At 36.6% G+C, this 144,179-nt stretch overlaps 7 protein-coding genes across 9 annotated transcripts in view; 4 read left to right on the top strand and 3 right to left on the bottom strand.

The window, feature by feature from the left end:
• Positions 1-1,426, top strand: part of il21 (interleukin 21) — a 3,551-nt gene extending 2,125 nt beyond the window's left edge. Inside the window, exons 3-6 of the mRNA XM_059516787.1 lie at positions 140-259; positions 373-411; positions 520-603; positions 873-1,426. Of these exons, the coding sequence (XP_059372770.1) occupies positions 140-259; positions 373-411; positions 520-603; positions 873-893 (264 nt within the window). The 3' untranslated portion in view covers positions 894-1,426. The remainder of the gene's footprint in view (positions 1-139; positions 260-372; positions 412-519; positions 604-872) is intronic.
• A 44,131-nt stretch (positions 1,427-45,557) lies between these two features.
• adad1 (adenosine deaminase domain containing 1 (testis-specific)) lies at positions 45,558-72,393 on the bottom strand. Its single transcript, XM_059516264.1, has 12 exons — positions 72,315-72,393; positions 71,635-71,792; positions 71,095-71,229; positions 70,842-71,009; positions 69,763-69,837; positions 69,454-69,579; positions 57,451-57,574; positions 56,760-56,930; positions 49,185-49,417; positions 48,879-49,113; positions 47,524-47,656; positions 45,558-45,983 (listed from the first exon to the last, which is right to left on the bottom strand). The coding sequence occupies exons 2-12, from the start codon at positions 71,783-71,785 to the stop codon at positions 45,870-45,872; spliced, it is 1,665 nt and encodes a 554-aa protein (XP_059372247.1). The 5' UTR covers positions 71,786-71,792; positions 72,315-72,393; the 3' UTR covers positions 45,558-45,869.
• Positions 72,394-76,398: 4,005 nt separating this feature from the next.
• Positions 76,399-86,303, top strand: srp72 (signal recognition particle 72). The gene is made up of 18 exons (XM_059516263.1): positions 76,399-76,553; positions 77,053-77,173; positions 78,396-78,519; positions 78,621-78,764; positions 78,849-78,960; positions 79,751-79,782; positions 79,963-80,087; positions 81,020-81,077; positions 81,207-81,338; positions 81,420-81,548; positions 81,621-81,693; positions 81,777-81,841; positions 82,987-83,082; positions 83,163-83,344; positions 83,511-83,648; positions 84,316-84,353; positions 84,433-84,592; positions 85,556-86,303. The coding sequence occupies exons 1-18, from the start codon at positions 76,430-76,432 to the stop codon at positions 85,725-85,727; spliced, it is 2,025 nt and encodes a 674-aa protein (XP_059372246.1). The 5' UTR covers positions 76,399-76,429; the 3' UTR covers positions 85,728-86,303.
• Positions 86,304-88,712: 2,409 nt separating this feature from the next.
• Positions 88,713-92,512, top strand: arl9 (ADP-ribosylation factor-like 9). The gene is made up of 4 exons (XM_059516262.1): positions 88,713-89,398; positions 89,961-90,129; positions 90,323-90,498; positions 91,843-92,512. Exons 1-4 carry the CDS (start codon positions 89,189-89,191, stop codon positions 92,017-92,019), a joined length of 732 nt encoding a protein of 243 aa, XP_059372245.1. The 5' UTR covers positions 88,713-89,188; the 3' UTR covers positions 92,020-92,512.
• Positions 92,513-92,797: 285 nt separating this feature from the next.
• Positions 92,798-100,477, top strand: LOC132110188 (testicular haploid expressed gene protein). Its single transcript, XM_059516786.1, has 7 exons — positions 92,798-92,969; positions 93,051-93,107; positions 93,311-93,439; positions 95,141-95,263; positions 96,159-96,300; positions 96,418-96,552; positions 99,946-100,477. The coding sequence occupies exons 4-7, from the start codon at positions 95,166-95,168 to the stop codon at positions 100,057-100,059; spliced, it is 489 nt and encodes a 162-aa protein (XP_059372769.1). The 5' UTR covers positions 92,798-92,969; positions 93,051-93,107; positions 93,311-93,439; positions 95,141-95,165; the 3' UTR covers positions 100,060-100,477.
• A 2,988-nt stretch (positions 100,478-103,465) lies between these two features.
• On the bottom strand, positions 103,466-108,505 carry hopx (HOP homeobox). Its single transcript, XM_059516785.1, has 2 exons — positions 108,141-108,505; positions 103,466-103,947 (listed from the first exon to the last, which is right to left on the bottom strand). Exons 1-2 carry the CDS (start codon positions 108,294-108,296, stop codon positions 103,870-103,872), a joined length of 234 nt encoding a protein of 77 aa, XP_059372768.1. The 5' UTR covers positions 108,297-108,505; the 3' UTR covers positions 103,466-103,869.
• Positions 108,506-116,112: 7,607 nt separating this feature from the next.
• On the bottom strand, positions 116,113-141,332 carry sec24b (SEC24 homolog B, COPII coat complex component). 3 transcript variants are annotated; one of them, XM_059516260.1, is made up of 24 exons: positions 141,252-141,332; positions 139,145-139,747; positions 138,892-139,038; positions 135,262-135,372; positions 129,814-129,897; positions 129,564-129,727; positions 129,301-129,485; positions 129,077-129,179; positions 128,240-128,366; positions 127,662-127,771; positions 127,473-127,585; positions 127,273-127,391; positions 124,650-124,705; positions 124,260-124,466; positions 122,847-122,970; positions 122,591-122,749; positions 122,285-122,458; positions 122,059-122,169; positions 121,668-121,843; positions 121,309-121,446; positions 119,931-120,035; positions 119,742-119,834; positions 117,830-117,933; positions 116,113-117,125 (listed from the first exon to the last, which is right to left on the bottom strand). In XM_059516260.1, the coding sequence occupies exons 2-24, from the start codon at positions 139,734-139,736 to the stop codon at positions 117,011-117,013; spliced, it is 3,417 nt and encodes a 1,138-aa protein (XP_059372243.1). In that variant the 5' UTR covers positions 139,737-139,747; positions 141,252-141,332; the 3' UTR covers positions 116,113-117,010. The 3 variants fall into 3 exon arrangements, with proteins under 3 accessions (XP_059372243.1, XP_059372242.1, XP_059372244.1); XM_059516259.1 differs by having other exon boundaries at positions 141,122-141,314; XM_059516261.1 differs by lacking the exon at positions 135,262-135,372 and having other exon boundaries at positions 141,122-141,314.
• Between the last annotated feature and the right edge of the window lie 2,847 nt (positions 141,333-144,179).

Genomic DNA, 144,179 nt, shown 5'->3' with positions numbered 1-144,179 from the left:
TAGTATAAATGTTTTTAAGAAACTGTCAATTTCAGTGAACATTCAGAATGAATGTTTTCTTAAAATTGTCAAAATGTTCTCATAATTATATTTAGTTTGCTGGGTTTCTGTTAACGGTTGGCTTTGTTTCTTTACACAGGACTGCTGTGTTGCACCTGCTCTGGAATGTTTTCGGTCCCAAGTGCTTAACCTGAAAGTAGAAGGCAAACTAAAGCGGTCACAGAAGATCATCTTCAATGAGCTTCGCAAATCATTCATGGTGAGTTGTGTGTTTATTTGGTTTACGGGCAGAGTGAACTGCATGTCAATGCAGGCATGGTTTTAAATCTAAGAAATGAGAAATGCTCATTTATTTGTTCTTCATTTTAACAGGTGAAAGGTGTGTCCAGTTGCAAACCTGAAGAGATACAGGTGAGAAACACAAACGCATAAAAAAAATAACTGCTGCAACTGTATTTTGTATAAACTGTAATAATGCTGTTGCATACAGTGCTGACCTCGTGCAATGCTCTGTTTCAGACATCTCAGTGCAAATCATGTGACTCGTACAACAAGGTTGACAGCCAAATGTTCGTGCAGAGTTTTCAAACTCTTCTGCAAAAGGTTAGTTCAAATCAATCCTGAATGTCCCTAACACACACACACACACATCTATATATGTATGTATGTAAAGTTACATTTTCTTAATGCAAAAAATATTTGACTATATTTTCTTTCATTTGCATATTACATTTGTTTATAAAGAATTACACCGCGTTATTAATTTGATTTTGGGGTGAAACTCGAGACCATATGGCGCTTTTCTTTAACTGTTCATTGTAATGAAAAGAGATAAGAAGCCCTTTGTTAACGACCTACTTTTCTTTTTCTAGATCTATGCCACTCAAGCATAGAGATGAAAGAGTGAAGAGACTGTGTGTATAACACTACCTGACCAACCCACAGCAGAGAAGAGCTCCACACGCTACGCTGCTCCTGCTGTCCTATTTATTGATTATTTATTGAACTTTTTCTTGTTTGTTTTAAGTAGAGGATATGTTAAAGGAATGTCCATGTTTCTATGTACAGGGCAACAGCTTCTTTATGAAATAAGAGCTCCGTTATTAATTACATGTTTTTGTTTTGTTATACCGCCACCTTGTGGTGAGATACCGTCTTCACAACAGTCCTGTTCCTGGAAAGAGGGGTGGTTTCCCTGATGAAGATGAATCCTTATGCAACAACACAAGGGCTTTCTGGTAGATTTGTCACTTTATTAAGTACGCTAGGAATTTAATTCTTAATCTTTGTCAGGAAAACCACTCATTCCGATGAAATGTTACCAATGTATCTTTAAAAAGCAGATACACTTATATGTCTCACAGTGAGATGCATATTTTTGGATGATATTTATTTGACATTAAAATATTTCTTTACGTTTACTTCATGGCTGTGATGGTTATTTGAGGTGGACATTGAATTTTCTATATTTCAAATGTGTTTAATGCTGAGAAGACGAGACAAAAACATCATGAATGGTGAAAGGGTTTTGTTGTCAACGTTAAAAAGGGATCTTCGGATGCCCATTTTCCAAGTTGATATGAATCTTTAGGACCTTAATGAAAAGCCTATAACATACTTTGGTTAATATTTCTCAATGGTAGTGTAAAACAATCCCCTTTTAACCCGAGACACCCCTCGCTACAGACTGTAGCACGAAGACGTCACGTACGTACATCACACAGGTATGTGTTTACCGCGCATGCGATTGTAATTTGCATTGCGTGATGACGTTAGTTGTTTTCGCGTTGTGCGTGCTTTAAAACGATGCGCATACTTAACAGAAAACTCTAATAAAATGTTAAAGTATTAAAGAACATTAAGGTGTAAAAAAGACTGGAAAAACAACAGTAAAAAACAGCCCATATCGATTATTTTAACCATGTATCATCTGAGGTAAAATTATACAGAATTAAAGTTTATTCTGTAATATCTGTCTTACAATATATTAACATTTACATTTATTCATTTAGCAGATGCTTTTATTCAAAGCGACTTACAGATGCGGACACTGGAAGCAATCAAAAACAACAAAAAGAGCAATGATATATAAGTTCTATAACAAGTCTCAGTTAGGTTAACACAGTACACCTAGCATGGGATTTTAAATAATATAATATAAAGAAAACAGATAGAATAAAAAAAGAATAGAGCAAGCTAGTGTTAGAGGTCTTTACACATACACACACACACATACAATTGCATAATTAATGAAAAGAAAATAGAATATAAAAAGATTAGAAAGGTAGTTAGTTTTTTTAAAGAATAGAATTAGAATAGTGAGTGTTAAAGTTAGAGGGTCAAATAAAGATGGAAGAGATGTGTTTTAAGCCGATTCTTGAAGATGGCTAAGGACTCAGCTGCTCGGATTGAGTTGGGGAGGTCATTCCACCAGGAGGGAACATTTAATTTAAAAGTCCGTAAAAGGGACTTTGTGCTTCTTTGGGATGGCACAATCAAGCGACATTCACTTGCAGAATGCAAGCTTCTAGAGGGCACATAAGTCTGAAGTAACAAATTTAGGTAAATGGGTGCAGAGCCATTGGTAGTTTTGTAGGCAAACATCAATGTCTTGAATTTTATACGAGCAGCTATTGGTAGCCAGTGCAAATTGATAAACAGAGGTGTGACATGTACCCTCTTTGGCTCATTAAAAATTAATCTTGCTGCCGCGTTCTGAATTAATTGTAAAGGTTTGATAGAATTGGCTGGAAGACCTGCCAAGAGAGCATTGCAATAGTCCAGCCTGGACAGAACAAGAGCTTGAACAAGGAGTTGTGCAGCATGTTCAGAAAGAAAGGGCTTAATCTTCTTGATGTTGAATAAAGCAAATCTGCAGGATCGGACAGTTCTAGCAATGTGGTCTGAAAAAGTCAGCTGATCATCAATCATAACTCCAAGGCTTCTAGCTGTTTTTGAAGGAGTTATGGTTGATGTGCCTAACTTGATGGTGAAATTGTGATGAAACGATGGGTTGGCTGGAACCACAAGCAGTTCTGTCTTGGCAAGGTTGAGTTGAAGGTGATGTTCCATCATCCAGGAAGAAATGTCTGTTCGACAAGATGAGATGCGAATAGCTACCGTCGGATCATCAGAATGGAATGAGAGATAGAGTTGAGTGTCATCATATTAACATTCTGTTGCACTTTACTTCACTGTGTATATTGTAATATTACACTTTAATGGCACCTTATATATTTCTTGAGCTAGTCAAAATTACAACAGATAAATACAGTCGTCAGCTCTAAAGGCCCGTTCACACCAAGCACGATAACTATAAAGATAACGATAAAGATATAGTTCTAAAAATCGTTCTCAATATTAAAGAATAGCAGAGTCCACACTACAACTATGACGATAAAGGCACAGAGAAACGGTATCGTTGGAATCATTTTCAGAACGATCTTTTTTCCAGCCGATGAACGATATAAACATTGACATCCAATCAGAATCCATCCTGCTGTAACGAGCTCGAGGATTTCAAGCGGCAGACGCACGTGCGCTCAGAATAAACAGACGATATCGTTCGCTGGTGTGGACGCCAATATCGTTATCTTTATAGTTATCTTTATAGTTATCGTTCTTGGTGTGAACGGGGCTTAATGGTGATGGTCAAACGTGTGTTGTTCACAATTTGATGCAATCGATCCAGGTACGAATCTGCCTTTAGACAGTTTTTTTCTCCCTTTTCAAATTTCAAATCACATCAGAAAAGCATTTATTTTAAATAAAAACAAAGGAAATAAAAAGTTGTGAGGGAGGGCTTTATTTTTTTAATATGGTGGCATCCATTTAATAATTTGAATTAAAATTATAATTTACACTCAGTAATTATTGCATACTGTTTTATAATGTACTACAATACTGAGGTGCAGATAATTGCCACTATTTGCAATAAGTAATATAAATAGCAGAAAATCCTGCTATTTTAACATAGTGTAAATAGAATCTATAGCCATTTGCCCTTAGTGTAAATAGCGACTGCCTTTCTTATTTTAATCTTTCCTTTGCTATGGTTCTTGTGTATCTATTTATTAACTATAAATTTGGACATTTTTCTTTTGCTTTAGCAATTCTGCATGTGAAACATTTAAGCCAGTAAAGTAGTTTTAAGTTCAGTTGACTACATAGAGTATATTTTCAGTGTCCGCATCCCATTTTATGGATGGTGCCTCCAAAAAAACTAACTGATGACAGTGATCTTTTTTTATTTATTTCAAAGAACAAAACAGAAATTATAATTGTATATCCAAATATAGATTAAGACTATAGACATGACACAAGAAAAAAAAAAATCTGAAATTCACCTCCATCACTGATAAAACAATAAGCCAAGCAGTAGACCTCAAATTCTTTGAATGGATAAAACCCACACAGGACTCTCCTCTTGCGATTCCTCACACAGCCAGGTGGACAGTCTTTAAATATCTCACTGCACCGGCACTGGGTCAGAGAACACGACTCCCGGAACTCAGGTTGTATTGTTCAATGCACTCCAGTTCACAACACCTAATTTACATAAAAGAACAAACAATACTAAAGCAATATTAAATCATTTTGAAGAAAGGCAGAAGAGCCCTACAAGGAAAATATTTTAAATGTAATTTTAAATATATTATAGCATGGTGTTATTTTCTTTGTATTTTCTTTTAAAGAGATTTAATTTATAACCAGCATTAACATCAACTAAATTAATAAAGTTTGTCAAGTCAAAATTTAGGTTGGCTTGGCTTGAGAAAGCATGGCCTTGAAAGTTTGAAGTTTTTTTTTCAATTTGAAAATTTTACAGTTGAGGGCTATACAGTCCGTCAGAGAAAGAGAAACAGATAATTACAGTACTCTAGCCACATGAAGTGGGTCTCTTCTCTGAATTTCTTCTCACTGACAATGTCCCCAAAAAGTCATATTAAGACATATGAAGGTCAATTTAAGAGGTAACACTTTACAATAAGGTGTCATTAGTAAACACTAGTTAATGTATTAATTAACATGAACTGACAATGAACAATACATGTGTTACAGTATCTACTAATCTTTGATAATGTTAATGAAAAAGATTACAAATATGATTCTTTTTTTTGCAATGCATGCAACCATCAATGGCATTACTTATATTAATAAAGTCTTTCTGCTCTATTTTAAGACATCTTTAATGGTTCATTTTAGGCGAAATAAGACTTTGAAAGACCATCATTCAAATACTATGTCATAAAACATGTCATAAATGTTTGAAATCGCACACATTTCCAATGACAATCTCTATGATTATGACCAAAGCATTCTTACATTTAAACGCACATTTTTAAGTAAACAAAAGTAATATCTCATATCCACCATACCCTACGAACATCCGGAAGTGAATGAACCTGGATATGCGCATTAATGACAGTACAGCGCACAGCTCTTTTCACCGCTGTAGATGAAAGGGTCTGAATGACTTATTATTGGAGAAAGCATAATGGCTTACTTGGATCGTGTGTGCCTTAAAGGGGGCATAACACACACAGATTCACTCAATCTCATGGTAATCTTGAGAACCTCTAGAGTAGTACCGCATCCTTCATATCTCCAAAATGTCTTTAGTTTTATTATATTTATAAAAGAAAGATACAGCTGTACTGATTGTCTCTAGAAAAAGCCGAGCTCCTGAAGGCGCGCAGTGGGCGGAGCTAAAGAGTGACGAGCACTTGAGCCGAATGCCAAAAAACTGACATTTGATGCCGTTTCACTTACCATCTGCAGTTCTCTGAATCTTGACCGGGATCTTGTATAGGTTGGACCACTCCATCTTTCAATATCAAACGATGTACAAATTCAGCATTGAACTGGGCCTTGTTTATAAAACGTTACACCCTCGTCTATGTCATGAAGAACCACGATCAAAAAAAAAAAAAAAAACTCTCTGAAACAGAAATACTTAGTCATACTTAGCATCAGAATCAAACTCTTTAACAGTGTAAACAACTCTGAATGCAATGTGTTAAAAACACTCATTATTTTCCACATAATGTACATTTTTGTTGCTCCTCTGTGCCCCAATTTTCTGAAACGTGTGGATTTTTACAAAGCTCATCGGTCTGAAAATCGAGGTGTGCTCTGATTGGCCAGCTATCCAGTGCACTGCCAACACACATTTCAGTTCAGACACCATGTAAAAGTGAATTTTGCATCCGATGACACCTTTAAAGCTAAACCTCAGTTCCATTAAAAAGTTTTGTACAGACATAGAGTTATTATTATGGTTATTATTACATTCAAATTATTTAATTTTAGGAAATACAAACTTTTAGATGAAGCTTTGTTGGTAATAGGTGTTTCAAGAAAATACAAGATTTTATATACAGAGAAAACAGTAATTCACTCATTCATTCATTAATTCAGATGCTCTTTCTAACTTTTTTCTTTTTCTTTCTTTAACTGGAAAATCTTTTTATTTAGATAATATTATCTGGAAAATAAAATGACAAATAAACATTTCTGCACTTATAATTAGTAATCATTATATTGTTATAGTTTAACAACTATTAATATTTAAGACTTAAGACATTGCCCATAGATAAGCATATCTAATAAATTTAAAATACATTATTTCATAAAAAACATTTAATTTAAAAAATAAATTAAGAAGAAGAAATCAAATAGAGGGCCCAATGTCACTTTCATTTTTTTTTTCAAGTTTTCTTACTCTTATAAGAGTACACTCTTATAAGAGTACAGAAATGTTTTAAAAAAGTTCATTAATAATAATTATAATAATGTTTATTTAATTATTCTTTAACAATCATTTATATTTTAGGCTTGGATCATTTCCTAATAAGCACATCTAATTAAAAAAATATAAATATATAAATATAAATATATATATATTTAATAAATATATAAATAAATATATATATATTCTAAAAACCATAACAAAAGAAAAATAATAATTTAGAAAAAAAACTGAAATCCCAAATAAATTAATACATACATACATAATTAGTGATGACCAGTACATTGAAAATCTCTAGGATAATTCATTCATCAATTTATGTTTATATTTATTTTGCATGCATTTTCAATGTTGCAAAGGATGATAGCAGTTGAGAAAAATACATACATACATAACCAGCCTGCATCCCAGTGTGCATACTATCCATCCTAAATTCTATGTGATGTTAGTAATTGTCAATACTATCTATTCAGGGCAGATAGGGTGGATAGTGTACACATTGGGATGCAGGGCCAGTCAGGAAAAATGAAACGTCTATGTAGTTTAGATGAACAAAGGGCGCCCTCTACTGGAAAAAATGTCTCAGGCAACCCAGTAATTAGTTGTCTATGGTCTTACTGACTTTGCATACTAGCATAATGATTTACTTTTCCCCCCATATAATGATATGTCTATTACAGTCTTAAAAGTAATATATTATTTTAGTGAACTGCACATGGACTTTTCACTCTTGTGAAGTCAACTGATATCAATTTATACTCTGATTAAATCTCCATGTCAATAAATTCGTAGTTCTGGGGGTTTTAGCTTGTTTACTGTACACCTTGGCACATAGCAGCTTTTAGGCATTGCTCTGTTTTTTTTTTTTTTGTTTGTTTTTTTCGTTTTTTGTTTGTTATAAGTCAGAAATAACAAGAAGGCAGCTTCCCGCAATAGAAAGTCAATGGAGAGCGTTTTGGGTGAACTATCCCTTTAATGTGGAGGAGACCATGGCAGGAGTTAGAAGATGCTGCCATCTGGTGGTCATTAAGACCTCCTTTATTTAATGTCTCAAGATAGACATCATAAAGGCAGACTGCGACAAAAGTTAAACTGTATCATTTCTAAACATCTATACACTTATAAACTACAGAACAGCCCATTGAGAAAATAACTAAAGCTTGATCACAGCAGCTGTTAAAACCGAGGAAGTTAATCACACTTTTCTATACAATTATTGCTGGAAACTGTTCAAATGTACAGCGATGTTAATCGGATCTTCAAAAAGTTCTTAAGACCCTTATCAAACATCAAAAATCTGCTAAATACCCTACTTATTTGTATTTATTTATTTTCCCCATAAGTGTGGCCCACACTTATGAAGCCTGTGTGGGAGAGACATTTGTAAATTGAATGTTTTGGGCTTCCGGTGTTATTTGCTTCCAGCTATTTTTAGCTGTTCAAAACAGCTTGTTTTGCTGCTTGATATTGTAAGTGATGTTTATTACTGTTTTATTTTACTGTATTGACTTAATGACACTAGTTCGTAGCACAAAAGGTTTTACTGTTTACTGCACTTTGTAATTTGTTTTGTGATTTCCCTACAGCGGCTAATGAATGGGAAGTCATGCACATTCACAGAAAATGGCATATGGATTAAATGTGTCCTATTAATGGGCTCTTCTGGGATCCATTCTTCATATTTAGACTTACCTAGACTTAAGAGTTTGCACAACTCTTCAGTCAGCAATCAGTCCTCATCCCTCTTTAAAGATGCCACCTCTGTCCTGCTATTTGCAAATATGGATCAAATATGGTCCTTCAGAGAAGCAAATATGGTCCTTCAGAGAAGCTGTGCAAAGGGTCCAACCCATTCTCAGTGAGAGCACTGTGGCATTTTACAGAATGACAACAGGTAAGTCACAATGGTACTGTATACCACTGTGTATTTTAGCTTTACTGTATTGCCCTGTTGGCAGAACAAACTGTGTCTACAGTAATGCAGATGCAGATGTGTTTGTCATAATTCCAATTTTGACGTTTTGTTCAGATTTGTTAATGTATTGTATATACGCGCAACTGGAATAATTAGTTCTATGAATGTCCTTTTCTTAGAGAATAATGCGCTTGAAGCCGAAGGGGCACATCACAAATTAATTTATGTGGATGAAGCCAGCTTCAACCTCTGTGAAGTGAGGAGACACGGGAGGAACGTTTATTGGGCAGAGTGCCAGGTAAGATGGGCGCCAATATCAGCATGTGTCTTGCCATCTCCAATAATGGTGTCCTTTGCCGCATACAAACTATCAGTTCAAAACAGAATGGCTCATCACATTTCTTAATGCACTAAATGAAAGACTGGTTCCACCCAAAGAGAGAGGTCGGTTGGTGGATTTGCAATGCAGAGGCCTTCCCATTGAAGTTCTGAGTATTTCAACTCTTAGCTGTATTTTTCTGTCCATTGTATAAAGATTTTATAAAAACTTCAAAAGTTTTGAGAATTACATAAATATTGGAAATTGGAAAAGTTGCTGCTTAAGTTTTTATAATAGCAATTTGCATATACTCCAGAATGTTATGAAGAGTGATCAGATGAATTGCATAGTCCTTCTTTGCCATGAAAATTAACTTAATCCCAAAAAAACCTTTCCACTGCATTTCATTGCTGTCATTAAAGGACCTGCTGAGATCATTTCAGTAATCGTCTTGTTAACTCAGGTGAGAATTTTGACGAGCACAAGGCTGGAGATCATTATGTCATGCTGATTGGGTTAGAATGGCAGACTTGACATGTTAAAAGGAGGGTGATGCTTGAAATCATTGTTCTTCCATTGTTAACCATGGTGACCTGCAAAGAAAGGCGTGCAGCCATCATTGCGTTGCATAAAAATGGCTTCACAGGCAAAGGATATTGTGGCTACTAAGATTGCACCTAAATCAACAATTTATATGATCATCAAGAACTTCAAGGAAAGAGGTTCAATTCTTGTAAAGAAGGCTTCAAGGGCGTCCAAGAAAGTCCAGCAAGCGCCAGAATGGTCTCCTAAAGAGGATTCAGCTGCGGGATCGGAGTGCCACCAGTGCAGAGCTTGCTCAGGAATGGCAGCAGGCAGGTGTGAGCGCATCTGCACGCACAGTGAGGCCAAGACTTTTGGAAGATGGCCTGGTGTCAAGAAGGGCAGCAAAGAAGCCACTTCTCTCCAAAAAAAACATCAGGGACAGATTGATCTTCTGCAGAAAGTATAGTGAATGGACTGCTGAGGACTGGGGCAAAGTCATATTCTCCGATGAAGCGCCTTTCCGATTGTTTGGGGCATCTGGAAAAAGGCTTGTCCGGAGAAGAAAAGGTGAGCGCTACCATCAGTCCTGTGTCATGCCAACAGTAAAGCATCCTGACACCATTCATGTGTGGGGTTGCTTCTCATCCAAGGGAGTGGGCTCGCTCACAATTCTGCCCAAAAACACAGCCATGAATAAAGAATGGTACCAAAACACCCTCCAACAGCAACTTCTTCCAACAATCCAACAACAGTTTGGTGAAGAACAATGCATTTTCCAGCACGATGTAACACCGTGCCATAAGGCAAAAGTGATAACTAAGTGGATCGGGGACCAGAATGTTGAAATTTTGGGTCCATGGCCTGGAAACTCCCCAGATCTTAATCCCATTGAGAACTTGTGGTCAATCCTCAAGAGGCGGGTGGACAAACAAAAACCCACTAATTCTGACAAACTCCAAGAAGTGATTATGAAAGAATGGGTTGCTATCATTCAGGATTTGGCCCAGAAGTTGATTGAGAGCATGCCCAGTCGAATTGCAGAGGTCCTGAAAAAGAAGGGCCAACACTGCAAATACTGACTCTTTGCATAAATGTCATGTAATTGTTGCTAAAAGCCTTTGAAACGTATGAAGTGCTTGTAATTATATTTCAGTACATCACAGAAACAACTGAAACAAAGATCTAAAAGCAGTTTAGCAGCAAACTTTTTGAAAACAAATAATTATGTAATTCTCAAAACTTTTGGCCACGACTGTATGCAATATCAAAAACCACAAGTATGTTTTATTTTATTTTTCCTCTTTTGAGGATCTCTGAAGTCCAGTGCAGGTTGATATTCAGGTGCTGGTCATATAATTAGAATGTCATCAAAAAGTTTATTTATGTCACTTATTCCATTCAAATGGTGAAACTTGAATATTTTATTCAATCATTACACACAGACTGATATATTTCAAATGTTTATTTCTTTTAATTTTGTTGATTATAGCTGACAACAAAGGATCCCAAGAATCCCAAAAATTAGAATATTGTGAAAAGGTTCAATATTGAAGACACCTGGTGCCACACTCTAATCAGCTTATTAACTCAAAACACCTGCAAAGGCCTTTAAATGTTCTCTCAGTCTAGTTCTGTAGGCTACACAATCATGGGGAAGACCGCTGACTTGACAGTTGTCCAAAAGACGACCACTGACACCTTGCACAAGGAGGGCAAGACACAAAAGGTCACTGCAAATGAGGCTGGCTGTTCACAGAGCTCAGTATCCAAACACATTGATAGAGAGGTGAAGGGAAGGAAAAGATGTGGTAGAAAAAAAGTGTACAAGCAATAGGGATAACCACACCCTGGAGAGGATTGTGAAACAAAATGTGGGGGAGATTCTCAAAGAGTGGACTGCAGCTGGAGTCAGTGCTTCAAGAACCACTACGCACAGATGTATGCAAGACATGGGTTTCAGCTGTCGCATTCCTTGTGTCAAGCCACTCTTGAACAACAGACAGCGTCAGAAGCCACTTTCAGACAAAAAAGACTGAACTGCTGCTGAGTGGTCCAAAGTTATGTTCTCTGATGAAAGTAAATTTTGCATTTCCTTTGGAAATCAGGTTCCCAGAGTCTGGAGGAAGAGAGGAGAGGCACACAATCCATGTTGCTTGAGGTCCAGTGTAAAGTTTCCACAGTCAGTGATGGTTTGGGTTGCCATGTCCTCTGCTGGTGTTGGTCCACTGTGTTTTCTGAGGTCCAAGGTTAACACAGTCGTATACCAGGAAGTTTTAGAGAACTTAATGCTTCCTGCAACTTTATGAAGATGCAGATTTTACTTTCCAACAGGACTTGGCACCTGCACACAGTGCCAAAGCTACCAGTACCTGGTTTAAGGACCATGGTATCCCTGTTCTGCATCCCATCTATGGGGTATTGTGAAGAGTAAGATACGATATGCCAGACCCAAGAATGCAGAAGAGCTGAATGCCACTATCAGAGCAACCTGGGCTCTCAAAACACCTGAGCAGTGCCACAGACTGATCGACTCCATGCCACACTGCATTGCTGCAGTAATTCAGGCAAAAGGAGCCCCAACTAAGTATTGAGTGCTCTACATGCTCATACTTTTCAGTTGGCCAAGATTTCTAAAAATGCTTTCTTTGTGTGGTCTTAAGTAATATTCACATTTTCTGAAAAACTGAATTTGAGATTTTCCTTAGTTGTCGATTATAATCATCAAAATTAAAAGAAATAAACATTTGAAATATATCAATCTGTGTGTAATTAATGAATGTAATATACAAGTTTCCCTTTTTGAATGGAATTAGTGAAATAAATCAACTTTTTGATGATATTCTAATTATATGACCAGCACCTGTATGTACTAAAGTATGTTTATGGTCACAAGAACTTACATGTATATTTTAAGTTGGGTCCTTGTCCCAATTAATGCATTTAAAGACTCATATATTATAAATAATCATATAAATAATTATTAAAAAAATGTAATAATTTTTAATGTTCAAAAATGTATATTATCAAGTGAGTACATACAAACAGCTCGCACTTTGACATCACAGACCCAGTCCACATTTTGATTTCAAAGGTGGTCATTTATATGATTCCTGTAGATTTGGCAGCTTTTGAAAACTCTTTTAACCTGTTAACCTGCTGTAACGACTGGGTGAAGGAGTGGCAGGAAGCAAGTGTGAGATTAATGAGATTTAATGAAGACAATGAGGCAATACAAAACTGAGACACAAATAACGCTGGGAGGAATGCACAGTCCAAGATGGTGCTGATGAGTGACGAATCCGGAAGGCGGAGGTGAGTTGGCAGCAGGAAAGGGTGACACAGGAACTGCGGGGAAGCGAGCCGAAGGTAAGTGGTGTTGCTTGGTGGTGGGTTGCGTAGAGTGGACGGGGTTCCGGGGAGACACGGACATCCAACGCAGAAACACACAAGAAAGCAAGGCATAGGTTACAAACATGAAACAACGCTGTCACGAACACAAGACGCTAGACAAGCCAATATATAGGGATGAGTAATGAGTGACAGCTGTTGCTGATGACAATTAACGGAGACGCCCACAAACTAATCAGTGCTGACGCGTAACACACAGACTTCACCCACAAAGTGCAAAACCCAGAGATCATGGTTTACCAATCCTGACACCTGCACACCCCATTATGGGACTCACAGCTGAAAATGATTCAAATTGAAATACCTCATGACTTCAGTGTGCTACACACACAATTTTGGTGTCTTTGGAAAGAAGACCCTTTGGGCTTTACTGTTCATCATCCAGAGTTGATAATGATCAAAAAGATAAAAAGTTATAGACACTGAAGTGCCTTTAACTTTTTTTACCACATATAATATTTTTTATTTCATATACAGTACATGAAATCAGTCCTGGAGCAATCCAGAAAGTAATGGGTTGAAAGTCACATGTCTCATGAGTTTCTATTTCAAATCTGAAGAAGATTACCATGAAAAATGAGATTCCTGCAACAATTTTTCTGAGACAATTTCTAGTCCCCAACCCATACCCCTCTCCCTCCATGTACTGTAATAATCACACTCTATTCGTATAGACTGCATTCACACTGATAGCTGTCTATCACACACTAGAGATGATTATCATGCAGATAAAGCCACATTCACGACAGAACAAACACAAATATATGAAAAATGGTGAAGAAGACGGCAAAAAAAAAGTAAGAATTATTTGTGCAAAAAGCCAAAAATTTCACCTTGCAGCAGCTGAAGTATTTGACTGTACGTGTCTGGGCAGCACCTGAACAAGTTCTGAACATGTCTGGTTTGTGAATGTAGAGGACATTGTTTTTTTTGTTTGGTTTTTTTTTTTATGTCACCCTGACCCTGATTCTCTCATATCTGTGCTCTGATTCTGACTCATCTGCCACTGGGCCAACTTTGATCTGGTTATGCTGTTTTTGGTTGTTTACCTTCTGTGTGTTGTGAATATATTGCAGAAGTTTTTTTTTTTTTTTTTTTCAATTCGCCGCAGAATTGGGGGAATTGGTGATCCTCTGCCCATCTTGACTTCTGAGAGACACTGCCACTCTGAGAGGCTCTTTTTATACCCAATCATGTTCGCAATTGACCTAATAAGTTTCAAATTGGTCCTCCAGCTGTTCCTTATATGTACATTTAACTTTTCTGGCCTCTTATTGCTACCTGTCCCAACTTTTTTGGAATGTGTAGCTCTCATGAAATCCAAAATGAGCCAATATTTGGCATGACATTTCAAAATGTCTCACTTTCAACATTTGATATGTTATCTATATTCTACTGTGAATAAAATATAAGATTTGTAAATTATTACATTCCTTTTCTACTCACAATTTGTACAGTGTCCCAACTTTTTTGGAATCGGCATTGTATTTCACAGAGAGGTAAAATATTAAAATAAAAATATAAAACAATATTCTTTAAATATGTGACCCTGGACCACAGAAGCAGTCATAAGGGTAAATTTGTCAAAACTGAGATGTATACATCATCTGAAAGCTGAATAAATAAGCTTTCTATTGATGTATTGTTAGGATCAGACAATATTTGGCTGAGATACAACTATTTGAACATTTGGAATCTGCGGGTTCAAAAAAATCTAAATACTGAGAAAATCGCCTTTGAAATTGTACAAATAAAGTCCTTAGCAAAACATATTTCTAATCAAAAAGTTAAGTTTTAATAAATTTATTGTAGGAAATTTACAAAATATCTTCATGGAACATCTTTACTTAATATCCTAATGATTTTTGGCATAGAAGAAAAATCAATAATTTTGAATGTATTTCTGGCTATTGCTACAAATATACCCCAGTGACTTAAGCTCCAGGGTTACATATTGGGTTCAAGCTCAAAGCAGGAAAAAAATGTAGTCAATTCTAAGAGATTTCTAATTGTACATGATAACATTGTATGAAGAAATAGAATATCTTGTTCTCAGAAGTATAATATTGCAGCAGGGTTCATCACAGCCTTATGCATATGTGCCTGGGCAGCTAACAACCCATCTGGCACCCCATGTTAACCACACGCCATCACTAACAATGCATGGATGAGCCCAAGTTCATCGAGATTGGACTGTGAATGATTGGAAGAAAGTGGTCTGATCTGACAAATCAAGATTCCTAGTGCATCACGTCGACAGCAGAGTAAAGATACACTGATTACTTATGGAAGCATGACACCTGGATGTACTGTGTGGACACCGGCTGGTTATGCTGTGGACGATGATTTCTTGGGACACTTTAAGCATCATTCAGCTGTTCCTGACAGCTGTCGAACTTTGTTTTGGACCAAGTGCACCCATTCAAAGTAGCGCTTAAGATCTTTGCCCGAACCCGGTTCGCTTGGGTTCGGGCTTAATTTATTTCATCTTATGCGGGCTCTGGCCGGGATTGGGCTCGCGCTCCGGTATGCGAGGTAAACGAGCGGTCATGTGATGTGTTTCGATTAGCACGAGAAAGATGCGAAAATGGATGCGGAGTAGGCAGGGGCGGACTGGCCATCGGGAGCACCGGGACATTTCCCGGTGGCCTGATGGTCATTCTGGCCTGCCGGCTGCCGCTGTGCAGTCGATCAGGCTGACGTGCAATAGGCTGGTATGCAACTGCGAATTACTTGACGGACTTATGAATCTACGAATCAGGCGATCGCGGAGTGAAAATGACAGTACCACATGACCAAACATCAGCAAAGCACTGGCTAATTGGCTAATCCAGAGGCAGGCTTTATCTTAGAAAATCGCGCAAAAAATGGAGCGTAGCCTAAACGCTAAGGAGGAGCAGAGAGGGAACGTATAAAAAAGAGAAAAGCCCAGTCCACAGACGCAGCAAGTTGCTGCAAAATCCCGGCCATATTCGCCAGTAAGGGAGAACGTCGGTCAGAATTACATTTATGTTTACTAGGGATGGGACGGTTCACTGAAAAAACCGAACCGCTCAGTTCACCACACATGGTTCGGCACGCGCTGGGACCGCTTTTAAACTTAAATCTGACAAAGCATCTGTAATATGGTTTAAATAAATAACACGTAAAACAAACAGGTTCAGATAATATATGTTTCTGTTGATGCATACGCATTCTGGATTCCCAGACATTACAACAGCGATAAAAAAAAAAAAAACTAAATACGAACACTGGATCAATGCATTAAGGGACAGTCTTTATATTAGCAGCAACAACAAAGAAATCACTCACTGCTCTTGATTGAAAAGCTTTTGTAACTTTAATAAAGAAAAATCTTTCATTTATAGTCCAAAATGCAATGCTGTTTTACATTGGATTACTTTATTCAATTTCTGTACCTAAAAATGCAAGACCTACATAAAAAAAACTGAAAGTCAGTTTATTTTATTTGTATCTTTACTCTATTGTTTTTATTTGTGCTGTTGCTTGTAGTTATAATATTCTTAATAATATATATATTGTAGTGTTGTCACGGTACCAAAATTTCAGTATTCGGTACCGATACCAGTGAAAATCCACGGTTCTCGGTACCAATTTCGGTACCAAAGCAAAACACAAAAATATGCTAATTAAAAAAAAAAAAAAACTTTTTAGCACTAAAAATAAAAACCAATGCCATTCTTTATACTTATTTACAATTGTGTTTAAAGTTTTTCTACAAGTTATATAATTATGAAAAACAGTAAACAAGTTTCACCCAAATTTAATTTGTCTTTTAATTTATGAAATTTAAACACATTTTATTTTTGGTAAATAAAGGGGATTTGCTATTAAAATTAAAACATGGAAGAAATATTGTGATTAATTTCTTTAAAAAATAAAGTTTTATAATTTTTTTCAACAGTAGTAGCAGTATCACATACATTTTACTAAATAATAGTAATATTTCTTGCACAATGCCTTTTATGTAAAAATTTACTTTTAGGCCTAATGAATGCATATTTGTCATTTTAACTGAACTTAAGACTGGTGGTGATGCTTAAGATATTTTTGGTCATTGAGGGTTACTGTAAAAAAAAAAGTAATAGATCATATTAATTATTATTAAAAGATAATACTACTACTAATTCTACTATCATGCTAATGTATATACAATGCACTATGAATTGATGAGCTGATGGGTTCATGAATATTAATCACGTTGTCTGCGTTCGGTCAAACTGATTTGCTTAAATCAAAACAGGGACGGTACTATTCAGCACCAGCCAATGAAATTGCCATTTGCGCATTAGCTCCGCCCACTACCGGAGAAACCGGTATGTCTTCTGCTTGTTCGAAAATGAATATGAATAATTCTAAATGAACTCCATTATTTTGACTGGAGAAGACAACAAAGAATAGTTTACATATAGCGTGTCGATTCAGCGTGGTAAGATTCTCGCTCTCTCTCTCTTTGCATGTGTGAGAAACAGCGCTATCAGTAAAGCGACGGTGAGTCGTGCGCCTTCACAAAGAGTTTACAGAGCATCAAATACAGGTGCGCTGTGTGTCCATTGAGATGAACTGAAAAGTTCAGATCGCTTGATGGAGAGGGAACTCTGAAGCTCAGATGCTGAAATTAATGCAAGCGTCATGCGCTTCAGTCTATGTAGTAAACAAACCCGCATGTCTCTGTCATTCATTCATTCACACAGAGACGCGCAGAACACAGATTCATATTTCAAACAACTTTTGCAGCTTAACATTTACAGATAGCTACTGGTCCATATGAAGATTTGATTTGATTAATTTATGCTAACTGACAAATTCTGTGACTGTCCATATTAAAATGTAAGTTTCATTTTCATGACTGGATTTTGAGATTCCGTCCTTTTTCTGCTTCGCGGAAATCATAGCGCTGAACCGGGTTTGAACGGGACCTCGGTACTACCGGTACTTAAAGAAACCTGGTACCGTCACATTTATATTTTTTTAGTACCGACTTGGTACCGAAGTACCGGGTCTTTTGACAACACTAATATATTGAAAGTATAGTTTTTCCATGAACATAGCACATACAACATACCGAAACCGTGACTCTAAAACCGTGAAACAAACCGAACTGTGAAAAAGTTTAACTGTTCCACCCTAATATTTACATAATCATTTGGCAGACGGACGCTTTCATTTTTAAGCGACTTACAATAGATAAAATCTATAAAAAAAAATAAAATAAAAAAAGTAATTATATATATATATATATATATATATATATATATATATAGCCTATATATATTACAAATGTATATAATGATGGATGTTTTAAAAGAGCATCTTAATGACAAACTAGCACACTGTTTTACATAAGGGGATACAGTAGTCCCAAAAAAATTTTAGTGCCAAAATTTACCAGAAATTTAGATTTTCCATTTCTAGTCTACAATATGTAGCCTAGTGTACAATGCTTATTTATTTTGAAGGTGACGAAGGAAGCAACATTAGCACTAGTGCTCCTGCTGTTGAACAAGATGGGGTGGACAGTTCAGCTTTTGAGTCAGAGCAGGAACCTTCAAGTAAAGTTTAAGCTATTAGCAAAACTAAACATGCTAGCTATACTCTTAAAAATATGAGCTTTTATGATTTATAAGGTCATCAGTAGTAGGACTGTGATCATTGGGACATACAATTGATGGCTGTATAATTAATATAGATTATTGAAAGTGCTTATTTCATATTGCAGAGAAACTCAGTGTGCCGAGTGAGAGAGAGGGGGATTAAGGGAAAGATGATAGGGACAGTGAATGCCTTGATACTTCTTGATACTTCATTTGATTATTTTACCCGTCCACAATCTAAGGATTTCTATTAATTTTTTAAGTATAACCCAATTCAAACAACTGAAAGAGCCAAAGAGTTTAGCAGTCTGATGGACACATGAATTGTGTGGTGGTGACTGCAGAAACAGAGGTGGCCTGGGGTGGAGTCAAATTCCCGGCCTGATTTACTGTCCTAGTCCGCCACTGGGAGTAGGTGAAACGGAGGCTTGCCTCTGGCGATTACATTTTGGTTGCACCAGCAACTTAAGCAAAGTCTGAGGTGTGGAAAAGTTTTGACCGTGTTTATAATGAGAATAATGAGTGAATAATGACGCACCATCAGTGAGCGCAGAAACGCGTTGAAGCCATCTACAGTGGATTCAATCATTTTCCTCCACAAAAACATGTAGACCTAGTCTAATCTCTGTGAGTTAAGGTTTTTCAAATGATAACTTAATATTCATTGAGTCTTAAATGCATAATGTGGTATTTACGCTAATGTTGGCATTATTCTTTTATTAAATACCAGCTTATAGTGGTGAAGCAAATCCGGCAGAGCCTTTATCTTAATTCCGTTATTGCCAAATACCCATCTTAATTTAAAATTTATCTTAATTTAATTTGTTAAAAAATACTCGTTTTATTGGTGCGTTGGTCTATTTTTAGGCTAAATGAGCCTATGTCTATTTATAGTGCTGAGATGTTAAGATGTCACAGATGACTTATTTTATTTCTTTATTCCAACTTCCAAGTGGTCTAGTCTACGTTAGTTATGAATAAATTATGTTAAAACATGTATAAATGACTCATTCTTGACAAAAGGCAAAAGAGCTGTGTGTGCGCACATTTGAATAATGTTGGGCTGTAAACAGTTTCGGGCTTTTAAAAAGCTGTCAATCAAAATGTACTTGTCGGGCTCGGGCCGAAACCTGTCAGGCCTAACATTTATGGCCCGATTACAGCTCTAATTCATAGCAACTATGTTCCTTGCCAGTGATGGCCATTACCTACAGGATAACACTGCCAGATCATCAAGAAAAGGTTTGTGGAACATGATAGTAAAAGTAATAAAAGTTTGTATAAAGAAAAGAAGAGTTGCTGCTGTGCTTTTCTGGACTTTTTATGCTGTTTTTTGTTTTTGTTTTTACTTTTTTTGTTGACATTGAAACTAGTGAGAATGTATTAAACAGCACAAACAGTATTGTAAAGCAAAGATCATGCATGCTTGAGCAAAGATTATAAAAAAAGTCCCAAAGACCTTTGCTTATAAGAGTTTTTTCCCCATTACCAGCTTTGCTAGCACCTGGAGATCAGCACAGGGTAAAACCTTTTTGTAGTCACAAACCCAACTTTTTTTTTTGCAATTTGCAATTGGCATTTAAAAAAAAAAAAAAAACTACGAATCAGTGAAAGAAAAGCAGAGACACTTGTTTAATTGCACACTCATAAAATGTGGTTAGCCTCACCACTAAGTGTTCAAAGTCTGGCAGCTGCAAACAGCTTCTCTCAGCAGGTGTTAAAAAATGTGTTTTGTTGATTTAAACAACAGCCGTGTGTGATTTCCAACTGGGGGATTTCAGATTTTCAGATGGCCACAAAAAAAAACCTTCTGCAATATATTCACAACACACAGAAGGTAAACAACCAACAAACATCATAACCAGATCACAGCCTGTCCAGTGGCAGATGAGTCAGTACCAGAGCACAGATATGAGAGAATCAGGGTCAGGGTCACATCAAAAAAAAAAAAAATGAGACATGTACAGGCAAATACTTCTGCTGCTGAAAGGTGAAATCTAAACTATGAAGGTTTTGCAATGACCTAATTAAAATGACATCAGCAGGTCCTTCCTGTTGCACAAGGGCGCATGCTGGGTCACTGTTCATTATAAATCTATAGAGAAGAATGACTCATTTTGACCATCTATCTGGCCACATTTCCTCTACAGGTGTGATTATTACATTAAACTGTAAAGGCCACTTCAGGCTGATTTTACAACAATACACCCACCATTAACTAACAACCAACTAACCAGTGATATCTCTCTTTGTCTATCTATGTACCTTTCTATCCATCAGTTCATCTATTTTCATGAAAAAAAGTCTTCTTCGAGCTCCAGATGTCAATATTACACTTTATCAGTGGAGACAGCAAAGCTGAGATGCCATCTGTACATTTGACTATCCAATTCCAATATTCTTATTCTTAAGGCCTTTTCACACTGAACATAAAATTTGGTATGAATGTTCGTTCGATGATGCTTTTGAATAGAATCAATAAATCCCTATGGGGCTAATAATGGGGATTATGATGATACATTTTCAGTTTTTTATGCAGCTCATGGTATTTTTATAACAATAAGGGATGTTTATGACAAATGATAAGCAGGTGTAGCGTTCATTCATTTATAAAACATAAAAAGAGTGCATGTCTGCCTATTATAGAATCCAAATCAACTATAGATAACAATATTGTGAATTACAATGAATTAGCAGAAAATGAAATCGTTTCATGCTCTGTGTGAAAGCACCGTTTGTTGGCAAGTCGCCTCACTTTTTTTGCATCGTGCTCAATGTGAAACAGCCTTTATACATTCAACAATTAACAATTACTACCCAATTAGGGATCTTCCTCATCTGTTAGTCCTGGCTTCTTTTTAATCCAGTCAATTAGTCTCTCTCTCTCTCTCTATATATATATATATATATAAAACATTTATTCATTGTAAACAATTGCACCATTGAGTGTTTGGTGAATGCTTTCTCCACCATGTACCACTTTGTATACTTTTGCTCAAATGAGATACAGTATAATGTGCATGGCCTTCAAAGTATATCTATCTATCTATTTATGATCAAATCAGAGCTCCTTATCATTATTCATGTTCCAATCATCATTATGATTCAACACCCTTGTGAAACTAAGTGAAACTGATTTTTCCTCTTGTTCTGATCGTGCCATTTTTCCATAGTTCAGGTAGTTTGCACTGACGCAAGTGTGTGGGCTTTTGAGGAGAAATTTCATATAAATGAGTATTATCATTGTTGCAGCCCACAGTGGTTATCTTGATCATGCCTGACCCTGTAGGACCGAGCCCCTCACAAGCGGCTTTATTGTCTAAACCACTTCAGGATGTTATATCACATGGGAACTTCCTGCCAACCTAGTTATGACTAAAAAAAAAAAGAAACTGCCTTGCAACATGGTGACTATAATTATATGCGCAATACATAAATTCACATTAACGAGCTATGCCTTCACCATATTTTGTCATTACAAAATGTAAAAACAAAACATAAATAACTTTCTTCATAATGTTCATACTGTATAAAGTGTTTATAGACTTACATTGATTGAAATAAAAACGGAGCTGAGAGACAGAAGTACAGTACATTCAATGGACCATAGGGGAGAGCAGGGGCGAAAGTACCATTTTTCAGAACAACATCATTTTAAAAGATAATGTTGTAGACAGAGATATATTTCTGCTGTGGTCAGTAACTCATAAGTGTGGTCTATCAATACCAGGTGGTATTTCGAAAGTAACACACAGGTGGGTTAAAAGTAACACAACAATATAAGCTAGATTTATTTTCTGTTACTCTTATTTTTATTAAGTATACCTGACTATGATCTTGTTAATATGTAACTGCAAACATATTCTGTCTTTTATTTTTGCAAAAAAAAAAAAATTAAATTACATATTTATATTTTTATTTATAATTTAAGTTTCATCAAATGTCTCAAAACCCGACTGTACAAACTTTATTTTATTTTTTTTATTTCAGTTTATTTTTATAAAACATTTTTTCAACAGAAGGAACAATATAATAATTAAATTACATTGGCATAATATAAATTCTAAACATAATGTAACAGTAAGCCTATCCATGTTTCCATCCAGTTGTTTTTATGCATAAATTCAAAATGTGCATTAAAACATCTGGAAACACTGCAAATTCATAGCTGGAGGTGTAAAAGCTAAGGTATGGCTAAAACCTAAATATAACTAAGGTAAATGCGAGGTAGGAGCTGCCCAGATGTTCCTCTATGTCCAGAAACGCCCTCTCATAAACATCTGGATAAAACCAGACCACTGTTTGTCTTTCTGACCCTCACTCAGACATATTCTTTTGGTATAATATGACATAAACATTTTAATAAATGATGCAAGAGACAGAAATTCACAGAATAGCATGTACCGGAACAAAATAAATACTTCTTGTCACTGTAGCGGGACAAAAGTAACAACTGTTACTTTCGTCCCGACAGGAACTCCTGGCATTTAAACCTGATTTACTTTTATACTAAAAAACTTTGATAATGCAAACTTTAGCATGTGTTAAAGCACTAAATAACCTGTAGATTGATCATTACTGTGACACATGAAACAAAAAAAACAACACAACTAATTTAAAAAAATTACCGCTTCAATAATTTACTTTTTGTACTCGAAAACAGTTTTACCGACCTAACTGCGGGAAATGATGAGGAAATCACGTGATATTTCTCAGCTCCATCAAGGATTGAATGCTGAATATACCGTCATAGCTGGGAATGCAAATGCAGTAATAGGCTCTGAGAAAATCGCTTTGTTACTTTCGTCCTACGTTACTTTCGGCCCCGCTCTCCCCTACTGTTGTTTAACAACATACCCATTGTTCAGCTGAGGAAATGTCTTTCCAAAGACTTTCAGTAGATAAAACCTCCATAAAGCAGTTTTGACAAATTTAAATATGCCCTCATTCCTGTTTTTCCACCTACAAAAATCAAATAGTTCTTCTGGAATTGGCTAGACGTTTCAACATGTTTCCAGACAGGAGATCCAAGGAGAATGTGCTGGTGAGTCACTCCATAAATCAGAAACATCAAAGGGTTCACATCATCTTTACAGGAACATTATACCAAAAACATTATGTTGTAAAGGGTTCATATGATGCGATTTAAATGTTTCTTTTCTCTTTGGAGTGTTACAAGCTCTTGGTCCATAAAGAAGATCTGTAAAGTTGCAAACACTAAAGGCCCATTCACACCAAGCACAATAACTATAATGATATAGTTCTAAAAATCATTCTCAATATTAAAGAATAGCATAGTCCACACTACAACTATAACGATAATGGCACAGAGAAATTGAACGATGAACAATACAAACATTGACAGCCAATCCATCCTGCTATAACAAGCTGGAGAATTTAAAGGGGCAGACGCACGTACGCTTAGAATATACAGATGATATCGTTTCACTGGTGTGGACGCTAATATCGTTATCTTGTTTGGCCTTCCAAAAGAGGACGATATCCACTTCAGCATGCCTAGAGATGATCCGTGCTGGTCACTGAGGAAATACATCAACTTCACGCTGTGGATCACCTTTCACCCTGGACAAAGTCCAGTCCAGGGTCATCACATGTGGTTACCAGTTTCATTGTGAAGCGAAACTACTTTGTTTGGCCTTCCAAAAGAGGACACGACTAAAAAATCAGTGGTTAAGTTGTTATCACAACAGTGTTACAGAACAGTTCAGCCCAAATATTCAGATGTGTGCAGTGCATTTTATGGAGGATGAGGACTCTTTCCTGGGAGAGAAGACTACAATGCCAGCTGTTCTGACTCACAGTCTGTAAGTACGTTTACATATTTAAAGAATTTGCCACTGATGATTCAAACGTGAGTTTTAAGAAGTGTGGAGTAGCGCTTGTTGTTTGTCTTGTCTCCAATCACAAATGTAGACATGGTTTTGTGTTTATGCGCCGCAATGCAACACAACACAACACGTACAAAGACAGTATAAGTCATTATAATCAGAAATTATGTTCCACTGGATGCAAAAAAATTCCATTTATAATGGTTTTTTTAATGTTTTGTCTCTTCGCTCCATCACAGTTTGGAGAGGGGCATAACATTTCTGTCACACACTTAAGGGAATTAAGCCAATCACAACGCACTGGATAGCTGGCCAATCACAGCACACAGCACACCTCGCTTTTCAGAACAATGAGCTTTGTGAAAATCGACGCATTTCAGAAAGACAGGGCAGAGAGGAACAACAGTGATGTACAGTGTGTGGAAAATAATGTTTTTTTTACATTAAACCACATAAACACATTTCATTACACCAAATACACAAAATAATGTTTTTTTAGAAACATCTTATGGCACCTTTAAAATTAGAGTGTAACCAAACGTCACTAAGTATATATTTTTGAATTTTTTTACACATTTATTTTTATGCCAAACCACAAATTTATAGAAGAAATTATTAACTATCCATTTAACATGACATGAAGTGGGCAGGATGCATTTAAAATGCGTTTTTTGTAATTTTAGGGAAAAAGTCAGTGGGATTCTGACGTAACAGAGTCATGATTGTTCAAGATAAACTCAGCCTCTACTCACACACACAGAGAGGGAACCCTGAGGTGCTGAAAGAAGCTTTTCCATGACAACATCGCCTTTAGATGCAAAACCTGTGATGAACCAGCCAGTCCAAAGCACACACAAAGGGCTTTTCCCTGACGGCTTCCCTTCTCTCACACTTTCACTACAAACACCCACACTCTCTAACCACCAAGGGACAGTCATTGTGTGTAGTGAAGCTTCCACTGCATGAGCAACCCTTACTTCATCTTTTATAAATGTCTTAATTATTATCCAACTCTGTAATGTACTACTTGAAGTATTATTTGACTTAACTTGATTCGCATTTGCTTATATTGAACAGCTGTTCCATATGTCAGAAATTAGTTTTTTTTTTTAATGAAAATCTGAGGCTCGAGAAAGTTTACTAAAGGTTTTCATAATATAGACCTAAAAGGCATTCTCAAGCATCAGACGTCTTCGGATTCTTCACTTGAAACATCTTAAATATTTTTTGAGAATCGCTGACTTTTGTTTTAAACAAAACCAATTGATATTTAAATCTCATTAAAAAAAAACTGACCAATATTTAATTCTACATCAGAACATTAATTTATCGCCACTTTCAATCATATTAAGACACAAATAATACAAAACACACACACAATACATTTATATATATATATATATATATATATATATATACAATAAATACAATATTATTGTATATTGCAATTATATTTATTGTTTATACAATAAACAATAAATATAATGTCTATTTATGAATATATTAGCCTACTGTATCATATTTCTAGGACCTATAAATTATCAATATGATCAAAAAACTAATTCTAATACACAAGTTTCATGCCTTCCATCCTCTTATTAATAGTTCATACTTTAACGAGTAGTCTTTTGGCTATAATCTTTAATGACTTTTTTAAAGTAAATGTAAGATTAACTTTTATATTGTTTGTAATAATTCAAGATCATTTACTGGACTGAAGCGGCTTGTTTTTTTTTTATCATCAATTTTTATTTTTTAAATGTAAAAAATTAAGTTTTCATGTCTGAATTTTTATTGAGCATCTTATTTGATATTTACCTATACATATACACACACCAGAAATAAATCGGTGTATTGTTGACCTAAAACTAAATTCAGTGATCAATGACTAAATTATTGAATTTTAATTTAAGAGTATACAGAATTGATCTTCTAAAACAGTGCCCAAGTCTATAGATCACAGAATCTATATTGGTGAAAAAAATCTTGATTTGTACCCTTAAACACATTCCCTGAGATACAAACATTTACAGTCATAAGTCAAGTTCATACTTGACTTATGATATTTAAATCTGTGAAATACATTAACTGATATATGTGAAATACATTAACTTCTGAGTATTTCCCCACTACAGGTGGGCATGAGGTTTTTAAATACTGTCTGTAAGAATGTATGAACAGTCAACGGATCTAAACATTCATAACACCCTTTCAACCTGAAACCAAGAAATGAAATTTACACTTTCACTGCGTCTCCCCACAGCGTCTCAAATCAGTGTATCCCCCCTGATACAAACGCCTTTTCAGGGTTACATTTAGAACAAACAGAACAGAGCTGACCCATCTTTAGATCTCTTAATAAAACAAAACTAACCTGTAAGGCATGAAGGCACATACAGATCTTTAAAAAAATTCAAATTTATCATTGAAGTAAATGATAGGAAGTGCAAAAATGGCAAAAGTGCATTTTTAATTGATTTTGATGTTTGGTTTGGATCATTTTCCTGATAGAAGATCCAGCCACGGCCCATTATAAGATCTCTAACAGAGGGAGTCAGGTTTCGATTTTTTTATCTGTTGATATTTGATAGAATCCATGATGATGATGTCCCAGACGTCCATGGTTAGAAAAATAGGCCAACGACATTAAAGATGCAGCAGTTCTGAGGACATGCAATACTTTTTATCTCGGTTTCCACCAAAAACATCCTAAATGTTTGCTGCCAAGATGATCTTTGTTTAGTTTCATCTGACCACAGAAGCCGGTCTCATTTCAAATTCCAGTCGTGTCTGACAACTGAATATGCTGGAGTTTTGCTTTTGGATGAGGGTGGAGGATCTTTCTTGAAACCCCTCCTGAATAACTCAAATCTCAGCAATCCTCCAGCTGTGATCCTTGGAGAGTCCTTGGCCACTCAAACTCTCCTCCTTATGTGCATTAGGACAATATACCGTATGAAATGGGGATTTTCCATACTTTAGCTCTTTTCTTACAGCCACTTACTCATTGTGATGGATGGATGGTTATTTATAATCCTGTGGAGTAGGACATCATGGCTGGACAATGTTCTGTTCATAATCACCCTGGTGTGCCAAGAAAAATGGAAATATGAATGGAAATAAACTTCAGAAATATTTACCTCATTAGAATTTCTAGAATTTAGAATTACTGGGGTGCCAGTAATTGTGGCCAACATGCATATGAGAAAACCTTTATCTTTTTCATTACGTGAGTCTACGCGAACAATTAATATGTTTTACTTCAATGAAAGGTTAGAATATTGGGATTTTTTTTAATGAATGATCAAACACAAAAACGATGCAGATTTCTTTTCACAGCCACCATCCAGTTAAATTAAAACGTTTTCAAATGTAGCTTAACTATTTATATATATTTTAAGGCCACTGAATAAAATCAAGCTTCATGTTAACCTTAAAAACTAATTTGCATGAACAACGATCTCGATCGACTGCTACCTAGCATGGAAAAATGATCAAACCGAATCAATCCCCAATGATTCATGCTAGGCAAAGGGGAAACCTACTTTCTTACCAAGTCTTACCAAGATTACATGAACATGAGGCTATTATAAAGCTTCCTAATCACATACAAAAGTGATTTTCAGGAAAATAATCAAATATATAACAAAATGTTATCTGACTTTTTGACCACAAACTAAAATAATTTAGGCTGTGTGTGCAATGTGCGTAAATATCAGGATCTTCAAACTATGTAAATGGGGAAAACCAGTTTGTGTGCAAAATGTAGGCTGTTAGTAATAATGTTACAAGTATATTTTCCACGGCAGTTTTTTAAGGTAGTAGTTTGCTGCACCACACCACAGGCTATTACTAAATGGTGAAAAATGACACAATGACCTAATACTGTATATCAAGAGTCATTTCACACTCTCTCAAAAAACAAAACAAAACCATATCACTTTTTGGACAACAATTAAGGTAATACCGCAATATACTTAGAAATACTTTTAAGTATTATGTTTAACACCACTGTTTCAATATGGAAATCATACAGAACTATACCATGACGTACCATCGCATGCTGTGGTCTCAACCCTTTTTTAAAAGGGTTTGCACTGTGCTGATTTGTTAAGCAATAGAAAAGGAAATTATGTCACCATATCTCCTGTGGGAGACTTAATATAGTAATCCATTAACTACATCTTTGTTCTCTAAATGTGTAAGTGTAGACATTAATAGGAAGGAACAGCCTGGAGATAATATCTGCAATCTTGACTCATGTACTTTTCAGATGAAAGAAATTTATCTTGATGTATTGTAGAGCTTTTACCTCTAGAGCTGTGAAAACAGCTTTTTTTCTTGAGTAGTGATGTGTTTTTGCCCCATTTACTGAAAGAATAACACTGAATTGAATTGAAAATTTTCACAATGTTTTGTCAAAGTATTCTGTGATGTGATGCATGTATTTGACATATAGGTCATACTACAGCACACCGTTACATTTGAAGCACCTTCAGGTTTTGTTTGGGTTTCAATGTATTTACTCTGCTTCTTTGCCTATAAAACCCTCAGAAACTATTACAAGAAATGGCAACACATTCAATTAAAAATTAAGTTTTGAAGAAGAAAGACTTAAATGGTATTTTCTTTGTGAAAGATTATAGTGAAAGATTTCTCGCATTGAAGCAGCTGAATTGTCCATTTATATAAGAATATAAAGGTTTGTTTCTTTAAGAAATTGCAAAAATTAACCACATTTTTAAATATTTATACATTTGTAAAATCTTTCTATACCATTAAAACAAGAATTTACATTCTTGCACAGCTTTCATGTCACAGAACAGAATAACATATAAAAAATTAACAAGCTTCCCAAAATATTCCGCCGGTCTTTAGTAACACAAACTGCCCCAAAGTCCCAACAATGTTTTTTACCATCCACAAAAAAGCATGTCTGATGTAAAGCCAGGATCAACTACACCTTGTTTAAAAAAAAAGATGACAAATCGGTCTCCATAAACATGTCTGAAGATTTCAGCAGAGAGGATGACTTTCCATCTTTTGTCCAGCCTTACTTATTTGAATCAGAATATGTTGTGTCAGGAGCACCACACTCATTCATCATGGTACTCTCATGAACGCGCACTGAAGTCTGACACAGAAGAGAAGAAATTGTTAAATAAAGTCGTTATTTTAGTTTTCTTGGTGCACAAAAAGGATTCTCGTAGCTTCATAAAATTACTGTTGAGCCACTGATTACACTGAACCACTTTTCACATGGACTATTTTAATGATGGCCTTACTACCTCTTTCTGGGCCTTGAACGTGGTATTTGTGTTGCTGTCTATGCAGGGTCAGAAATCTCTCGGATTTCATCAAAAATATCTTCATTTGTGTTCTGAAGATGAATGAAAGTCTTATAGGTTTGGAACAACATGAGGGTGAGTAATTAATGACAGAATTTTCATTTTTGGTTAACTATCCCTTTAAGTTAGGATAACTAATCACAGCGATCATTTTTACAATGTTGGAACTTATGGTTCGTTCCATGAAGAACCTTGAACATCAAATGGAATCTTTCCATGAAAAAAAAGGTATAAATATAGTGGGAAGAAATATAGTGGAAACGGGTATTTTCTTAAAAAACAAACAAAACAAAAAAAGTTATTTTTTTAACTGTTCACTGAAAAGTTCTTTAGAGAACCAAAAATGGTTCTTCTATGACACTGATGTACCCACTTTTGGAACCTTGTGAGACCCTTTTGTGAAATGGAAAGTTCTTTATGGAACTAGCAATGCCAATAAAGAACCTTTATTTGTAAGAATTGTATACGCTTTACTTTCAGTAACCCAAAAACATATCTCCACATATCTCCATCAATATAATGCTTTAAAGCGCCCACTGCTGTCAGAAAAATGACACACCATCATTTTCACACATGGAGTAAAATTATATAAATACAAGTTATACAAGTTCTATATATAAGTTCTATATAAAATAAACAAAGATTGCTTTAGTATTTCAATCTTTCTTTACATTTTCATTCATTATGTTTACTGAAGTTCCTCTGTAATTATTTACAAGCACATTCTGAGTAAAAATTGTTTCAAATTTAAATCCAACACCAATTTCTTTCTGGCTTATAAAGTAGTAGTTTCTGAGGGATTTATATATAAATAAAAAAAGATGAAATCTTTCGAAACCAACACAAGCAATGACCCCGGTGGTGCCTATGATGTAATGTCAAACACATGTATTGCATCAGAAGTGACAGAATGGTTAAAAAAATATTTTTATACAAAATTATGTACTATTTATTGGTGACTACGTTCCCACATTGAGTACATCAGATCAGCGTGAAACCTCAATGCACACACACACACACACACACACACACACACACACACACACAGAGTCAGGGTGGAAGGACAGGGGGTGGGGGCTAGATGAGGGAGAAGGGCAAAAAGAAAATCCCAACAGTCATCAAAAGGAAAAAAAAAAAACTCCAGCAGTTGATTGCATTAGCTAATATCTGAAGTCCTCTGCCCACCCATTCATTTTTCCAAGTGCACCCAATAAATAGACAAGACAAGTTGGTGATAAGTCACTCACACAACTTTGAACTCAGGATAACCATCCAGCAGGTGAAAGGACATCATGTTTGCTCTACACTGGATTTCTGCTTTGACACTGGCACTGGCCATCTGCCTGAGCGCCAAGCCTGTGAAAAGGGATGCTGAAGAACTATTGGAAATTATTACAACTTTCAAATTAGTTATTGAAGATGTTGAATGTGTGAGTATTAGGCCTATTTGCTTTAAAACACCCAGCGATATTACCCATCACAAGCTGTTTTAAAGTCATAAACTAACTTTGTATGCATTTGTTTCTTTTTTTTTACAGCCAGGCAACATAAGATTATACTCCCCTTCTGACATCAAAGAGGTAAGTTCACTTTTTTGAGCTTTGAGCACATAACATCGCTTTGTTTGCTAAAGAGAGACAGTAGATCACTCACACAGGAAGGAGGTTACTACGAGAAAGCCAAAACCTCAAGCCAGCAGACACAGCTCTCACAATAATTCTCTCTCTCACACACACACGCACACACACACACTCACAGCAGAAGGGACATAGAGATGCTGCTTTAGAACAGACTTAATACAATCCTATCTCTGTTTCTTTAAAGGATTGCATGTCTTCAGCTTGGAACTGCACTTTCATCGGGCTATCGGACCTTCAATCTAAATGCAATATTACTAAAGACGACCCCAGATTTGACGCCTATGACAATGTCTTAACTGGACTGAACAGCACAAAGATTAATGTAAGTAACATTTTTCTAACCTTAACTATTTTCTGTGCTTCATCTGATTGGCCTTAAGTGGCCATATAGAAGTTAATAATGAGATTAATTAGTGCTGAAAACTCTTAAAAAATAAAAGTTGACATCAATGATTCCATAAATAATTCCACAAAAACATTCTTTATCTATTAAAAAGGTTCTTAAATGGCTTTTATAAATGTTCTTCATAATGAGAAAAAATGTTAGTTTTTTTTTTTAAAGAACTGTTTTTTTTTATAGTACAACTGCCATATAAAATGTGACTATTTTTTGTTTATATTTAGAGTTTGACATGTTTTTCTTTCTCTTTGCTGTCACTAGATTACAACCCAGCCCAGCCCAGACTGCTTATGTAAGAACTACAAGCAAACTGATGTTGAACAGTTTCTAGACAACCTGAAGGTTCAGGTGCAACGACTCGGCTCCGGGTAGAGACCACTGACTGACCCCCGATCATGTGAATCTGCTCTTGAGCACGGCAGGATGCTTTTCTATACAAGGAAAGTAAAAAGCATACCGGTGAAATGTAACTAAAATGTTTGTTTTTTAGTATTTTTTTATTTTATTTATTTATGTGATTTAAGTCATATCATACTGGTTTACATTATTAATTACATGTTTTTACATTGCACAGCTTGGAATGTATTTTTGATATAGTTGTGTATGTAAATTCTATGAAGACCAACATCTTGCCAGTTCTCAAAGTTGTATTTAAATTTTTTAAAGAAAAGCACTATTTTCAGAAGCTTTGCTGCTTATTTATTTATAAAAAGTATTTATTTGTTATTTATATGAATCTCTGACATTTTAAGTTAAATAAACGTGAATTGATTTCTTCTAAAAGTTTGAGATTTATTCATTGACTCATTCGTTTTGATGCATTAAAATGACATAAGTGTACTTTCAAGGGGACACAGGTGATGAACTGCACCTCTGCTACAGCTTTTCATGGAAATGCAGCTGCTCACTTTGATCCTGACCTATATTTAAACCGTGGGACAGCGAACAGCGGAATTTTAAAGTTTCACTTTTTTGTGTGTTTGATATCTTCCATCGCTAAGGTGGACATGATATTGGGAAAGTCCCTAATCATATGCTTTTATGACAAGCAATGGGAAACAGGCCTGGAAAATAGATCCACCCATTTTTGACTCCTACATTTAATAGGTCAGCATGCATCACTCTTACCCACTTAAACCACACTGGGATGCTTAGCATTACAGTGAATTAGAGCTATTCGTTAAGGCACGTTACTTCATGCAAATTTAGATTGTTTAATGTCATTGCGGTCATGCACATAAAAAAAAAATTTCCCTTAGAGATCAAATTTATACCATTACTCACTCTCACCCCTCACAGCAGCATCTGTCCAGAGTAACATTAACTCTCCACATATACTGTATTTGCATTTCCTGAAACAGCATCACCTGTGATGCAGCAAAAGCACAGCGTAAATGTAAGTTTAGGCTTTTAGCCATCAGTTTGTGTCTTTTTTTCTATCAGCAGTGCACTGTACGGCTATAAATGAATTAATATATGCAAGTAAGACAAGACCAATCACAATTCAGAATGCAAAACAGTTGGAAGACAATTTAGTAAACATTTAGTAAATACAGTGCCTTGTTAAAATATTCATACCCCTTCATTTTTTTTCACATTTTGTTATGTTGCTGCCTTATGTTAAACTACTTTTAATTACTTTTCCCCCACATCATTCTACACTCCATACAACATAATGGCAAAGCAAAAAAAAAAAAAAGGTTTTTAACATATTAGCAATAAAACACTTAAATGATTCCATTGCATAAGTAATCATACCCTTATCTGCATGGTACAGTTGAAATTTACATCTTCTAGATGTTACTGCACTTTGAGTGAATTTAACCTGAGGCAAATTCAAGTGAATGGGTATGATTTGTCTTAATAATACAGCTAATAATGCATATCAGAGCAAAAACCAAGCCCTGAGTTCAGAAAAACTGCCTGTAGAGCTCAGAAACAGGTTTGTGTCAAGCCACACAAAGAGTTCACACGAAGAGTTCAAAAGCATCCTGCTTCACTGAAGGTTCACAGAAGCATTTAGTCTCGGTTGACCTCCATGATCAAATGTGGAGATAATAGGAATCTACAGGAGGACAATCACTGCAACACTCCACTGATCTGGGCTTCATGCCAGTGTGGCAAGACTTAATCATCTCTTCAGTGAAGACACATGAAAACACACTAAGAATTTGCCAAAAAAACAAAACAAACAAACAAAAAAACCTAAAGGACCCCCAGAATGTGAAACAAGATTAACTGGTCTGATGAACCTCAATTCTAAGCATCATGTTTGAAGGAAACCAGCTCCACTCATCACCTGCAGAGTACCATGCCAAAAGTAAAATGTGCTGGTAGCAACCTCATTCTGTGGGGCTGTTTTTCAGCGGCAGGGACTGAGGGATAGTAGGAGAAAAGCTTAAAGCACCAAAATATAGAGATAATGAATTTAATTCCTTAATAAAACCCAGTCAAGAGCATTCAGAAGCTCAGCCTGGGGAAGGTTCAACTTCCAACAGGACAGTGACCTAACAACACAGCAAGAGTGTCTTACAGACAATTCTGTGAATGTCCTTGCATGGCCCAGCCACAGTCAGATTTTTATCCAAAAGCAACTTACAAATGAGGACCATGGAAGCAATCAAAATCAACAAAAGAGCAATTATATGCAAGTTCTAAAAGTTCTTGTTTTTTAGAAAACAAGCAGCAAATTAATAGAGTGCAAGTCTAAAAGGGACAAGTGTGTTTTTTTTCGAGAGTAGAATTAGAATAGAGTGCTAGAGTTCAAATAAAGATGGAACTCCGTTATATTTTATATGAAGACAATTCTGTTAATGTCAATGGGAGATTTTCAAACTTTATTTCTTTTAAGGTTGAAATAAAACAAAAAAATAAATTTATAAATAAATAGTCAATGTGAGAACTTTATATTTATAAAGTTAAAATTTCTTATATGATTTACACAAAAAATGAATAAGTAAAATGAACGAATGAATGAATGATCAATGGGAGAACAAACAAATAAATAACTATATTTCTTATAAAGTTTAAACAAAATGAATGAATGAATGCTCAGTGAGATGTTCTAATATTTATCAAGTTTACATAGATCATAGATAGGTAAGGCTTAAGGTAAGATTGAAATTATCTCCAAAGAATGCATCGAGTTAGGCCTGGTCCCATTTGGTGCATACAATCTAAATGATTGTCCTATGATATCACTGTCTATCTGTAAGTCTAGGAATATCATATTTTAATCATAAAAAAACATCTCGGTTACGTATGTAACCTTGGTTCCCTGAATAGGGAACGAGATGCTGCGGTGACGTCACCACGTATGGGAACACCTTCGGTGTGACGAATGTCTGAAGCTCTATACCATCCCGCCAATCTTATTGGCCAAATAGCGCGTGGCACCGCCCAGCATGCGTAAGCATATATATACCTGGTGCCGCGCGTCATTTACCTCAGATTTCATGACGAAGAAGAAAGCTATCAAGGTACGGCACGGCCAGAACCGCAGCATCTCGTTCCCCATTCAGGGAACCAAGGTTACATACGTAACCGAGATGTTCCCTTTCATAGGTCACTTCGATGCTGCGGTGACGTCACCACGTATGGGAACGCTATACCATCACGCCTGACGTACCTGATAGCTTGGATCCAAGGAAGCATCTGGTCAAGCGGAGAGAACCCGGGAGCCAGGAGCCATCCTCACATCCAGACTGTAAGACCTGATTAAAGTGCTCGGTGAGGACCAGCCTGTCGCAGCACAGATATCATCCATAGAAGATCCACTGAGAAAGGCTTGAGAAGAAGCCACTGCTCTCGTGGAATGACCTTTTACTCCTAAGGGCGAAGCGAGCCCGCGCGCCTCATAGGCCAAGGAAATAGCCTCCACCAGCCAATGGGACATGCGCTGTTTCGTAACTGCATGGCCTTATTCTTATGTCCAAAACAGACAAACAGCTGGTCAGACTCACGCCAGGGGGCAGTACGATCCACATAAGTCTTTAACGCTCTCACAGGGCAAAGACTTAGATCCCCAGACTCCGCCGCAGCAGGAGAAAAAGCCTTCCGGACCACCTGCTGAAAGCGAAAGGGATAGATGCGACCTAGGGACATAATTAGGCCTTGGTCGCAACAACACTTCCACAGAGTCTGTGCTATAAAAGTCAGGATTTATCCAGAACAATTCCAAGGGCTCAAACAGATGCCCTGATAAACCATGCAACACAATGGAAAAACCCATGAAGGGACCCGCACGGGGCGGAAAGGCCTCAGCCGTCGCGTACCCTGTATGAACGAGAAACAGTGGATGACGGCCCACTGAGGCACCATTTATATACTCGTGGTAAGCTGAATGGCTGCCACGTAAACCTTAGGGTAGCTGGTGTCACTCCATCCGAAAAACGTTCCTGAAGGAACTCCAGTACTGACGCCACTGGGCAGTAAACTGGATCCATATTATGAGTTTCACACCAGGCCGTAAACAGTCTCCACTTGAAAGCATATAAGCGTCTCGTAGAAGCTGCTCTAGAATTCAGTATAGTCTCGGTAGTTTCAGCAGAAAGACCGGGACATATGAACTCACTCCGCTCAGAGGCCACGCCCACAGATTCCATAGATCTGGCCTCGGGTGCCAAATCAGTCCCTGTGCTTGTGATAATAAATCCTGTCTGAGGGGAATCTCCCATGGAGAGCCCGCTAACAGATTGATCAGATCCACAAACCACGGCTGTGTGTGTGCCACCGCGGAGCCACCAGCAGCAGCTGTTCCACCCTGTCCACCCGTATTCTGCATAATACCGCCGAAATCAGACAGATTGGGGGAAAAACGCATACATCCTCTCTGATGATTCAGGTATGACACAACCGCTGTGTTGTCTGATCTGAGCAGCACATGACGGCCGATCAGCAGATTCGACAAATACTGGAGAGCCAGAAAAACAGCCAGTAATTTCAACCTGTTTATGTGCCAACTCCCTTGACAAACAGCTCCCCAGTCGGTCAAAGACGCATCCGTCGTGACAGTCTCTCGGGAAGCGCAAATCCCCAGCCGGACTCCGGTCAGGAGAATTCAGTCAGGAGAATTCGGTTGACATACATATTTTTAGCGACATCACACATCGCCGTGTCAACGGAATCGTCCGATGCGGAGACAACGGGGTGAAACATTCCATACGTAAGCCCAGGCTGTTAAATGATTCAGCACAAGATCCCCATGAGAGTGTGCTTGAGTCTGCGATTGCGCTAAACACCAGCTAATCGCCTAAAATAGTTCAAACACGAACGCCCTGGGGCCGCAACGGGGCCAGAGATCCATCCATGCACTTTGAGAAATACTGATACGCTTTGCTCTCTAAAGCGAATCTGAGGAACTTCCTGAGTGCAATATTCAGATGGTGTAAATCCAGAAAGGGTCGTAATCCGTCAGTGTTTTTTTTTTTTTTAACCACAAAATGACGGCTGTAAAAAACCCCGCCTCCATCTGAGAGGGGTGTACTTCCTCTATAGCCCCTTTGCTCAGCAGAGTTGACATCTCCTGTCGCAGCACCGCTATTTCCATCGTCTTCGCCACCGTGGAAAGAATTCTGCGGAAAGGAGGCGGGCCTTATTGAAACTGAATGGTGTATCCATGACAAATCGTGCGTAACACCCATAGAGAAATGTCGGGCAAGCGTTCACACACGGCCGAGACCATACTAGCGGTCTCAAAATTTCTGCTTCCTGTAACGCTGTCATACATGTTAAAATATCCGGGCACGAAAAGCTCGTGGCGTTCGTGCACAGGGGAAGTGTATGTATAAGAGCCGTTGCGTCCCGTTGTGTATAATCCTGAAACGTGTCCACGGCAGGAATTAGGTCAACAGATTGAACATCGGGCTTTGCCTCTAGCGAAAAACGGCGGCTGTGCGAGCCGTCATAAATGGGTCGTCTGTGCAGGACCCTTGAATCGCCCCTCGAATTCTGAAAGCTGGATTGCGCAGAGTGTCTGAGGGAACGTTTGGCATTACAGCTCAATCCAATGCTGCGCGAAGCACCATTTGCTGCGAGGCAAACAATGTAGAATGTGGGGACTGCAGTGAGAGGGTTAGATGTGCATAGCAATCCAACAGCACTCTCTGGTGGAGGGCACAGTCCCTGGCATGCATTAAGGAAAACGCATGCGTCAAACTCGCTGCGTTTCGTTGTGTATAATCCTGAAGCGTATCCACGGCAGGATTTAATCCAACAAGATAAACATTGGGCCACGCTGCTAGCGAGAACGCGGCAGTTGTGTGAGCCGTCATACACTGGCCATCTTTGCCAGCCTCCGCGCCGTCCCTCAAACTCTGAAGGCTGGATTGTGCAGAGTGTCTGAGGGGGCGCGCGAATGAGAGCTCAGTTCAATGACGCTCGAGGTGCCTTTGCTGCGAGACAGTCAATGTTAGAGAACATGAAGGAAAACGCATGCATCAAACTCGCTGCGTTTCGTTGTGTATAATCCTGAAGCGTATCCACGGCAGGATTTAATCCAACAAGATAAACATTGGGCCACGCTGCTAGCGAGAACGCGGCAGCTGTGTGAGCAGTCATACACTGGCCATCTTTGCCAGCCTCCGTGCCGTCCCTCAAACTCTGAAGGCTGGATTGTGCAGAGTGTCTGAGGGGGCGCGCGAATGATAGCTCCGTTCAATGACGCTCGAGGTGCCTTTGCTGCGAGACAGTCAATGTTAGAGAACATGAAGGAAACGCATGCATCAAACTCGCTGCGTTTCGTTGTGTATAATCCTGAAGCGTATCCACGGCAGGATTTAATCCAACAAGATAAACATCGGGCCACGCCGCTAGCGAGAACGCGGCGGCTGTGTGAACCGTCATACGCTGGCCATCTTTGCCAGCCTCCGCGCCGTCCCTCAAACTCTGAAGACTGGATTGTGCAGAGTGTCTGAGGGGGCGCGCGAATGATAGCTCAGTTAAATGACGCTCGAGGAGCCTTTGCTGCGAGACAGTCAAATGTTAGAGTGTGGAAACTGCAGTGAGAGGCTTAGATGTGCATTAGCAGTCCAACAGCGCTCTCTGGAGGCGGGCACAGTCCTAAGCAAACATGAAGGAAAAACGCATGCGTCACATTCGCTGCGTTTCGTTGTGTATAATCCTGAAGCGTATCCACGGCAGGATTTAATCCAACAAGATAAACATCGGGCCACGCCGCTAGCGAGAATGCGGCGGCTGTGTGAACCGTCATACGCTGGCCATCTTTGCCAGCCTCCGCGCCGTCCCTCAAACTCTGAAGACTGGATTGTGCAGAGTGTCTGAGGGGGCGCGCGAATGATAGCTCAGTTCAATGATGCTCGAGGTGCCCTTGCTGCGAGACAGTCAAAGTTAGAGTATGGGGACTGCAGTGAGAGGGTAGATGTGCATTAGCAGTCTAACAGCACTCTCAGTGAAGGGCATAGTCCCTGGCATATTAACATGAAGAAAAGCGTGTACGTCAAACTCGCTGCGTTTCGTTGTATATAATCCTGAAGCGTATCCACGGCAGGATTCAATCCAACAAGATAACATCGGGCCAAGCCGCTAGCGAAAACGCGGCGGCTGTGTGAGCCGTAATCCACCATTTGAAGAGAAAACTGTTGATTAACGCGCTCGAGTGGGGGAGAGCGAGCACATGGAACTCCAGTGCATCACTGTATTCATAGTCAAGCCGCACATATTGCCCCTAACCAACACCTCGTGCGGGGCCTCGGCGACCGCAGAAGCGAAATGGTGGGGGTTAGACGCGAGGCGACTTAAGAAATACACTCCAGAGCGCGGATACTTCCTATTGGCGTTAGTGCACAGGGGAAGTGTATGCATATTTTACTGCAGCCATAGGCTATCAAGGAGAGAACCTGTAGAGAGGCTGCAACGAACCTCTCATAAGTGCCTCCTCGTGATAACCCATCATACGGCTCCTACCTTTCGTTGACTCATCGCGTCCGCGGAGAGGAGTATACTGCTCGTAGATGATCGCTGAGAACGCGAGATAATAGGGCACAGAAGATTCGCTTCGTACTGAAGGAATGAAATCTGAGGTAAATGGCGCGCGGCACCAGGTATATATATGCTTACGCATGCTGGGCGGTGCCACGCGCTATTTGGCCAATAAGATTGGCGTGATGGTATAGGGCTTCAGACATTCGTCACACCGAAGGTGTTCCCATATGTGGTGACGTCACCGCAGCATCGAAGTGACCTATGAAAGGGAACAAGGCATTATTTATATCCGCAGTACAAACGGTGCAGCACATGTATCAAAATGCAATTTTTAAGGTATTGAAATCCCTAACCCTGAGTATATGAGCAATAGTAGTAGCGATACTTGACATGGCAAACACCACTAACATGACTGCTTTCCTTCCTAAAAGGTGTGAAGGGAAATGATTAAGCTGCACTTTGCAGCATTAAGGAACTGTTTCACCTCTATATGGTGGCTGCGTAGGTCTCAGTCACCCCAAAAACCAAATGCACAACACACTGAGCACTAAACCACAGGGCAAGTCGGTTCAATTATCTGCAGGTTTAAAAGTTGACTCAAGACTAACGCCCACCTTCCACAATGGGAAATGGGATGAGGGGTGTGTGGGATAACAGGACAGCCCGCCAGCACAGCAAATAAGACAGGAAGGGAAAATAAATAAATTTTTGGCCCACATGCAAAATATTATGTGGTTGAGCCCCTTAAACCATAAACTGATACTATCTGAGCTCCAACCAGCTGCATGAATGCTAACTAGCTGCTCAAGTTACTGTCAGAGCTTGACATTAAGAACTTACATGTTGCATCCTTTAATAAAATGTTGATCTAAATGACGATATTTCTCTGTTGAAAACACATGGATGAATTTAGAAAAATGCAGATCCACAGTAAGTCTGGCTCCAAAAATGTCAAAAAGCAACATAAAAATAATCCATATGTCTGTGAGTCATACATTCCAATAGACTGAGTTGACAAGTTTTCCGTCATTTGAGAGCAAGAAAGGGAATCTTCAAATCTGTATATCTACATGCAACCAAATAACCCGTTACTAATCAGATTGGCTCAACACGACTGAAAAGCCTTCATGCAAACACAATCGATACAAATTAAATTTTGATTGGTTTGAAAAGTATGGCGCCCATAAGGTGACATGTTCGGTTCACTTAGTTTTAATAACTTGTGGGAATGTAAATTTCATGGCCATGAGATAATTTTGTCGAGGTAACGACATCCTTGTGTTGAGGGAGCAACATTTTTATCGTGGCCATGAGTTTAATGCATCAACAAACCTGCTTGCTTTGTTTAGCTGCCATGTGTATTGCGTTTGAACTCACGTTCACGTGAACTCATTGCGTCACGTTATTTTTTATCAACTATTTTTTATCTTAAAAATCTATTTTATATACCATCATTGTCGTTTCTATAACGTGTGAATAAATCCTCTATTGTATAATATAACAAAGACAATCAGAGTGCCTTGTTATCACTAGTTTTATTTTGATTTCCTAGGTCCACTATGTAGCTTATAGCCCATTAGCATTGCCAGCGTGGTCGTCGCAAATTCTGCTTGCATTGCTAATACTCTATTCACACACATTACCATTGCTTTACTTATTGTTACTTGCTTTAATGGAGGCCGTGGAGAAGCAGATTCGCTACCTGGAGGTGAGGCAGGCCCAGCTGAGAGAAAGGAGAGCCGCGCTGGAAACCTCCTGGGCTGATGCTCACAAGTCCGTGGAAAGTATAAAGTGTGCTGCTAACAGTCCCACAACTTCTACTCCATGTGTTTCTCTGCACAGGCCCGGTGCACCCAGGATGCGATCTCCCCATATGTCCTTCACTCTGGCGCCGGGACACCACGGACCCTGGGTGCATCCACAACGGAGGACGCGATCCAGGCCCCGGCCGACGACTTCTCCCCCTCCGGTCTTCGAGATCTCCACCCGGAACCGCTTCGCTCCCCTCCGCAAAACGGGAAGGGACGCTGTGATCATCGGAGACTCCATCGTCTGACATGTCTGTGGTACGATAGCCGAAGGTAAAGTGCACACTCATTGTTTCCCTGGTGCTCATGTTCTCGATGTTTCTGCACAGATACTCGCGATCCTGAAGGCCGACGAGAGCCCCAGAGCGGTCGTGCTTCACGCCGGGGTTAACGACACCACGCTGCGGCAGACGGAGACGCTGAAGAGGGACTTCAGGAGCCTGATCGAGACGGTGTGCAGCATGACAACCGCGGCTACGATCATCGTGTCAGGACCACTGCCCACGTATCGACGAGGACACGAAAGGTTCAGTAGACTTGTTGCTTTAAATGAATGGTTGTTGTCATGGTGTAAAGAACAGAAACTGCTATTTGTTAATAATTGGACTCTTTTCTGGGAGCGTCCTAGGCTGTTTCGCGCTGATGGCCTGCACCCCAGCAGAATCGGAGCGGAGCTGCTCTTTGACAAGATCTCCAGGACACTTCGCTCCATATGACAAATAAACCAATTCTCAAATATCTATAATGATTGCTTTTGTTCTACCCGCTTAAATAATATAAGTATTTGCGCTGTCCAATCTATTAAGACTGTGTCTGTTCCCCGTATAGTGAGGTCAAAATATAAATTTATTGTAGGATCTAGAACAAAAAATCTTATCGTGATTAAACCAGAAAAATTTTTAATAAATGAACAAAAACTATTTCTAAAGTTTGGGCTAATAAACATTAGATCACTCACACCCAAAGCAGTTATTTTGATGTACTCTGCTTGACTGAAACCTGGCTAAAACCAAATTATTATATTGGATCTAAATGAGTCTACTCCGCCAAACTACTGTTATAAGCATAAGGCCAGTAAGACTGGTCGTGGCGGATGTGTTGCATCAATATATAGTGATACTTTCAATGTTACTCAGAAAACAGGATACAGGTTTAACTCGAAATACTTCTGCTTAATGTTACACTGTCAGATATGCAAAAGAAATCTAATGTATCTCTTGCTCTGGCTACTGTGTATAGACCACCAGGGCCGTATACAGAATTCCTAAAAGAATTTGCAGATTTCCTCTCAGACCTTTTGGTTTCTCGTCTGAGATTTTAATATTCATGTTGATAATACAAATGATGCATTATGGCTTGTGTTTACTGACCTAATAAACTCTAAAAGTATTATTAAACGGTTAAAGTATAAACTAAAAGTATTAATATTACATTAACTTATTAGGGCTATATTTGTATATTTATTGTTATACTGCATATGCTTATTTCCCCTTTCAATTTGTGCATCGCTTTACCAAGTTAACGTTTTGTATAATTATGCTAGCATTTGCTAGCCTACCATATATTTTGTAAATAAATGCCTGACAATTATATGCCAATAAAGTTACAGTCTTTATGACTGTATTTATGCCCATGTGTGATGATAAATGAGTTTGTTGTGTTTTCATTTACAAATGAAACTACGTGAATGATTAATTCCTCAATGAATTACTATAGTATTTATAATTATGGTCTATTAAGTAGCCAAAATAAAATGAAATGTATGTTAAATTTAAACTGCATTCCAGCTAAAATTACAGTCAGCAACATCAAAGCTTTATTGGCACGTCTAGCATTTAAAGTAGGGTATTATTTAAAAATATTTTTTCAGAATGTTAAGTAAAGGGATTGAAATAAAGTGATATAAAATGAATATAAACTAATATAAAAATACTGGGCTGTGTTACGTATGTAACATTTATTCATGATTATGACTATCACACGTCTGTTTACATACGTTCACTTTTAACATACATCTAACAAGTTGGTTGGTGGAAGAGAGAATATTTTATCTAGCTACTTAAAAGCTCTTCTGCCATCATTTCATCATGAAAAACAACTTTCAGAATTCGAAACCAGACTGGATTCATTCAAAACCACTGGAAATTAAACACAGCTGTAACCATATCTTGAACAATATGAAACCAAAATTTCCATTGAAAACGGACATTTCAGGGGAAAAGTCAAATATTTTGCAATACTGCCGGTAGTTTAACATTTCTACCACAAAATGGTTATATTTTAAATATTAGGCTTTGACACTTCCATCGTCCGTCAATCTCTTTTAACGTTAACTTATTATAAAAATATAAAATAAAATGACAATTTATAAAATGACAATTTATAAAATTTCCGCACTCTTCCCTCCACAACTATCCTGCCTACTTTGATTTGATTGGCTAACTCAATAATTTTGACTCAGAGGAGCACTGTTAGGCCGCTAGACCGAACATTTTTGTCCTCCTAACTACAAACAGTAAATGTCAAATATTCGAGAGGACAATTTGTCCATTTCCAATTATTTGGGGGAACTTCCAGTAACAACAAAAAAATATATATATTCTTATGAAGATGTCCAGGTATAAACAGGCAATCTTAAAGTAGCCTACTCCGTTATATTTTAATCAATATTTAATTATATTATAGTAGATGTTTGTGAAAGGTTTGTGTTCTTGTGGCTCCAGCAGCCATCTGGACTTCACTGACCAGGATCCAGAGTGCATAGTTTCGAATCTGAACACATTGTTCCATGTCTAACAACTGTGCAACTGCCATTAGGTTTGGTTTCTCCCATTCTCTCTCTCTCTTTTTTTTTTTTTTTTTTCAAATAATCAGTTTCCTCTTTCTTATACCCAACCTCCCTGTGCAATGTGCACTGTACCCTTGACCTTTGACTCCATACCCAACTGGAATTATTTTACATTGGTTTCACTATTTTATCGCAATATTAATATATGACTGTGCCAGAAATGAATACATTCCTATGGAAATAAATGACACAACATGAATTGACACGTAAACTGAACACAAACCAAGTTCAAGTCTTAACAGCACAGACATCCTGCATGTTTACAGCAAAACTGGCATGCATTTTTAACAGTCTCTGCAGCAAGACAACATGCAAACATGCACATCAGACCTGCACATTTGTTCCAAAGACAGAGAAAAAAAAAGTATACCTTCAGTTTAACGAATATACAAAGAGCATTAATCCAAAACATCCGAATACAGAAATTTTTCATCAGAAGACTTTAGACTCTGCATACTGTACAAAGTACAAACCTTCATTCTTCAAAATGCCGTCTTGTCATTAAGATGTGCAGCATAACCCAATTAATTGAAAACATGGTCCTCAAATGAGACCCACTAACATAAACACATATTCAAAGTGACTGGATGCAGTTACACTTTTGACAGGAAGCCCCTGAGGTTTCCTGTGTTTAGTGTGAACAGGGCACTTGATTATCTGATGTGTACCTCCAAACGCCCAGCAACAAACACACTGTGAAGCGGTTTAAGGCACTTAAAGTGACACATAAAGAGCTAAAAAGCAGCACACTGCTCACATGAATTACTCTTGCAGTGTTACTTTTGTATCATTGATATATTAGGCTATAATAGTTTTGATTAATATTTCAAATTGGATTCTATTTTTGATTTTTTAAATGTGTAATTAAATTTTAATTGTTATTATTTATATAATTTCATATTTAGTTTTAGTAATTTTCTGTTAGATTTTTTTTGTGTCAGCTACACAGACTGAAACAGAACCGAGACCGATTTAACCACTGTTAGTAGTTCTAGTTAGTTTTCCTGCTGTTTATGAAAAGTATCTATCCCGTTTCCTCATTATGTCATCAGTACTTGACGGGCAAGATTCAGCCATTTTGGACAATGAAAGTCAACAAATCATTTATAATCAAGAAAAATCACAGAAAAGTTTATTCATTCATAATATGACTCATTCAATTTCAGAGTTCAGACAGTAAAGAAAACAAATGACCAAAAGAAACTCTTTTATTTTAATTTGCCTTGGAAACAAAACAGAACACACCCTTTTGTTTTTAATTTGACTATATGGTCTGTCTTGAACAGGTTTTATTTTATATCTTTGCACTTGTGTAAAGAAACTTCAAATCTGTCCACAAACATATGTACATCTGTTGTCTGCAAGTGCCTCACTTTTTGCCATCGAGAAACAACACAACTGAACAAAACTAACATGCAAACCAAAAAGTAATTCAGCATGCAATTTCAACAGAAAAAACTAAACATGTCATTGGAGTGGCTCATGGTATCCATAGGTGGTTCTCACATGGAGAAATGGTCACTGATCGGCGGTTTCTCCACCCACTGGCCATAGCCCTTCCTCCCCAGGTAGGACTTCAGAACACTCTTTGCTTCCTGGTATGGCTTTGCCATCATCTTGGCATTCAATAAAAAATTAGATGGTCAATATTAAATACAAATCCAAATATGAACTGAAAAACTAGCAGCAGCTGCAGCAGAAATTAAGGCTACATCCACACGAAGCCAGAGCTTTCCCTATCCAATCTTTTTTCCCCCCTCGTCTCAAGAAATATCTGCGTCCACACAAAACTGACACAAAATGATGTAGTATACATGCCAGACCAGTATGTGGCGTTGTAATTCTGCCAAAAGAGATACACTAAAAATGGAGAAGAAGACTTGGACTATGCGCATAAACCTTTGGTGCTGTAAAAAAACGAATGTGGAACAATACATTTATTAATCTGTGTTAATGTAAGTTAATAAAAAGACAATCGTGTGAAAAAAAGTGTTTGTTCACGTTTTGGTTGGTGTTACGTGAGGTACCGGTGTTTGATTAGGGGCGAGACGTGGGCTGTAGATGTCATAATTTCAGAAAATATACGGATTGGATGTCTACAAGAAAACGCAAGGGCAGCGTTTTCAGATTTATCCACTCTTGGAACCGGTTTAAAAAATATATTGGTTACACTCTGCCAAAATGCTGGCTCCGTGTGGATGAAACGCCTATACAACACAAAATGCATGCGTATAGAGCGAAACGCTAATATTTCTTCTTTTACAACTGACTAAATTTTGGCATTTTTTAAAATAATTGTGAACCATTTTTTCCATGGTGTTCTAGGTTCTAATATTGTTATAAAGATATTTTGAGTTGGCTAGCGTGATGTGAGCTTTATCACAACATAGGAATCCATGACTGATCAAAATACAACTGGAACTGTGTTATGGCTTAGTGTGATTATCAAATCGCAAAGATTGTAATTTAATTAAATAAATACAAGCGTTTCATGTTTCTGAGTGAAGTGTGGCACTGTGTTCATTTACACACAAGCAGTATTACGCCAAAATAAAATCTTGATATTTTTAATATAAATATTAAAATACTAATATTTCTGATTTTGTTCATTATTTTTATAAAATAATAGTAGCAATCATATATTTATATCATACATTTTCCAAAATGTTCCTATGAACGATTTATAAATGACAATATGCTCAAAAATTCTCTTCTCTCTTTGCTTTTTATCATTTTCAGGAAATAACCATTATAATGTAATTTTTAATTATTATGTAATAAAAAGTTGTTCAAATGTTATAAATGCACATAATGGCTGCCTATTAATCTTTACATTTTCATAAACAACGTTGAGTTAAAAGAAAAACTGATATATATGCACCAAAAAAAAGCATGCTTATCACTTGTCATATGCAAAAGAATATTTTCATGTCAAATTCTGCTTTATTTATCCTGATCTTTTGCTCACTTTTGACGCAGGATAAAATCCACGCTATTAAGGATCAAATGTAATTGTACATGCTTTTTATAAATTAGCTCCCTGAAAATGATTGACACATCTTAAATTGCGATTCTTTTGCGAGAAAAAACACAATTACATTTTTTGCGCCAAATCATGTAGCCATTCCTGAATGCAAATAAGGCCGAATGCCTTACCTTGGCCTCCCTGTAGGTCACAGCTGTGAGCAGCTCCTCTCTCTGGGCCTCTTTAGCTACCAAATTAAACCGACTCAACATCGCTGCTTTGCAAAGTCGGCTAGCCAAGGCTGGACTGCTCTTAAATGGAGAACTGAAACAAACACAAAAATTAGGCTGAAGACATGCCAAGCTTATTAATATGACATGGCTATCCAACTTATACTGAACAAAATTATATAACACAAAACTTTTGTTTTTGCCCCCATTTTTCATGAGCTGAACTCATGATCTAATACAAGATCTAATACGTTTTCTATGTACACAAAAGGCCTATTTCTATCAAAAATTGTTCACAAATCTATCTAAATCTGTGTTAGTGAGAACTTCTCCTTTGCCGAGGTAATCCATTCACCTCACAGGTGTGGCATATCAAGATGGTTCCGAAAACCAGTCAGTATCTAGTGTGATCACTATTTGTCTTACACAGTGCAACACATATCCTTCACAAAGAGTTGATCAGGTTGTTGATTGTGGCCTGTCTAAGGCACACCCGTGAAATAATCATGTTGTCTAATCAGCATCTTGATATCCCACACCTGTGAGGTGGATGGATTATCTCGGCAAAGGAGAAGTGCTCACTAACACAGATTTAGACAGATTTTTGAAATTTTTTTGAGAGAAATAGGCCTTTTGTGTATATAGAAAACGTATTAGATCTTTGAGTTCAGCTCATGAAAAATGGGGGCAGATTTTAAAGAATTAGTTCACCTAAAAATAAAATTTTCTGAAATTGTACCTCGAGTCCAAACAGCTGATAAACACATCACAATCAAAAAACTATACACACCCCTTGACAATTAATGTTCTGTGAAGATAAAAGCAGCATGTTTTTAAGAAATAAATCCATCATTAAGACATTTTTACTTCAAAGCACCGTTTCCAGCTAAAATACGAGTCAGAGAACAAGTCATCTTGTCTGAATCAGGAGAGAAATATGCACAGATCAAGCATCATTTTTGTAAAGGTTTAAAATTAAAGCACTCACTTTGATGGATTTCTTTCTTAAAAACATGCAGCTTTTCACTTCATAAGATGTTAATTGATAGACTGGAGTCTTGTGGATTGTTGTGATGTTTTTATCAGCTGTTTGGACTCTCGTTTTGATGGCACCCATTCAGTGTTAAATTTCCCCAAATCTGTTCCAATGTAGAAACTAACTACATTTTTGATGGCCTGAGGATAAGTACATTTCCAGCAAATTTCCATTTCAGGTATTTACCTACAGACGCTAATGAATCAGAAGTCTTGCACATTAACAGAAAATAGCTTTTTTCCTTGTTGCATAATGAAGTCAATAAACATATAACACTCACTCTTCAGTAGACTTCCCATCTAGAGCATTGACTACCTCCACCAAAAGGTCTCCATGGCTCCAGTTAAGGCTGAGGGATTTCTGGGAAGGGTGCGCATCCGGAGGCACAGCTGAGGACACCAAGCTGATGTGTGGCCGGTAGACACAGTAGTACAAAGGAAGTGCTGAAGTGATGCCATCCACACGCTGGTTCACTGCCATCTCCATACCGCGAGTATCGCTGCAGCTCCCATCGCCTGAGCAAAACAAGTACAAAATGCATTAACAGCAACTAAACTCATCATCACTGGGCTTTACTCCAACTCACCAATGAAGATGCTGCTCACATAGACCGGCTCAATGAAGTGGCTCAGTAGAGCCCCCTGGAAGCCCAACACCTGCCACTCCATGATCTTATCTGTGGCCGACATACTGACCACATGTGAGCCCATCTGCTCATACGAGCTGGAGAACTTGGAAAAAACCTTCCCTTCCACCACCGCATGAAGGCCGATCTGATAATTCACCTCCCACGCAGAGATGGACAGAGGATTGAGGCGGCTAGAGAACAAAGATGACAACTGTCATTTAGCTTCAGAAAATCAGATTTGTAATTCAAGAAACCTTATTTCGTCTTTTGCTTGAAAAGTATGTTCATGCCTTACTTCTTCAATATAAAGGCCACAATGCATGCATGCACAAAGGCATATAAATAAAAGCACAACCATTTATGTCAGATTTTAACCATATAAAGCCTACTATATCGTATTTTATATATTAAATGGCTCTAAATGATCAATATGATCAAAACTTCTGTCTTCTGATTGATGATTTGTTCTCTTTTAGCAAGTAAAAGGCATCTAGCATAATGGTACAAACATCCATCTTTAGCTGCTGGTTAATGTGTTTCTCAGCTGTGAAATGTTTACAGGTTTTTCTTCAATAAATGTAATAACTGTTATATTGTTAGTAATATTTCAAGACTGAAGCAGCTTAGCTTTACTTGATTATCCATACGTTATTATTTTATTTTTTTAAATCATGATAATCAGGTTTCTGAGGAACATTTATTTGTTCATCCCTCAATCAACATTGTATTGCACTGCATTGTTTTGAAACTAGAGCGCTTTGATGATAAAACTAAGCATTCACAGTTTACTCCCCCCTTTCAGAATCTGCAAAATGTTAACTTTTACCAAAATAAGAGGGATCATGCAAAATGCATGTTGTTTATTTAGTATTGACCTGAATATTTCACATAAAAGTCCACAAGAGAAAATTACAGTTGAATTTATAAAATTGAACCTGTTCAAAAGTTAATATCCCCTTGATTCTTAAAGGGTTAGTTCACCCAAAAATGAAAATTATGTCATTAATGACTCAGCCTCATGTCTTTCCAAACCCGTAAGACCTCCGTTCATCTTCGGAATACAGTTTAAGTCCGAGAGCTTTCTGTCCCTCCATTGAAAATGTATGTACGGTATACTTTCCATGTCCAGAAAGGTACTGTTAACTTTTTTAACGTGGCTGACACTCCCTGATTTAAAATAAACCAATATCCCGGAGTAATTCATTTACTCAAACAGTACACTGACTTAACAGCTGTGAAGAGAGAACTGAAGATGAACACCGAGCCGAGCCAGATAACGAACAAAGATTGACTCGTTCTCGAGTCAAGAACCGGTTGCATCGGTTTTTGGATCACCAATAATGATGGGAAGTTCGGTTATTTTCCGTGAACCGGTTCTTTCAGACAGTTCGATTCAATAAACCGCCTGAAAAAAAAGGTTCACTGGTTCTTTTGCGTTTGACGTAATGACATCATTGGCAACGATTGCCCTTCATTCAAGCCTTCCGTTTACCCGCGCTCAAAACATAAGAACAGAATCAGTTCAGAATCAATCTCCAAAAGAACCAATTTGGTTCAGACGTGCTGTGTGTCATTCTTCAGTTCTCTCTTCACAGCAGTTCAGTCAGTGTATTGTTTGAGTAAATGAATTACTCCGGGATATTGGTTTATTTAACTCAGAGGGAGTGTCAGCCACTTTAAAAAAGTTAACAGCTTAAGTTATTTGTGGATTAATACTTATTGAAGATGCAAAACATTTCAAACGATTCAGTTCGATTTGGTGAACTGGTTCAAAAGAAACGGTTAAATCTATTGATTCATTCGCGAACCGGATATCACAAACTGCAGTGAACGCACTCACAACAGACCAGGAAGAATAGACAATGCTGAATAAAGTCGTAATTTTTAGTTAGTTTTTGACCAAAATGTATTTTCGATGCTTCAACAAATTCTAACTCACCCTCTGATGTCACATTGACTACTTTGATGATGTTTTTATTACATTTCTGGACATGGACAGTATACCGTACATACATTTTCAATGGAGGGACTGAGAGCTCTCGGACTAAATCTAAAATATAACTGTGTTCCGAAGATAAACAGAGGTCTTACTGGTTTGGAACGACATGAGGTTGAGTCATTAATGACATAATTTTCATTTTTCGGTGAACTAACCCTTTAATACTCTGTTGTTACCTGAATGATCCACACTGTGTTTTTTTGTTTAGTGATAGCTGTTCATGAGTCCCTTGTTTGGCCTAATAATTTAAACTGCCTGTTGTTCTTCAGAAAAATCCTTCAGGTCCCACAAATTCTTTGGTTTTCCAGGATTTTTGTGTATTTGAACCCTTTCCAACAATGACTGTACGATTTTGAGATCTCTCTTTTAACACTGAGGACAACTGAGGAACTCATATACAACTATTACAGAAGGTTCAAATGCTCACTGATGCTTCAGAGGGAAAAACCATGCATTAAGAGCCAGGGGTGAAAACTTCTGAACAGAACAGAGATGTATAAATTTTTTTCATTTTGCATTTCATATTTTTTTATTTAGTACTGCCCTTCAGAGGCTACAGAAGTTAGATACATGTTTCTCAGAAGACAAAGGGCCAGTTTTACTAAACGGGAAAAAATGAGCACAAGAGCGCAGTTCCATAACAGCGCCAAAGGCCATGGAAATTCTGGAGATTCTGGAGATTTACTAACAACATCTCATATTTACATATTGACCAATGCAATATACCAAGCGCAGCACAAGTTTGTGTAGTCGTGAAAAAACAAAACAAAAAAATAAGCCACAGTTCATAAAAAAAAAAAAAACGGAGGCCAGAAAATTATGATTTGAGGATTTAATAGATTTGGTATTGCGTGACTCCTAGTTGAAGTTTCAAAGTTACTTTTAATTTCCTGATGCAAATTAAAAATAACATTGCTTGGAAAGCAATATGTTTTGATAATGTGTTCTGGTATTCTCTTTGATACAGAGTTCTATATTTCTTTGTGGCCCGGTGAAATACCAATTTGAAAAACTAACAGAATACATAGTCCATATAAAAAACTGCTAAATTCTGAGGTGTTAATTACAGGACCTAAAAACTCTAGGTGTGCTATTTGATAGCAATCTTTCTTTAGAAAGCCACATTTCTAGCATTTGTAAAACTGCATCTTTCCATCTCAAAAATATATCTAAATTACGACCTATGCTCTCAATGTCAAATGCAGAAATGTTAATCCATGCGTTCATGACCTCAAGGTTAGATTATTGTAATGCTTTATTGGGTGTTTGTTGTGCACGCTTAATAAACAAACTCCAGCTAGTCCAAAATGCAGCAGCTAGAGTTCTTCCTAGAGCCAGGAAGTATGACCATATTAGCCCGGTCCTGTCAACACTGCACTGGCTCCCTATCAAACATCGTATAGATACCTAACATTGTTCGGGAGGCAGACACACCCTTGCAGTTTAAATCTAGATGAAAGACCCATCTCTTTAACCTGGTTTACACATAACACACTAATACACTTCTAATATCCAAATCCGTTAAAGGATTTTTAGGATGCATTAATTAGGTCAACCAGAACCGGGAACACTTCCCAAAACACCCAATGTACTTGCTAAATCATTAGAAGAATGGCATCTACGTTAATATAAGTCTGTTTCACTCTTATTCCGAGGTCACCGTAGCCACCAGATCCAGTCTGTGTCCAGATCAGGGGGTCACTGCAGTCACCCAGATCCAGTACGTATCCAGACCAGATGGTGGATCGGCACCAAGAAAGAACTTCTACAGCCCTGAAACAGTGTTAATTTTGGCAGGCATTTTTTATTTAGTCTTAGTCTTAGTCTTGAGACAAAAATTAAAAGTCTTAGTCACATTTTAGTCATTTGAGTCTTTTATAGTTTTAGTCGACGAAAAGTCATTGCATTTTTGTCAACTTTTAGTCATTACTTTTAGTCAATAGTTTTAGCAAAACTGTAGTTACCAAAATTTATTTTGGTAGCTATTTTATATGTAGTTTTCAAATTAAATAATCATTAATTGTTCACTCTTTAGACCAAATCAATTAAGCTTATGAGAAATTTGAATTAAGTACTGAATTTAGAAAATCTTGAATTATGCAATTTTTTTGTTTTTGGTTGAACTATCCCTTTAACAGAACTGAAAAAGGAGCAACTTATATATATATATACACACACTCACCTAAAGGATTATTAGGAACACCATACTAATACTGTGTTTCGCCTTCAGAACTGCCTTAATTCTATGTGGCATTGATTCAACTAGGTGCTGAAAGCATTCTTTAGAAATGCTGGCCCATATTGATAGGATCGCATCTTGCAGTTGATGGAGATTTGTGGGATGCACATCCAGGGCACAAAGCTACCGTTCCACCACATCCCAAAGATGCTCTATTGGGTTGAGATCTGGTGACTGAGGGGGCCATTTTAGTACAGTGAACTCGCTGTCATGTTCAAGAAACCAGTTTGAAATGATTCGAGCTTTGTGACATGGTGCATTATCCTGATGGAAGTAGCCATCAGAGGATGGGTACATGGTGGTCATAAAGGGATGGACATGGTCAGAAACAATGCTCAGGTAGGCCGTGGCATTTCAATGATGCCCAATTGGCACTAAGGGGCCTAAAGTGTGCCCCCACACCATTACACCACCACCAGCAGCCTGCACAGTGGTAACAAGGCATGATGGATCCATGTTCTCATTCTGTTTACGCCAAATTCTGACCGTACCATCTGAATGTCTCAACAGAAATCGAGACTCATCAGACCAGGCAACATTTTTCCAGTCTTCAACTGTCCAATTTTGGTGAGCTCGTGCAAATTGTAGCCTCTTTTTCCTATTTGTAGTGGAGATGAGTGGTACCCGGTGGGGTCTTCTGCTGCTGTAGCCCATCTGCCTCAAGGTTGTGCGTGTTGTGGCTTCACAAATGCTTTGCTGCATACCTCGGTTGTAACGAGTGGTTATTTCAGTCAAAGTTGCTCTTCTATCAGCTTGAATCAGTCTGCCCATTCTCCTCTGACCTCAAGCATTAACAAGGCATTTTTCCCGCAGGACTGCCTTATACTGGATGTTTTTCCCTTTCCCGTGAAAATCCCAGTAACTGAGCAGATTGTGAAATACTCAGACCGGCCCACCAACAACCATGCCATGCTCAAAATTGCTTAAATCACCTTTCTTTTCCATTCTGACATTCAGTTTGGAGTTCAGGAGATTGTCTTGACCAGGACCACACCCCTAAATGCATTGAAGCAACTGCCATGTGATTGGTTGATTAGATAATTTCATTAATGAGAAATTGAACAGGTGTTCCTAATAATCCGAGTGTATTTATTCAAAGAAGCACAATTAGACAAATACAATAGACATACAAATTAAACAAATTTTTTTAGATACAGTAGGTTTTACTTAACATGTATACATTTATTTAACATCTTTTTTTTTGGGTAACATTAATGACAGATAGGGATTTAATTTGTAATACTGTTCTTTTAAGATGGAAGGCATTTATGTATAGATGTATGAAATACAGACACACGTTCAGTTTTCACACACCTGTTCACGTTCACTTAATCCATAACCTAATATATTTACGTGAGATACTCTACACGATAAACATTTGGACTGTTGTGTGTGTATTTGAGCGTTGAGAACTGATGATGCGCTGTATATGCGCTGAGGAAGTGGAGCGTGCGTGCACGAGAGAGAACACTTATATCAGCGCGATTTCGCCTATCCCCCATACACTAACTTTAAAGGTCCCGTTCTTCATGATCCCATGTTTTAAACTTTAGTTAGTGTGTAATGTTGTTGTTAGAGTATAAATAATATCTGTAAAATTCTAAAGCTCAAAGTTCAATGCCAAGCGAGATATTTTATTTAACAGAATTCGCCTACAATGAACGACCCGTTTGGACTACATCCCTCTAGTTCCTGCAGTAATGACGTCACTAAAACTGTTTTTTGACTAACCTCCGCCCACAGGAAAACACAAAAAAGGGGGCGTGGTCTTGTTGCGCTCCAACAGAGAAGAGGAAGAGTTGCGTTTGTGTTTGTTGCCATGTCGTCAAAACGCTGTTATTTTCATCTCGGAGTCCAAGCACCTTTGTTTGTGCTTCCCAGGGACGCTGTACTTAGAGATCAATGGTTACAATTTATGTTTAACTCAGTTCCCGAAAATTATAATCCACATGTAAAACTATGTGCAGCACATTTTGCTGAGGACAGCTTCCACAATCTCAAACATTTTAATGCAGGATTCGCACAAAGATTATTCTTGAAAGATGGAGCAGTTCCCTCTTTGTCTGGAGAAGGCGTTGTTTATGGACCACAAACGGTAAGTGTATTTTATTATTTAAGTTGGTGCATTTAACAGTTTCTGTAACTTATTACACAAAGGGCAATGGGCGATTTTCATGCGCATCTCGTCAGTAAATACGCTCCTGTTATTATAAGTACATCTCCAGCACCTGCGTTCAGATCAGGATTGCCAGGTTTTCAAAACACTAGCCCAATCGCGTTTCCAGGATGGCAGTGTGTGCTAAGCTGGTGTCGAATCACAACACAGGAACCGCTGGCACAATCAGAACTCGTTACGTATTTCTGAAGGAGGGACTTTATAGAACAAGGAAGTCATCATCCCGTTTTTATGACAGTGAAAACAGTGGTAAACAGATTGAATTGTGTGAAAAAGACTGTTTTTTTACACGCGAAACATGAACACATGTTATATTGCACACTGTAAACACAATCAAAGCTTCAAAAAAGCACGAAAAACAGGACCTTTAAGTTAAACGAAAAAATGAATTGTGACTCCCGGGAAAAATGGGACATCTGGTCACCTCATCCCTACCCCTTCGGGTGCTGAGGCCATTGTTTCAGATTGCTAGTTCACGTTTTATAGGCCTATCCATTCACTGCGGCTGCTATACTGACCAGATGCAAACAGCCCTTATCCGATCACAATCCAATGACAGGGACGCACATTTTGAAAGACAATAGCCTATAGGATGCATTTTTAATGTCCGGTAGTCCTCAAATAACATTATAGTCCAGTCTCATCTAGTTAAAGAAAACGCGGCATAAATTTTGTCACACTATATTATTTTTAGCTCGTCAACGTCTCGTCTTAGTCACAGAAAAAAATGTTCGTTAACGAATATTTTTCATCGCCATCTTCGTTAACGAAATTAACAATGCTGTGAAAGACAGCGGAGACCAGGACAACTAGAGCCCAAGATACAGGAACCCTGTAAAGACCTTGTCTAACAATAACTAACAATATGTAAACATCTTTTGTGAAATCTCTTATTCAGGTCAGTACTAAATAAAAAATAATTTTGTATGATCCCTCTTACTTTTGGTAAATAACTGTAAATATCACCCTACTAACACATTATTAGAGATATAGAGTGAAAACTGATATTTATATAATTTTACGTAAGTATCCACTACACTGTTATAAAGATCTCATTGATGTACATTACAATCGGAATTGTATCTTAATGTATCAGATATGTTGCGTAAGTGTACGTACAGTTGAGACGGTATCTGCGCTGCTCCTTTGGGCAGTTGGCTCAGGTAGAGGTGTAACGTGAAGTGATTTTTGAGGCTTAGGAGTTTCGTGGTCTGGTCCTGTTGAAAGACTGACTTTTCCTCCAGAGCACTATTCTTACTGAAGAACAGCAACAGGTTCCTGTACAGAAACCTATGGCACATTTAAAACAAATTTAAATTCCACTGTGAATAAATATTGTGAAATATTATTGCAAATTTAAAATAATGGTTTTCTATGCGAATATATATGTTAAAATGTAATTTGTTCTTGTGATAAAAGCAGAATTTTCAGCATCATTATTCCAGTCTTCAGTATCATATGATCCTTCAAAAATCATTCTAATATGCTAGTTTGCTGCTCAGGAAACATGTCTTATGATTATCCATGTTAAAACATTTCTTTAGAAAACGTGATGCATTTTTTGATTAATAGAAAGTTCAAATGAACTGCATTTATTTGAAATGGAAATCAAACGTTGGTCCTTCACCAGCCAGTCCAACACATCTACTTTCAAGAAATGTTTTTTGAACATGAGAAACCCAAATTCAGTCAAGTTTGTCCAAACCTTTGATGGCAGTGTTAAAGTACAAACCACAGTCCAAAATACTTTTAAAAAAACATCTTCACTGGAACTGTAGCTGGAACACTTGCAACTAAAAATCCCACTTACCTCATTAATGATCTCCGCGCGGTTACTGCTGCATGTGAGTCATGCAGGATTCTTCCTGTGGGTGCAGGACTGGATTTGGTATTCGAACTGCCTGTGCCAAGAGCAACAACCTCACATCCAGCAGCTGCAGACGAAACACAGGGCACTAGGGATTAGATCAAAATGAGTGAACACTAGCTAATGGATAGTCCATCAACAGGTTGTGCTTGGAAATTTTGTGTTGTTAGTTATACACTAAAGTTTAATAATTAGTTAAAGGTCTAGTTCACCCAAAAATGAAAAATTGGAGTTTATTTGCTTACCCAAAGGGCATCCAAGATGTAGGTGTTGTTTCTTCAGTAGAGCACAAACAAAGATTTTTAAAACAAAACTTTGCAGTCTGTCAGTCTTATAATGGAGGTGAATGGGAATCACGGCTAAAACATACAATAAAAAAACACAAACAAAAAAACCTATAGAAAACCACTGACCACTGACACTCTATCTACAATCTCAATAAGGAGTGTCAATGGTCCACTTGAGAGAAAGTGGCATAAAAGCACTTATTAGTCTGCGACTCGCCGTAAATCAAGAAAAAGAAGACGCATCATGTGCAGGCTTGTGTTGTGAGGAGGCGCTCATTCAGTTCGGACAGTTAAGGCATTGCAGTGCATGAGAGGTTAAAAAAAAAACTAAACAAATACTGTTCAGTTTCTTGCAAAGACCTAGCATTTTGTGTCTTTACACATCATTGTATCGTCAAGAGCTGCAGGGTTTGTTTGTTTGTGTATGTTTTTTTTTTCTTTATTGTATGTTTTAGTAGGGCTGTGCAAAAAATCGAATGCGATTTTCATGCACATCTCATCAGTAAAGACGCTCCTGTAATTAGAAGTATATCTCCAGCACGTGCGTTCGGATCAGGGTTGCCAGGTTTTCACAACAAATCCTGCCCAGTTGCTTCTCAAAACTAGTCCAAAACCAATCCAATCACGCTTCCAGGAGGTTCCCCGATAAAAATAGCTTCCCGGGTTTACAATATACGTTTTTTAGCAGGGTTGCCTTGGTAAAATTCGCATTTTAGGTGCTAAATATCACGTTATTTGTATTGGGGTCGCTTCGACCCGCGGACATGAAAAACAACCACAGACTTGGCAACAGTGGTAGGCATTTATTACACCGAGCCATAATTCACTGACAATCTACACAAAATCGATGTTAAAATCGCAGGCGATTCTTTGTCGATTTTGAAAACGATTTTGTGTTAGTTGTCGGTAAACTACGGCTCTGTGTAGTAACTGCCGCTCCACCTGAACCAATGTTGCCAAGTCTGCGATTGTTTTTCATGTCCGCGGTTTGAAGCAACCCCAATACAAATAACGTGATATTTAGCCCCTAAAATGCGAATTTTACCAAGGCAACCCTTCCAAAAAATGTATATTTAAACCCCGGGAAGCAATTTTTATCGGGGAACCTCCTGGAAACGCGATTGGGCTAGTTTTGGACTAGTTTTAAGAAGCAACTGGCCAGGATTTGTTGTGAAAACCTGGCAACCCTGATCTGAACACACGTGCTGGAGATATACTTCTAATCACAGCAGCATCTTTACTGATGAGATGCGCATGAAAATCGCATTCGATTTTTTGCACAGCCCTATGTTTTAGACATGATTTCCATTCACATCCATTATATGACTGACAGACTGCAATGGTTTGTTTCAAAAATCTGTTCGTGTTCTACTGAAGAAACCAAGTCACCTACATCTTGGATGCCCTTGGGGAAGGCAGATAAACATTTTTGGGTGAAGTATCCCTTTATTGGTTACCAAGAGATTTCAAATACTCAGTATACTCATATCATTTAAAGTCATGGAATTTCTTGGTGGTAAGAAAATATTACAAATGCCAAAATTCCACTCTAACATAAGTATTATGAAGAGTGTCAAGTAAATGACAATGCTTGAAAAAAAGTCAAATATTTTGATTGTTTTATCTATCACTGATGTTTCATGTACTGTTTTTGACAGCATTGCAAAATATATTTATAATTCAAAATAAAGGTTTTCTATTAAAATTTCTATTTAAATTATAACTTATTATTTATTTCCTGTGGTGGTGGAATTATTTTGGTAAGAGTTATAAGCAACAACAGAATCTACATTATACTTGAAAAATATACATGTGCTGGTCATATAATTAGAATATCATCAAAAAGTTGATTTATTTCACTAACTCCGTTCAAAAAGTGAAACTTGTATATTATATTCATTCATTGCACACAGACTGATATATTTCAAATGTTTTTCTTTTAATTTTGATGATTATAACTGACAACTAAGGAAAATTCCAAATTCAGTATGTCAGAAAATTAGAATATAACTTAAGACCAATACAAAGAAAGGATTTTTAGAAATCTCACCCAACTGAAAAGTATGAACATGAAAAGTATGAGCATGTACAGCACTCATAACTTAGTTGGGGCTCCTTTTGCCTGAATTACTGCAGCAATGCAGCGTGGCATGGAGTCGATCAGTTTGTGGCACTGCTCAGGTGTTATGAGAGCCCAGGTTGCTCTGATAGTGGCCTTCAGCTCTTCTTCATTGTTGGGTCTGGCATATCGCATCTTCCTCTTCACAATACCCCATAGATTTTCTATGTGGTTAAGGTCAGGCGAGTTTGCTAGCCAATTAAAAACAGGGATACCATGGTCCTTAAACCAGGTACTGGTAGCTTTGGTACTGTGTGCAGGTGCCAAGTCCTGTTGGAAAATGAAATCTGCATCTCCATAAAGTTGGTCAGCAGCAGGACGCATGAAGTTCTTTAAAACTTCCTGGTATATGGCTGCATTGACCTTGGACCTCAGAAAACACAGTGGACCAACACCAGCAGATGACATGGAACCGCAAACCATCACTGACTGTGGAAACTTTACACTGGACCTCAAGCAACGTGGATGTGTGCCTCTCCTCTCTTCCTCCAGACTCTGGGACCCTGATTTCCAAACGAAATGCAAAATTTACTTTCATCAGAGAACATAACTTTGGACCACTCAGCAGCAGTCCAGTCCTTTTTGTCTGAAAGCCGCTTCTGACGCTGTCTGTTGTTCAAGAGTGGCTTGACACAAGGAATGCGACAGCTGAAACCCATGTCTTGCATATGTCTGTGCGTAGTGGTTCTTGAAGCACTGACTCCAGCTGCAGTCCACTCTTTGTGAATCTCCCCCACATTTTTGAATGGGTTTTGTTTCACAATCCTCTCCAGGGTGTGGTTATCACTATTGCTTGTACACTTTTTTCTACCACATCTTTTCCTTCCCTTCGCCTCTCTATTATTATGCTTGGACACAGAGCTCTGTGAACAGCCAGTCTCTTTTGCAATAAACTTTTGTGTCTTGCCCTCCTTGTGCAAGGTGTCAGTGGTCGTCTTTTGGACAACTGTCAAGTCAGCTGTCTTCCCCATGATTGTGTAGCCTACAGATCTAGACTGAGAGAACATATAAGGGCTTTGCAGGTGTTTTGAGTTAATTAGCTGATTAGTGTTGCACCAGGTGTCTTCAATATTTAACCTTTTCACAATATTCTAATTTTCTGAGATAATTAATTTGGGATCGTCCTACTTGTCAGTTATAATCATCAAAATTAAAAGAAATGATCACTTGAAATATATGAGTCTGTTTGTAATGAATGAATATAATATACATATATCAGTCTGTTTGTAATGAATGAATATAATATACAAGTAGGGGTGTGCGATATGGACAAAAAAAACCTATCACAATTTTTTTATCAATTTTGCGATTTCGATTTTAATCACGGTTTTGACACACAGACATGCTTTACAGTCATAAATGCATAAATTTTAAACCTATTTCCAAAAGAAAACCAATGAGAGCTTTATCAAATGTCTCTAGAACAAAATAATCACTAAGTAAAGATGTCAAACAAAATGTCTAGACATATGGAAAAAAATAAAATAAAAGTTTTATAAAAATAAAAAAAAAAGATTTCTTCTTTTTTTTTGCCATGCATTGGTCATAGAGCTCACTGTAGCGGTTCCTCAGGTGTTATATGTTTTGCCCAATATCTTTTTGCCCAAGGGTCACACGTACTCCGTCTGCAGTGCGTATACAGTAAGTTATGTGTACGAGAGCGCATTATTGTAATGCGAAAGCACATTGAAATGATGCGCGAGCGCGAATCTATCCACTCGCACCAGTGATGCATGGGTCAATGTATTAATAACCTGACCGACGTTTTCAACTAACTAATTACAGGAGCGTCTTCATTTTTATTTCAAAGGACCCGACCGACTGTGACCCGAATATCATTAAAAATATTTTTTGATGACTCATAACCGCCGGCAACCGCCGGCGACCGTAGGCACCCGCTCATTTTGGGTCCACCTGCGCATCACTGACCTGCACGCAGATTTCCCTTGCTCTGTTAACAAAACCAGATGCGCGTGCTCAGATCATAGACTGTATAAGGCTCAGATATATCCTGCCTTACAACGTGTCTCCTCTCGCTCAACCTGTGTCCTGTGCACTCACAACTCTCTCTGTGCTCATGCGCAAGATATTAAATCTTTTCGCACCTTTCTATTTATAACCTTTTCTGTTCTCATCTTTTTACCGCATGCAGTGTGAACGTTCTGTTCCATTAACATGGACTCGAAAAAAAAAAGGCTACGCATCACAAACAGAGTGTGTGAACCTGGAGTTAGGCATATGCCCAGTCTGCTCTGTTCTCGCGCTATATACAAGGTTCAGTTTTTGAATGGAATTAGTGAAATAAATCAACTTTTTGGCTTAACGTGACTGTTTTCCTCAACACCAAAGCTTCATTTATTTGACAAAATTTTTTTTTAAAAGAATATTGTTGTGAAATATTACAATTTAAAAAACCTGCTTTATATTCCTGTGAAGGCAATGCTGAATTTCAGCACAAAGTCCTTTTTATTTTTTTATTAAAGTACCAAAAAGAGCCCAGTTTAAAACTGAAAAATGATGGAAAGAAATGCCTAACATGTGTTTTCTTCATCTTGCCACTTTTAAACAAACAAAAGCCATTCAGGGTAATCTAAACTCATTGGCAATGTCTCACAATTCACTTCCTTTTACTGTAAATGTTTCCAAAAACAAGTTTTCCAACCAGCCTAAGACCTCTCATTACCTTCCTTGGCCATTTAGCTTGTCTAAAATTACACAGCAGGACGCACATCTAAACATCCCGTGGATGTTACCTATATCGCTAAGAATCCTCCAACTTCCAATATTTCCTGTGTTTCAGTTTATCTGGTTTAGCTTCATAATTGCATCAAGCTGAAGAAAAATTATGAAAGGCTCAAAGGAAATCATATAATGACTAATGGCAAATATAAAAAAAATTAAAGGATTGCAATGCATAAGATTTGTTTTGTAGGCTATATATATATAAATAAATGCCTACATGTCATAATGGATAGTAATCGCATGTATCAGAATTAGGCTATTTGCTCGCACACGAACAGCTCCGTTTCATCTCGGAGAAGCGTTCTGTCTTTGCGCTTGCCAAATTCCGCCGTGTAAAAGGCAAAGCCGTCATGGCACGAGCGCAACTGGCTCTTAAAGGGAATGGAAGTTGAGACTCTGATTGGTTTATTGCACGTTACACCCAAAAAACACCCATTACTCATTAAGAGAATAGGGACAACACGTTTAGACCATGCACCCGGGCTCGCCAACTGTTTTTCCCTCGTTAAAATAGCAAAAGTGGATTTGGACACGCCCTGAGTGCACCTGCGCCGTGCACTAAAGTGCACTTTGCATTTAGATCGTTAAAATAGGGCCCTTAGTTTCTGCAGGTTTTATGAAGGTAAAATTAAGACTTTTTAAGACAGAGCAAAAAATAAATAAATAAACTGAATGGAATGCAATATGTTAATATGTTTACTTACTTAGCTGTATTAGCAACACTTCAGAGAAAGTTTCCATGACTTAAATTTTTTCTACAAAATGTAAACACCTAATGTTCCCAAACACTAGAATATGGAAATAACTTTCGCTGCACCTTCTGCTCACACTGCAAGTGATGCTCTTCCTCTGTATTTTTGCCTTGTTTTCCAGTAGAAATATCTAAAGATTCTAAATCAAGAAACATTTACTTAAAAAGCAAAATGACAGAAGAGTAGTCTTGTTTTATGAGAAACTGATCAAAACGAAGTGATTTTATAATTAAAACAAGAACAAATATCTGCCAATTGACATAAAAATCGATTTAATTTAAAAGGCAAAACAAGCTGGCGTTTCCCAATGACAGATATTCATTCTTATTTTAAGCACTAAAATAAATAACTAAAATATTAAAATAAATACATGTGTGTGTGAAGGATGGAACAAAACCTTGTTGGTGCCATAACGGCAAAATTATACACAGATAATAGTCTTTTAAATAAACATTTAATTATAAAACAAATGTTTTTTTTTTGGCCAGATTAGCCTACATTTTCTTAATAGCATAAACACAGGCATCACTGTTTTCGTCACTGCAACTTCCCGAACTGGAGAATGAACAAAAAAAATGAAACCAGTGTGTCTGTTTTCCTGATGAAAAAATGCATTTTAAACACGTTCATATTTAAGAGAATGTAGTTAATGTATTAATATAAATAATAGAATGTATTTTTTATCACCCAACTCATGGATTTTCCGCAGCAACCACAGATATTACTGCCAACTACACATCACTTACATGTATAGGTGTAAAATATTAGAATATAATGGAAAAGTTCTTTATTTTTTGTAATTTAATTCAAAAAAGCAAACTTTCTTATATTCTAGATTCATTGCACACAAATATATATATATATATATATATATATATATATATATATATATATATATATATATATATATATATATATATATATATATATATATTAGTGCTGTCAACGTTAACGCGTTAACGCATGCGATTAATTTTTGTCTGATTTAACGTGTCAAAATATTTAACGCAATTAACGCAGCATCGGTATTTTCTGCCATCCGTTGGCTAGCTTTACATTATATGATCACGCTCTTATTCATTTAAATGCTTTTAAACATTTCAAGCGTGGCAAGACAAAAGAGAATGCGCTGTCTGTGAATGCCCTTATGTGACACATACACACGTACACACACACACACACACACACACACACAATGCATAGACAGGGCGCCAGAATCCAGTTCTCTTAAGCGCTTGAACTAACAATAAACATCCCAAAGTGCCAGTTTTGTCGATTATCCTCATAAGAGCAATCTTAAATGATTTATATAAAGTCTAAAATGAACAAAAAGAGTTGTGAGAGAATGAGGCGAGATCCATAGACAGTATATAAACGGTGAGATCCGCGTGTCTGTCTGCTCTTAAAAGGACAGCAGCCAATAAAGCTTCCTGTCAGTAAAGTTAAAGAACAAAGGGAACAGAGAAAATGACTCGCTGCTCTTGACTAAATAAGTTTTGTAGCTTTGATAAGGATTAACTATTTAATTTATAGTTTATGCAGTGCAGACTGCATATAACTTTGATAACTTTATTAAATTTCTGTATATTTCCTAACTGTTAAGACAGGAAGGGCAGGTGTAAACATGACATTTATTATGGGTTTATGTTAGCATTGTTTTAAGTTTACTTAAATTAAAAACTGTTATATTTTTGAAGCCTAATAATAAATGTAAAAAATTTAAAAAAAAATCAGTAGCTGTATTAATATCAGTAATACTGGCCTTCATTCATAAAAAGATGCCATTTAAACAAGTATTTAAAATATACTGTCTTTATGTTCTTTCTACATTAATTTGATTAACTGTGAAATTATTACATTAAAAAATATATTAAAAACGTACAAAAACATTTCTTTTTTTATTGTGATTAATCACAGAAAAAAATGTGATTAATCTAGTTAAAGTTTTTAATCGATTGACAGCACTAATATATATATATATATATATATATATATATATATATATATATATATATATATATATATATATATATATATATATATATATATATATATATATATAGCTATCCATGTGTCATACAGATCTACTGTGGCTGCGTAGTTTTGTGTCACCATGGAAACAATAAGGCGATACATTCTAAAATAAAGGTCGCCTAAAAAAAACTCACGCTGTGGGCTCAGATAGAATATTTTAAACTCACTCTCGCGAAAGTGTTAAAAATAAAGGTGCTTAAAAAAGGTTCTACACAGAACCATTTATGCTTCTACAAAGAACCATTCAGTCAAAGGTTCTTTAAAGAATCACCTCTTTCTCAACTTTTAATAATCTGAAGAAACTTCTTTCGCCACAAAAAACTTTTTGTGAAACGTAAAAGTTCTTCATGTTTTAAAGGTTCTTTATAAAACTATTTAGGCAAAAAAGTTTCTTCTATAGCATTGTAAAGCATCTTTATTTTTAAGAGTGTATGACAACATTTACAGGATGTAGTGAGGAGGAGCCCAAACTACACTCAGTGGCCCGGTGATGCTTATGGTCCATGATATTGGTACAGATTCTGTGTAATAAACAATGCATGACTGTATATTTCAAGTTGGAAGAGACATTTAGTTCCCACTTTAAGTGAACATTAGTCCCCAGGTCATCTACAAGATGGATTAAAATGCTGATAAAGTCAAGAAAAGATGAGACATAAACACATGACAGTATGATTAAAATGTTGAAATGTAAAAAAAAATATATAGAAATAATAATAATAATTATAATAATAAAAGAAATAAAACACATTTCTGTGGCACCTAAAAAAATATTTGGCACCTAAGTTTTTTTCTTATATTTTTATGTTTGGAGACCTATCTTCAGATTCTTCAGACTTAAAGGGCTAGTTCACCCAGATAGCAAAATTCTGTAATTAATAACTTACCCTCATGTTGTTTCAAACCCGTAAGACCTCCGTTTATCTTCGGAACACAGTTTAAGATATTTTAGATTTAGTCCGAGAGCTCTCAGTCCCTCCATTGAAGCTGTGTGTACGGTATACTGTCCATGTCCAGAAAGGTAAGAAAAAAATAATCAAAGTAGTCCATGTGACTTCAGGTGGTCAGTTAGAATTTTTTGAAGCATCGAAAATACATTTTGGTCCAAAAATAGCAAAAACTACGACTTTATTCAGCATTGTCTTCTCTTCCGTGTCTGTTGTGAGAGAGAGTTCAAAACAAAGCAGTCTGGATATCCGGTTCGCGAACTAATCATTCAGTTCACCAAATCGAACTGAATCGTTTTAAACTGTTTGCGTCTCCAATACGCATTAATCCACAAATGACTTAAGCTGTTAACTTTTTTAATGTGGCTGACACTCCCTCTGAGTTCAAACAAACCAATATCCCGGAGTAATTCATGTACTCAAACAGTACACTGACTGAACTGCTGTGAAGAGAGAACTGAAGATGAACACCGAGCCGAGCCAGATAACGAACAACAGACTGACTCGTTCTCGAGATTAATAACTTCTATAGTAAATGCAGCTATTTGTTTAGCTGTGCATTTATTGAATGAGCACTATGCGATGTCGGAACTGATTATACTATATTTTATGTATTGCATTGTATTTTATGTAAAATCATTTTCTATTTTTAAACTGTCTTAAATTCATTTTAAGTCAATTGTTAAATCATTTTCAAGTTCTTAAATTGCTTGTTTTATTTTTGTGATTATTTTTCTTCATGACTTTTTTTTTTCTTTCTTTTTGAATTACCATTGAGTACGAAATGTGCTATATAAATAAACTTGCCTTGCCTTGAATGTTAATGCATGCTTTATAGTTTTAAATATTTCGTTATTTTTGTTATAAGAAAAAAAGTTATTTAACCTGTTATACTGTATTATGACCACTTTTTTAAAACAAAATTTCAATACCGTGATAATACTATATACCGTGATAAAGGCATTATCAATTAACCGCAACAGGAAAATTTGATACCGGCATATACCTAAATAAAGTACAGCATTTTCTACTCCAAAAAAAAAAAAAGAGATCTGGTTATTTTAAACTCTGTTTTCATGTCGATATACACATTTACATTAAATACTCCACTCAAGAACAGTTTGACCTAAAAATATCAAAATGTGAAACAAAGACACCTACATCTTAGATGCCCTTGAGGTAAGCTAAAACATAACAAAATTAAATTTCAAAGTGAACTATCCCTTTAAGGTTGCTTTCACACTTGTCACATTTAGTTCGGTTGAATCGTACCAGAGTTTGTTTCGCGCTTTGGTGCGGTTCGTTTGGGCAGGTGTGAAAGCACCAATCGCACTCGGGTGCGCACCAAAGTTGGACCAAACAAGCGTACCGAGACCTGCTTGAAGTGGTGGTCTCGGTATGCTTTCAAACGAACTTTTCGAAACGTAGCGGTTTGTTTGTGGTGAGAACGTGATCCAACCTCGAAGAGACCCAACTGCAAAAAGTACTGATCATTTTTGGACTAAACCAGCTGCAGTAGTCAGCTGCGCTGTGCATTATGGGATGAGGAAGTGTTTGTTGACAGTTTGCACTTTACCATGGCAGCTCGTGGACAAACTTGGAGTAGTGAGGAGGTGCGGAGCCTCATAGAAATTTGGTCAGATGACCATGAGCATGTCAGAGTTAAGAAGAATTAATGCACGCCTCTGCTTGAAGTTACGAGCGATGCCCGCTCACCGTTTGCAGTGCATTAGAACGTTGTTTTCAAGCCGCATCCACACTTCATTATAGAAATGTATTGTTTGCATATTGTGTTGTATATAAACATTATAATAGATTATGGTCAGGGACAAAACCAGCTCGCGCAGTCGTCTCTCCATAGTTGTGTTGTCTCCGTGTTGTTTGCTGGCTTTTCCTCTTATGTTGGAATTTTCCCGCACGTAAATTCTGACCAATCGAAAAGCAGTTTAGTAAAAATGCGTCATGGCCAATGAGTGATGTGGATGTTGTCATGTGACTGCATTTTGGTTCGTTTCAACTGGTTCGGACCAAAGCAATCAGTGTGGTGTGAAAAGGAACCAAAAAGGCTGAAAAATGCTATAATGTATAATTGTTTGCTCTAGGTTCGGACCAAATTAACTGAACTAGAGGTGTGAAAGCACCCTAAATCTTTTGCAGTTCATGCAGTTCTTTTCCACCTATTTTCCATCTTTATGACCAAGTGAGCATTTTACTGTTCAATGGTCATGTATTAACTTTGCAATTTCTGTATTGCATTAGTTTTGAATATTTCTCAATTTAATCATATTTGACTTTTCAGTCTGAGATAAACCTCTTTTTTGCTCATTTTATCAGTAAAAGAAAACATGTTTAATAATTCTGCACACCTGAATATAAGGAGTTTTTCACTTCCAGCCTTCATGGGCAATTGGATATCACTTATAAATGATTAAATACAAAATTAAAAGTAGTAATTTTTGGAATGGGTAAAATGTACGTAGAAAAAAAATATCAGAATATCAACGTGTCTAATAATAATGCAAGTGGTGTATGCACAATATTTTGCACCTTAAGTGTTTGATGTTGCCATAGTTGTAGAGAGTAATCTCAGGAAAACTAAAGGTTATAATACGTCTGTGTCGCAGATTCCCTCAAAGTAAGGCTAAGTAAGAAAGAATGAAAGGAAATCAAGTACGTGTTTTTTTAAGACAATTTTACAAATTTAAATAAAATTGACAATGTATGCCTTCTCAAAGGTGATTCTTATAACTGTATTAATATTTAAAACAAATAATAAAATCACTATGAATCAGCATAAAGGTAGAACCACAAATAATACTTTTTAAAAGTACTTTTTTGCATTATAGCAATAAGAATGTATTTGTTGTAGTGATTTTGGAGTAAACATGAGCTTAAATATGTATTTGACCTATTTTTTTGAGGTTCACCCGAAAGCTCTAACATTGCAGATTCTGTGCAGGATAGATAATTAAGTGACAAAGAACACCTTAAATGTCACATGACTTATGAATAATAATACCACAGTAAAAAAAAATGTGGTCTGACATCCTGTACGTCTGACTTACGTGACAGCATGACAAATGCAGCCACTGTTCCGCCACAGCCAGAGAATTCTGGGTAACTGTCCATTAGCTTGGTGAACATCTCCCTCACCACAACAGGTACCTGATCCTTAATGGGATTCTTTTTTTCTGCATTAAACCAGTCAGAATGAAATTGTTAGTGACGTTCGCAAATATTTCCTAATCCGACATTATTAGTTGCTCTGTATTTTATGAATCAAGTATTTTATAGCTAAAACATTTGCGCTTTGAATATAGTTGTTCTTAATAGTTGGGCTATTAAACACATCCAGACTTGAAAAACTCATTTACCAATTACAGCTCTTCCAGAATGGACTTCTGGTATTGTTGAGTCCTTCTCTCTTACTGGCAGAGGTGGAGGTCCTTCTGGAAAATAAAAAATGTAAAAACTAAAAGCACATACAAAAGTAAAGTGAATGTGAGTAAGACTTGCAGTTTTGTGGTCCAAAGCAATGCATGGGCATTTGCTGACTATTTCTAAACAGTTTTACTGTAGATGATTCCATTGGCACAAGTTCAATCAAGATCAAGCAGTGCAGGACTTGTGCACTCAAATGGTTTGCACTCAAAAGTTTAACTAATAGGGTTAAAGGTTTGTTCAAACTAACAAGTACAATTTAAAATGCAAGTAATAAAATGTTTGCTGGCTTTATGATATTACAATAGAAAAAGACTAATAAGATGCAATAAATAAGATTGCAGCACCACCTCAATGTGTGAATGTGTTGTTGTTGTTGTTTTTGCATTTTAAATAAATGCTGCACCCCGACCTCAAACAGGAAAAAGCTTCACCACAGTTTCACTGACTGTGGGTCTGTTTCGATGGGAGGGAGAACAGTGAGGATGCTCTCTTTCATCTGGGGAAACTTTCACATTTCATTTCGAAGTTTGCATATTTACGCTAAAAATGGAACGGCTGACTAACTGCTTGCATTGATTCTATGGAAAGAAAGCTTACAAAACAGACCAATAATGAATATTCAATACAGTAGCAATCCAGGGTTAAACCACATCGCTGAAGTCAGGTGTTTCCCCTTTTGTTTTATTAAAAACAATATAAATATCTCATCATTGGCAATTGATAATGGTCAAAATTATGTTCAAAACAAATAACATATATATAAAAATATATACGGTAGATTTTTACATAAATAATATATTATTTTATTTTTAAATGTTTTTGAAGAGCAGAAGAGGCCTCTTACACATTCATTCATTCAATTATGATTTTTTTATGAATAATATACTGTGCACTTCTGAATTTGAAAAAATATTTTCTTTGCTCAAATTTGATCAGTTCTATCAGAATAATATGAATTTCTATTTTCTATCTGGTAGTAAGAGGCCTAAAATAATCATTTGATCATTACCAGAAACATCTGAAGGAATCCCATCATTTTCTAGACTTGCAATGAGCTCTTCAAGGGCCAGTTCAGCTGCTTTGGCCCTGGCTTCTTTCTTTGTGATGCCCATTCCCGTCTTATAATGGACTCCATCAATCACAGCACAGAATGCAAAGTAAAACCCGGTAACTCCTACTGCTCAGACACAAAGGAAACAAAACTTGAATGCATGAATGAACTGGACAATGCATTACATAAAATCAGGAGGGATATCACTTACCGGTGGTAACGGTCTCTTTCATATCCAGTTGAAACTGCAGAACCTGAGAAAGCTGGTACAACGCAGACACTGGGTGCGTATCTCCTCGCTTATATCGGTCAATATGTTCACGGGGAAGGGTTTTCGGTTTGGAATCTGCAAAGGAGACAAAAGCGGCAATGGACATTATTAATATAACATAATTTAATCCATAACTGACTGTCAAATAAGTCTAAATAACAAATGCATGTTACTGGTACAATTGTGCTTGATTCATTGTTGTGCAGTTTTCCAAATAAAAACATGTCTTGTCCTAAATTACTTTCATTTTCGTCTGAGGCCACTAATTCCTCTAACACTTCACTCTTACAGAAATAAAACATTTTATGCAAGTAAAATAAGATGCAAATGTCATTTCATGTTGACTTCAAAACACATTCAATGTGTAATTTTTAACACTCAATTGGCCTTTTTCAGAAATTTAGTCCTAAAAAGCAACTGTCAATCTGTGGAAATTAAAAAAGTTAGACTAAAACAAAACATAAAGCCTTAACGCTTAACTGATTTTGGTGGAGGAGCTCAATGGTTGTCCAGGAAGACATTTGTTGTTGTTGATGTCACTTAAGTCTGAGAAAGGTGGACGGGATGAAATGTTTGTCCAGTGGTTGTGGGCCATGCTGGACCCTCTCGAGGATGAACCCCTCATCATCATCTAACAGCTTTAGAAACAGAAATATAACACAATTAAGTTAGATAGCAATTATTAGAAAAAAAATAAACGTATACAGGCAGTGTTTACAGGAAAATTCACATCACATATCGTGTAAATGATGCGGCTGTAATTCCTGATGGTTTTAAGAATGTATTGACGCTGCCGCGTTTTTAGAACGCTGATAATTAAACATAAAAGAAGAGCGCGTGACTCTCCTGTTCTAACGACGTTTAAATCGCATGTATTAATTACCAAACTCGCATAAAACTCATTAAGTAATATAAAGTTAAACACAGTAATGGCATGTGACAAGTTAGTGCGAAATAAAAAGGAATTTAAGTAAAAAGGCTTTGATTAAGACGCTAGTCATGCTAGCACGCCTAATATAGCTGAACTATACAATGAAAACAAACTTGCATTGATCCTCCGTTTATATAACGGGTCAGTAAAACGCTATATTTTAACATTTTTATCTTCAAACAAACATAAGCACATGCTAATTCATATGCACACACGCCCAAGCACTTACCCTGGACTATTCACTAACAAGTCACAACACAACTGACTCTGACGCACAATCAGACACACACACACACACACACACACACTTGACAGTATTAGATAGATAGATAGATAGATAGATAGATAGATAGATAGATAGAATTTTATTTGCATCCTATTTTTCTTGCACAATGTTATACAGTAAGTGAAATGTTAGAGGAACTGGTGAACTCAGTTGAAAATGAAATAAAAACTCATTTTAGAAAAATTGATTTATCTTTTTCACAAGTTAAATACTACTGGAAACTGCTGGAAGATGTTTCTTATACACAATAATTTTCTTGTAAAAGCTCAACCACAAAAATCTTTTTTTCCATTAGAGACACCCCAGTACCACGACCGGTGACTAAAAGTGAAAGCGATGGACTGTGAAGGTCACCAGGAAGTAGCATTAAAACCGGTTGATCGTTTAGGGACTACAAAGGGGTTTTTAAACAGTTACTCATGAAAACAGAGTTTTCCAGAGATGTATATGACTCAATACTTTGTGTGTGTGTGTGTGTGTGCAACAGGAAAGCTATAGGCCTGTTTTTCATGCTCTAAAAATAGAAGACCTTCATTAACCAAAAAGAAAAAAAAATGCTATGTTGACATCAAACGAGGAGATGCAAACTTTGCCTGAGCCACATACTTAGATTTACTTTTTCCTTACTTCAGAGGGTATTACAGGTAAATCGGTTGCCAAAACACACTCAGATTTTATTTATTTATTTATTTATATTAGGCCATATCTGTTTTATTTATTTGACATTCCTCCAGTCAGTGATGGCTAAAAAAAGCTCAAATCTGAAATGATGCTGATTTATTTAAAAAAAAATTGGTAATTTTAAAATTCTTTACTCATTTGTGTCATAGTTTTGATGTCTAATCTAGGTGTTATCTATTTTATTCTGTTTTTTATTATTATTTATTTATGCACATTGCTTCATTTTATGAAATTATGTTTTGTTTTTTCAAAAATACATTACTTTCACTGTCGGAAACGGGGCAAGCAACAGATGCAGAAGGCCTCACTTTTAGCCCATTGTAGAGTTCATTTTCAGTGTTTATTTTAATGCACAAATGAGCAGTGAATCCCAGTATTATTTAATTTTTATCAGCTCAGTGGAAACATCTGTGGTGTTTTTTTTTTTTTCTCGACGGTGGAGTCCTATGGTGAGCAAAAGAGAAAGACATCCTACTTCAAAGCCCACACACTAATATTGATGCCTGGAAATACCTCTATCAGAAAGTGACGTCACTGATATCATTCCTCTAACCTCTGTTTCCATACAGACAGAATCCTGAATCTGGTCTCAGGTTTTTTTTATCCTTAATTATTTAGCTAATTTGCTGAGTCTAGATGCTCAGGGATTTGTGTGTAATGGCATACATGCAAAGTGCAGTGTAGGTGTTGGTTTGACATAATGGTTCATGGCTTACTCAGTGGTACAGAAGCAACTTTGTTGGATAGGTTGCAGATATTATCTTTAATCTAAATGTATAAATATTATGTAGGAGTACTTATTCCAGTTATTCAGCTGTCACTGACGAGTTAGATGATGAGATGTTTCAGACATTTCAGCTTTAATGGCCAACAGCACAATTAGTGGAGGTCAAACCAACAAGACTTTTTCTTTCAAATCCAAGCCAGTTAAACATCGTTATGGTTTGAAGTTGAAACAGTTTCTTGGTATTTTCTTTTTTAACAAGTCGACATGAGCACTAACGCCGGAAGACAGAAAAACATGTCATGGTCAAGACTCTGGAAAAGGGCCCAGACTGATGATTTACTGCTTTGACTGAATCATCTGAACACCTGTGTAATAAGCAGAACTGCCAGCGATGACAAACTGAAATCTAACCTTTGATTATACATTTCATGATGATCTGTTTTTAGTCTTAGATTTATGGATTTATTATGGGTGTAGAATATACACTAGAGAGCTGTATAATGTAAGGTATTGGACATTTATTTAAAATGCATACAAGCACAGTATTAATAAAATTAAGAATTTAGAAGAATTTGACATACCTGTATGGCACACTGTGTGTTTTAAATGATCCATTATCCATTAACACTCCCATTAGAGAAAATAATGTCCTTCAGTAAAACAACTAATTTCAAGACTCTAGTTGTAAATGAATGAAGTCAGAGTCCATTTAAAGAAAAGTCTGTTCAATTGGTGGCCATATTTTTCAATGCCTTCGACTATTTTAAAAGGGAAATCTTAAAAACTGCTTGCCATATTCATGTTTAAATAATATATTTCAAATCGGCAACAAATTGGCTGACATCAACTGCCCCGTTTTGTTCATTTTTCTCAAATAACCTTAAAAAGCTTAGGCTGTATTTCAGGCTTATATTTTCATGGCAACCACAGCTTCTAACAACTGCTGCTGTAGTGAAGCCACGATTTTACCAATTGGCGATTGGCTCTTTAATTTAGAAGGGGAACTTATTCTATTGCGTGTATTACTTTCTGACATTTTAGTAAAGTGAGTTCATCATCTTGCTTTACTGAAGTCTTGTGACAGTTGTGCTCTCATGACAAACTTCCAAGTCAAAATGTGAACTGATTTTAATTGCCCTCTTGTGGTGCAAATTGTTAAAACAAGAGGTATGCCAACAATTTCTATATATATATATATATATGAGCATTTTAGGGAGAACTGTTTTAAATGATATAAGAAAGAATATAATGGATTCAATGCAGTTAACGCAATAAATAAGTTCATGGAGCACCAAAAGAAATCAATAAATGAAATAAATCAATTGTCAGTATATCAAGAACTGGTGCCAAATGATGGCTTTCTAGAAAAGGCTTAATGGAAAACCAATGTAGAGCTGCAGCAGAAATGTAGAATTAACTGATATCTCTAAGCAAAGAGATCTAAAATGTTTGATGATTACATGGTGACCTACTTACCTGACCACAAAAATACAGCGTTAGAATCTGACAAGTCAGTTTCTCATATCGGGTCGCTGATCTTTTGCAGATATGATGAAAGATCACTAGAAATACATCTCTGTTTTTTAACCATAAGCTTACAGTAATTCTAGTCACATTCAGTGGGGGAATCTATAGACTGAAAAGTGGCTTTTACATGCATTAAGCATGCTTTTTAAATTTCATTAGTTACTATAATGCAGTTTAATGTATTTATTGGATTTATCAGTTGTTTCTATTATATTTTATCAGTTTATGTGTTTCTTCTTATTTTTATTTTTTTTGGGGTTTCATTTTAGCATCCCCTCAGTGACATGCCCTTGACCTGTAATATACGCCTCTGCTTTAGTAAAAAGTCTTTCTTCCTGGACCAGCATTAGTTCCTAGTGAGCAAACAATATGAGGAAGCTATGATTCACATCCCATGCTGAAACTTAAATGAGCCTCAGCTGTGCTCAATTTATTCTGTATCCGTTAAGACTTTATTTATGACCGAAGCATATAAAAAGTTACTACTTATGTCCTCAGGTAGGGTTCCGTTCACATAGACAAGAATAGAAGTTGTTTAGCCTACCTTTTTCGGTGTTTATCAGGATGTGTGTAAAAAAAAAGAAAAAGAAAAGAAACACTCTACAGGCTGAAAAGGGGCCAATAAGATGATTCGAATCATTGAAAAAAAAAAAAAAAAAAAGAAAACTACCTCTAAGTTTTTGTTTACTAAGTGCCAGGTAGTATAGTACTCAAATGTTTATTATGGTGCATAATAATTCCATTATCTTAAACTTTTACTTTAAACTAAAACGTTTGTAATAGTTATAAAATACGAATTATTACCTTTTCACTATAATTAAATTTTCCCTAAAATATCCTCAAATGTTTCTCTCGTATGTTCCATAGACTGTAGAAAAACAGGTATGTTCACATCCTTTTAAATCACGTTTGGTAATTAAACACAGCAAGGATAATGATGTGGAAAAAAATATATAAAAAAAAGAAAAGAAAAAGAAAAAAGTAAAAAATAATGTTAAAGTTTGATGTATTAAGAGACATTTCTTTCAAATTTAGCTTTTATTCTGTCCTGTGTTTACGCTTTAAATCGCGGACTTTTATTGTGTATTTGAAGTACTGTGGGACCTTTATTCTGCCCCGGTCCATGGTTCCGCTCATATGGCTAAAGATGGCGAGCGGATCGGGCCCCGTTTCTGCTCTCTGGACCGAGATTAACCGCTGCGGACAGAACGGCGACTTTGTTAGAGCCCTGAAAGCTGTCAACAAAAGTAAAATGAAAACATCTTAATCATATCTTTGTACAGATGTCTTTTACTGTAGATAAAAACTCTGTTTAGCTCCATGTCTCCCGTAGCGTGTGTCTAACCTGCAGTGCAGTAACGTTAGCTAATGTCTGTTTTCTACACAAATGTAATATTTTATTGAGTCAACTGAGATGTTTATTTCAATAATACAACTATTGAGAAGCTCTTAAAGAGTATGATGACAGTCTTCAAGACTTTCAGGAGGTTTGAAGGGTCTGTTCTTAGTGATTACGTGTCCTAAGGGGTTGGATTAAATGTAAACATGCTTTCAAATGTCTTAATTTTATATTTAACTTTAAAGATGTACAAGTACTAGTTTTTAAATATATACTTTATACTATTATTTTATTGTGTATATATTGTTTTTTTTTTGCAATGATAATTGTATGTATATCAATGTAAAAATCGTTATTTGAGGTTTCACAATTGATGTATCTATTTCTTTCTTTCTCCCTGTTTGCAGTTCTTCATGAAAATAAGGATGATGTGACCGCCCTGCGATGTAAAATTGTCTGTCTGATCCAGAATGGAGGTTTTAAAGAAGCCCTGAATGTCATGAACACTCACACTAAATCCCTGACTAGGTGAGATGGTCTAAAACACGTAGAGAGGGACCCTTTAGAAAAACAAGTCACTAGAAATGGCTTTCTACCCAGGCACCTTTTAACATACTGTTATCTTCATTCTTTAGTTCTGTGTGCAATAATCTTAATCACCTCACATACTAATCAGTGCTTTCTGTATACATTTCTGAGGCCCCTAAATGATCGACATTATCTTTGCTGAAAAATTAAGCCAATTAAGATGCCTTCTGTTATCAAATTGATCGTTACTGTTAAAAAAAGCCTTTTAAGCATGTGCTGCTTGTCTTTTTGCTGTGAAATATTTACTGATTTGCATAAAGTGAATGTAAGAATAACTTTCATATTGTTAGTAATATTTATTGTTACTGCAAGCAACTTGGGTTTACTTGATTGTCCGTAAATAATTTTTGATTACATATGATCATCAGGCTTTTGAGGAATGTTTATTTGTTCATCTCTCAATCATCATTTTATTGCATTGCACTGTATGTTTTGATCATCAAACTAAGCATTTAAATATAATCTTATATTTTATTATTATATTATTAGAGATGACTGATATTTATTTTATGTATCTTGTATACTGTTGTAAAGATCTAATTTATTTATGTTACAGTCAGAATTTCATCTTATGTTTTGCCCATATAAACATGAGAATATTTACCAAATTGCATATGTTGACTCAAATTGGGCCTCTAAATAAAATTATTTTATTATGAACTATCCTACATATTCTCACCATGTCATGCTGTATGAGCATTAATAGTGTAAAGTATCATATGATGCACAACAAAAACACTTTTTTTGGATAAAGATAGTCGTTAGTATGGAGGCAATTAAAGGCTCATTATAATGATTTAAATGCTTTATTAATAAACGTCCGATAAATTGACAAATGCTTAAAATGAACGACTACTAGTCAACCGGAAAAATCCTTATTCGAGGGCAGCCCTAGTGTAATGTTTTGTCTAAAGGTAAAAAAAAGTTACATTGAAAACAAAAATGTATTAATTGCACATTATTTTATTCTAATAAACACAAAAGACATTTGGCTGGTTCATATGTGTTGAAATCAGGTTTGTTCAGAATACAGTACAGTGTATACAGTACCATATACATTAGCATGCTTCTAGGAGTTGCTGAATTTGGTGGAGGTTTCTGTCCTTTTCTGCATCCTTTTTCAATGTAATAAAAGTTTATTCATTGTATTTTGTGTCTCTAGTGACATGATCGGGTTCGAGAAGGCCTACTGTGAATACCGTCTGAACAGGGTGGACCATGCTTTGAAAACTATCCAGGGGATCCCAGAGCAAACAGACAAAATCAAGGAGCTCTACGGCCAAGTGGTGAGAGTTGTGTAGTTTGTGTCAGCGTTTGCTGTTTATGAGTGTTCCAGAGGTTTGCTTTTCATGTCCGAATGCACGAGCTGATGCAGTTGTGTGTGTAGTTGTACAGACTGGAGCGGTATGACGAGTGTCTGGCCGTTTATAAAGACATGATCAGAAACACTCAGGACGATTATGAAGAGGAGAGGAAGACGAATCTGTCGGCTGTGTTAGCGGCACAGAGCACCTGGGAGAACACGTCTGCGGTGAGAAATGCACATCATCTGTGGAAATGTGTTGTTTTGCTTTGTGGTTGTCTTACCTTTCTTTCATGTTTTGTTTGTATTCAGGAGGATCTGGGTTTACCGGAGAGCTCATATGAGCTGTGCTACAATGCTGCCTGCTGCCTGATTGGTCAAGGGCAGCTCAGCCAGGCCATGCAGAAACTGCAGAAGGCTGAAGGTCAGAGGTCATTCCTTTATTGTGGAGTTATAGCAGAGATTGCAAACTATGGGTTTGTATCATTGGAGAAAGCTAATACTCAACACAGATCATATGCATCATTACTCATATAAAGAATTGATATGTAAGTATGGGTTTTTTCTTTGGAAAGAAAACATGCAGGGCTCTTTAAATTAGTATATTAGAATGATATGAAGTGTGATGGGACACTGAAGACTAGAGTAATGATGATGCAGAAAACCGGTATTTCAAATAGTTATAATATTTCACAATATTATAAAATAATTGTGGTTAAATATGCAATGGCAAAATGCCTTCTTGATGAAGACCATCTCTCTATAACATCCAGGGATGGGGTCTTCTTATGAAGTGTTTTAAATTAACTGCTTCTCACATCCTGTGGGAGTGTGCTGAACTGCTGGGAAGTCATGTTGTGCAATCCAAACCAGGCAGATTATTTACTGTCAGAAAAACCTCAAATAGGCATTTTCAGTTTTTGGTTTGACTCATTAAATCTGTAGGTGGTCAAGTGCTTCCTTGTTTTGTTTCTGTTAATGAATGAAAGTTAGCATTAAATCTCTCCTGCAACTGTATGTAATACTGAGGTTCTATCACACTAGTCACAGATCACTAATGCTGTGCCAGCTTTTATAAAATTAGCTCTGCGAGACACCTACACGGTTTCACTTTGCGTCTCGGCAACGCTTAAGAATAACGTGAGTTGGCTGAGAAAAACATGAATGAGTCAATCAGTTTGTGATTTATTTATTTGTTCTCTTTGTTTTTCCAGAGTTGTGCAGGAAGTCTTTGGCTGAGGATTCTGTGAGTAATTCATCTATATTTGTGATCTGATGTGCTTGCAACACTTACATGCTTTCATTATTGGGTTTTGCTAACTTATAGCACTACATGCACCACCTTAATAGGGATTTCAATCAATACCTCAAATAATGCTGAGCTATTATTTGATTAACTTGTTGCCATTCATTGTGAATCATTTAGGATGTGACGGAGGAGGATGTTGAAGCTGAACTGGCCATCATTCACTCTCAGATGGCTTATGTGATGCAGCTACAGGGCAGAACCGAAGACGCCCTTCAACTCTACAATCAAGTCATTAAACTCAAGTGTGTGTTACAGACTGCACATTTAAAATACTCAACAGGGGTCCTAATGGAAATGTACTCGCCAAGAGTCTCAAGATCTGGAGAAATGTAGCATTGCATCACTTGCTCATCAATGGATCTTCTGCAGTGAATGGGTGCCGTCAGAACGAGAGCCCAAACAGCTGATAAAAACATCATGATAATCCACATGACTTCAGTCCATCAATTAATTTAGATGTTTGTGAGAAACAAATCCATCATTAAGGGGTTTTTCACTTCAGATCATTACCTCCAACTAAAAGAGATTTCTATCCATATTAATTTCTGCAGGGAAAAAGTCAGGAGTGGATTATGTACAGATCAAGCAAAATATTTTGCCATTCTTTGGACTTTTAGAAATAAGTTTGAAGTTAGATGCTTCTTAATGATGAATTTGTTTCTTAGAAACACACAGCTTTTCTCTTCACAAGACATAAACTGATAGACTGGAGTTATGTGGTTTATCTTGATGTTTTTATCAGCTGTTTGGACTCTCATACTGACTGCACCCATCCACTGCAGAGGATCCATTAATGAGCAAGTGATGAAATTTCTAAAAAATGTGTTGCTATGAAGAAACCAACTCATCTACATCTTGAATGATCTTAAAAAAAAATTGATTAAACTATTTATTTAATAATACAGCAAACAAATGCATGCTCAGGTGATAAAATGGGGAAAAAAGTGCAGAAAATATTTATATACTTTTAAAAAAAATGTATTTAGTCTGTCTTTTAAGTAGTATCTTGTAATTCTAGTTTTTATTTGTATCACTATCATTTTATTCTATTCTAATCATTTATTTATCTTGCTGCTTTGAATCACATTGGATTTAAGAACATTTCTTTAGATTGATATGTTAAGGTTGCCACATTAGACTCACAGTGAGTTTTTGTGTTTGTCTTTGCGTCCAGGCCGTCTGATGTTGGTCTGCTGGCTGTGACTGCCAATAACATCATCACCATTAACAAGGTAAATAATATAAAACAAAAACTCTCTCATATCCTCCTTCACATGCCTGAAGGGCAGATCTTGTCAGCTGAATGTTAAATTAGACCCTCAGCTTGTTTGTAAGCGCTGTTTTTATCTGTGTTCTTCCAGGACCAAAACGTGTTTGACTCTAAGAAGAAGGTGAAACTGACCAGTGCTGAAGGGGTTGAGCACAAACTGGCCAAAAAACAGCTGCAGGCCATTGAGATCAACAAAGCCCTGTTGGCCATGTACACTAACCAGGTTTGTTTCATACAATATATGCTTTCTCCATGATTGTTTCTGATGGATGTGACCTCTGACTTCTCGACTGTTGCCCCTTAGGCCGATCAGTGCAATAAGATGTTGGCAAGCTTGCAGACCCAGAATCCAGGGCACCCAAGACCGGTTCTGATCAAGGTGGCACAGCTATGCCGAGAAAAACAGCATAACAAAGCCATAGAGCTCTTACAGGTACTTTGCCCTACTGACTCTTTCATTTCTGCTATCAGTGGTTTTCTGTAATCGTTTCCGTCTCTCCTACAGCGGTTCTCAGATCAACACCCTGAAAGCGCTTCTGGAATCAAACTCACCATGGCACAGCTGTATGTGACGCAAGGTATGGATACAAACCAAACACACACAGAGCAGACTGAACCTACAAGGATATTTGAAATCTAATCGATGTAAACAATCTAACAGGTCATGTGACCAAAGCCTGTGACATCCTGAAGTCAATAGACGAGATGAAGTATAAACCAGGAATGGTGAGATTTCATTTCCTTTTGCTTATTTTTGAATGGACTTACGAAGGCTGTTAGTGAGTTAAGATGTTTGTGATGAATCTAAATAGATCTGTAGTTAACACAGTTACACAAGAATTAGAATTTGTTAAAGGTGATGCATTATATTTGCTGAAACTGTATTTTATTCTTATGTATGTGTGTGTGTGTGTGTGTGTGTGTGTGTATACATGTGTATATAATTATTATTAAAAAGTTATAAATAATTGTGTGCACCAGATTATGTATAAACATTTTATATATGACTATAAATTTTAGCAAATTATAAATTCAGAAAATGTAACCATAAAAAATAAAAAATATAAAAATCGAAAAATGTAAACTTTTATTTATAGAACTCCTACGTACAGTCAAACCAACACCTTCAACATTTTATCACAATTTATTCAATATTGTTTAGAAAATGGTAATAAAATATGACAAGAACTATGTCAGAACAAATTCATCTTGATAATGTCAGATAACTTTGATCGAAAGGTATGTGGTGAATTCAGTTGAATATCTGTCAGCTGTTAAGTTTAAGTACACAATTATATAATATAAATTTAGCTCAACCGATTACCAAGCAATGCTCAGTCTGTGGTGAAAAAGGTCACATTAGCAATTAAAGAAAAAACATTTAAGTGAAACATGGTCTGGTCAAAGTGTCTGAATAATTTTTAGCAGTTTTACTGGTAGTCCACTGTATGAATAATTTTGCATCTTTATTGTGCAATCCTCAACTTGTCCTGCAACCACTAGTAAAAAATAAATAACATTAAAAATAAAAATAAACAAATCTGCCATCTGAATATTTTTTGGTTTGACTTTTTCTAACTAGTAAATTAAAAACTAGTAAAAATAGTTTAAATGCATAAAAATGATAGATATAGATAGATGGTTATAATTATTAATACAATTATTTAAAAAAATAGTTATAATAGTTTTAGTTAAAATAAACTATGTAGTGAAGTCAACATATGAGTGTTTAAGGACATAATTAAATGCATTCTTTACTATATTTATTTGTGAATATTATTTTTTTTGTGTGTGTGTTATTGATGTTTTAGCAGTTCTTTTGGCTCTGTATATTTTTAAATGTAATCCTGTTTTCCTGTGTTTTTGAGTAGCTTTCTGCCCTGGTCACGATGTACACGCATGAAGAGGACATTGACAGTGCGATTGACGTCTTCACTCAAGCGATCCAGTACTATCAGTCAGAGCAGGTAAACCAGAGCCATGGAGCTTCAGCCACACTTTATTAGCTCAGATCTGCAGAATTATATTTTCCTCTACCTGCTCTCAGCCGGGGTCTGCGATCCACCTCTCTCTGGTGCGGGAGGCTGCCAACTACAAGCTGAAACACGGCCGTAAGAAAGAGGCCACCAGTGATCTGGAGCAGCTGTGGAAACAAAACACGAATGACGTCCACACTCTGGCCCAGCTCATCTCTGCATACTCACTCGTGGATCAAGACAAGGCCAAAGCGTATCCTCAAACAGGGCGGTTTTGTACAGTAACACCACTCAGATCTCAGCTGTAAGGTTTTCTTCTACTTGACTGTACATTTACTTTGCTTTTCAGAAGGACTCAAATGCTGTATGTTATTGCACTATATATTCTTGTGTTTTCCTGAGCGCTTGGTTTTATTCAGTCTGAGTAAGCATCTGCCTTCCCCGGACACCATGTCCTTCAATGTGGACGTTGATGAACTGGAGAACTCGCACGGAGCCACGTATATCAGGAAGAAAGCTGCCAAAGTCGTGGGCGAAAGCCAGCCTAAAGAACAGGGGTAACGCACACCTTCATTTTGAAACTAATTTACATTTCAGACAGAATCCTGTCCATCTGAACACATCAGTGCAGTAAACCTGGTGCTGTTTGTGTCCATAATAATCACAAATATGCAATCAGGGATTTCAATGTGTGTTAGATTAAGTTTAGAGAATTTCCAACCAGTCTAGATAGAAGTTAACAGCGTTTAACCAGTATTCCTGAATAAAAAAGGATCTGAACGTTTTAAAGTGAAGAATTTAAAACATAAATATTAGTATTTTAACCTGCAGTGTAAAAAAATATATATTATTAGGCCTATAATTATTAATATTTATTTTTTTGTAATTAGTATATTTCTATATTAATTTGTAAAATTAGTTAAAATCTAAAAATCTTGAAAGATTAAATAGATAAAAAATAAAATGCACTATATATTTAAACAATTCTAATGAATAAAATCAAAATAAAACACTTGTTTGTACGCTTTAATAATTAAATTAAATGAATTTAATTATTAAAATATTACATTCAAATCTCAAGGGGGCTTTAAGTGCATATATTATGTCTAAGGGGATTGGCTGACAAAAATGTCTGGTCTACATGAAAACACTTGACATTTCTGGCCTGTATTTACAGTTATTTTGCTCTCTTGTTCCTTTAACACATTGTTCTTTTTATTTCAGTCCAGGGGATGTTAAAAAGAAGAAGAAAAAGAAGAAAGGTATGTCTACTGCTGTTCTTCTATTATTTTATTAGCACTGGCAAAGAATACAAAGTTGTTAATATATTTTTGTGCTCAGGTAAACTGCCCAAGAACTACGACCCCAAATCGACCCCTGACCCAGAGCGCTGGCTGCCGATGCGAGAGCGGTCGTACTACCGTGGCAAGAAGAAGGGCAAGAAGAAGGAGCAGGTCGGCCGCGGCACACAGGGGGCAACATCTGGAGCGTGTGCTGAGCTGTAAGTGTGCATACTGCTTTTAATGCAGCATATACTACTGCATGCCAGGGTTGTTTTAGTATCATCTTATTGTTTTCATTAATATTTTAAATAAAAAAAAATTTTTTATTTCAATTTCAGTAGAAGTTTGTCTTTTTTTTTTTTTTTTTTTTTCTTTTTTTTTATTTTACATTTTTTAATTGTGGTTTTAGTATGTTTTTTTGTTGTTGTATTTTTATTTATTTTTTTACATCTGTAAAGTTATCAGCAATTTTTATGTTTTATTTTCGTACATTGGTACATCAACTACATTTAAATGAGATGTTGACTTAGCCAGTAGGTGAAATAAGGGTCATTTTACATTTAAATACTGAATAATATTAATTATCATGTATTTACTCTAGGGTTTGGTTTAGGGTAAGTTGCATGTAATTATACATAATTTACTGTTATTAATAAAGAAAGAACATGTAAGGTGTAACAAGAACATTGCAAAATAGTGTTACTCTTTATCTCAAGTAACACAAATGATGAACTGTGAACCTGCTGAATGCACACAGCACCAATGCAATACACCTGCTTTATTTTTTAGTTTTAACACATCAGTACAGTAAATTTGCTGATGTTTGTGACAATAATAATCACAAATAACAATCAGGGTTTTCCAAACAAGGGTTGCATTTTGCACATTGTGCATTTGATTAACTTTACTTAAAGATTTGCACAATTTCCAACATGACTGGATAGACGTTAACAGCATTCCACCAGTATTTTTGCACAAACAAGGACTTGAACATTTTAAAGTGAAGAATTTAAAACAAATATTAGTATTTTAACCTGCAGTGTAAAAAAAAATATATATATATATATATATATATATATATATATATATTATATAATTAGCCCTATAATTAATCACAATTTTTTTTTTTTACAAATGAACTGGAAGCAACATTAGAAATATGTTTGGTGTGTGTTTTTCAGTGACGCCAGTAAAAGCGCCAGCAGTCCGCCCACCTCCCCTCGTCCCGGCTCAGGAACAGGCACCGCCACGAGCACCGCGCTTCCCCCGCGACAACAGAAACCTGCTGCGGCCGGAGCCACTCGCAAGAAGGCTCCGCAGAAGAAGAAGAAAGGAGGGAAGGGAGGATGGTAGATCGATAGAGAGAGGCGAAACGATTTCATCTAATATTTGGTTAGCTTTGTTTTGAAACTCTGAGAAACATTTGTAATAATAAAGATGCCACCTGCTCCAGTGGCCTGGAGGATGAAATGCAAAAGTTTTAGTCATTAAATTCTGAAGGATGATTAAAATGAATGTGATTTTTGAACGTCAATTTGTGAGCAATGGTGTCGTTTGGATGAATTGGGAATCCGGTGTCAGTGCATTCTTTTTTTTTTTTACCATCCAATCCACATGCATTACTATCTATGTTAAAGAGTCTGGGGCATTTGTCCTTTGCTTTTTTTTTTTTTTTTTATATTAGCTTTTTTTGCCCCCACCCCCCATATGTTCTGGACCTGGATGATTTCTCTGTTTGCCTTTTGTCACTGCTTGATTCATGAATGCTTAATAAAGCAAGTGGCTTTTTATGCAAAGCTGAGATATTTATTTTTATTATTTATTTTAAATCCAGTGCTCAACTCTGATTATAATTTTGAACAAACTCTCCTCAGAAACAGATCTCCAGTGTTATGTCTTAATAAAGAGATTCCTGGAAAAAGCAATGAACTCAATGTAAATGTGTGCATGTTTAATTAGATAAAGCCTAATTTTCATTTTAAAAGTATTTCAGTAAACGTAATATAATACAATTGTTAAAACAGTAGATTTAGAAACCACAGTTCTACTTGCTTTATCTGTCTTTGTAATTTTAAATCCTGGTGGATTTTTTTTTTTAACGCTTTGAACATTTTAGTAAAAATGCACTGTACAGCTTAAATCTTGATGGGATTTTTTATTTTAGATCTCAGAAAGATCTTTATTACCAAGTATGTTGACACGCACAAGGAAATCTGACTTACGACAGGAGCTCCCAGTGCAGAAGAAAGTACAGACAAAGTGCAACATACATAACAGTAGAAATGGAATATAACACTAATATAAGGAAATCAAATAATAATAATGATAGAGGTGCATCTCAGTAAATTAAAATGTGGAAAAGTTCATGTCAGTAATTCAATAAAATTGTGAAACTACTGTATTAAATTCAATGCACACAGACTGAAGTAGTTTAAGTCTTTGGTTCTTTAAATTGTGATGATTTTGGCTCACATTTAACAAAAACCCACCAATTCACAATCTCAACAAATTAGAATATGGTGACATGCCAATCAGCTAATCAACTCAAAACACCTGCAAACGTTTCCGAGCCTTCAAAATGGTCTTCAGTTAGGCTCACTAAGCTACACAATCATGGGGAAGACTGCAAGGAGGGTAAGCCACAAATATTCATTGCCAATAAGCTGGCTGTTCACGGAGTGCTGTATCCAAGCATGTTAACAGAAAGTTGAGTGGAAGGAAAAAGTGTGGAAGAAAAAGATGCACAACCAACCGAGAGAACCGCAGCTTTATGAGGATTGTCAAGCAAAATCGTTTCAAGAATTTGAGTGAACTCAAGGCATCAAGAGCCACCACACACAGATGTGTCAAGTAATTTGGCTACAGTTGTTGTATTCCTTCTGTTAAGACACTCCTGAACCACAGACAATGTCAGAGGCATCTTACCTGGGCTAAGGAGAAGAACTCGACTGTTGCCAGTGGTTCAATGTCATCTGCTGGTGTTGGTCCATTGTGTTTTTTGAAAACTAAAGTCACTGCACACGTTTACCAAGAAATCTTGGAGCACTTCATGCTTCCTTCTGCTGACCAGCTTTTTGAAGATGCTGATTTCATTTTCCAGCAGAATTTGGCACCTACCCATACTGCCAAAAGCACCAAAAGTTGGTTAAATGACCATGGTGTTGGTGTGCTTGACTGGCCAGCAAACTCACCAGACATGAACCCCAGAGATAATCTATGGAGTATTGTCAAGAGGAAAATGAGAAACAATACAATGCAGATGAGCTGAAGGCCACTGTCAAAGAAACCTGGGCTTCCACACCACCTCAGCAGTGCCACAAACTGATCACCACCATGCCACGCTGAATTGAGGCAGTAATTAGAGCAAAATGAGCCCCTACCAAGTATTGAGTGCATGTTAAATGAACATACTTTCCAGAAGGCCTACAATTCACTAAAAATGTTTTTTTTTTAAAATTGATCTTATGAAGTATTCTAATTTGTGGAGATAATGAATTGGTGGGTTTTTGTTAAATGTGAGCCAAAATCATCACAAGAACAAAAGGCTTAATCTACTTCAGTCTGTGTGCATTGAATTTATTTAATACAAAAGTTTCACAATTTGAGTTGGATTACTGAAATAAATGTACTTTTCCACAACATTCTAATTTATTGAGATGCACCTGTATGTGATAAGTCATAAGTTATAAGTAGCACAGGTATATTATAGCAAGAGCCAACAATACATTGTATGGGTCAAAATTATAAATAATACTTTTATGGCAAAAAATAGTAGGATATTAAGATAATGTTCCATGAAGATATTGTTTAAATTTCCTACAGTAAATATATCAAAACTTAATTCTTGATTAGTAATATGCATTGCTAAGGACATTTGGAAAAATGTAACGGTGATTTTCTCAATATTCAGATTTTTTTGCACTCTCAGATTCCAGATTTTCAAATAGTTGTATCTCAGTCAAATATTGTCCGATCCTAATAAACCATACATCAGTGGAAACTTTTAGATGATGTTTTAATCTCAGTTTCAAATGGACCCTTATGACTGGTTTTGTGGTCCAGGGTCACAAATGCTGATTTACAAATGTACAAATTCTATGTATTTGCCATTTATAATGTAAAGTTATGGACGTTTGAATTGTTCAAGCTGAAGATAAAATGCTACGTCTGCGGGAAAAAAAATTTTAGTCAGTATTACCGTCATTGTAGTCCTTTTTCATACAGAAAAAAGACAAAGTTAGGTATACTTTTAGTATGTTGACTTTCTCTCACAGGAGATGATATGTTTCTCTAGCAGGAGGCGCTGTGTGTGTCCGAGGCGAGCGCCCTCTGCTGGACCTGTCGTGAGTTGCTTCAATCAAACATGTCACCGACGAGTGTGTGCCTTTAATTTAAAAAGACTGGCTCTCGGCGGCACGTTAGTTTATCTCAGGAGATTTGCTAGAGCTTCAACTCCCACTGGTTTAAATGAAGATCAAAATCTTTCGCGATCTGTTGTGATTACCTCACATCTCACGAGACCGCCGCTTTTGTTGTTGATCTCCAGGAAACGAAGAAGCTCGGGTAACACCTTTTCCGTTTTGGCGGAAAGACGTTAATTACATTTAGAGCTTTTATAATTCTGCAGGAGTAATTCCGTTTTTCGCTCGCGTTATTTCCACTCATCGTAAATATCGGCCTCTGGAGTTTATAATCCACTTGTGGCTCAGTTTCGAGGCTCGTGTGTGTCGGATCACGTCCGGGGGCATGTAAAAAGTATCGCATTTGTTTATATTTAGCTTGCTTTGCTTTGGAGGCACGAAGTGAGCGTGAGTATGCCCGGTGCGCGCGAGATCGGGTTGGTGGGCGCCGCGCTCGCGCTCACGGGAGGAGTCGCGTGCGCTGTTTGCTATCTGATGAGTAGTAAAACACAAAAACCCCACAAAACAGTCACAGAGGAGCTGAATGAGGACGGGAGCAGGAGAGAGCACGTGCATGAAGCGACCAAGACCAAAACTGCATTAAAACCGCCCATAATATCAGAGGTTTGTGGGTTATGATCATAGACTGTATAAAACAGGTTTTGATCCAGTTTTATCCTCTTGGACATTATTTTATCCCAGTGTTTTGGTTGCACTCGAGGCCTCAATGCAATACGTTATGGCAAAATTAAGCTAATTTCTTTTTACAGTGACTTGTTCTGAAATGTCATTAATAAATATTATTATGATATTCCATGCTGAACAGGTGCTTAATAGATTATGCATATCTATATCCTATTAGTTAATTTATATACATTATCACAAAATGAAATGCTTAAACTGCACACTTTGTAAATAACATACCTGTACATTTATCTAAACAGTAAAATTTTATATAGAATATTAAATATATATAGAAAATATTCACTCGAAATAAATTAGCATGCAGTGTCTGCATTTTTGAGCATGGTGTGTAGATCAGATGAACTGCTTTTAGTTTATTGTGAGGACTCTGTAGTTGAATCCATCTTGTTCTGTGTGTCAGTGTGACATGAAGCAGCTTTACTCTCCCATCAAGCTGTGATTTCAGTAAAGTGATGACATGTTTGTTCTGTGTGTTGTGCAGCCCAGGACAGCAGGTACTCAGGTGCTGGTTTTGGGGCTGGATGGAGCAGGAAAGACTAGCTTACTGCACTGTTTTGCCACGGGCAGCCTGGAACAAGACGTGTCCCCCACTCAGGGCTTCAACGCCATCTCCATCAACAAGGAAGAGCTTCAGATCGAGTTCTTAGAGAGTAAATACAGCTTATTTACACACACATATACTATAATTACTGTAGATCAAACAGCAACATGGTGCTTGCAACACCAAAGTCATATAGTAGGTTTATTTTAGTTTTAAGTAATTCAATTGAAGGTTTTTCATTAACACTATTCAAAAGGTGAATAGTGTGTACTTGTGTCTTTCTTGCTTCCTCTGTCCTGCAGTTGGAGGTACGGAGAAGCTGCGAGATTACTGGCGGATGTATCTGTGTAAAGCGCGTGTGCTGGTGTTCGTGGTGGACTCGTCTGACCTCGAGCGATTCCCTCTGGCTAAACGTCTCCTGCACCAGCTCCTGTCGGCCGACCCCTGCCTGCCTCTAGTGCTGCTCGCCAACAAGCAGGTGAGAGAGCGCTCGGTAATCCTCTCTCTGCACGATCCGTCTGAGAGAGTGCGTGTCAGGACCATCTGGACGCTCAGACGTGAGGTTAAGGTGCTGAGGCAGTGCGGCTTTTCCTGTTGACGCACCGAATGTTCTTGCAAACACAACTGGTGTGGCAGACGGGCCTTAAAGTCAACATGAAATCAAACTGGCCCAGGAATAGTTCCTGGTTATATTTGCTGGGATCCTGCCAGTGGACAATTTTGATTTTTGAAATCATTCTAATAGGGTACATAATGCAAAAGTGTGCATTATCAAGGTCTGTTTTTGCAAAGTGAATGACATACTTATGAAATACATATTTTCGTAGACCGTACATATCGCACACCCCTGTCCCTGGGGTCTGTACCATGAAGCAGGATTAGCTGGCTAGCCAGGTAAGATTCACTTTAGTTTGCACCAATCCTGGGTTTTAGGTGCCATGAAAGTGACTTGGCTATTAGCTGTGTTTGTTGCCATAGTAACTTACACTTCATGGCTAACCTGCTCTCAAACTGAAATCAGACCAATCAGATGTGAGCAAAGCCACACATGTCTGACACAAAAAGTCCCTCCCCAGGTTTCTCTTGCTCCAAATTAAAGGTCACTAGTGCAAAAAAATAAAAATTGTCTTGGTTTAATGAGAAATACTTAGTTATTTTGTGATTTTATATAATTGTTATATGATTCATATATTATAAATCCATTACACACAAGCACTATTAGTTTAACAGTTATTATAAATAATTTATTTAAATGAATATTAATATATACAGATCATATGTAATATAAATAAGCTGTAGAATCAATAGATGACCCTATTTTAAAAATGACTACTTGTGACCTTACGTGTTCAAGTCTCTATCGCTATATATTTTCAACTATATAAATTTGGCTAATTTCGCTTGTGACTGCACTAATAGAGCAAGATAATTTCTTTTATTTGTCCTCTTTCATGTTTCATATGACATTTCAATTTGTCAATATTCTTCGTTTTCTAAACAGAAAATTAGTTAACTAAAGGTTAACCTTTAGATTTGAATCTTGCTGGGTCTCTCGCGAGAAGTAAATCAAACTTGCTTTCTGTTGGCCACTGATGTCACACATTCATCAAAGCCTGAGTTGACAAAAGAAAGCTGATGAACAGCATCATGATACCAACAAAACTGGATTGGAGTGGTTTGGTTTTGTCAACTCAAAACTAATCCTGTAACTCTGAATTTGTTTAACTACCATCATGGTACAGGCCCCTGGTCTTTTTGTACTAATTAATTAGTGCATGTTTTTCTGTTATTGGAAACATGGTCCTCTCTCTCTCTCACGCAGGACGTCCCCGGGGCCCATGGGATCACGGATCTTTATGAGGCGCTGGATTTGGGCAATGTTGGCGATTGGCACCGGCTCAGTGTGATTGGTACTCAGGTGAAGAAGGGAAAGTCTGAGGCCAACGCTGGTGTGCAAGACGCTCGTGACCTCATCATAGAGATGATGTCAGATTATTGACCACCAACTGTGTGTCTTAAAATAGTTTCCTTTGGTCACAATTATTTAGAGCTTTAAAGTCACCAAAGAGTCTTCAAACCAAATGACAACAAAACCGATGTGTTTGTAGTAGAAAAGAGTCTAGTGACACTAAAATTTTCAAGATCGCTTAAACTGAGAATGAAAATGGAGCATTTTGAAAAAGATGCCAAAGATAATCATGTTTTTCAGTGTATCGCTGCTGCTGTTGTGATTGTAGATTATGGGATGTTTGAATATCAGTGAACTGATATGGAAGCATGTGTGTTTGTGCTGTTTTTGCTAGATGATAAGATGCTTTAATTGGTTTATAATGTAACTTGCTGACTTGTCAGTAAGAAGAGCCTTTAATCAAAATGTCTGTGTATAAATTTTTTTACTTGACGTTTCTGTCTTAAAATTTGTCTTCTGTCTTTAAATGCCAGAAATCAAGTGAAGATTGAATAAAATTGGAGAGAAAATTGGAGACCATTAAATATTAATTAAAATGACTGAACGTGTTTGTCTTTTTTCTTTTTCTTTTTTGAAACAAAAACCCTGTAATGTTACTTTTTTAGCATCAGTGACATCATTTTTGGAATCTTTAGAATTGCGGGAATCATATTTCCTGTTTTGTTTATGATGTCATGGTCTGTTAGTTCAGGCTGATTTCAGCTCTTCTGTGATGACCGAGCAGGACCATGTGACTTTGGTTGTCACAGTAACCGCTTCCATAGCAACAGGCGGTCTCTATTGTGACATTCAGTAAGCTTTTCGTTTTCCAGGATTCCTTTGGGTCTGTATCTGGACAGAATGGACTCGGGTACAGTTTGCATTTAAAACAAGCCTAAATATGGTCTTGTGTAATTTTATTGAAAAATAGGTTCATGTGAATTTTCTGTTTGTTTTCTATTTCTGAAAGAGTCTGGATTAAAGTCATCCCATTTGGATAGGTATGTATATCAGAAAGAAAGAAGTATATCTTTCATTACTCTATAATTTTTTAAAGAAACCGATAACGTGTTTGCTTGTAGGATTTCGTATCTAGCTCAACCAAAGAAGTCCAAGACAATTTGGGCCACAACACCTTGGTAATGTTTTATTTATTTATTTTTTGCTTGTACTTTAACTTGATTATATTCAGTAGTATAACTATATTGTCAACCATGAGTACAAATATGGCTGAGGCTTATGTTTTTCAGCACTACTCAAATATCCAGAAAAAAACTTAAACCAGCTGCTTCATCCCTTGATCCAGCTGACTTCTCAGTTGTGCTTGTGTTGTGGGATTCAGGATACTGACATGGGGAAACCAGGAATCGATACGGCCGCTGTCCCGCTCAGCACTGCAAGCCGTTTCGAGCCCCAGAATAAAGGCTCTGGCCCAGCCTAAGAAAGACTTCTGCCTCCAGATCCAGCTCAGGTAGCGAGAAACAGCACATCAACAAATGTCTTAAATCTTCCTTTTTATTCAATTATTTAGTTTTTGTATTTGTACGGTACTGTTCAAACATTTTTGTTAAGATATTTTGTAATGTAGGAAATGATTTTGTACAGTTGATGGGGGGGCTTTACAGTTGAGACGGGGTGCTAATAAAATAATTAAATTGTGTAGGTAAAGAATGCCTAAACCGCAGGGTACAGTATCTAAACAACATGCCGTTTCATCCTAGCATTGTTTAGATAAAAACATGCCACACCACTGTTAAATGCATAAACCAATTTCCTGCATATATTGCATTGTATTTAATTTTCCCTTAAAAATATACATTTACATGGTCACATCCTTTACTCATCTTGTAGTTGGTGAACAAAAGTTGATGGTCCCATTGACTTTTCCACTGTGGAAGTCATTGGGGACTGTCTGTTTGGTTACCAATATTCTTCAAAATAAATGATTTTGAGTTCAGCAGAAAGAAGAAACTCATACAGGTTTGGAATAACACGAGGGTGAGTAAATGAAGAATTTTCAGTTTTGGTTGAACTATCAAGTGAGTATTTAGTGTGCAGTTCTTAGAAATGTTTTGTTTACATAATGTGTGTGTACTATGTATATTTGGACATAAAATTACACACACGTACAGTATATATTTTTAAACATAACATTTTTCTTGAATATACTGTATACACATGTAGGCGTGCCCCAATAATCAATATATTGTCTTATCGCACAATATGTGTACATGATCTCATTCATTTTTGGTGACACAATATATCGCCTATTATATTTACTTAAAAATGAATGTCACCATGTTTTTTGCATTGCAAAGTTATCATGACAGGCATAATAAATATACACAGTACAAACATTATGTAAACTTATTTTGGATGTGATTAATCGCGATTAATCGTTTCACAGCACTATAAAATATTACAGTTTTTATGTATCTGTATTTCATCAAATAATTGCAACCTTGATAAACATAAGAGACGTATTTTAATTTTTTAATGCTACTATATGATGTCAGTTGTGTGAGCTCAGGTTTAGCTGTTTCAGCTTAAACGGAAGGAACATTAATAATGAATGAGTTGAGGTCAGCATTCAGAATCAAGCTTGTGACATCAATCCATAATTCCTGCCGTTCATTTTGGAAGACTTTGGCTCATGAAAGTATACAGGTCATATTTTACACTATAGATCCGAATTTGATCAAATATGCTCTAAAAGTAATCAGGTTATTCATTTCTCAGCTGCGTTTATCAAGAAACACTGATTTCCTTCTTAACCCAACAAATTCCTCATTCATATTACGAGGAAAACTGCATTAAAATTCTCACTTTCTCACATTTTTTCCTTTTCCACCCAGTAGTCCGGCTGAAGTCCTCTGAATGAGCAGGTTGTGTCTGAAACCAGAGAGTTTTTATGAGATAATGGATAAAATAAATTTGGTTCTCTGAGTCCAGCTGGCAAGAGTGTTTCTAGCCCCGTTCTCCACCAGAGAGCATAGAAATCACTTATAAAAGATCATGAAGAGAAATATGGGTGTGATTAGCATAAACACTCTCCAAATCCTAGTTTCACTTGTTCCTAGCAAGCATCCTGTAACACTCGTCCCATTGTCTTGTTTGAAAAGGTTTTTTTTTTTCTCAAATGTCAGACATTCCCTCTGCAATCTTCCTGCAGGAAAGAGGAAGAGGAGGAGAGATGGATGAAGATCTCCCGCCCTTCCTCTCATGCAGTGCAGTACGAGAACCTTGTCCGTCTTGCAACTCCCAAAGCCCGAGGAAGAAGCGCCCAGGAAGTGAAGTAAGAGTTCAAACGAGACCCGGACACATTCATGAGATTTTTCCAGAACTAAAATTAGCTCCTGCTGAGGAGGAAGCCAAAAATTCAACATCTGTTTTTCCAGTAGCGCTCTGTGTGTGTGTGTGTGTGTGTGTGTGTGTGTGTGTGTGTGAGAGAGAGAGAGAGAGAGAGAGAGAGAGAGAGAAAAAGAGAGCAATGCTGTCAGACAATAGACCACTGTCTGGTGTGTAACCTCTGGCAAGTCTTGTGTTTGACCACAGAGGTCTTTTTAAAATCTTAAATCACAATCTCAGATCTGGGCCCAATTTCATCTCCAAGCTGTTTTACAGACTAACATATCGAGTCAGTTTTGTTGTTGTATAATTGTGTTTGTGAAGACTTCACATCTCTTATATTTAGCGATAATTCTGTGGTAAATAAATAATCTGCATGCAGGCCATTATGTTCATCTCTGGATTCAGCTGAACTATTTTTTTGTAACCTGTGGATTTCTGTTACATAACATCTTGAGCATGTGCATTGGGAGCTTGAAGAAAGCTTTGATTCTTATCAAGCAAACCTATCAGATGATTTTTGAACGTCTTGGTATACAGTAGATAAGTTGCCATATTAGAAAAATTGTGAGTTATCAGCAATCCACATGGTCCTTCAGAAAGTATCCTAATATGCAGATTTGCTGCTCAAGAAACATTTTTTCATATTATTATCAATGTTGATAATATCAAACAAAGTTGTGCTGCTTAATATTTTTATGGAAACTGAGATACTTTTTCTACAGAATTCTACGAGGAATAGAAAGTCCAAAAGAACAGCATTCATTTGCAACATTAAATGCCTTTTCTGTCATTTTAGATCAATTTTAATGCATCCTTGAAGTATTCATTTCTTCCTGTAGTTCTCCTCACTCATTGTTATGTGAGTATGACTGTCCCATCTGGCATGTGAGTCCTAGTTTAAGGGACACTGTCGTTTCGCCTCGAATCCTCCAGCTGTCCATCCCCAAAACCAACCACCCCGACTTCACCAGCAACAGACAGGTCTGAATTTACAGGAGCAACATCGTTTTTAACTGAGAACTGGTGCTTGATTCATTGTGAGGCCGAGTTTTACATAACCAAACACCATTCACATTGACTTTGTGTGTTTGTGTGCAGAATGTGCAGACATTCATCTCATATGCAGCTCAAACAGCCAAGATGACGTCTAGACTGGAGCAGCTCTCACTGCCCAAACTAAGAAAGAACAGACAATTCTATGACCCTGGACAACCAGAGAGTCCTATCCGAACTGTAAGAGACACACTGTGCTTAACCTCAGGTTACTGCCATTCCTATCGCAACTTTTAACCCAGGTTAAAGGAACATTTCACATTTATAATTTAGAGGCGGGTTTAGCACCGCTTTTAACCCAGATTATAAATGCAGGATCAGCATCGCAATTCCTATAGTAAGTCCACATTGCGGTGCCAAAAAATGCAGTGTTAGAATGTTACGGCTAGATGTTTAGCAACAACAGCCAATCAAGTGCCACATATTAACATGCTTTAGACAGTCATGGAAATCTGCGCATTGTATGAACAGTCGTTTCAGTTTTTGAGGAGAAAAATGTATAGTTGTGACGAAAAATGCATCTTGTGGAGTGAAAAAAAGTTTTATTTTTACACATATACAAGTGCATCTCAAATTAGAATGTCGTGAAAAAGTACATTTATTTCAGTAATTCAACTCAAATTGTGAAACTCGTGTATTAAATAAATTCAATGGAAAGTATGTTCATTTACTGTACATGCACTCAATACTTGGTAGGGGCTCCTTTTGCTTTAATTACGGCCTCAATTTCGGCGTGGCATGGAGGTGTTCAGTTTGTGGCACTGCTGAGGTGGTCTGGAAGCCCAGGTTTCTTTGACAGTGGCCTTCAGCTCATCTGCATTGTTTGGTCTCTTGTTTCTTCAGCATCTTCTGCTGGTCAGCAGAAGGAAGCATGAAGTGCTCCAAAATTTCTTGGTAAACGGGGCAGTGACTTTGGTTTTCAAAAAACACAATGGACCAACACCAGAAGATAACACTGAGCCCAAATTATCACAGACTGTTAATACTGGACGTCAAGCAACTTGGACTATGAGCTTCTCCACCCTTCCTCCAGACTCTAGGACCTTGGTTTCCAAATTAAATTCAACACTTGCTCTCATCTGAAAAGAGGACTTTGGACCACTGGCAACAGTCGAGTTCTTCTCCTTAGCCCAGGTAAGATGCCTCTGACATTGTCTGTGGTTCAGGAGTGGCTTAACAAGAGGAATACGACAACTGTAGCCAAATTCCTTGACACGTCTGTATGCCTTGACCCCAGCCTCAGTTCATTCCCTGTGAAGTTCTCTTAAATTCTTGAATTGATTTTGCTTGGCATTCCTCATAAGGATGCGGTTCTCTCGGTTGGTTGATCATCTTTTTCTTCCACACTTTTTCATTACACTCTTCATTACACTAACTTTCTGTTAACATGCTTGGATACAGCACTCTGTGAACTGCCAGCTTATTTGGCAATGAATGTTTGTGGCTTACCCTCCTTGTGAAGGATGTCAATGATTGTCTTCTGGACAACTGTCAGATCAGCAGTCTTTCCCATGATTGTGTAGCCTAGTGAACCAAACTGAGGCCTGGTCCACACGGACACGGGTATTTTTATAACCGGAGTTTTTCCTCCTGCGTTTAAAAAAAATTCCCGTCCACATGAAAACGCCAAAACATGCTATCAAGCGCTGTCAAGAGCATGCCACACCAGCAGGCGGCGATATAACCCAAATTGTAAAGTCACCTTGGCCAATCAGAAGCAGTCAGCAGCGCACAATCTGACGTCAAACACAGCGGATAACTGCACACACTCTGACGTCGCAAGGCAAAAACCCCGGTTATGCTGTCCACACGACAACACTGCAACCGGCGTTTCTGAAAATGCTCACCCTGGCCGTAGTTTTCAAAAATGTTCGGTTTCGGTGCCCTGAAACTGCGTTTTCGTGTGGACGAAAGGCTGAACCGCATAAAAAAAGTCACGGTTATAAAAATACCCGTGTCCGTGTGGACAGGGCCTGAGAGACCATTCTGAAGGCTCAGGAAACCTTTGCAGGTGTTTTGAGTTGATTAGCTGATTGGCATGTCACCATATTCTAATATGTTGAGATTGTGAATTGGTGGGTTTTTGTTAAATGTGAGTCAAAATCACCACAATTAAAAGAACCAAAGACTTAAACTACTTCAGTCTGTGTGCATTAAATTTATTTAATACACGAGTTTCACAATTTGAGTTGAATTGCTGAAATAAATGAACTTTTCCACAACGTTCTAATTTATTGAGATGCACCTGTAGCCAAAAAAGTCAATACAGGAAAAACATAATATATAATAGCAGAAACTTAATATGAGAATGTGCAGTACTAGAGCCCTGAGGCCTTGTGCTGCATTCGTCCAATCAGTCACATTGATAGTGCAAATAAGCAGGTAAGAATGTTAACCCCAGATAGCCCTTGATTCATTTTATCCAGATTTTAGAATGACCCAGGGTTAACTAGTTTAACTGTGTGTTTAAAGCCCTGTAGAAAAATGTACTGTATATATATAAATTGTAAATGAAACCAAAATTGTTCACAAGAATTACTGTAAACTATACTGATTGACCAACCAGAATTAATTATTTCAGGTCCTGTTTACACCTGATATTGAAGGGTTTGTTCACCCAAAAATCTAAATTATATCATTAATTACTCACCCTTATATCGTTCCATACCCATAAGACCTTCGTCCATCTTCAGAACACAAATTAAGCATCACGCATGCATTGTGGTACTTTCATGAATGCACATCAAAAACTGACATGGCAGAGAAGAAACTGTTGAATAATGTTGTTGTTGTTGTTGTTGTTTTCTTTGCACACAAAAAGTATTCTTGTAGATTCATATAATTATGGTTAAACCACTTTGTGAATCACACAGACTTATTTTTTTTCTTGGTGTGAAAGTAAATCCCTGTCAGACCTGAGACTCAAACCCACAACCTTCAGGTTACAAGTCCAACTCTCCATCCATTAGGCCACAACTGTCCTTACTATGTTTCTATGCCTTGAAAGTGTCCATTACATTGCTATCTACGCAGCATCAGAGCGCTGTCGAATTTCATTAGAAATATCTTAAAATTGTCTTCCGAAGATTAACAAAAGTCTTATGGGTTTGGAACGACGAGGGTGACTAATTAATGACAGAATTTTCATTTTTGAACTACCCCATTAAGATTCATTTCTGTCAATCAAATCACAAGTGGACAATGCTAAATACGGGGTCTTAAACATTTTGAGCTTGTCCACATTTTGACCACTTCCAGAGATCAAAAATGGATTCAACCGAATTTCTTTCATAGTGTAGATGCTAACGTGGTTGAATGGGTTCAAACAGCCAGCAAATACCATCTCCTCTCTGCTTAATCTAATTGTTAAAAAATTTAAAAAGCACAATGTTTTCTTACCAGTCTTGGTTCTAACACAAACCCACAGTATTTGGTGTAGCTTTGCGGGTATCAATGAAGAAATAAAAGCTGCTGTTGGTCACTCTTTCTGTTATTTTGGTTGGTAGTAGGACATAAAATCTGTCTGGTTTTCCAATTGTGGGTTGATTCAGCCGTCTTTGGCTTTTCTTTCAGGTGTCTAGAGGAGCAAGAATCGCCACAGCGAGTGCCCGAATCCAAGCTTTATCCACTCCTAAAGCCCTCTCTAATGATTACATCCCACCCAGAGAACCAACATGGCAGCCCTGAGAAAACAAGACAGACCACAAAGCTGTGGTTTCCAGCACATCAATCATCTGCAGTTATTGTATTTTGTCACTTTCTCACACCTTCCTTTTCCTATCAGGAGCTTGTTGATTGGTTGAGCTCTCGTTGCTTTCCCTCTGGTTTTCTAATCAGTCTCAGATTTTGACTCTGGACTACTTTTGACTGAAACGTAAGTACTACATTATTCTTAGCCTGCTGCCAAACCCGCCTGGCTCCTCAAACAGGACTCTGTGTTTTACGCCTGTAGTGTTTCCAGATTGTGTCTTTTTGGATTTCTGTCTAGCCGCTGCTTTCTGTGAGAAAATGCTGCAAGAGTATCTATCAGCATCTGGTTTGAACATCGGTGTAAGTGTTCGTGCCTGGACTTTCATTCTATACATTCATCTAGATTACACTTCTGTACTAGAATCATGTGAATTAATTAAAATAAATAAATAAATAAATGAAATAAAATAAAAGTGTGCATTGGCAATTATTTCAATAGTTACATTGTATTTGCTGTAAAAAAAAACACTTTTAAAAAGAAAAAGTGTAAGAAAAATATATATATATGCCTTGTTGTGATCAAGTTTAATTAAATAACTGAAAATGAGTTACCAGTAACTTAAAAATGGTCACATTTTTGCATGTGTTTTGGACTCCGTACAGTTGCTTATGTCACTGCAGGCAGGGCCGGCCCTGACCAATTTGCTGCCCTAGGCAAGATTTTACCTGGCGCCCCATGCATCACAGCCCATTTCACCCTGTCATTGTGTTCATGATTTAACATATATATATATATATATATATATATATATATATATATATATATATATATATATATATATATACACACAATCAGGAAACTTTCACCGTGTCTAGAACTGGCGCGAGCTGCCAGGTCCGTTTCTACAAGCTGTGTGTTAACAAAAGCAGTGCTGTCTACATTGGATGCGGCGTCGGGCACGCTACACAACAAATTACCAACAACTGATCGTGCGCGCGCTGTTTCTGACGCACTTCAAGCACTCGATGGGCGGGGGAAGATTGAAGAGCCGGACTTTTTTTTTTTTTTTTTTGCTTTATTTGGTAGTATTTCGAATTAATGGTTTTTAAATAGTAGCCTATTATAAAAAAAAATGTTAAAAAAAAAAAAATTCACTCGTTCACTCATTCTGGCGCCCCTATGGATGAGTGGCGCACTTAGCACTTGCCTATACCGCCTATGCCGCGGGCCGGCCCTGACTGCAGGAGCCAGTTGGACCCCAGATCAATCCAGTTTTCCTTCTTTCTCTCTTTTTTATCTTTTCCTGCTGTTCTCTCAAAGTCTTTCCTATTCCCATGATCCTCCTCTAACTCTCTCTCTTTGACCCATGGGTGACAGATTCCACTTGAGTCTGTTGAGTTGTCTTGGTAACACACAATGCCACGGCTGTCCGTCAGCCATTCAGATTCAGTGAACAGATCTAGTTCCTCTCACTATATTAACTCATCAAACAGAATGTATTTAATGGTGAAAGGCTTGTGTGTGTAAATAACATTGATAAAATGGGGGAGGTATTCCAACATATATGTGACCCTGGACCAAAACCAGTCATAACGGTCTTTTTTTCAACATTGAGATTTATACATATATTATACGAATAATCTTTCCATTGATGTATGGTTTGTTAGGTTCTGACAATATTTGGCTGAGATACAACTTTTTGAAAATCTGGAATCTGAGGGTGCAATAAAAATCTGAAAAATGCCTTTAAAGTTGTCCAAATGAAGTCCTTAGCAATGCATATTAGTTTTAATATATTTACGGTAGGAAATTTACAAAATATCTCCATGGAACATGATCTTTACTTAATATCGTAATGATTTATGGCATGAAAGAAAAATTTATAATTGTGACCCATACATTGTATTTTTGTCTATTGCTACAAATATACCAGTGCTACTCAAGACTGGTTTTGTGCTCCAGGGTCACATCATGTTTAAAATAATAAAACTAAATATTGTGATTCTACCTTGTTGTTTGCAACCCAAGTTTTTTTAAGGTGTTGCAGAGATGTATTACGAACAAGAGAACTCAATTACAGCCTCAAACAGAGACCAAAAACAACAAACCTGTAGATTATAGTAATGTTTTATCAGCTGTTTGGACTCTCATTCTGACGGCACCCATTCACTGCAGATGATCCACTGGTGAGCAAGTTATGTAATGCTACACTTTTACAAATCTGCTCCCATGAATAAACAAACTCATCTACTGTACACCTTGGAAGACCTGAGGGAAGATGTGGAAGGAATACTATATATTACACAAATAATAATAATAATAATACATTAATAAATAACGTAGATGAAGCGAGTCAAGAGAACCAGTTGGTACTGTGATCTTGGCCCCCTCAGAGGTACGCTAATCTACTGCAAGAGCTTTTAAAGCCTCTGTAAACTGGCACAGCTGAAACCAGTGAACACAGTGTTCTGATTGGTGTAGGAGGGGGCGGAGACAAGTGCAATCAACCAATAACAATGTGATCCAGTAGCTCACTACATTACCCTCTTTCTTTCACTCATATTGATTTTTATTTATTTTTTATTTACCAACATTTCTTAGAATGCATAAAAGTTTCATATTTTTATAAGGTTTTAGCTGTATTAACATCTTCCAGGATATGCCAGGAAACTTGCTGCAGTGTGTTTGCGGTCAGCTTAGCATCTACGCTGCAGTCAAATGAACATGTTTGTTTTTCTGTTGAGGGTGTGGAATGTTTTTTCATGCCCCACTGCTCAAACACACACACACACACACACACACACAATACTGCAGTCTGCCAACCATTTAAAAGCTGCTTCGTCTGTCCATCCTTTGCTTACTTGGATGTGTTTAAGGATTTGAATATTTTATGAAATGCTGCCATCAGCGTTTGCGTCTGCCTGAGGTATCTCTCTCCTTTCACTGTTTTTCACATGGACTCTGTTGTTTAGTCCACTCTTCCACCATCCTTGTCATCAGGGTTTCATTTTACAACCACCTTTGCTCTTTTTAACACGTTTCAGTTGGAGTCCAGGTTTTCAGATACATTCAGAACAAGCTCCCTGAGAAAATGTACTGCTCAGATGTTGCTCTTTCATAGATTATGAAGCTTAATTTGAAACTTTAGGCATAATTCTTCAATAATTCATTTTACGAAATAAAGAGAGAAACAAATGGTCATTATATAGTAAATAAAATGTTGTTTTTTTATACTAATCTTTGACTTCTGAATGAAGATTATTATTATCTGAGCAGAGTTGGAAACATTATTGAGATTTCTTTTACACTTCTATTGTGAGACAAATGTGAGATTACTGTGAAAATTTGTTCTCCATTTAATCTCATATTAGTCTCTAGCACAAACAACTGAGATGATAAAGATCTTTTTTTTTCTGTTATTTTTTTAGGTTCATAAATTAAGCCATAGGTTAATTGTAACTTTATCTGCTTTTCTATCTTTCTCAACTCCAAGATGATTCTCCCAATGAGAAAGCAAACAAGCTTAATACTAATCACTCAACACATAAAATCAAACCCTGAAAATACAGATGTAATATTTTATATATAGATGCTTACATTTAATTTATTTACTTACATTTAATAGTTAAGACAACAAAAATAGGCTATAGGGCATACATTTTGCTAAAGATTACAACTTAGATAAAATAAAATAAAAAATAAGACCCATATCAGACTTCAGACTCAAATAAGAAAAGAAAGACAGTGAGATGGTCTACTGAACAATCACTGGAGCAGAGAGAGAAAAACAACATGAAGATCTTCCATCAGTCCTTCACTGATCCCAGTTCAGCAGGGAGACCCTCTGCTTTCCTCCACTGAGCGTTTCGCATCCTGAACCATTTCTACAGGAGAGAGAGAGAGAGAGAGAGAGAGTGAGAGACAGAGAGTGAGAGAGAGAGAGAGGGAGAGACAGAGAGTGAGAGACAGAGAGTGAGAGAGGGAGAGACAGAGAGAGAGAGAGAGAGGGAGAGACAGAGAGAGAGGGAGATTAGGCTGATTGTAAATCAGGAGATATCACTTTAGCTGAATTTTTATATTTTCTGAAAACTGGAGTGGTATTTGCAATATGTTTTTTGTTGTTGTTGGCTGGAATAAATTCAATTTCAGATTCTGAATGCTCTGTTTATATGAGCAATAGATTTTTTTTTAAATAGTCAGATTCAAGTGTTTACATTGTTTCAGGTCCACAGATCTAAATTTATTTCAGACCAAACTTAATCAGATTAACTGAGGGGTGTTCATTAAGGCTTTTCAGTCGGTTTAGGCCATCAATCTGATTGTAAATGGATTATTTGAATACATGCAAATGTAGCTAATGTTATCCATCTCAGCACAAGTTGTGAAACATTTGACTTATGAAACTGAGTAAATATTTCACTTTTACACACACACACAATGATCTTAAAGTATACTAAATTAGAGAGTTGCACAACAGCTCTGAGGTACAATGATCTTTAACACTAGCATTGCAACACATTTACAAAACTGTATATAAAAAGCTCTGTATAAATCCCCCTTCTTCGGTAGGGCGACCATATATAGCTGCTTTTTTCTGATTTCCAAATTACATAAAATGTCCTATTGTTTTCATACGTGCTAAAGGACTGTAGAGAGACCGTCAATAGGAAAACAAAGCCAAACCTAAGACATTTTAGGCAATTAAGAGGCGCAGTCATGATATTTTTGGAAATATTTTGTTTGTTTACCTAAAAAACAAACATTCCACTAGTTTTCAGCAGAAGAACAGCAAACACTGTGTGAACAGCAGAAATCAGGGAGCACCGCTCGTCTTCACCTCACAGGTTTCAGGGCAACATGTGTAGCGTTTGACTCGGAACACTTTAGATCAGAGTATCCTCCCATCACTAACCCTACAGAGTCTGTTTACGAGTCAACACAGTGAACAGGCATGACCGGTTTATAGAGAGAGAACGAGAGGTGTACACCTGTTCCTCATACCGCACCCTTTGCGTTTAAGTTTTCTCAGCCTTAAAATAATGCAAATTGGTGATATCATTTCCCCCAGAGCCAGGACAGAGTTTGTTATTCAAACCAATTTTCCCAGGCTCATAATTTGCCTATGAAATACGACACAAATAGATGAGGCACTGTACTTAGCTCTCATGGTGACATTCTCATGACAATGTTGCACATTTATAGTCTTGAGAAATGATCATATAGGGTTATTGTGGGTCTTGTAAAGTTTCAATTCACGCTTCCACAAATTAAGGCCTTAAATAGTGTTAAGTCAAAGCAGAAATCAGAGTCATGGCATATATCTAAACATACTTCAATTAAGATGCAAAAAGAAAATAAGTCTCCGTTTTGTGAATGAATTGCTAAGATTAAATAAATATCTGCCAAAGGTGTATGAAAACTTGCTTTCACATTGAATTAAAGGGTTATTTCAGCCAAAAATGAAAATTAGCCTGTGTTTTACTTTCAGATGAATCCAGTCGAAGTTATATAAAAAATTGTCCTGGCCCCTCCAAGCCTTTCAATGGGGGTAAGCGGGTGCTTTTTGTCATCAGTCCAGAAGATGTGAAATAAAGTGCGCACTTCCATAATAAAACATCCCTCACATGTTCTTGTAGGATAAATATCGATATTTACACTTTTTTTCTCAGGCGCAACTCTGAGATATTCAGGAGCAAAGGAAACAAAGCCAGAACGGCTTCAGCGAAACGACAGTCAGCAGAAGTGAGAAAAAAGTGTTAATTACGGATTCGCTACAGGGGGCCATATGAGGCACGTTTTATTATGGATGTGCGCACTTTATTTTACATATTTTGAACTGTCGACAAAAAGCACCTGTTTACCCCCACTGAAAGGCTTGGAATAGCCAGGACAATTTTTTTTATATAAATCTGATTGGATTCGTCTGAAAGAAGAAAATCATGTACACCTAGGATGCTTTGAGGGTGAGTAAAACACTAACCCTTTAAGTTGATATTTCTAATACAATTGGCAGATATTTGTTCTTGTTTTAATCTTAAACTCACTTTATTTTGATCAATTTTAAGTCATTTTGCTTCTCAAGTAAATGTGTCTTGATTTAAGAATCTTTATACTGTACATTTGAATGAGAAAACAATGCAAAATACCTGAGGATAAATGTCACGTTTTAGCAGTGTAACCAGGAGGTGGTTTGAAGTAGAGCAATTCAAGCCATAAGCTATTTCTTTGTGTTGCTTATCCTTGTTTCGGAAACCATTATAGGTTGTTTTAAGGATACACTGATGAATAGAACGTTCAAAAGAACAGCTTTTTCTTGAAACAAAAATCTTTTGTAACATTAAAAATGTCTTTACTGACACTTTTAATCAATTTAATGCATCCTTTTTGAATAAAAGTAATACTTTCTTTCCAAAAACCCTCTAAATCTTTAACGTTATATGGTATATTCAGTATTACTTGTGCATGAGTGAATACATTAAAGCACACTGTATACATACACACACCCCTAAAATGGTGAATTGCTTAGCCTGTTCTATTGTGTAGGATGATTTATCACAAAGGCTTTCACATTTTGTATAAATGCACTTGGTTTTACACAATCATAGTGACAGAAACAGACCAGCCTCAAGAAGGAATGTGTTTCCAGTCAAATTCTGGCACTGGAAGTGTTGCTCACAAGCTCTGAAGTATCTATTAGATACTGTAAGTAGACGCATTACAGCATTACTAACTGCCCCATTACATCATGACTCCTGTGTGGGTCTTTTATTTGAATGAGTGTGTTTAAAAATCAGACACAATGTGTTTGAACGTGTAGCCCATATCCGTAAGAGGGATTTTTAACACTGTCAGTGTGTTATTTTGAGCTGGTGACAGCAAAACAGGAATGAAGACAATGCATGAGAGAAGCTTGCACCATGGGTATTGTGGCTTAGTGGTTAAAGATCTCTCCTGTTCACTGAAAAGTTGTAAGCTGACACCCCAGAAGAGTTTATCTTTGTGTAATTAAGAGTTTTATCCTCCAGAGGGACTCGATCTGTATAAGTTAAGTCACTTTGAGCAAGGAGAAACACCTCTCTGGAAGCATTATTATTTACTTTAACATTTATTCCTGTCATTAAATTTCCCTGATTAAATAAAGTCAGGCAGGTCGTTATGCAATAAAGACTCATAAACCATATGTCATAGCCTACTACCATGTTGACTGAACCTTTTTTTGGACACGCACCATAGTATTATTATGTTTTTTTACATTTGGAACTACATTGAGATGTAAATTCCATGGTACAATCCCAGCTATCAAAAATATGTATGCTAATATGCCTACATATTATCACATTAATTATTATTAACTATTAATTATTGTTGTTTTTAGAACGTTCAAAACATCCCGTTTTTTTTAAATGTTCTAAAACTGTTTTATTTTTATTGGTTATGTTAATGTCAGAGGAAACATTGAGGGAATGTTCAGTTTTATCATTTTGCAAACATTACATGATTGTTATTTTGAATGTTCTCTAAACTAGTAGGCTAGTGAGTAGGAGCCTAAGGTTTAAAAAAAGACTGGTGTCAAAAATGCTTCAGAAAATCATGAACGACGTATAATGGTTTTGTATAAACGTTTTGAAAAATAGCTTAAATAGACAAATAAAAATTATTGTTCATAACTTTGAAATAACCTTGTCAAAACGTCATTAGACAAAGTTCAAGGAATGTTGTATTGCAATTCGATATCATACAGCTAGTCATTTTTGACAGGTGCGTTTTACATTATTATTATTAGTATTAATAATAAAAAACTTTTATTTATAGAAATGTTTGTATAAAGACAATTATGCCTACATTAATATACATAAAGAATAATAATTATTATTATTTTTTTAAATATATAGATTTTGTGCGTTAAAAGCGACAAAACAAAACGCGAGCGCTCCCATTCGACCAATTAGAAAGACGCGGCAATATTGCAACGCTCCCAATCAGCCAATCAACGTGACGCGTCTTCCAAACGTTCTGGATTGTTACGTCGCGTCGCTTGATAGCGCTGTAAATAATGAGGATCTCTTGAGAAACTCACCGCTGTCTCCACTTCGCTGAGTCCACACTCCGCTGCGATCAGCATCAGCGTGGTATCGTCGGGGTGTTTGCTGACCTTCGTGAAATTCTCCTCCAGAACTTTAACCTGATCCTCCTCTAAATGCATCTCGAACATCGCGTTTCCACTCGCGCTCATGTTTCAACTCCGAACAGAAAAACGGACTGGAAACTAAAATCACAGCTCGACTGATGGCAGCCTCAGCGTCCCATGCAAATAAAGTCCAAAGTGTGGAAAGAAGCGGCAGCCTCCACGAGGAAACGCTGTGGGAAAGGGAAAGCACGCAGTCACTGTGAGATGCGCGATGTTGAGTGAGTACTGTACTTGATAATTGCCAAACTCCATCTGCTCTCAGCGCTGGGCTTTCACTGCGTTATGTAATGCCCTCTGGGTGACGTCACAGCAGGGCTGAAAAGTGACAGACCTTTGAAAGTACATCAATAATGAGATCATCCAGTGCTTACCTCATAAAACATGTCCTGCCCATACATATGTCAATTCAATATTAATTTTACATTTAGTACAACAAAACTTAGTAAAATAATATAGAACTGCTATTAAATAAATTATTATCATATATTTCATGTATTAACTATATTTATATTTATTTCAAATATCAAAAATATTTGTAGTAGTATTGTAGTGTACTTTAAAAATAGTATGTAATTGTTATTAAATAGATGAATATTAGTATGAATAATAATTATTTTATTCACTGTATATAGTATAATCATTTAACAAAACATGTATCATTATTATTATTATAGATTTAATGTATTAAATATATTTACATTTATTAAATAAATGAATATATAATATTTGTTGTATTTTAGTAGTGTTTTTTTTTTTTTGCTTGCTCACATGAAATGTGAAACTCACAGTCTGTCCAGCAGTTGTCAGCAAGTTGATACAGTTCTTTTATTGAGTTTTATTGATTATCTCTCCATCTCAGGTAAAGCTCACCCAGCGGATGTTTTCACAGGTCTGTCTGCTGTTTCTCCATCAGTGAAGGGAAGGCAGCAGTTTACAGCACATGACTGTGAAGCATCAGAAGAATGCTGAGTGGTTAGCTCACACACTGTCATCCTGTGAAGCTGCATTCTTTCAGCAGTTATAACTGGAGTTTTTTTTTAAAGAGTATATTTTCATAAAATATGTCAGGTTTTTCAGTGCTGCTTTAATGATGATTTGTGATTTAATTTTATCTGCTTCGGTCAGATTCACCAGCCCTGGTTAATAAAACTGACAGTGTGACACAAGACTCTTGCCACTTGCAGGTCACTAGTGGAACTACAATAACATATACTTTTATAGCGTTTATTCATATTGTAAAATAGCTTTTATTATGATACTTTCTTCTTTTTTTAGTTTAAGTTTTAGAAATGTCATTGAGACTTATAGATACTAGATAGATAGATAGATGTTTTAGATCTTGCTATACTTGTTTAATATACAACAATAGTATATTTATGCTTAAACTGTTACATGTAAATGGAAGCTAAAGACACTTGGGAAAAGTGGGTCAGGAAACCGATGCTCATCTTTCACTTTTGAGCCGGAACAAAACAGAATCAATACAAATGACTCAAAATACTGTCTTTTATTTCTTTGGCATTAGATTCCTGCCCTTTTGGCGTCATCTCTACACCTCCTTTAACCCCTAAGTGTTTTTCTGTTGCCCGAGGAGAGTGTTGGTGTTGGGTTTGAATGACTCACAGTTTTGTTTTCTGAAGCTCTTTGAAAAGGTTTGGGTAACAGTGTCCATACTTGCTCCTGTGATCCCGTCTCTAACCTGGAGGCCTGTTTTCCACTCACGCTCTGAGATGTGCGGAAATGCCCTGTAATATATAATGAGAGGTTTTCATCAGTCAAAATTCTGTTAAAGTGATACTGTGTCTCAGAATACTGTCGGAGGAACACAGGCAGATGCAGAAGGCAATGTGTTTGTTAACAGTATTAATGTGTTGATTCTACTGTATAAGGGTGGAGAGGTGAGTGTTTGCACAGGGAGGAGATGAGGCGTGGACCTCCAGGATGAATCTTTGGCAACATTAGTTAAAGAGAAGGTGATTTTAATCAGGTGTGTTTATGGATGCTTATACTGTAGTTAGTCAGAAGAGCACATACTCGGCATATGATTCCACACCCGATCCTGTAGACAGCAAACAATCAGACACAATCTAGTGAAAATATTCAGTTGAATCTAATACCTTGATGTTAATGTGTGCCTCAAATAAATCATGAAATAAATGGATTTGTAAGGTTGATTTATCAGCCAATATTTGGTCAGCTGTAATATTTCCATTAGTCAGTAGTAATGGATTTCTACTGAGTAAAATTAGCCATTATTTATTTTATGTATCTCATACTATATAAATACCAATAAATAAAATATATAACAAATAAATATAATATTACGAATGAAACATAATTTAGAAATTATAATTCAGATGTGTAATTTATTTCTAAGTTATTTCATAAATATTTATAAATACAATAAATATATTATAAATATAGTCATATTTGATCATGCATTTAATTGTATTATTTGCATCAGCCAATAATAATGCACATTTTTGGCTTTTGAGTAATTATAGAATATACTTTACAAATATGTATTAATTATAATGAATTACTGAAATGATCATTTCATTTATAACGTATATCAAAATATAAATTAAATGCACACTAAATAAATGATAATGCTTAGGTATAATATAAATTCAAATCTATAAATAAATTAAATGCAATGTATCACTTAATTTATAAATACCTATAAATACAATAATGTTTATGCATAGAAATTATAAATATATACCATAATATAAGCATTCCTTACCGTTTTTCCCGATTGTCTTAGTAATCGAGAAAAACTGTAAGAATTTTTAAGATCATTTTTAAACCCTGGCCTGATTATTAACGCAGTATTATAACCAGACAGTGTTAACATTTTTAAGTTCATGTTAGCATTTTCATCAAATACTGAGAAGAAGAGAAGAAATTAGCTTTCATTGCTTCATCCTTTCCTTCATTTTATTATTTCTTGATGGATAGACAGGATTCCTGTATCTTGTGCCTATTAAACCTTAGCCCCAGTTTTAATAAATGTGCCACAGAGCACTGAAAGACTGAAATCCCAGTCCAATTTAGTCCCTGAACAGATCCAGGCACAGACGAAGTCTGGACACATGTAAATACCACAACTACCAGATCCAACTGCTTTAGTGGGAAACTGGTGCTTGACATACTGGTAGAAGAATCCAGTAAAGAGCAGACAGACGGACAACAGACGTGTAGAGTGAACGGCACATGGATGTTACATAAGCACACACTCCTCCCCTCAAATCCACTCAACATCTGGAACTCAAACAGAAGCGACCCGAGGAAAATGAGACTTCAGAAACTGAAGAGACAGACACATCAACAGGCACACTGTCGATCACTCTTTGCTGACACACTGATAACAGGAAGTAACTAAAGGCTAATATGTGAGGTAAATGGATTTAATAGATGCAGTGTGTGTGTGTCTTATTGTGCAGACTGAAGAATAACATCTAAACAGAGTCTGACATAGGCTTCATTACTGTTTCTGTTAATGTGAGTGTGTAGTTTATGAAGAAAGGACAGACTCTATGTGAGTTAGATTAAAGTTCTGGTTCATTTTCATAGGATCTTGAGTGAAAACAGATCCAGTATCTGCAGAGCTCTATGAAAAGCTCGGCACAGTTCCATACGGTTACAATCGCATTCTCAACACTGAACACATGCTTGAGCCTTCACTTTTATATTTTCATTAGGTTGAACTCCACTACCAGTAAGACTAATTTTGAGTTTAGTTGAACACATTTTACCTTGCTTAAATACATTCTGCAAAATGTCACAAATGTCTCCCAAAACCAGCACAGAAGAAAAAAAAAAACAAGAGAAGTTAAATAGCATTCAGAAGCTGAACACATTCCTGACCTTTCACAAGGCTATTAATATATCAGGCAGCTTGTATTTTGCTATGAATAAAACAGTTGTACTTTGTTTAGTTTAAAACACTTTACAATGTTTAAATTTGTTCCACAAGATTCCACAGATTTTCCCCAAAGACAACACAGAAGATGCATGTATATGTTAAAAGAATTGTAGTGATATCAACAAAACAATAAAATAAAATGAAATAAAATAGAAATTAAGGGGTTTTGAAACCTTGAGGGTAAATGGAGGAAATGTCTTTAAATCCTTTCCACAAAATTCCACAGATTTCCCCCAAAACCAGCACAGAAAATGCATGCATACATAAAAAAGTATATAATTATTATAATTAATATAATGAAAAAATAATAATAATGAAATTAAGGGTTTTTGAAACCTTGAGGGTAAACAGAAGAAATTTCTTTAAATGCTTTCCACGAAATTCCACAGATTTCTCCCAAACAAGCGCAGAAAATGCATGCATGTATTAAAAAAATATACATTTATTATAATTAATTTAATGATATAACATTATAAAATAAAATAAGATGTAAAATAAAAGATTTTGAAACCTTAAGGATGCAAAATTAAGTTGTTAAGTGAGAACAAAAATAAAAATCCTAATAATCACTTCTCTTTTCTTTTTGGCTGATCACTCATTTAAACTCTTTATCTTTTCTATTCTGCCATTTTTTTTCTATGGGACAGCAAGTTTTGTTTTGGTCTTTGTCCTGATTGACATTCTATGCGTAAATAAACATGCATGTGTATGCATGTGTACACAGGTGTGTCTGCCTGTGTGTACACAAGAAATAACCACATTAAAAGCTCCAATATATCCAGAACTCTCTAGCTAGGGTTCTCAGTTTTTCAAAGAAATCTTCTCACATTACTCCCATCCTCCACAGACTTCATTGGATACTGGTCTACTGTTAATTCCATGCCACAGGTTAGCATCATTTGGTAGATGAGCGTTTTGTATCTCTGCCCCCACACTCTTAAATTCTATTCCCAAACACATTTTCGATCTTTCTTCATTACAGGATTTTAAGACCCACCTTTAAACATTTCTTTTACTTTCTTGTTTCTCTGATCTCTGACTGCATGATCTGATTCATGCCATTGATTTCATGTTTATCTGTAAGTACCTTTTTAATGCTTTTTTTTTTAAGTCTCTCATGCTCACAAGGTTGCATTGATTTGATAAAATACTTAAAAATACTGAAATATTATCACAATTTACAATCATTACTTTTTATGTGAATATATGTTAAAATGTAATTTATTCCTGTGATCAAAGCTGAATTTTCAGCATCATTACTCCTATCTTCAGTGTCACATGATCCTTCAGAAATCATTCTAATATGCTTTCTGATAACCTTTGATCAATTTAATGCATCCTCTGAATAAAAGTGTTAATTTATCTCTTACATGTTATTCTAAACAGATTAAGTAAAGACTGTAAGCAGATTCCATTATGGATCAGATGATGATTGTAAATAAAGCCACTGACATTTGTGTGTATTTTTTTTAAAGAGGCAGGGCACATGTTTACTGGCCCCTTAAGATGTAATCTGCCTATTGTGAGGAATACCGCACTCTCCCCCGTTTCCTGTCAAACAATACATATTGTGCTCAGACAGGAAATGCCACCATGTTTTTCTGTGGGCAGCAATACATTTAATGCATAAAAAACCCATCCATGTGTGCGTGTATACACACAACAGAACAAAATGATGCAAAATGTTCCACGGAATAATTACAGAGATCCAAGTGCATGTCATGCTGTATCCAAAGCACAGCCTGAAAACAAAGAGACAAGAAACATGCTTGGATCACCTAAAGGGAAAGTGTGGTCATTTATCTGGGCTGGAGGAATGACATCATTCCCGAGAAATATCAAAGTGTTCTGTAGTGGAAAAGAGACGCTGCCAACAGCAGAAGTGTGTGTGTGTGTGTTTGTGTGTGTGTGTGTATGTGTCAGGAGGGCAGCAGGTGAAGCCTGTCCCCCCAAAATGACCACTTGTTTACAAATACATTGTGTGGTTATGAGCCTTGAACGTCACGCTCCATCACTAAACAAGCCCTCAGAGAGTCCCATAGATGTGTCTTACTGAAAAAAGTTGTAATATGCGTGTTCAATCTCGGCAGGGGAGGAAACGTGTTTCCATCTACACCAGCCAACTGTGAACCTCCTGTGTGCATTCATGGACAATTCATGATTCATCAAAACTATAATATTACATTTTAAATCTAAAACTATCCACTGGGGCCCCCCAAGGATGTGTGTTGAGCCCCCTCCTCTTCACTCTACTGACCCATTCCTGCACACTGTCACACATCTCCAATTAAGTTTGTGGATGACACACGACTGTAGTGGGTCTCATTAGCAACAAAGATGAGACAAACTACAGGAGCGAGGTGAGCCGCCTGGCCGAATGGTGCAGCATTGTCTTCTCTTCCGTGTCTGTTGTGAGAGAGTTCAAAACTCTGCAGTGTAGTGATATGTATGTTGAGCTGTACATAAAAAGTAGACATTCCCCCAATATTTCCACCATATGCATGAGAACAATAATCGTTTTCAGACACTGCAACTGTGAAATCCATGGACTGTGGTAACACTCTATGGCAATTGTCGATCTTAATGACGCGCAGCATGAGAGAGCGCTTGTGTTAATGGTGCATTACCCAAGACTGCACCAGTGGACCCTAATCTCAGTCTTTAACACAAACTCTTTGATGGCCTTCACAGGACACTGTTACATGGGAGCTATAATGCTAGATCTTTACTTTTGAAAAAAAAGGACACTTACTGTTATGTTGCTAGGGTGTTTTTTTTATTTTTTTACTGACCCTCCTCAGGTTTGTGTTATATTCTGAAGGCCCATTCTCACTCAATGATAACTATAACAATAAATAGAAAGATATAACTTAGTTAAAAATAGTCCTATCTATACATTAAAAAGTCCACACCAAAGTTTTTTTTCCCCAGCTTAGACAGCCAATCGGAATCCAGCAAACTTTAAAGAGCGCGAAAATCTAAAACGGTAAAGAACTGCAGAGCGCGCTTATGGAACGATTTGAGGAATCATCGATCATGAACATTCTGAGCATGGGAAGGAAAGTCAACAAGGACCAGAATGACTTAGATGTTCTCGGGGGAACATGGAAGGATATATTTTTAGTGTTTGTTGTGGTTAATCACGGGCTGATTCACGAAAAACAAAGAAGAACGATCATGCGCTCACTTTCCTCCTCAGTAGTGCTTTATATTTCTCTCTTCATAGACGCTTTTAAGAACATGAAAAGTGTTTTGCTTTCACTCCCCTTGATTATGATCAGTAACAATTACTGTACAGTCATTCACACACTCACGGGGAAATCCCAGTTAATCGTCTCATTTAGATATTTAAACAAAAATATTGGTGAGATTACAGAAGAAATTACTTCCATTTCTACTTTTTTTAGAGTACAGTTTTACAACTGTTAACTAAAACTATTAAAAGCTTTTGAATTTAGATTATTGTAACCAAGTTCAAGTACTAATTAACTCTAAAACTGAAATAAAGCTAAATATAAAAAACAACTAAAAAGACAAAACCACAAAATTACTGTAAACTTACTATACTTAAATTAAAAGCAAATTCAAAATATTAATACTATAAAATACTTTATAATACTTTTTTATTATACATAACAAATGGAGTTCATATTCTGATTGGACACTTTTAATTTCATTTTATAAAGTTTCAATCCTCATTTTAAGTTTAGAAAAACATGAAAATAGACTGTCTTTGCTAATGATACACACACTATCAATCTATCTATATTAACTGTATATATTATACACTTTTTTCTTAACTGATAAATATAATAATAATAATTAAAAAAACAAATTATCCAATTGTCTAAAAAAAATGCAATTATCCAAAGAAACTTGTACAAGAAACTGTACAAATGATATCTGCAGCAGACAATAAACCAAACACCAAACTAGAATTATCATTTAATTTTATTCAATAAGCTTGTCATAAATTATAGCACATTAAAATATTATTTTTTTTGTGTTGAGTTACAAAGTAGATAGCAACATTTGTTGGTGGCCTGATCCATTTTCTCAAAGAAAACAAAGCGTTGCCAGCGAGGAACTTCGTAGCCTCATTAAACGGTTTCAAGCAGCTGATGTTGAGACGATGAGAGAAGTTGAGCAGCCACTGCTGAGTCTATGCTGGATGAAGACAGATGAATTATTACACGATCACGACGGACAGAGTTTCACAAACCTCATTACATAAGGACAGGAGGCATTGGGAGAGGGGAAGTGTCAGGAGGAGAACAAAAGGAGCAAAAAGAAAACATAAAAGCACAAAAGTGTCTATGAGCGGATGTTTTAGAGTTAATAATAATATGCAACAAAGAACTCTGCATGATTTGCATGTATTAAAACCTGAAATACATGCTTACAATGATTCTGACAATGGAAACAAACACAATATTAGCTACAGGAAAATGAACACCAAAAATGTTCTTCGCTGCATCTGGCTAGTCATGATGATGGCTAAATATGAACGGGGAGTAAGCAGATGGGAATGATTGAAAACAGCTTGTTCAGTGTCTCTATGTGCAAGTCAAGTCCACAACATTTCATCTTTGCCCTCTGTGCTCTCTTTTGTTGCCATAATAGTCCAATAATTATTGACTTTTTAACTTATTTTATCCTTAATTGTCTTTAAACACTCCCCCACAGAGCCACAGGCTTTGATTGGCTGGTGGGGCCAGGGGGCGTGTCTCTGCCTCTCTACGGTCCAATCAAAGAGCTCCTTCGCCATAGTTGAGCCGCGGAACAGAAGCTAGCCTTAAACCTGGGGCCGGTTCTATGGGCTTCCTCCATTCTACTTGGACATCTGCTGCTGAATGTGAAGCAAGAACTCGTAATAAGAGAAGGCAGATTCAGTGCGGTCCTCCACGAGGTGCTGGAAAAAACTGGTCTTGGTCGAGGCATCGTCCCTTCGAGAAAAACAAGAATTGCATGAGGCTTAAAGTCAACATGAAATCATCACTGGCCCTATTTTACTGTGAATAATTTATCTGTGCATGTGTCTTCCAATATTTCATCAAAATATTATTTATATAGAAAATGATTTCGATTGCTAAAAAAAAAAAACGTTCATTTAAGAAGATAGTTTTAAGAATTCTGGTAACCAAACAGTTTTGGGTCCCACAGACTTCCATAGTATGGACAAAAAAATTATAAAAAAAAAATTCACTACATTACAATGAAAACGAAAAATAAAAGCTAATTTTCAAAGTATTTATAAATATCAGAATAGTGGAAAATACTATTAACACTGCATTATAAAAATAAAAAAAAAGTTGGGATTCTGACTGGAGATCTTAGAAGACGTGGGGGCGAGTAAATAATCAGGAAACTTCATTTTTGGGTGAAGTGTTACTTTAAAAATGAGAGAAATGTTGGTGGGCTCTTTTAAAACATAGATTTCAAAACCATACAACATCCAAAAAAAACTTTCGAAGGAATGCAACTCCCACAGTGAGAGGAGGCAGTCTGTGATAGCAGAAAAACACACCATCCTCCCTCAGGAACAATATGCTGCCCTGTGACTATGAATAACAGCGGCGGAAAGGGAGAGATATAGAGATTGGGAAAGAAAGCTGTATGGATTTAGGAGAAACAGAGAAAGCAGACATACTTGACCACATGAAAAGCAGGAAGGAAGGTTCTAGACTCCAGCAGCCAAGAAATGAATGCTCGAGTTCGCTCTGAATACGTCGTCTGCAGCTCAGGGATCTCAGTCTGGAAAACAACAACAACAACATGGGTTTTCTATTCATTCCAAAATTATTTCTGCATTTGTCAATAAGATGAAAGCTAAAGCACTTTTGAGTGGCAAAAAAATTAAAATAATAATAATAATAATTTGATTACAGATTAAAATTATTTTTTTATTATTTTATTATATTTAAAATTCATGACTGTTTGATTACCACTGTTTTGATAATATGTATTAAATCAAAGAAAAATTAAAACACAACAGAATTTCTGAAATAAATCATTTATTTATTGTGAAACTATTATCATAAAAAGTTTAGAACACTATTAAGTTGTTTAAATAGATTAGACATGATTTTGGATTATTATGTAATAATCATTGTAATTAAACCATTAAATGGAATTCATAAAAACAAAAACACAGAATTACTTAAAATTAAATGGAAACTCCATAGGGCCCCAAAAACATAACTTATGATACATTTTTAATAAATTGTTGTTAAATTCTATAAATTACATGATTTCAAGTAATATGACACTTTTGGTCACTAACATACAATTATTTAATAATAAAAAAATATAATTAATAAAATTAATATAGAATCAAGTCCAAACATTTTTTAATGGAATTTGGGTAAAAATACAACTGATTTCATAGGGCCCTAAAATAGTTTTTTTTTTATACCTCATAATAAACTAATATACTTATATATTTATATAAGTACATTTTTTTAATTAATTAAATTAGACATGCTTTTTATTACCGACATTACAATTGAATTCAGAAAAATGTTAACAATAAAAACAAAAACACGGAGTACAGAAAAATAGAAAAAGATCAAATTAAATTTGTGTGGACAATAACCTGATATCTAAGTAACATTCAGATATTTAGGACAGTGGTTTTTGTTTTGAAGCTGGAGTGAATTATGTGAGGTTTAGATCATTTAGAGAAAAGATTCATGGCCCTCAATCCCCTCCAGGGTGAGATAATCTCAACCCACAGTGACGCCTTCCAAAATGAAAAACAAATGAGCTGAACGAGAGACAAACTTTAGTTGATGTTCTAATGCTGATCAGAAGCAGCTTCTGTCTTTCATAACATGGAGATTCTGATCATATGAGCAGAGTTTGAGAAGCACGAGCCAATGTGTGTCTGCGGCAGGAATGCTGTTTTAACACGCAAGAGGCCATAGTCTATAAATCACTTCCCTGATGTCTCAACATCAACAAAAAAGGCAACAAAAATAGTTTTTTTAGTTTTTTTTATAGTATCATTGATATACTGTTATAGTTTTGGAAAGATTCTGAATTAAACTTTATAGATATTTTCTATTAATAATTTTAATTTGAGTAATTTTGTTGTTTTTGTCATTTTTAAGGGTTGGTTTTTTTTTTCTTTAAATATGCCTATTTTTTTTTTATTAAGCTTTAGTTTTGGTTTTTTTTAGGTTTTAGTTTAGGATAGTAACCTTTAATTGTTTCTGACCCTCGAAATTAAACTGGTTGTTTGTGCTTCTGGGCTTTTAAGACGCGTATGAATAAATGAGCTCTGCTATGACTTGCACAGTTCAAGCAGTCATTCATTAAGTCACTTAATATTAATAATGTGTGAATAGGTGGTACCTTTATAATGTCTAACTATGTAAGACTTCATGCTAATATGCTTGTGTTTGTGACATCAACGCAATGTGATTCCTGAAAATGTCATTTTGGCAGCTTTTTCAAAAGAGCAAGAAAACCCTGTTCCTCAGGATAAATATGATACGTCACCTTTAACACAACAGGGTGAAAGACAATACTTATACAATACAATACACACACACACTCACCATGTTGGACGGTAAGGATGCATAATTTTGGAAGCCCAAAACGTCACGTATGAACGTCTCATTACAGCACTTCCCCACCCACAAATACATCACCTACAGAGCAGAGGGCAGAAACCACAGTGTAGAATTAATTAGAGAAGCTGTTGTAACACAGCATTGCTCTATCCTGATAACTGATGTAATGCTTACGCTGCCACAGTCCAAGAGGAAGGCTCCCTCTCTGGTGAGTTTCTCTGCAGTGAGCTGCAGTAAGGGAGGCTGAGGAATCACAGAGTCATTGAGGTGCAGCGCCGCCTACAGGACAGATATCACATCAATTTAGTCATCCCATCCCACACTTCAACATTATTGCCTACTTTTTTAAAACAGGCTGTGTTATGTTTTTGTTTGTTTGTTGTAGTGCCACAATACAACTACAATTTAAGACCGAAAATGATGTATAACAAAATGTTAGTAAATGTGTATAAAAAAATAAGATTTTTATAACTTTGTAAATGGCAGAAAATGATTACAGGTGGAAAAGTAAATCTATACTAACATCGGTTTAGGTTTTAAAGTAGGGTTGCACAATTAATTGAAATAAAACCAAAATCATGATTTAGGTCAAATAATCTTCTTAAACTGTATTGAGAAGCACTTATAAACCGATTGTTGACAACTAAAGAGACACTTTAAAGGCTTCCTGCAGTTTTCCACCAAAAAATAGATAAAATTAATGCTTGATGGTTTAACATTTGAAATTTAACAATTTAAGATAAATGGTACTATAACTTATTAAAAATAAAATACTAGTATAATAACAAAAAGTAATAAAACTAAATATGATTTGTTTTATATGATCTAATACTTACTTACATACATACATACATATATATATATATATATATATATATATTTTACTGCCGCATATTATAATAGTACATAATAGTAAATAATACAATAGTAAACAATAGCAACAATGAACAATACAATAATTAATATTATTGTCATACTGATAAACCAATCAAAATATTTTTGGCCAAATCTACAGTTTTGCTATATAACTATCTATTTTAAAGCACGAATGGCTAACACTTTGTTGATAATAATAAATGCATTAACAGAAATTAACCAACGAGCAATTCATTTGTTACGGTATTTATTAATCTTTGTTAGTTAATAAAAATACAGGTGTTCATCGTTAGTTCATGTTATCTCGTGCCCATTATCTAAGGTTAACAGACACAACATACGATTTTAATAATATATTGGTAAATGTTCAAATTAAGATTAACTGAGACTAATAAGAGCTTTTCATGGTTAAAGAATGTAAGTTCAATGTAATGTTAACAAATTAAATCTTATTCTAAAGTGTGACTCAACAATGTCTTTGGGTTATTCTAGTATACTATGTTATGTCTTTTCATTTTTCACTAATTAAAGGGCCAGCGCTCCCTGAATAACCTGGGATTAAACCTGCTGCTCAAAGGCTCAATGGCAACAGATGGTGGTAAGGAATATTAATCAGTAGGGATGGACTCTACAATCCTGCATCATTATATTCCACACCCGTATGAATGTGTGTTACCTGTTCGGTCATATTGTCGATGCGGTAGAGGTCTGGATGAACCATGCGCATGATCTGCTGCAGCGGCTGACTCTTTAACTCACACATGGAAAACACTCGCTCATCCAGACGGGTGCTGGTGCCGGTTCGCAGAGCTTTCTGAAGGACCAAACACGCAACATATTAAGTATATCAAATGATTAACAGATGAAAAAAACAACAATTTACATTCTGACATTAAACATTCTGAAGAATGCAGTAAAAAAATTTGCCTTGAACTTTCCCTCTTAAGAAACCGATTTGATCCTTTGAATGGCTTTTGAACTACATGTGGTTAGTAAGTGAATCACTTGTGGTGTATGTGCATTCAGCACCCCCACCTGTTTGAGCAGAGCAAGTACATATAGAGGGAAGAGACGCAGGGCGGCAGGGGCGATCAGGCCGGAGGGCTGGATGTTTGAGCCGTTAGCACGATATGCTGTTAAACAATCCACCACGGCATTAACTAACGCATCTCTGGCATCAGACAAACTGGAGGAGATGGAGCGATCGATAGCTGCGAACAGACACAGAGATGGTGTTTCCAGCAAAGCAAAACAAACTTGCTAAAATAAATAAATAAAAGCGCAACAAATTTCAATTATCATTTGATCACATCTGTGCAACGTACTTGGAAAACATCTTCTTCATCATACTAGCAACAGGACACTGTGCACAATATATTGACGTTATATACTGCACTTAAAATGTCAATGTGTTTCTTCTGCTCACCCATGTTGGCCAGAAGGCATGAGATGGCCTGGGTATCAGCTCCAGTAAACACTTCACTCAACTGACTCACCACCGGCAGACACAGAGTGTGCACTCGGATTCGACGTTTACCTGTCAATCATAAATGCATACCAATCCAAGAAAATCTTATTCAGTTTGTGGGAGTGGTCTGATGTTGTAAACATGTCAAAATGGATTAGTATAACTACAAAAAATGCTTGATTACCTTTACTGGATGTGTAAAGAAGAGCAGCCTGAAAACAAGCGAGCGAAGTATCAGCTAAACTCTCCTCGATTGACATCTGCACAGCAAAACCAGAGTCTGGGTTCACATTGGCCAGAGAGAGCAAATCAGTGGAGCGTACAAAGAAGTTGCCATGGAAAGTGTGGATGGACAAGCCTGTTGACCAATCAGAGAAAGTGTCATTAAAAAAAGACATGAAATCACAAGGCCATGCGGATACTGGTTAATGGAAGTGTCAATCAAAGCAACTGTGGCACAGAATTAGCTGGTGTAACTCCGCCCCCTCACCTTTGGTGCACCTGATCCTCATGACTGCTTCAAACCCAATCTTTCTGGTGAGGTATCGCTGCAGATCTTTCTGGAATTTCTGGGTCTGCGCGGGATTGTGAACATGATGGAAGGACGGGTAGTAAAAGACACTGCCGGCTGAGTATTTGGACACACATGCTGCACAAGAAGAAAAAAAAAAGTTCTTGTTTCACAACTTTAAGGCACATATAACTAAGAGCTGGGGAAAAAAACCTTTAAGAGTGTGCATGTGTACCTAAAGAAGCCAGGTCTGAGTACTGGGAGCTCAGTAAGAACAGATCCACTCCGATCTGCTGTCCAGAACAGTCAAGAGCAAGTTTCTTGTAAAAGTCTGTAGCAGGACCCAAGTGCAGGACATTCTGAACACAAACAAGCAAACAAAACACTCAAAATGCTGAAACATTCACTGAAACGTAATTATCTGCTAAACAGGGTAATTGCAAGTTTAAAATACTCAAGACATATTACTGAATATATACAAGTTTGTACTTAAACTGGTTCATGCAGTAATATACAAAACATATGAATAAGGTTAAAAGAAAGGCAATAAAAATAATTGTGCCGATTGTACTAGTTAGATCTATACATTAAGTGTGTTAATGTTTTAATTTTTTTGTTCACAGAGAGAAACAAAAAATGTTGACGTAGAATTAAATTCCAGATACTATAAAAATATCAATATACATTTTTTTTTAGTACAAATTATATTAGTATAAATATATTTACTAAATATATATACTAAATATATAAGTATATTTAGTATAAATTATATATATATATATATATATATATATATATACACACACATATATATATAATCTTTAATTATAAACTTACATTATTATCCAGCTACTCAAAAAGATAAGCAAGATAAAATATATACTCCTACAACCATCTACAACATTACACTATTAACACCATAAAGTAAACATTGTAAGAATTCATCAAAAGGCAAATCATAAAGAATCGCTTGGCATAAATGCATGGTATTAACTGAGTTTAAGGGAGAACAGCCCCACATTTTGACTTTGCAGCACTCACAGTTAATGCAATCATAAACTTGAGTTTAACAGTTCAATAATCACATAAGACCAATCCTGTTTTTTGGTCCCCAAAATTTAAGGCCTGTTAAAGGAATAGTTCACTTAATTTAATGATGTCCCTACTAAGTTTCTGGGCCTTCAACATGATAGTTCCCTTAGTGTCTATGGAGGATCAGAAAACTCTCAGATTTCATCAAAAATATCTTAATTTGTGTTCCCAATATGAACAAAGGTCTTACAAGGTTTGGAACGACACGACGGTGAGTAATTAATGACAGAATTTAAATTTTTGGGTGAACTATCCCTTTAAGACTTTTGCTATACTATTCATGACTTGTTTAATAATTTCAATTTGTACAAACTAAATTTAGGACTTTTTTTAAAAGACTTTTAAAGAAACTCTGAATATTTATAGCCAGAATATTTATGAAGTCACGACTTTAACAACTTGGTAAAGCCAATTTCTGTTCTGGCAAATGTTAATTCCTTTATAACTGGTTGAAAAACTTCCCATGTTTAAATCACTGAGCATCCACTGATATGAATGGTTGCATTTATGCATGAATAAGATCTGTTTAAGTTGAATGATGATTCAGGAGCGGTACCTTGGTGCTAGATCTGAGGTTGGGGTCTTCCCGTGACTGCAGGTGTCCAGCGCCGAGGGTGGGCAGCTGGGTCTGAAACACGGACACCCGACCTCCTGTAGGGGACATGAGTTTATACGCTGCCTGCAGAGCCGGACCCAGAGCGCTCTGAGTCTCACGTGTGTGCGTGAACATCCCCGGCAGTGCATTGAGCAGGTCCTTCACCAGCTGTGAGCATATTCACAAACACACTTTCTGTCAGATAACGCAGCTGCAAAAACGGAGTCACATATCAAAGCTTGTGTGATACAGAGATATGAAGCCGGGAAATGGGAACACAAACACAGCTGACCTCGCACACACAAAGATACAAGGTCTTAAAATACAGAGAAAGAATGATAAGATTCAAACCTCTTTACTCTCTTTGAGATTCACCAGCAGACTGTCGTGTGTTGGGATGAAAACATCTAAGAAAATTACAAAAAAAGGTCACTCAATCACTCATCAGATGCAATGAAATGCTCCGTAGGGCTGTTATGAATGCACAATTTAAAAAAGGCAATAAAGTATAGTATATATGTGAAAGGCAATATAGTACAGTCGTGGCCAAAAGTCTTGAGAATTACATAAATATTAGTTTTCAAAAAGTTTGCTGCTAAACTGCTTTTAGATCTTTGTTTCAGTTGTTTCTGTGATGTACTGAAATATAATTACAATCACTTCATACATTTCAAAGGCTTTTATCGACAATTACATGACATTTATGCAAAGAGTCAGTATTTGCAGTGTTGGCCCTTCTTTTTCAGGACCTCTGCAATTCGACTGGGCATGCTCTCAATCAACTTCTGAACCAAATCCTGAATGATAGCAACCCATTCTTTCATAATCACTTCTTGGAGTTTGTCAGAATTAGTGGGTTTTTGTTTGTCCACCCGCCTCTTGAGGATTGACCACAAGTTCTCAATGGGATTAAGATCTGGGGAGTTTCCAGGCCAAAAACCCAAAATTTCAACATTCTGGTCCCCGATCCACTTAGTTATCACTTTTGCCTTATGGCACGGTGCTCCATCATGCTGGAAAATGCATTGTTCTTCACCAAACTGTTGTTGGATTGTTGGAAGAAGTTGCTGTTGGAGGGTGTTTTGGTACCATTCTTTATTCATGGCTATGTTTTTGGGCAGAATTGTGAGCGAGCCCACTCCCTTGGATGAGAAGCAACCCCACACATGAATGGTGTCAGGATGCTTTACTGTTGGCATGACACAGGACTGATGGTAGCGCTCACCTTTTCTTCTCCGGACAAGCCTTTTTCCAGATGCCCCAAACAATCGGAAAGGGGCTTCATCGGAGAATATGACTTTGCCCCAGTCCTCAGCAGTCCATTCACTATACTTTCTGCAGAAGATCAATCTGTCCCTGATGTTTTTTTTGGAGAGAAGTGGCTTCTTTGCTGCCCTTCTTGACACCAGGCCATCTTCCAGAAGTCTTGGCCTCACTGTGCGTGCAGATGCGCTCACACCTGCCTGCTGCCATTCCTGAGCAAGCTCTGCACTGGTGGCACTCCGATCCCGCAGCTGAATCCTCTTTAGGAGACCATCCTGGCGCTTGCTGGACTTTCTTGGACGCCCTGAAGACTTCTTTACAAGAATTGAACCTCTTTCCTTGAAGTTCTTGATGATCCTATAAATTGTTGATTTAGGTGCAATCTTAGTAGCCCACAATATCCTTGCCTGTGAAGCCATTTTTATGCAACGCAATGATGGCTGCACGCATTTCTTTGCAGGTCACCATGGTTAACAATGGAAGAACAATGATTTCAAGCATCACCCTCCTTTTAACATGTCAAGTCTGCCATTCTAACCCAATCAGCCTGACATAATGATCTCCAGCCTTGTGCTCGTCAACAATCTCACCTGAGTTAACAAGACGATTACTGAAATGATCTCAGCAGGTCCTTTAATGACAGCAATGAAATGCAGTGGAAAGGTTTTTTTTGGGATTAAGTTAATTTTCATGGCAAAGAAGGACTATGCAATTAATCTGATCACTCTTCATAACATTCTGGAGTATATGCAAATTGCTATTATAAAAACTTAAGCAGCAACTTTTCCAATTTCCAATATTTATGTAATTCTCAAAACTTTTGGCCACGACTGTATATATGTGAAAATAATGATTTATGACCAAATCCTGTGGCAAAAGCAATCATTAGTTGTGAAAAATGTCAGATAACATCAGATAATGTGCATTCAGATCAATAATAATAAACAATTAATATTATAATATTAATATATTCAAAATAAAGTAGAATAATAGAAATACAAAAATTGAATAGACTGCTTAATATATATATATATATATATATATATATATATATATATATATATATATATATATATATATATATATATATATATATATATACATACATACATGCATACATACATGTACACAGAAAATAAATAACAATAGTAATAATAGTAATATTCCAGACATAAACTACCGTATTTTTCGCACCTTATTTAGAACCAAGAGAAAACATTACCGTCTCCTGCCACGAGAGGGCGCGCTATGCTGCTCATAGGTAGACTACAGGAGCACTGAGCAGTATAGAGCGCCCTCTAGCGGCTGTAGACGGTAATGTTTTCTCTCGGTTCATTACTCTTGGTTCATGTCAAATTAATTTTGATAAATAAGTCGCACCTGACTATAAGTCGCAGGACCAGCTAAACTATGAAAAAAAGTGCGACTTATAGTCCGGAAAATACGGTACAAAAAATAGGAATTCAGAAATATAATTGTATAAATATACATTTATATAAATGTTCGTACACATACACACACACTGCTACTCTACTATTTTTTTTATTTTTCCAGTTTATGTAAATTTTTGTACAATTTAGGTGTGTAAATGGCTATTAATCAAAATTGGCCAATTTGCATTTCTAAAACTTGATTATTTAGACAAAAGTCAGTCTAAATGTGCAAAGTCGGCGAACAGACAAATAAAAGTAAGAGAATCACACAGAATTACCATCAATATCAGACACCACCAGCATCTGAGGCTGAGAAAGACCCTCCTGCAGGTTATAGAAGTGGACGGTGCTGTCAAACGTCACAAACCCGATGTGTGTACGAGTATCTCCGGGTAACCTGGGAGAGAGACACATACAGCCACCATCACATCTGAGGTGCGTGACAATCAAAAACATTGAATCAGCTGTAATATCTCACTTTTCAAGGTTGTCCAGTAATGACTGGCAAAACACATTCAAGTAGCCTGACTCCACAGCATTGTGGGATACATCCAACAAGAACAGGTACACAGCAGGCTGAGGAGGCCGAAGCTGGAGAGAGAAAGCAAATGTACATTAATGTTCGAGCGTAACATTAAAGGTCATTAAGACAGACACACACACTTACCATGTAATCAGAGGAAGCGATGAACTCCACCGTTGAATTCTGGACCTCTGGTCTCTTGTGAGGCTCACCATATGAACGAGTTACAGGGTTATACATGAACTCATCTGGAACTGATCGAGAAGACACTTTATCAGAACATATCCAAACCCTCAAGAACATGTTTATGTGAGAAAATTGTTTATTTTAGATAATTTAATAGTAATTTATGGTACAACTGTATAACTGTAACAGCCTAAACTAGGGATTTCCAAACTTTTTTTCCGTCTGACATAAAAATCTTAATTGAAGGGTGAGATGATCTCAATAATTAATATTTCTGGTGAGGCATCAAGGCAACAAGTTAATATTTTAATTATTTAACAACACATTTGCATGTTCATGGTTCTCTAATAGCAGTTGATGGTCACATAACATTTAATCTTTTTTAAGAGTTTTATTTTGACCGTTTTTCTTTTTACACTGTTTATTTTTAATATGACGTTCTTATGATTTCACTGATTAAGTTCATGAACCCTAGTTTGGGAGACACTAGACCTGACTAACTAAAGACTAAACAAACACAATTGTAAGACTCTTACCATCATTGACTCTGTAACACAGATTACACTTCCACCTGCGCTGATCCAGAAACGAAACGAAAGGGTTTATATACGTCCGACACGAACGACAACGAACTATAGTGTTAGAGGTGATCACTGGTAACTGCTGCAGAGACAAAGAGAGAAAGTTAATGAGGAGATGATTAAACCTGCATTATCATGACCTAATGTTTGTTTCAGTAAAGCTCTAGATTAGACTGTAAAACATCCGTTCATGACAACTTTATCTGTGATTCAGACGGTTTCATATCTCAGAAACAAGTTTACTAAGATACTGTATTATTTATTATATATTAACTGAGACAATGTGTTCATGATGGTACAACTATGACAATGTCTGGGGACTGGCTTTGAGTTTTGTTTGACTGATTTGGGGTTTTCAATGGCCTGGAAATATGACTTCATTTATCTTGATTCAACTGATAATCTTAAAATGGCCAAAAATCATCCAATCAATAGGTCTGCCCAACATTTCTAATACTCAGCATGTTTATTAATTAATTTATTCCTGTGCAAAGCTGAATTTTCAGCATCATTTCATTTCTATTTATCTTCAATGTTAAAATCATCTGTGATGCTTTTTGTGGAAACAGTGATCATTCTTTTTTTATAACTCTTTAATGAATAAAAAGTTCAAATGAACAGCATTTATTTGAAATATACATGTCTTTAATGTCACTTTTAATCAATTTAATGCATGCTTGGGGAAGTTTTAATTTAAAAAATACTTTTAAATGAAAGTCTACATTTATTAACTTCTACATAGCACATCAACCAGACCATGATTTGAGTTTTATTTGGGCTTTTGGCTACTACCGTTAAATCTCTGAAGGGATGGAGCAGTAATCCAAGAGGCAGACGAGCTTTGTTCAACAGCGCTTGAGTCTGGGGAATGTTAGTGAGAGTACAGCGAAAAGTGCTGGAAGAGACCGAAAGAGAGAGAAACTGTTAAACAAACCAAGCTGTTTTCTCATTCTGCACCTGTTGTGTGAAACCACAACTCCGACAAACACAAACTTGTGTCATCTCTCTGCTCTTACTCGGGGCTGCAGTTGACCTTGCGCAGGTCATTGCTCAGGTTGGGCTCAGGTGGAGGTGCGCGTTTGGGAGGAAGGATGTTTCTCTCCTGGAGTAGATTCACGGGTCTCAAGGTTTCAGCCTCCTGTTCAGAAACGCCGCCGAGGCCTCCTAACGCTGACGACAGCTCAGACAAAGACGGGAAAGGCTTCAAAAACAAAAAAGCAGCTATTTTACACACCTCTTCCTGAATGACACACTCTGAATCCCAATCTAGTGCCAATACCTGCGAGTACGGCTGGTATCCTGGTGTGTTGTACCCTCCGTGAGAGGCCGAGGGGTCTGGTTTGGAGGCGGGGTTTTGTTGGTAAGCAGGATGCACGGTTGGATAATTGTATCCGAAGGGTGGAGCTTGCTTGGCGGGGACACCAGCAGGAGGAGCTGCAAGATCTGGATAAAGAAAGTGAGAAAGCATTAGTGAATCATTCAAGTGCAGATCTGGCATTGAGATGTCTCAGTGAGCATTAAGGATGTACCCGAGTAACCGCCGCCCTCCAGAGACTCATAACTGTTAGGAACCGGAGAGGCACTGCCTGTGGTTGTAGAAGAGCTGTCTCCACCTGTGAGAGTTTACAAGCACACAGGCAAGAGGGATGATACACACACACACACACACACACAAACACACACATAGAATATATTTTAACGTTAAACTAATATAATTTTGAATGTAAAATATTTAACTATTTAATATTTAAACTAATATAATTTTGAATGTAAAATATTTAACTATTTAATATAGTGTATATATATATCTCATTAAAACAACAATTACAATATTATCGCAGACCATACATAATCGCACACCGATATGTTTAGATTTTTATAATGCATTGTCTTCTCATTGATCCACCAGATCATGTTTAAAGCTCTGCGTGTTTGCTGGATAAAAACATGGGTGGATTTTCGCATTGGTCTGAACCCTGAAAAAACTAATTGTAGTGAAAATGCTCATTCATTATCTGCCAGCAGGTAGAGCGTTTGGTAGACATATGGTAGAAAGCTTCCCCAGTAAAGGCAGAACACAAAGCAGCGCAGCACCAGACTTTGAATGTACAGCACTCATGTTTATTCAGTGAAATCATAACTTTAGCCTTTTGAAGTGTAATCATCACATTCAGCCATTTCACACTTCTGGTCTTTCCGTCAAAAAAATCGAAGACCTCCTGAAATCATAATTAAGACTTTCTTGTACAATTTAAGACTTTTTAAGGCCTTAAATTTGATACAACTAAATTTAAGACGTTTTTAGACCAGGAACAGGAAACCCTGTTTTGTAGAATCAGGACTCTTAGAGAAGATGACAATAATCCTCAACAGAGCTTAACTTAACAGTAATCCTCCATAACCCTACTACCGTAACCAGACAAGACCAGAGAGAGAGACGGGCCACGATTGGCCAAGCCCTGGTCATCCTGTACTCAATCTGTTACCTCACTGGATCAGCAGCCTGAACTTAAGAACGGATGGAGAATGAAACATCCACCACAGAACATAAATGGACACCTTAATTTTTAGTTTGGGTGCATGAAGAAAAAAAAATACAAATAATAATAATTCACAGCTGCCATTCATCACTGATTGCAGATTAACCCCAGAGGAGACGAACAACCAATCAAGAGAAGCAGAACTTCCTTCTGAGACCATCTACAAGGAAACCCCCACAATAACACAGCAAGCGTCATCCATACAAACCAGAGACTCCCCCTCGAATGTAAGAAGTCCAAGAAAGGAGCGTGTGATGAATCGGTAGCAGGCTTCGACATGACACATCCAAACTCCCCATGAGAAAACACAGCACCCAAACACACACTTCATAATGAAGAGCTAAAAATACTATGTGCCCACGAGACTCTCACAAACCTCTGCATGAAGCAGGAGCAAACAGTCCAGCTCATACAGCAAACCTGGAAAACTCTCTCTGAATGATGATATTACGGACTGTGCTGCTACAAAACTCAGCCAAAAACATATTTTACAATAAAAGAAAATGTACTCTTGCATCTTGAGGTATTATATAAAGATACTCACTACTGTCAAACGTTTAGAATAGTTAAGATTTTAATATTTTTTGAAAACTCCTTATGCTCACCAAGGCTGATTTATTTAATAGAAAATACTGTAAAATTGTTAAATATTATTACTATTTAAAGGAACTTTCTCTCTTGCAATACATTTAAAAATTATATATTCCGTGAAGATGAAGCTGAATTTTCACCACTATTACTCCAGTCTTCAGTGTCAGATAATTCTTCAGAAATCATTTTAATATGCTGATTTGCCTATTCATTTTTATTAATTAATATTTCTCCTCGATTACTAACAATAGTTCTTATTTTTGTAGAAAGTGTTTGCTTTTTGAATTTGAATGTTTTGAATTTAAAATAAAATCTTTTGTAGCATCATAAATGCCTTCAATGTCACTTTTGATTCCTGTAATGCATCCTTGCTAAATATAAGTCAGACATTCTTAAAAAAAAAAAAAAAAAAAAATCTGACTGGCCCAAAACTTTGAAATGGCAGTGTAACACCGTTTCCACAAAAATATTTAGCTATTGCAAAAAAAAAAAATTGTTTTTAACAAAGATAGTTAATCAGAAATGTTCTTGATCATCAAACCAGCATATTAGAATGATTTGTGAAGGGTCATGTGACACTGAATACTGTAATGATAATGAACATTTTAAAACATTAAAATAGAAAATAGTTATTTAAAACTCTAATAATAACAATTCACAATATTATTGTTTTTACTATATTTTTTATCAAATTAATGCAGCTCTGGTAAGCCTTTTTTATGTTTTTTTTTTTTTTTTTTTTACTTTTTAACAAATAGTTATACATTTTTATATAACGAATTTATAGTTATCAACTCATGCATATGATATTTACAAGAGTTTAATATCAAAAGAACCAGAAAAATAAAATGACTTCGCAACATGGCCTAAAAACGAATGCATGTCTATCCCATTAAATAAGAGACTTTCTCTGTGTTCACAGGCTGCTTTGGCCTAAATACAAAAAAAAAAACAGTTGCCAAGAATCTGGCGATACGATACGTAACACAATACAGGGGTTGCAATATGACATATTGCAATACATTGCAATACAGTAAGCAAGGCGATATATTGGGATATTTCTTATTCTAGAATAGTATATATTGTAAGGAAAGCTGTAATTAAGACGACACCACCATATGCAAACCTTAGCAATAAATAAATAAATAAAAATCATTTAACCAGAACACAGTGGAATCTGCATTTGTAATAACCAGTCCCTGTAACATTCAATGTTATTGAACCACTTTTTGTGCAGTATGAGTAAAAGGGGATAAATTAAAGTGCTTGCAAGATCCTTCAATAAAATAAAACAATATAAAAACAATAAAAGCATAATCTAAAAAAAACAAGCCTTGTGCATTATAAAGAATATAACACTGTGTCAAGTGGGTACAGTAAATAAAACAGTTGAAAATATGGATTCAATAATGTATATGAAACAATAAAGGCATAATCTGAAAAACTATGCCTTGTGCATTATACTGAATAATATTCTGTATATTTTACAGTTGGTTTGATACATTTAGATCAAATGGTGTTGTCGCTTAATGGATTTATATTATCGCATACATTAAAAGTTGTAAAATTATTATAAATATATTATATAATATATTATAAATAACATTTTAGTATTGGTTTTATATTATAATGTCACGTAGTTAAATTGTTTAATTAATTTAAATGGTTCATTGTTTATTTTGTCCCTCTAGAAATTAAGCCTTGAGCAATGTAAATGTCATATATTTCTGACTGAGTTAGTTTGGGCTCAAAACATAACAACCATAAAGAGTTTTATTGGCAAAAAAACCCCAGAATGTCTAATGAATGTCAAACTAACTTTACCGCCGTCAAAAACTGCAACGCGAGCAGCGCACCAACTGCATAAGATGCCCCTAAAAAATGAGAAACTGTAGCCTCGGTTCGGCTGCTTGCTGCGACCATAGACTGTATAAAAACGGGCCGTGACCCGTATGAAGAGACCCGCGGGGCTCAGCAATAGGCGGGAGGGGGTCGCCCCGTGAGAACCTCTTCACAAGGGTTGTGGCAATTGGAGGAACCGAGGTGGCGACAGCACAAAATCCTGAATGACAGCACACTTCAGCTTTGTACACCGAAACATGAACTGGGACAAATCCTTCACCCTCCATTACGAACACCAAACTACATTAACGCTTACATTAATGGTGTGCTCTTTTACTAGAATTTACTGTCACTCAGGATTTGTTTAGAGATTTAGACTGATATCTAGCGGCCGGGAAATAAACTCAAAACGAAACAACTGCCATGAATCTTGTATGATTTATTACAATTTTTTAAATATTTATATTCCATTTTTAAGAATTGATACAGTATCGCCAAACAAAATATCACAATACGAGTATCAATATTTTCTTACACCCCTAAAAAAAAGTGTGTGTGCGCATGAGAGTGGGCGTGTGACTCTGACATGAACGCCATGAGGAGTTCGTGGGAAGTAGAGACACATTTCTCATCATTCCTGAAACTTGTTCTGTGAGAAGTGTGTTTTTGATATCAACAATTGCTGTACTTCAGGTACAATGCTGGCAGGTAGTGTGCATGTTCTTATATGATGTTTTAGGAGTTTATGTGTGTGTTCACATAAGGGCATTTGCATGTGCATGTAAAAAGGGCATTTCAGGATAGAATGAATGCCCAAATATATATGATATATCCCAAATTCAACCTATGTACAGTGCACTCATCCAAATTGATATATTCTATGTTGCAAAACATAAGTATATTATCACACAACACTAAGTTCAACATTATCCCAATACATACAGTATGTAGGCTGATATATACTAAATAGCAAAAATCTTATTACCGGTACTTGTACCATCACAAAATGTATCTATATTATTGTTTAGTTCTAATCTGCTAAATGCAACTATAAGGCATGAAGATGTTAAGTTAATATTAATATTAACATCATAATTTTCTCTAAAGCAACATTGAAATTTGTATTCTGAAAAGCACTAGAAAGCACTAAACAAATAAATTTGACTTGACTCAATAACCAGTTTCATTTGAAGTGAAGTGAATTGACATGTGGCCTAGTATGGTGGCCCATTCTTGGAATTTGTGCTCTGCATTTAACCCATTCAAGTGCACACACACAGCAGTAAACACACACTCGGAGCAGGGGAGCAGCTGGTGGTCTACAATCCCTGCTGGACCTGAAACTCGAACCCACAACCTTCGGGTTACAAGTCCGAATCTCAATCCATCTATCTATCCAATGTACACTACAAAAGTGTGCACTCAAAACATGACTGTCTATTTCAACTATTATGAATAAACTAAAAGTGATAACAACAACGATTTTTAATGTCTCCCTTCCTGACTCATATGACTGAACTACAGAAAGTGCATATTAACCTTATTTATTAAACTGGATGCCATCTGTTGATTAATTCTGCATTAATTCATGCATTTTAGAATTTACAATCTGACAATTCAGAGCTATTTATATACATGCCATAAATTATAATTATTTAAATTATATTTATGAAATATGCTAATAATCCATTTCAAATGTATTTATGGACACTTGAAGTAGCTCAGTGAAGGTTATCAAAAAAGCAAGATGAACTCACACCACGAGAATACAGACTGTATGAACGTGTGTGTTTATGGGAATTTGTAGACTTCAAGTCAATGAATAACTGGCAAGAATGAGACATGAATCTCGGGGAGCAGTTAAAGACAGCATGTGTACAGTCGTGTGCATTCATTATTTTCAATGAAAGGTGTAGGGATGGAAAAAGATGGATATCTGGGATGGAGGGATGAAGGAAGTGAGAAAGGGAGGTGAGTGGAAGAATGAAAAAAGCGAAAGCAGACCTGCTTCCTCATCCTCCTCATCCTCTTCCTCATGGTCAGAACTGGATGAGGAGTGATCGCCCGCGGCCGAGTTTATGGCGTTATTCACCCCACGGTCACCATACAGCAGCCCTGAAATACAGCAACCATCAGAGACAACAGACTGGTTCAGTACTGAGAGAGAAGACGAGAACTGAGCTGGAGTTCTACCCAAATCACACAAGGACACGAACATGACCCGAAATCTAACGACACATGGTGGAAGAATGGAAAACAGCACAGAAAGAGACGAATGAGTGAGAAAAGTAAGCAGAATGATATGACAGACTCTCTGTTGACATGTAAGAAACGAGGCACGTTTAGCTACAGAATCATCAGAAGAGGTGAGACCTGTCAGGAATGACACACCAACCATCATAATGACAACTGCAACAACTAATCCATGAATACACATCAATGAAAATTGCTGACAATGTCACTTTACAGAGCTAATACAGCTTTATTTTTTTAATATGAGGGCAAGATGTAAGGCTGCATGAAATCATGACATTGCTGTGATTTAATTAAACTCTGCATCTGCTCTGAGTTTGGATCGCATTAACATGCATTTGGGAGGAAATGTGGACAAGCATCTTCCTGAACTTGTAATAAAAAGCACAACGATTTTGGAAAATAATCTAATTATTTATTTATTAATTAATTAATAGCAATTCTTTTTTAAAGCTCTTTATGTTCTGTATTATTCCACAGAGACATGCTATAAACCCTTGTATAGTATGAACAACACAATATTAGACAGATTAAACAGAAATGTTTTTTTTCTGCAGGACAGGACCTATATGTTATGATGAAATAAGGTGATGCATGAATTGATATGAATGACATTTTGAACAACTACAATCATAGTAGCATATTGACTGATTTGTCTAACTTCCAATGTTGTATGTAATAATTATGACAACATAAAACACTGACAAATAAGCCTGGTGTAAACATTAATATACAAATCACACAAACTAGAGTGCAGAAATATAAAAACAAATCTGTTGCTTACCACACTACTTCAGGTAATTCACTGTAATCAACATATGGACTGCATTTTTTTAAACACTGTCTGTTAACTTTAAATAAACTTTAAAAAAAAAAAAAATTACAAATTTTAACAAATTAAAAATAAATTTAAAATAAAATTTAATGATTTCAAATAAATAAATAAATAAGAATATATTAATATAAACTTATTAATGAAATGCACCTTAACACCGTTACTGCTTGAGTAATTTCAATGTTCATATATACACTTTCAAATATTCCACATGAAGCGTGCCTGGGTTGCCAGGTTTTCACAACAAAACCCACCCATTTGGTACAAAAAACTAGCCCAATCGCGTTTCAAGGAGGGGTCCAACGGTTAAATTCGTGTTCCGTAGTAAAATATACTTTTTTTGGAGGGATTGTCCAGACCGCAGACTTGGCAACACTGTAGCATGCCAACTTGATGCTTCCTTTGAAAACTGCTTAGATGTGTTCGACTTAAAGCAGCGCTGCTTTTTGACAACATAAAATAAAAAAAATATTACTTTTCTGATTTTCACTGTAAAAATAAATAAATAAATAAATAAATAGAAATATATATAGAATATGTATGCTCTCTTAATTGTCAAACATTAATCTATCTTTTATTTGGACATGAAATCACAGGGAGCCCTTAAAGCTTCTCTTTTTTGACAACAGCTGGGTTATAAGTAGTGCTGAATGATTGATTGCATTTACAATAATACAGTGATATGAAAAAACGTGGAATCAAGTGGAATCGCAGCCTCTGTAGTTGAAAAATCACGTTTTTTCATATTGCGATATCGCAAATGCAATTAATCATTCAGTACTACTTATAACCCAGCTGTTGTCAAAAAAAGAGAAGCTTTAATTTTGTAAAATTATGAAAAAAGTTTTATTTTGTTTAATTTATATTTTGTAATAATCATCATCATTCATACTGATATATATAATCATACAATGTTGACCAAATTGTGCAGCTCAGCAAACCTGGAGTTTTTTTTAAAGCATTTCATAATTGCAACTGCAATTTTTATCAGATAAAATTACAATCTGTTTATTCCCCCCAAACGCAAACCTAGCAAGATGTGTAATAAGATGATTTATTTTTATTTTTTTATAGAATGCTGAATAAATGTCAAATATATATTAGGGCTGAAACGATTCCTTGAGTAACTTGAGTAACTCGATTACAAAAAATGATCGAGGCAAATTCCTCTGCCTCGAAGCCTCTTTAAATGTATTTTAAATCTAACGTCAGGTTCTTTCGCAATTATTTTTTTTAATGTGACAACGTGTTTACGTCCCCCACAAAGCTGAAGGAGATACAAGCACTGAGTCTGATCGCATACTGCAAGGAGTCAGCAGTGTTTTGATTTGAGGGCACGGGCAAACGTAAAGAGAACGTCGTGGCATGTGTCTATTGCAAGATAGAGCTGGCATACCACAACTAGGGCATCGAGGAATCCAGTCATAAAAACGGAATTTACAGTTTAACGCGGAATGGCATGGAATTTGCCAAATTTTGAATGAATTAATCAAAAATAGGTCATTGCGCTTACATCAAATCACGATATGGACTAATATCTGTAAATATTAAGCCGGAACAGCCTGTTTAAAGATGAATCCTGCATGTTCTGCGTGTCTGCGTTAATGAATGGAGCAGAAACGCTTCTTCCTTTATTTACACACACTGAAGCGAGCGTGATGCTCGCGGTGATTTCAGCGTCTGCTGTCTCACTAAATAAGGACGTGAACACATGAACAACATCTCCAGAACTGCTCTGACAGTCACTTCATGAGCATTTGACCATTTGATTTGAGTAAAACTAGCGTCACATCACATACACAGAACTGTAAAGGTACGTCAACCCGTCAAAATAAAAGTTCGGTTAAAGACTATTGTTCAGCAGAATGTACATAGCCTACTACTACAAAAAAATGTAGAATGTAGATGTAAAAATGTTGTTTAATCAAACAACATTTCTTCCATGTTCTATTTTTTATAGTAAATCCCCTTTGTTTACCAAAAAGTTAAGTTAATTTTCAATAATTAAAAATAAATTAAATGAATGTTTTATGTGTTTAATGTGCATCTCAGAAAATGCTTTATTTACAACCCCAACTGAATGGCACTTAAATGCACTTAATTCATCTGTCAACTTTGTCATTGTTCACATTACAAGTACAGACAGAGAAACAATGGGTAATAATTAAATGTTTATTTTTGATGTATGCATTGCATTCTATGCATTTAAAAAATAAAAATAAAATTCTAAAAAAGGAAACTTAGTTGTTCATTTTAAGAGACCCAGGAGTCTTATTTTCACTTGCATAGTTAATATTGCAATTTAATTAAGCAAAAACACATTTTATCCAATTACTCGATTAATCGATGGAATTTTTGGTAGAATACTCGATTACTAAAATATAGCTACAGCCCTAATATATATTATTTAAATAATAGAAAGATAACTTACTATAGATAATCAGCATTACAATAAAAAAGACACACAAATAATGTCAAAACACAGTCTACTGAAAGAAATGAAACAAACGACTGTTGGTTCACGTGTAAATATGGATTGTTTATACCTGGATGGTGTTGTGGTGAGGAATGCACAGAGGTGCCTGGGGTTCCTGAGGGTGGCCTCTCTTTATCAGGACCCTGTGAATTAGGAGGGCCCGTGGCGTAATGATGGCTCATGGGATTGTGGAGGTTTGGGTCATAGTGTTGTTGAACTAGAAATACATCAGATAAGACACAATCAATAAAATTGTTCCAACATGTTACATGTGTTTGACTGTATTCTGTTGCATGAGCATACATAATAAAATTCAAACCGACCTGCATTCGATTGGCCGTTGACAGTGGCTGTTTGGCTGAGAGGCGGGGCTCCGTAGCCCGGGTGAGATGGTGTGGGATTGGCCCCGATCCCTTGAGAATATTGTTGCAAAGAACTCTGGGTAGGTGGCGGTGGCATTACTGTAGAAACGGGTGGCTGCCCAGCGGTGGTTTGGGAGGATCTCAGCGTGCCGTACTGGCTGCTCCCAGGAGCTGCTGGGTAAGAAACGATGGGGTACAGCGGGGCGCCGAGGTTGCTGCCACTGGATACTGGCACCAGGCTGGGCTGTAGCTGCTGAGATTGGGGTTGAGTTTGAGTTTGCCCCTGTGAGGGGTGACTATAAACCTGTCCATAATATCCAGCGTACGGCGCAGTCTGCTGGAATGACTGTACCGGGGCGTTTGAGTACTGATGCGTTCCTGGTGCTGGATATGGTGACGGCCCTGAGCTCTTCTGGTAATAGTTCCCACTATAGCCTGAGCTCGAAACAGGGATTTTGCCGGCAGGAGGAGCGCTGTGTCCCGCCACGGTGGGGTAAGCAGTAGGCGGAGCAGAACTATAATAGCTGGATGCAGGATACATGGCAGGGTACATCTGTCCTGAACCTGGCAAAAACAACAGGGATTTGATTTGTGCTTTCAACATGCAAATCAGATGGAAATGTGACACATAATCATTAGACAAATCACACGTTTTATACAAATTAACCTGTAAAAAAACAAGTGAAACCTGCATCAATTTTCATTTCATTTTAAAAATAAGTGACGTTAATACCACAATTCTGAATGATTTCCATATTATGTATTTATCATATTTATAAACCATATTTACACGTTAACATGGTAAGTATAGGTAACTAAACTCAAAGATAAATAATCTTTGTTACTGGAAATAAAATAAACTACTGAAAAAAAAACCTGAAAATTTCTCATTTTCAATCTAGTTTAACTTAAAGTACTAAAATAGCTAAAACTAAAGACAACATAGACATATTAAAAATAACAATAAAATGACTATAAAATGAAATAAACAAAATGTAAAATTATTGGAGGATAATCCAAATATTAATTTAAACTATAAAATAATATAAACACTGCATGATAATCCATTATACTTTAAATAATAGCATTTTAATATTAAGTATTTTACACAGATTTCTTCCTGGCTTTTTGACAACATGCACCTGTCACTCCTTATTAAAAAAATATTAGATGTAACATTGGAAAATAATAACCAAACTGTTATTAACGCAGTTTAACGGTAATATTGTCAAAATTATATTAACGTAATATAAAGTACAGCTCACATTCGCATAATTTCAAAAAAGCTGTGTAAAAGTACATTAAAACATGTTTTAAGAAATGAAACCGTAAATGATGGGAATATTCAGTAAATATTTACCACATTCTGCTGAAATCTGCGCAATTATACGAACTCAGCTTGCAACTAATATAAGACGACATACAATCAAGACAGTGACATATTTAAGTTCCCAATTATGGTAAATTAGTCTTAACAGATAATAAATCGGACCTTTAAGCCCCTAAAACAAGAAGAATAACAACTGAGCTAACGTTACCATAACTAAACTAGCCGCTAACGGGTTAATGACAGTAACGTAAAACACACCGACTTTAATCCTCATTAAAACACATTTAAACTGTTATATGATTTTAATGACAAGTAAGTTGCAGAAAAATGGTCCTGTTATCTGTCGCGTTCGAAGTCCCCACATCAAAGACGCAGATGTCAGGTGCTTAACGTTAGCTGAGGCTTAACGTTAGGCTTTTAGTTAAGATAAGTTAGCTAACATATCTTAGCTTTTTAAAGTGGATTCAACTAGAATTTTAGCATTTAGCAATTCAGTTTAGCCGTTAGCATTTTAGCTCAAACACTTAGCCAGTTATCTTTGCATTTGAATGTGATATTGGAGTTAGCTTTAGCGTGTTAGCTCCGGTGGTTTCGCTTTAATCTCGTACCGTTCTGACACGGCGCCGCTCCGCCTCCGTTTTGAGAGGAACTCATGCTGTAATTATTCACAGACGAGCTCGGATTCGCGTAACCCTGTGTGGACATCTCTATCCGAGCGCTTCGAGAGTATAAACATACACGATGTTGTCACCAGTTGTGGCTCTCCATCGACCTGCGCACAGCTGAGCGGAGGACCGTCTGGCTAACCCCAAGTGGTGATGATGATCACGGGTCGGTGGTGAACCAATAGTATGTTCCTGCACAACCGTAGGCTGCAGATTCAGGACCGCAGATCTAGGACCACAGTTCTAGGACCCTAGTTTTTCGTGACAGCGCCACCTACCGTACTGGACGATATAGCGATGGCTGCAGTTTCACAGGACCGCAGTTCTAGTACCCTTTTGGTTTAGTTTGCAGTCACGTTACTTTGTATATAGCGTCAATATATTAATCTCAGTAGTATTTGTTTTTAAATGTGATTTTTTTATTCAAAATGCAGCAGAGGTTAATTACTAAATGAAATATAAATTTTGTAAAATTGATGTATATCAATTTTAAAACAATTGTAAAAAAATTAAGAACCTTAAAAGTCTCAGTCTCTTGAATTATACAGTATATTGATTAACCTCCTTAAGGTGAATTAGCTCATTATCAGGCAAGTTAAAGTTGGAATCAGCGTATGGAGAACAAAACATCTAATTCTTGCAATGATTTTTAAATGATAGTATGCTGATTTAGTTACTGCTCTGACATGACTACTGAAACTAAGGTCTGTCTCCAGAATCACACCAAGATTCCTGACTTGATTTTTAGTTGTCTGACCCCTAGAGTCAAGGTATGCATTCACCTTGAAGACTTCATCTTTGTTTCCAAATGCATTGACTTCAGTTTTTTCCTTGTTTAACTGAAGAATGTTCTGGCACATCCAACTCTTAATTTCATCAACGCATTGGCGGAGGGAGTAAATGGGGCTGTAGTCATTTGGCGATAAGGCTAGGTAAATCTGGGTATCATCAGCATAGCTGTAATAGGTAATTTGGTTCTTTCTCGTTATTTGACTTAGTGGGAGCATTTACAGACTAAACAATTCGAGTTTAAGTATTTGTTCAGATGATTAAAAACTACCTTTTCTATAATTTTGCCTATAAAAGGAAGATTTGATATTGGTCTATAATTGCTCAAAAGGGTGTTATCAAGTTTGCTCTTTTTCATAAGGGGCTTAACAACTGCAGTTTTCAGGGAGTCTGGAAAAGTCCCAGAAAGTAGTGAGGCGTTTAGACCGTTTTTAAGAGATCTGTTTCTAAACATTTTAGCACAATTTTGAAAAAAAGATGTGGGAAGTGTGTAAAGATAGCAGGTTGGCGATTTTAGGTGCTGCACTATTTCTTCCAAATTTTTGCTATCATTTGCTTCAGAAATAGACATAGTATCTTTTTGATATTGCGGACGAATCTGTCTGACCTCTGCATAACCTGAGGATGTGCTGATCCTGTTCCTGATATTAATGGTCTTCTCAGAAAAAAAAGGAAACGAACTCATTGCATTTGCTGTCTGAGAGCATTTCACTGGGAATCTGACTTGGGGGGTTTGTCAGTCTCTCAACAGTGGCAAAAAGAGTACGAGTGTTGTTTAAGTTGTTTAAGTTACTATTTATAAGGTTTGAGAAAAACCTCTGTCTAGCTGTGGCTAGTTCCACAGTTCCAAGTTTCATCTTCTGCCACATCCGCTCAGTTTTTCTGCATTTTCTTTTCATACTCTATACTGCTGCTGATTTTCTCCGAGCTGACTATTATTGGAGCATTGTCATCAATAACATTCTTAACTTTTGAGTTGAAGGAATCAAGGAGAGTATCAACAGAGTCTGCAGAAATGCTTGGTGTTAAAGATATAGCCTCCATAAATAGTACACTTGTGTTTTCGTTAATGCATCTCTTTCTGACAGAGACAGATCTAGATTCAGTTGTAGCAGACATCAAAATATCAAAGAAAATACAGAAGTGATCAGATAGTGCTACGTCCTTAATAACAATGGATGAAATGTTTAGACCCCTACTGATGATTAGGTCCAGAGTGTGTCCACCTTTGTGTGTGGGTCCATGCACATGCTGAGTCAAGTCAAAAGTGTTTAGAACCGTTATCATTTCTTTTGTAGTTTTGTTTTCTGCATTATCTATGTGAATATTAAAATCCCCTGCAAAAGCAAAACAGTTAAACTCTAGGGAAATCATTGATAACATTTCTGTGACCTCTTCAACAAAGGCTGGAGAGTATTTTGGAGGCCTGTAAATAATAATAAACAGAATGTGTGGAGCACCTTTCAGCACAATCCCTAGATATTCAAAAGACAAGTACTGACCAAATGACACTTGCTTGCATCAGTAGACATCTTTAAATAGAGCAGCTACACCTCCCCCTCTACTAACAGTCCGGGACATTAATGAAAGTGAATTGAGGATTGTTGCACTGCAGCTGTCTTCTAGCCATGTTTCATTTAGAAACATTAAATCCAGATTCTTTGTGGTTATTAAGTCATTGATTAGAAATGATTTTTTTTTAGTGAGCGAATTTTTTTAAATGCTAAATTGATGGCAGTGCTTTGTGTCATTACAGCAATCTTAGTTTGAAGCATAATATGCCACAGATTAGATGAGTTTGCCCTTCAGCTTGTAAAGAACTTAGACTTTCTATCACGTGATAAAACTGAAATGGAGAAGCGACAAATAGAGGAATTTCATTAGTGTTTGTAACAAAACGTAAGTAATTGCACCATACTGATTGACTAATTATACCAATCTGTTGCTTTAAATGTCTTAGTCATATTAGTCATGGCCCGGATATCCAGACCAGTGCAACAAGGTTTTGGACTGAAATTACAATACTTGATAGTCTTGACTCTTGAACTTTAAAAAAACATCAGAGAGCATATTTTTCAAGACATTTTCATACATAGTATTAATGGTGAAGAGTTTACATTTCACGCTTATATTTGCTTGTTTGGGGTTATAGTTATTTCATGATGTATTATTTATCATACTTATATTCTGAGTAATAAATACCACTCCCTGT

This window comes from Carassius carassius, chromosome 29 (genome assembly GCF_963082965.1).
Source record: "Carassius carassius chromosome 29, fCarCar2.1, whole genome shotgun sequence".
NCBI classification, from domain to species: domain Eukaryota; kingdom Metazoa; phylum Chordata; class Actinopteri; order Cypriniformes; family Cyprinidae; genus Carassius; species Carassius carassius.
Note: the sequence above shows the minus strand (reverse complement) of the source record. Positions and strands in the feature narration are given on the sequence as shown.

Bases quoted from the DNA above. Each gene is read 5' to 3' on its own strand.
- adad1 (XM_059516264.1), bottom strand. From the start codon at position 71,785: ATGATGATGAGGGGTTCATCCTCGAGAGGGTCCAGCATGGCCCACAAC. The intron at 69,838-70,841 runs GTAATGATCAAA...TTTATTTTCCAG, and splicing joins GATTCCTTCAGATGTTTCTG to AAGGACCTCCACCTCTGCCA. The intron at 47,657-48,878 runs GTGAGTGTTATA...TGTTTGTTTCAG, and splicing joins GATGGGAAGTCTACTGAAGA to TTCTCCATTTAAGAGCAGTC.
- srp72 (XM_059516263.1), top strand. From the start codon at position 76,430: ATGGTTCCGCTCATATGGCTAAAGATGGCGAGCGGATCGGGCCCCGTT. The intron at 78,520-78,620 runs GTGAGAGTTGTG...TTGTGTGTGTAG, and splicing joins AGGAGCTCTACGGCCAAGTG to TTGTACAGACTGGAGCGGTA. The intron at 83,649-84,315 runs GTAACGCACACC...TTTTTATTTCAG, and splicing joins AGCCAGCCTAAAGAACAGGG to TCCAGGGGATGTTAAAAAGA.
- arl9 (XM_059516262.1), top strand. From the start codon at position 89,189: ATGCCCGGTGCGCGCGAGATCGGGTTGGTGGGCGCCGCGCTCGCGCTC. The intron at 89,399-89,960 runs GTTTGTGGGTTA...TGTGTTGTGCAG, and splicing joins AACCGCCCATAATATCAGAG to CCCAGGACAGCAGGTACTCA. The intron at 90,499-91,842 runs GTGAGAGAGCGC...TCTCTCACGCAG, and splicing joins TGCTGCTCGCCAACAAGCAG to GACGTCCCCGGGGCCCATGG.
- LOC132110188 (XM_059516786.1), top strand. From the start codon at position 95,166: ATGAAGATCTCCCGCCCTTCCTCTCATGCAGTGCAGTACGAGAACCTT. The intron at 95,264-96,158 runs GTAAGAGTTCAA...TTCTTCCTGTAG, and splicing joins AGAAGCGCCCAGGAAGTGAA to TTCTCCTCACTCATTGTTAT. The intron at 96,553-99,945 runs GTAAGAGACACA...CTTTTCTTTCAG, and splicing joins CAGAGAGTCCTATCCGAACT to GTGTCTAGAGGAGCAAGAAT.
- hopx (XM_059516785.1), bottom strand. From the start codon at position 108,296: ATGAGCGCGAGTGGAAACGCGATGTTCGAGATGCATTTAGAGGAGGAT. The intron at 103,948-108,140 runs GTGAGTTTCTCA...TCTCTCCTGTAG, and splicing joins TCAGCGAAGTGGAGACAGCG to AAATGGTTCAGGATGCGAAA.
- sec24b (XM_059516259.1), bottom strand. From the start codon at position 141,218: ATGTCCACACAGGGTTACGCGAATCCGAGCTCGTCTGTGAATAATTAC. The intron at 135,373-138,891 runs GTATAAACAATC...GCTGTATTTCAG, and splicing joins CTCACCACAACACCATCCAG to GGCTGCTGTATGGTGACCGT. The intron at 129,486-129,563 runs GTATTGGCACTA...TTGTTTTTGAAG, and splicing joins GATACCAGCCGTACTCGCAG to CCTTTCCCGTCTTTGTCTGA.